The sequence below is a fragment of the Haliotis asinina genome, chromosome 13 (assembly GCF_037392515.1).
Source record: "Haliotis asinina isolate JCU_RB_2024 chromosome 13, JCU_Hal_asi_v2, whole genome shotgun sequence".
Classification (NCBI taxonomy): Eukaryota; Metazoa; Mollusca; class Gastropoda; order Lepetellida; family Haliotidae; genus Haliotis; species Haliotis asinina.
The window spans coordinates 5,964,715-6,108,893 of NC_090292.1; the positions used below are offsets into that span (position 1 = coordinate 5,964,715).

At 41.5% G+C, this 144,179-nt stretch overlaps 1 protein-coding gene across 5 annotated transcripts; it reads right to left on the reverse strand.

Moving 5' to 3' along the window:
* Positions 1-20,115: 20,115 nt before the first annotated feature.
* LOC137259880 (cholinesterase-like) lies at positions 20,116-95,184 on the reverse strand. 5 transcript variants are annotated; one of them, XM_067797515.1, is made up of 6 exons: positions 94,922-95,184; positions 71,580-71,662; positions 28,082-28,391; positions 26,059-27,271; positions 25,195-25,355; positions 20,116-21,835 (listed from the first exon to the last, which is right to left on the reverse strand). In XM_067797515.1, exons 3-6 carry the CDS (start codon positions 28,377-28,379, stop codon positions 21,711-21,713), a joined length of 1,797 nt encoding a protein of 598 aa, XP_067653616.1. In that variant the 5' UTR covers positions 28,380-28,391; positions 71,580-71,662; positions 94,922-95,184; the 3' UTR covers positions 20,116-21,710. The 5 variants fall into 5 exon arrangements, with proteins under 5 accessions (XP_067653616.1, XP_067653615.1, XP_067653617.1 ...); XM_067797514.1 differs by lacking the exon at positions 94,922-95,184 and adding an exon at positions 94,246-94,358 and having other exon boundaries at positions 20,117-21,835; XM_067797516.1 differs by lacking the exon at positions 94,922-95,184 and adding an exon at positions 74,018-74,064 and having other exon boundaries at positions 20,117-21,835.
* Between the last annotated feature and the right edge of the window lie 48,995 nt (positions 95,185-144,179).

Consider the following 144,179-nt stretch of genomic DNA (forward strand, 5'->3'; position numbering starts at 1 on the left):
ACGAACAACAGAAAGTATGCGTTTAAACCATAATCAGGGCCAATAATAGTAGCCGAAACACCTCGTACCTTAGACCCCAACAGAAACCATTTTATTTCCACTTAATACATCACCAAAGGTTAAGCGACTAACGGGATCGGGTGGTCAGGCTCGCTGACCTGGTTGACACATGTCATCGGTTCCCAGTTGCGTAGATCGATGCTCAAGTTGTTGGTCACTGGATTGTCTGGTCCAGACTCGATTATTTACAGACCGCCGCCATATAGCTGGAATATTGCTGAGTGCGACGTAAAACTCAACTCAACTCAATTCGCTCACTTATTACTAGCTCACCCAGAGGATATACATACTGTAACATAGTACTGCTTCAATTATACAATGTATTTCAAAAGTTTATAACTTTGTTACAACTTCATTCTTCAAGTTCGTGCTTTGATCTCTTCCCCTTTGTTTGTTTATGTACAATAAATTCAAAATTTGTATTATTTTCACCAACTCTGTTTAAACATTCATTCCATAAATCTGTAAAGATCCAGATAAAAAGAAATATAAAGATAAGAAATAACGGAGTCGAAATGGGAGCAGCCCATGCAGTAAGAAGTGCTCCATATTGTTGTGATTGTGTGTTACATACTGCATTTTTGTGATCGCCATACGAAACGGAATCACGAAATATCGCTATGCTTAATTATCAAGCATAGTCGCATCTGTTCTAATACTGACGATGATAAACTTGTCACCCAGAAGAGGATATCTGACATCAGATCTTTGCTTAGAGACTTGCCACAGAATTCGACTTCCCATTGAACAGAAACAAAACCCAGTATCACGAACGTCTCGTCTTTCTGGTTCCTGGTTTCCATTCTAACCACGTCGCCGAAACGCAGCCTTCATTCATCTCGAGCATCCGGACAGTATCTACATCTCCCAGACTTGGATTAATCGTCTCCTTAGCGAGCCGTCAGCGGACTGAAATGTGGCAGCAAATCCGTCCCTAAATTGAGATAAAGTGTAAACATGCCTGACATGCTGCAATATACTGGCCAGCGTCAGGCAAGAGGGCCATCAGCTGGTTCACATTTCATCCTCTCCAATAATTACTAACGGAAACAAAATAACTGAGCTTAATGGTTATGCAGTAAAAAAATATGATGGGTGAAAGGAACTGTGCCAAAAAGAAACTTCTTTGGAATATACTGACGGAAAAGAGTGAATGTACTTGACGCCTTTGCGTGGAAAACGTGACAGTGCTTAATATAACACTGAGTAAAATAAAGTAAAAACATTGAGTAATGGAAAACTTGCATAAAATGATATGATAACATTTGTAATGGTCAGAAACAAATTCATTATCACAGAGTGAATTCATATTAGAACTAAAATCACACTCCTATGATATTTGACGAAAGAAACAAGATGCGGTAATACAGATCTCGGCAGCAACAAGGCTAGGCAATTAAAATATCTGTTATAAAAAGTACATGTAATATGTCACCGCTACAGTAAACTATAATGACAGTGAAAACCGCATGGTAAAATCTATATACAGCAAACTCATTTAGTATTAAACAAATACAATCACTTAGGGGGCCAAGACATTGACTGATTGCAGCATATTGAGGTCGAGTTTTTTGCCTTAACTTGAGCGTAAGGGGAGAGTGGTCAAATGTGTAAATTGAAACCTTAGAATATTTCCCAGCAGGAGACTTACATTCATTTTTATCAATCCTGGCCACAGTAAAATAGCTGACGATACTTTAGACATCTAGACGAGGAGGGACGTTACAATGTGTCTGATTTGTTATGTTCGGATGCATGTTCTGGTCGTGTCGTGCCGTGTCTGGCTTAACGTATTAGTTCATTACCGAAGCGTCGACCTTCTATCTATAGCGTGTCAAAACAAAATAGCAAGGGAGACATTGATAGTGATTTTGAGACATTGTTACAAAGTCATAATTATAATCCATATAAGTGAGAATATGAATCGAAAATAATCTTGAATCTTGTATCGCATCGTGCAAAGTTTGCCGACAAGTCTGCTGTGTATGATCAGGGAACCGATATAGAGGTTGTAGAGTATGCCTGGTATCATGTCATTACTACAGGATAACATCAGAAGTGAAATTCTGTGCTGTGGATAACATCAGAAGTGAAATTCTGCGTCGTGGATAACATCAGAAGTGAAATTCTGTGCCGTGGATAACATCAGAAGTGAAATTCTGTGCAGTGAATAACATTAGAAATAAAATATCGCCACTATCAAAGGTACACTCCCATTTCCTCACTTGCTTGTGATCCCAGATTTCCAACTCCATATTTAATTATTCATGTGAAATGTGTCTTATTCAACATTTTAAGCGCCACTCGTGGTATATCAGACTGTTCTTCACCTCCATTCCCCCTGCCTGCTTCCGGTTCAACACAGTGAAGGAAGACATATGGAATACCTACAAAGTTACCTCCCCTGCTTCATTCGCCCACTACGCCAGAAGTGTTACGCAAAAGTTACGCAAATTCTAACAATAACGACGACAGTTAGGACAAGAAAACTCCAACAGGTTCATGATAGAATTAGGCAAAATGGAATTTCTTTTAAATTTCTGCTTAGTCTTGTTCCTTCACTCCGTTGAACCGGAACCTGACATGGGTAATGGTGGCAAGGAACGATCTGAATACCGTGAGTGGCGCTTAAAATGTTGAATAAAACATATTTCATGTGAGTAATTATTAAGTATGGGGCTGAAAATCTGATAGCACAACCAAGTGAGGAAATGGGAGTGTACGTTTGATGGTGGTTATATTTTATTTTATTCGCTCACATATAAGAAGACTGGTCATATATTCTATGCCGCGCAACCTCATTTGCGCTACAGTTTGCCTGTGGTCGATGTAACACCTGACCGAAAGGAGATAATTCGTGTTCCGATTTTGGGGGTTCCGAACGGGGATTTTACAAGAAACGGCCGTATTAGAACAGAAGTTAGGTAGGAACATATGAAGGAAGGGGTGAAGTGCGAAGAGAATGGCAAGGGGACACCCGTAATGGGCTTCACACATTGTGCCCATGTGGGGAAACCGGGTCTCCTCCTGAGTCTGGCCAGTGCAGGTACAGAATGTGTCTGGTAATATGTAAAGACGATTTCACTGTAGTGCTCGTTTATATGCAATATATCGACACGTACACTCGATAATTACAGTGTTCCCAGAAATTATTGAGAAAATCTTTGTTTTTCTTCTAATGATGCTAAGATTGGAAAAAGGGCTTTCACTATGCACTAAGCATACTAAATAAGGGAGACAACTCTTGAAGGCTTAGAAGGCAGCTCATTACGTCAAGAGTTATCTCCCTTGTCTGAGCAGACGGCTTCCTGTGTTGACATGGCAGAATTTACAGCAAGAGAGAAAAGAAAGCTCATTCTAGATGATTTTGAAAGGGGTGAGGCTGATGCTAAAGTGTTAGCTTGTAGACATGGTATTCCTCTGTCTACAGTATACAGAACTTTGAAGAATATTCAAACAGGAACCGGGATAGAGCACAAAGCAGGGGCAGGTCGGCCTAGGAAATTCAGTGTTGTGGATCGCCGAAGACTTGGGCAGATTGTGAGTAGGGGCAAACTGAAAAGTGTTGAGAACATCAGAAATGAAATGATTAGCAGAGGAAGTCCTCAGGTATGCAATGAAACAGTTAGGCAGGAATTACAGAGACTTAATTGAATGAAAAAACGTGGAATTCCCTCGCCGTTGATGAAAGATGCACAAAAGGAAAAACGTTTAAACTGGTGTTGGGCTCATGAAAATCAAGACTGGGATAATGTTTTCTTTTCGGATGAAAGTTCTGTTTGGCTTTTCCCTAATTGTGTGAAAATTTGGACCAAAGATACTGTCAAACCTATCTACCAGCGACCAAAATATAGCCCGAAGTTTCACATGTGGGGTGACATATCGGCTCGCGGAGTGACGCCATTGTGTGTTTTCACGGGAAACTTGACAAAAGAAAGATACGTTGACATTCTAAATGGTCACCTTCTTCCGACAGCACAAACATTGTATGAAGATGATTGGATTTTCCAGCATGATAATGACCCAAAACACACTGCGCACTATACAAAACAGTGGTTGACGGGTGAAAATGTTCAAGTTTAAGACTGGCCCAGTTACAGCCCAGACCTAAATCCAATTGAGAATGTGTGGGGAGTCATGAAGGACAGAATAAACCGAAAGGGACTGAGAAATATTGAAGATATGAAGGCCGAGGTGGTCCAATATTGGGATACCCTGTCACACGATTACCTACAAACTTTGATGGGTAGTGTGCCTAGGCGTATTCAGGCATGCATTGCTGAGCGAGGAGGCCTAACAAAGTACTAAAACAAGACTGAGACTGTAAAGGGATGATGTTTTAACATGTTTATGTAAGTAAAACGCCAGAAGTTAATAAACGTAATGAGTTACATGACGCAACATGATTCTCAATAATTTCTGGGAATACTATATGTCTTATCGTCTACTTAACTGACACCCGTCTAACATTCAACCACACCGTCTCTACCCAATCAAAGTCACATTCAAATACGATGCTGCCCAGTGTTTAACAAGGCGCAATATATTCTCTTCCACTCCAGTCATTGCGAGCTGTTCTCAGCACTGCCTGCCAGATTCTGCACAGGATGTTTAAATAAACCATGCAAACCCACTGGAATAAAACGTTTGGACGACTTGCAAGGGAGGGGGGTCTGTTGAAAGTCTGTTCTGGCTGAATTGAAATGTCAGTGAGTCCTGATTGCCCAACGGCGGGAATCACCATTAATACATCGATCGGTGTGGTATCGAGATGAAGATACTGTTGGGTATTAATAGTAACACTGTTCACCATCCAAACTGAAACATTCCAGTAGGGAGGGTAAGCCTGGAATTGCACCGCTTGGGTTATAACCTCCCAAACAGAGCTGCGATTAAATAAATAAATAAATACATAATGTCGTTTGGATGTAGTAGTGGCCGTAGAAGTAGTGGTAGTAGTAGCAGTAGCAGCGGCAGCAGTAGTAACAGCAGCAGTAGCAGCAGTAGTAGCAACAGCAGCAGCAGTAGTATTAGTAACAGCAGCAGTAGTAGTAGTAACAGTAGTAGTAGTAACAGCAGCAGCAGTAGTAGTAGAAGTAACAGCAGCAGTAGTAGTAACAGTAGTAGTAGTAACAGCAGCAGCAGTAGTAGTAGAAGTAACAGCAGCAGTAGTAGTAGTAGTAGCAGCAGAAGCAACAACAGCTGCATCAGCAGCAGCAGTAGTAGTAGTAGTAGTAGAAGCAGCAGCAGCAGCAGTAGTAGTAGTAGTAGTAGTAGTAGTAGTAGTAGAAGCAGTAATAGTAGTGGTAGTAGTAGTAGAAGTAGTAGTAGAAGCAGTAATAGTAGTGGTAGTAGTAGTAGAAGTAAAAGTAGTGGTCGTAGTAGTTGGAATAGTACTACAGGTTCATACAACAACAACACCAACAACGAAATAGACCTCTCTATTGTCTGTGTGCAGTTTGAGGAGCATGGAGTCCATGTTCATGAACTACTTCATTACCAAATACAATTATCATATGATAATCTGATGATCTGAAAGACTTTGATAAGTTAATCAACGATAATTTGGAGGATTCTGATGTCTGTATTCAAGAGTACATTATTAATGGTTGACACAAAATGGGCCAGTCTGAACAGGCGGAGGAAATCAGTTATGAACTGACTGAGCTCAGTGCTGATAATATTTTGCTTTATAATGAGGACGTGCGCTAGAGTGAGACAGGGCACCTGCTTATCTCAGTGTTTGACACAGGCAATATCACAACTTTGAACCCTTGCCCCGAGATTTGTATATACTGACTGGGACACAACTAAACAGAGTCAGATAACACTGTGCTACGCGCTCCGATGTTGATTCTGGCAAAGATAGAGAGTTTGGAAAATTCATAATAAACTGCACTGCTAAAGTTAATTTTAGCGAGTGCAATTTTTGCTTCACGAACTGCCTTCACGTCTTCTCGTATTCGGTGTCTAAGTTCTTGTCAGTGTTCTGACTTTTAGGGGAATGTGTTTTGGATATAATCTGTGATGCTATTGTTATAAATTCTGAAAATATTCTTTAGTCTGGTTGCTTTCTGTTGATTTTCATTGGCTGACTTATTGCGAAATGAGGTCGTTCATGCTATCTGCAATTACAAGGGAGATAACTCCGCGACGTGTCCGTGTGCGCTTCAGGTTTGTCTAAAAGCGACCCGATGCCAGTCATTGCCTGCAAAAAGGGACCTGCACAAGCACTCACACTCAACGGCCTGGGCCCAGCTTCCACAATATAACTGTACTAGATACCTGACCCAGACACCCGTAGAGTCGGGTTATAGTTTGGTCTTCAGCAAGTCGTGCTTCTTGAAAGTGGCGACTAACGGGATTGCAATTGCAGCTTGTTAGTGTGGTTGACACATGCCATCGTATACAAATTAATTTTACAGGACAAATGGAACAACCTGCCCATGTATTTCACGTGTGTTAAAAAAGAAAAATGCGTAATCGTTTAGACAGTACCAGCCTTGTAAACTATCTGTATATGGGCATTTATTACTCGCCCGTTGAAGATACTGCAGTGTAATATTTTCACTTCAATATTACACTAGTGTAATACCGCTTGACGTATGACGTCAAAATGGTTCAAAGTTGTGACGTCACAATGCTAATGTTGATGTCGCGATTCTACTAGACCTTGCTTTACTTGAAAGCCGAGAGTCCTCACACTAGGCAATTTCGCCGCAGTTTCTGTTAATTGATGTTGGCGAGTAATAAACAGAATACTAAACTCGCCTCCGTGAAATACCACTTTTATTAAACTCGTTTGATACCAAATCATTAACGCGTTTAATACAAATGGTATTACACGGAAGGTCGTTTAGTATCCTCTATATCTATACACTGCGATAAAACTGAACATCGCGGTGTTTATGTTGTACTAAGTTATTATAATAATTAATAATGGCAATTATTACAATAATTCATTTAAATAGCATCTCGTTTTTATCTGGCTAGTTGCTCACGATACGCTGAAATTAGCATCGTATCATTATTACGGTAGCCTTATTGACGCCATGATGTTCCGAGACAGTATCGTTTTTGTAAGCTCTGTAAATCAAACAACGTCAAAGATGAATTTTGTTTCCTTTATACATGTCCCTTATATAATGATTTACGTAAAACACATGTCGCAAATATTCCTCTGTACATCACTGAAGAAATCTTTATCAGTATTTTACAGAACAACAGTTTAAACAAGTTATTGTCCATTTCAAATTTCATAAAAGAAGCTCTTGCTTTGCGTAACTCCTCATTGTGAAATTGTCACCTTTATATTGCTTAACGCAACTCAATGACGATGTCATTTATTGTTATTGCTCTGTACGTGGGCCTAAGACCTTTCTACTGAATAAAACTGATTGATTGATTCCTTATTACTCCTGACATCCCAAGCTGACTGTCAGGCGCAAGAAGGTTAATAATCACATGACTTATCACGCCGGGTACCCATTTTCTGCTGCTGTGTGAACAGAGGCAATTGAACAAACTCACTTGGTGAGACCGCATGTATCACATGTGCTTGGTTGTAGGGCAGGACTGAAGCCCAAGAAATTTTCAGGAGTCAAACTACCAAACTTGGTCACCCATCCAAGCACTCAGCTCCACGCGCAGGAAAACACATGGGCAACGCCAAAATGTTATACAAAAACTTGAGTATTATGGGTGATAAATTGCCTTTGAGTGAGCGATTGGATATTCCTTCCCACTGAATGTTTATATTTCTACTGTAGATACTGATGCCTGCACATGTGCAGCAGGGCGTGGAGTCAAGCCATAGGCGACATCCTTGCTTGTCAGCTTGCTATTGCGGTAGGTTAAGTGGACAAGCTGACTTCACAGCAGACGATCCATGGTTCGAATCCCAGCAAGGGAATCGGGAATGGATGGCCGCTAAAGATATATGGTACGTTGTAACTGGACCTTGTGAGGATTAACGGTTGTCAGGACCGCTGATATTAATGTGCATGTGCTACTTTACAAGCGGGAATAGTTGCATGCATCAGTGGATTGTAAAGTCCAGACCTGACTGGTGAAATACTGCCGAGCGCCAGGCCTGGACCAACAGGTACCACATTTTAACGCCTTTTGTGAATGACGCAGCTGGGGATCGAACCCCGACTTTCCACTCCCCCGGCGGACGCTGTAACCATTACACCAGGAGGCGGTCGCTGAAGTTCAACATGCAGCCAACAAAGACAACATTACCTCAGTCAGGTGTTTGGTTAAATACGTACGAATGCCATACCGATCGCTGTGTAGAGTATAAGTAGTCCCCAACTCCACACTGTCTGCTTCCATGGAGACAAAGAGATATAGATAAACTGTGTTTTATTAGAGAAAAAATACATAACAAGTGAGAATAATGATAGACGAGGAATGCCGGTAAAAAAGACCTCCCTCCTCCTTGACCCTACATGCGGCTGTGCTCCAGATTTCTTCCAGATATGTTGGAAATGACAAAGCACGGGGGAAATATGGGACATGAGAACCCCTCTACTACCGAGATATGCACTCAATACCCTTCTCTAAAACATTGTAAAGATGATTTGTAACAACTGGCTTCCCTCCTCTGTGTAACACTGCAGCTCGGCGTACTCATTCGGGCCTGACAAACCTAAAGATCCGGGCCCGAGCTGGTCTACAGGAACCCATGCTTGTCGTGAAAGTCCAATGAAGGGGTGATCAGGCTCACTGACTTTGTTGATGCCAAACTTGGGCTGTAACTCATGATATCAAGCACAAGTCTGTCTACTGCACACAAAGCTGTATCATGTTTGAGCGAGGCGATAAATCAGAAATAAAACTTAAACTGGCATGGGGTTAATTCACATCATAAATGTCTCTGCGTTAAATCGTATTCATCTATATGATGCTAATTTGACAACTTTGACTGTTTTATCGTTCCAGTGATAAGGAGTGTGTGACTGTAAGCCATGAAATAATAGCAAAGTACGCTTCTTAAAAATGATAATTTTCATTGCGAGTGGTACCACTGATCGTTGAATTTTGATCACGTGGTCAGAAATTACGAAATTACGCCACAAGTGCGTTTACTGAAAGCGTCATCGTGCTTTTGATCGATATTATTTCATTGCACTAAAGACTTTGGGGGGGTATCATAACTCGGAATCGATATAGTAATGGGCCTGCACAAGAAAGTGTTTGCGCATAATTTGCCATTTTAACCTAGAAACAGTAATACAAACCGAGCACAGAGGCCGGCGTGTCTTTTCGAGGATTCTTGTTTAAAACAATACGGTTTTTAGGTGAACCCCGACTCAAAATGTTTCATATATGTTGGAAATACCCGCCTGCCAGGAGGCACTGCGAAGCATTTCGAGTCGGGGGTCATCTCACATTTTCATATATTTGACACCGCCTGCCTGGGCGAGCAGTGCCGTTCTGAGTGTTTCGGCTTGTCGAGGAAATATAAGATTTCTGGCACTTGTGATGTTTAAAGATATCCAAATACTTAAGCCGCGACACAAGGCCTGTTGAGCTGAGTTGCGGATATTCCGTGTTATGTTCAACCTCACCGGATGTCGGACGTTGATCGTCCTCGTCGGCGAGGTCGTTGGAGATTCTTAAACACATCATAGTCTTGCCTCCTGCCCGTCACAGCATCAGATTTAATGTCAACAACGTGGTGGTCACGCACTAGTCAGACTCCCATTGTCTAAATTAAATACTTTTGCGAAAACAATTACCCTCAAAACGAAATGGAACCAAAACAAGATTCGTAGACAGTACAGGCTTGGAGCAGTGAACAATGTGAGTATCGGAGGAACTGAGAGTTATGTAATTAATGGAATGTGAGACAGACTGCCCAAGCCTGGGAGTTAATTATTATCATTTCTGCTTGCGTGCCAGCTTACGAAATCTTCATTTCAAATACTTCAGTGTCATTTCTTCTTATTCAAAAATAAAACAGCACATGTACAGAGGGTGCATGTTTTACAGCATATCATTGAAAAACCTCCAGCTGATGAATTGAACGGTAAGGTCATACATGTGTGCAACTTTGGCATGGAAATAATGATTTATTTCTCGCTGCGTCTGTACCGGTTACACAGTTGATGCATTGAGACGCGCACAAGACCAGTGTTTGCAATACTTCATATCTACAGGACCTGAATGAAATCTGCCGGCCCATTTTGTTAAAATCAAACCAATAAAACCAAACAGATACTGTACTCAGTTTCACACTGTTTCTGCCAAATCAAGCGCATCCCATGGCACACAGATGAGGTTTTGTTTGTTAGATTGGTCTTGACATTCCTACGCCAAAGCGTTGAAGTACCAGGAAGTGAAACTGTACGTTATCGTAACGTGATGGATCGCGGGTGATAAAGATAAGAAAGGGGAAACATTCCATTTGAGAGATAATGTACTGAAGGCCATACGGCATATATGTGAAACTGCCGGTCTGATAGAATAACCACCGGAGCTGGGCCTCCGGACAGGCGGGTATTTAAAAACAAGTAACTCACTCACTCTATAATTAGAAGCAGAGTTGCCTTCCATGGGAGCTGGACTTGTGAGGGCGGATCCTGGTTCGTCTCAATTTTGTTTCTGGTATGACAAGCGCCACTTGTTAAACTGTTCAGGCAAGACATGTCTCCCGCTGGCTTATTATCAGCGATTTCCCTGCAATTCTTTTCAAAGTGGAGTTGAATCTTACTCACTCTGCAATTCTCACACTATCACCGACTGTCTGGCCCAAGCCATCACATGTGATGGACTATTGCTGCGTCCAGTGTTCGAAACAACCAATCAAATCAGCAAAGAGCGTCGGATTTTCATGATCAACGGTACCTGTCCAAGTTTCCAAGAAAAAGGTTGCAGCGGTTGTCTCCCTTTAACAACAGTTCGTTTTCCACACAATACACGTAGCCGTGCAGTATGACTGACATACAACTGATCAGATCAGACGGGCTATAGATGAAAAATTACTTTTTGTTAAATGATAACTTTTTTATCTCAAATATTGACTGCGTAAAGAACCGTTAATGTTATGTCCAGGAAAAATAGCCACAGAGCAGTAAAGAGTATTAATACCTGTCGACACAATATACACGCCAGGAGAAAGAACATGCCCATTCTGCAACGATTATATTCAAGATAAGAAATATGTCTCAATACTTTTCCCATTTACACCGATGTGAGGGATTGCTTTTTCAAAGTGCACAGATTTTCGCTCTTTTAATGCTATGGAGAATGTAGGTTTTACTCTTTCCAGACTTTCCTTTAACTGTGTACGTATGTTAATTTCCTTATAGCTTATTATAAAAATTATGATGGCGCATTTTATACCAGCATGTACATGCATACAAATGTGATCTGTGAATGTTGTTTTATTTGCTACTGTGATATGTTTAGTAGCTCTTGTGATTAGTCTCATATCTTATATAGTCTCTCATAACTCTTACATAGACTGGGTTGTTAGTTTTATCTGTTTTGTGCATGTTTTAGAATGTCTACAGAAACAAGGTGAAACTTTAATAAGCAGTCTGTGTGTTTGTGAATAATTCACCTCGGCGACTTCCTTGCCTGGGATTAAACTCACTCACCTACTCTACCTTAACCAAGTCAAGCTGACCCGCTGGCGTGACGTCAGATCCTTCAGTTGCAGATGTTGACGTAAGAAAACAATTGAAAATGATACGTTATATTCTTCTTAATCTAAATGAGTTTGTTCGTGATATTTATTCATAGTCTTCCATTGCAGTAGTTTGCTAGCTTATCGTCTAGCGGAAAAAGAACTCCAGCAATTATACCTGACAGGAACAGATATTTTAATGAGGGATGGTCAGACAAGCATACAGATTCTCTCTGTTTTGATAAGTGCAAATGTCCCCTTCACCACAAGAACGAGGACGACACGATGACGACAAAGATGGTCTTGAGTGTTAGCCACTTTCAATCTGTTCACTGTAGATGCGTCATAAAATCATTCTCGTTTTGGCGTCAACCGTGTGGAAGGCATCGCAGGCTCTCGAGTCATTGAAAGGAATAAAGATTTTGTTTTAATATAAGAAAATGAGATGACCCCCGTCTTGAAACGCTGTACAGTACAACAGATCTAGAGATTGTACTGAGAAGCGTTTCAACTTGAGGATCATTTGAAATGTTTCATGTTTTACGGGAAAAAAATCTTTATTCCTCGCAATGACACAAGACTCTGTGGTCAAAACCACAACACATATTTTACAGGATTATTTCTACGTAACGACTCACTCAGAGTTCGAAATGCTTTTATAACAATATTACGTAGTTGGTGACTTTTTTGACAGTTGTCTGTGGGTAGTGACTAAATCGAACCCCTTCGATCGTCCATGTTGGATGTTATTTACCAATCAATAGCCACTTGTATATAGTTCTTAATTTTGACATTAAAATGGCTGTTGAAGTAAGTTTTAATTTTACCTCTTATAGTGATTCACCAGTGCTGTTGGACGTACGACCTTACAACAGCCATTTTCGTCTACATAGCACTGAACTGAATGCAACACTGAAATGTCGTACTATGTTAACGACGCGAGTGCCAACATGTATTTCCCGAGTCAGAGCAAAGGAATATACCGATCTTTAGGCACAAGTGACATAAACATCGTACCTTATGGGCACGAATATAATATTCTGTTTATTACCGAAATTTTCGTATTGAGGAAAGATATCTTGTACTTTCAAACATCAAACGTTTCAGAGGAAACGTGACGTCATAGCATTGTTCATGACGTCACATCACCATGACAAAGCGATATTTTACCCTGGATCGAGCATCGTATGAAAAATATGATCCGCGATATGTTCAGCATGGTTGGTAATAAGTAACGATATAGGGGCGCACAAGGTGTAATTACACCCATCACTGTAATACGACTCTTTTTCGGGTGATTTTTGTGCATGTCATGTCAATTATTTCCTTAGGGTATGGCGATTCTTTTGGCTGATTTTACTAAATTTTGCTGAATCTGTCTATGCTGAAATCTCGAAATCGCTATAGTGTATATGATTAGAAAAGTACCCAAAACACATATAAGGTAAGGGGGCATAGCTCCGCTATGCTTTACAGTAGGTCAATATAACTCGGGTCACATGGAGAGAATTTGCTGTGGATACGGACAGTATATTTTCGTTACGTTTTTTTCACAATTTATATGAAAAGATGACAATGTACCACACGAGAAAGCAGGTAATAGCGATTTGGATGACACTACACAAGTTAGTTCTTAGGTTTCCATATTCTCCTGTTGGTGTACATATGTATTCTGACAAATTTTGCATCATCATTAACGGAGTAACAACCATATCTCCAAATGTAATGTAATTACCGAAAATAACGCAACATTGTAGCTGACGTCACGGGATGTTTTGTTCAGTTTGCGACGTTGGAAAAAGACGACATTGGTACGCTGATTAGTATATAAATCATCTAATTACCATTAATTGTATAAAAGGCCTCGGTTTCTATGTCAGAACTCAACACTCTTTACACAAAACATAAACTTAATGGTTTTACCGTTGAAATAATGTCCTGAATACATCAACAGTTAGACGGTTTACTGTGTTTCTTATTGTGAACAACATGCGCACCTGTATGGCATCAGAATATTCTTTGTTTATGATTATGTGGCTTTCGCGCTTCATAAGTATGCAATGAAAGGTGCAAAGAGGTAGCTTTTTGCATGGAACTATTAGAATGTGGCTGTAAGGTGTGTGCAAAGTGCAACATGATATGGTTTATATATTTTAAACAATTTTCGTATAAATATTGTTAGATTTTGATATCCTGTCATCACATTCGTTTTTAATCGAATATAAACTGATTATATCATCGAAAACAAAGGTTGTGAATCATAACAAATTTCTGAGAAACGCACCTGGCAAACCTGCATAAATGTTTTGTCTCTAAAACGACACAAACAAATTCAGTGATATCTTTAATATGTGCACATACAGTTCATAAAATGTTTAAACGATGTTCATTTATATTATCAATTTTACTTTTATGGTTGAATTAAATCGCTGGTTAATACGCTGTTCATATGAAACTGCAATATCAGTCCCAAAGTATTGAATAGTGTCCATCACAGGAACTACAGTACATGCAGCAGTAATGGCTACGTGTGATCTTCTAACACTTGTGTAAAGGCTTAAATTGTGGTATACCACACTAAATGTGTTGATTTCCTATGAGACTATTATTAAACCTTTCAATGAATAAAAATAAATTGTTTACGTTTGTTCACCCGATCTGAACCTCGATGAAATGGTCTAATATGTACAAGAATGTAAGACATCACTACCAATGGCCGATTTTTTACAACATATCGGCTTCGCTGACAAGGGTACACGTACACGATTTTGCGAGGACTCTTCCCTTGATTCAAGGATAGTTTTTACAAATATATAAGATGTAAGAAATCAGAGTGATTCTGACTATCTGTATACTGTTATATATTTTTTTGTTTTCATTGTGAGTAAAAGGAGAAGCCAGAAATGGATCGTGGCCTTGAACATTGTCGTTTTGTGGCATGTAGTTTCTTATGGATTATCAAATCAGTGCTCTGTATATCTATTTTAAGTTGCCATTTCGTGCTATGATACTCACCCCCTGTATATTCTAAACGTATTCAGCCATTGTACGTAATGATTAGACGGCTGGATTTCGAAAAAATGCTAAGTAGTGTAAAATCGGTCGTTTTCTCTGTTTACATTAGAAACAAGTCCCGTCTTTCTAGCACAATGCTGGTTTTCACACCCAGTATCTTTCCTTTCATTTTATCTAGACAGTTGATATTGCTTACTAAGACTTGATTTCTAAGTTCATCCTAAGATGTATGGGGACTTCAGTGATGCATTTGTCGCAGCTGACTATGAAATATACGTGATGTAATAGAGGTCTCAATACCAGCCTTCGCGAAACGTGATCTTGTAAACACTATCCAATATGACGGAAAACGAACATCGGTTTTTGTGTAAGTTTATTTTCGGAAACATGCCAACCGATTCTAGGTTTATCGGCAACGTTTAAGAATTATCATTAGTGGTTTCATGAAAACCGATACCAGTGATCATTAAAATGTTATTTTTGATATCCAATGCACCCAGTAATTACACGATTTTCAAATTTCAAAACATATAACGCTGTGAATCACGAGTTCACATTTTGTCAAAAATAGCGACATTTAAGATGAAACCTATTTTGAACGGTGATTTTAAGCTCTTAAGCTTTGTCTGAGATAATAGTGAGTGGAAATAAGGGACACAAATTTTCGGCAGAATTCAAAACTGTAGATTATATTTGTCTGCGTGATATGTTTAGCATTTTATTTGACTTCTAAATGAGGGTTGAAGAAGAAGGATATATATGTCCCTGTGTCACCCAGAAGGTTAATACTGAAAACATGACGACCCCAAAGGCATGATTGCGGAATTACTTCATACAAACAAGCGTTCTCTAAAAACTATCCACTTTGTCGAGGATTCGATCATTATTCTCTGATATTCTGTCGTGTTTTGCTGTACCCGTCTTGTGATGAGATTACGGTTAATTCTTCATTCGTGTCTGATCCCTTACTGGAATGTTTGATACCAGCCAGCGTTCGGCCCAGTCGTGTGTGGATGGCGAGCAAATCCGCCTACAGGAGACAGTGCGTGCACATCGGATCACAGTCGTCACGTTTTTTGCCAGGTCTATGTAATCAAGTGATCAATACCAACATTACATGTGCATGCTGCGAGTTGATCAGGCATGGTCTGTCAGTTAATATTATGAAGATGTCGAAGAAAAGAATCACTGTGAATCTACGAAAAACAACATGAAAGAAAAATACTAAAAAACATATGCGAAAACAGGACCTATAACCGCGAGTCTCTGTCAGACCATTGTAATGGATTCAAATAAAAGACAACCATAACCGGCGTGGCTCTGTTGTCAATACAAAACATTAATCAAGATCGATACGAGGCTCTGTTGTCAATACAAAACATTAATCAAGATCGATACGAGGCTCTGTTGTCAATACAAAACATTAATCAAGATCGATACGAAATTATTTCTGATATCAAACGATGTTGCTGCAAATCACCACTAGCTGCGCCCCCTTCTGACGCCAGGATCCTAGACTGGGGAAGACCTCGTCAGTGGTGAATGCTGACCTGACTGATGAACAACTGTTGGTATACTTCATCGAATAGTAAAGAATAATGAATAACGCGCTCATAGTTTTGGAGTGAGTCTGTATGCATACGATGTTTTTAAGCCATATTTCAGCAATGTCACTTGGTGTACGGCATGGTGAGCTTACTGTTTAACCACAAGGCTACCCCACAGCCCTGACCAATGCAATAATTATAGACTGGGTCTGTTACCAACACTTAGCATTGATCAAAGTACGCAGTCTAGACTACCAGTTGTCCGACTTTCATTTTGTGGAAGTCGCGGTGGCTGAGCGGTCTAGGCGGCTGACTTTGTGTGCTGGCGATTAGGTGCCTGACTCTGAGGGTGCGGGTTCGAATCCCGGATGAGACTCAACCAAAAAAGTACTAGGATTTGTACTTTACTAAGAAAGTGAAATCTACATTGAAACAGACTGATTTTGACATCAGACGACGTTGATGTTGTTTACAATGCAGAGTTGTGTCCCTTTAGTACGCCAGAAACCTGCTACCTTGGCCTTTAACTCGACTGAGGTAGATCTCGTCAACGGCGACTGCACACGGTGCAGACCTGATTGAAATGTTAAATGTTAATGAACTCAATACAAAGAAGACATTACATCTGTTTTCTGTTCCTAATAGATACACACGCCGACAGGTGCGTGTTTTGTAAATCCGGAAGTTCGTGGTACAATGCTTTAGCAGAGAGATGGACGCTGGATGACAAAGTCACGATGTTTAGATTTTCCAAAGAATCTGGCTCCCTATCTATCTGTCATTTACACTGGTCTAGTTTTGTATCTGAATCCAGTGGCTTGAAATGTCTGTACCGTTTTACAACCTCTGAGGGATATTTGTAAATTTAGTTGGCGATGAATTTCCGACAAGATAGACTTGTGCTGACCTTTTCTTGTATACAGGAATATGGTCCCGACAGTGACATATATAATTAGATACTAGTTGTTGCTGGCCTCTGTCGTTAACAACTGACTTTACAAATGGGTATCCTGAACAAGGAAGATAAGTCTGGATGATGACAATACATCGTCTTCATCACACTGTGTCATGTACTGCCTCGCAATACATGCATGTAGCGAACAAAAATTATGAAAAAACAACAACAATGAAAATTACCTAAGAGGCTTTCGAAAGAATAGATGATTGTTTTTCAAAATGAAATATGCCCCCGAGAACCCGAGCATGAACACTATTTTATGCCGCTGTGACCGAAGGGATATCTTCCCCAACAATTAGAGGTCGCCGAACGGAATATTGTTAGAGAATCTTCTGGACTGAAAATACAGTTTCCACTTTTGTCGAACTGATCACAATGTCCCTTCTATGTACCTCTCATTGGCCATTCAGATTCCACTTGCATTTAATATATCTCTAGTCAAGATGAGATTTTGCATGAAAACGCATTTCCGTTCGAAAATATGAAACGATTTACTGACGGCAAATTTGGCGGCACAGGACTTTCGCAAATCCTGGAATCGAATGAAATCTGCCGGTCAGTCACACATTTAGTGTGCAAACATCGATCACGTTACATGCTTTTGATTATATATTGATTCCTAACTACAAACATTGGGGATGGAGACTGGAGGTAAAACTTTAAATGACTTCGATTCCTGTCGAAGATGTACCGGGTATGACGCCAAGCGACGAACCACTTAGTTTTTTCCCGGATATCATGCCGTTTATGTACACATTTCCGGTATTGCGCATGCCCGCCTGGCTTTGGGTTCTCACAGGATATTATGTCGAGGGTTTCTAATATTCCTTTATTTTGATTTCCAATGCTTCTGTTCCTGAGAACGTGCCTTCATGTAATTTAAACTATCTGAATTCAAACGCCACACGCTCCTCAACCCAATCAGCTAATGGACACTGTTAACAGGAAACCTAATCTAACTAATACATAACGGTAATCTCGTGGTTCTTTAACCAAACGGGCGAGAAAACACCGACAACTTCCAGGATTCCAAGTCATGGGTCTCTCATCACTGATATATCAGCCTCTATCGGTAATAAAATCCCTGTAGTTCATTCAAGGGGCATAACTCTTGAAATACTGTTTAGTTTCTCGTCGTTACTCGACTTTCCAAGGGCCTTGTGTTATTGTAGACTTAAGCTAACATAAATGTTGTATAGCGCCTGTGTCCAAAGGTCCATGATCCACAAACTGCTCAAAGGCGCCTTGAGTTTCCCTCGATCAATATCCATAACAACGGCACATCGTATTTTCAATCTCAACTCAACAGGTACCATACACCTCTTGCAGCCCACCAGGCACACCGAGTTAATGTGGCTGTCTCATCCTTACGATGTACCCATTCACAGCTGGGTGGACCGGGCCACATAGTCACAGTACGTTGCCAAGGTATACTGCACGTTGCTGTACCCGCAGCTAGGTGTATGCACGTGTTCATGTGACCACCATCTGGTCACCTCCCAACGGACTCGTGGATTCTTTTAACTGCACAGGGTTGTGTACGGTACACTAGGGGTTGTGACAACACCGAAAGACTCTGCACACAAAGTTGACTCAAAGGCCTTTACACCCGATCACAGGTGGGCTCGATCCAAGCAAGCTGGACTACCAGCATGGCACCTTAGACAGCTCGCCCACCGTGCTCCCAAATAAATAGTTATTGTACATGTCCTGGTCGTTATGAATCTTACTGACTGCACATAGTATGAGATATTGTTCCCTCAGCAGTTGTTACCTTGCGGCAAAGCGTGTGATTCTATAGATACACAGCAGCTTAGTAGGCAGGTCCCAATCTTTCTCCTCTTGCTGCCACACCCAGTATTCCATGTATACGGCATGTACATGATCTGTAAATATTTTGAGTGTGTACCAGGCAGTTCAGTGATTATCTCCAAGAGCTTCGATGTACTCAATTAGGATACGATGGCGCGTGTCATCCACGTGCAGAACCACACCCATTCCAGTCAATCGCCTTTTACGGCAAGCATGGGTTACGAAAGGTCCAACAACACGAGATAACATGATAAACTGTGTGACTTCACTTGAGGAGATCTTGTTTCGATATGTAAAGTTTGTATATACCCCTGTAGTGAGTACTTTGCGTGTATACCCCTGTGGCGAGTACTTTGTAGTGAGTACTTTGCGTGTATACCCTGTAGTGAGTACTTTGCGTGTAACCCCATGTAGTGAGTACTTTGCGTGTATATCCCTGTAGTGAGTACTTTGCGTGTATACCCCTGTAGTGAGTACATTGTGAGTATACCCATGTAGTGAGTACTTTGCGTGTATACCCCTGTAGTGAGTACTTTGCGTGTATACCCCTGTGGCGAGTACTTTGCGTGTATACCCCTGTAGTGAGTACTTTGCGTGTATACCCCTGTAGTGAGTACTTTGCGTGTATACCCCTGTAGTGAGTACTTTGCGTGTATACCCCTGTAGCGAGTACTTTGCGTGTATACCCCTGTAGTGAGTACTTTGCGTGTATACCCCTGTGGCGAGTACTTTGCGTGTATACCCCTGTAGTGAGTACTTTGCGTGTATACCCCTGTAGTGAGTACTTTGCGTGTATACCCCTGTAGCGAGTACTTTGCGTGTATACCCCTGTAGTGAGTACTTTGCGTGTATACCCCTGTAGTGAGTACTTTGCGTGTATACCCCTCTAGACTATAACTACTGAACACAAAACTACACGGAACATGTATCATAAAGGTGGAACATTCTAACCTGCATCTTAGCTGGGGAGAAGCATGGGCTGCTGAAAGCGAATTCCAACACGAATATGTACAGTGTACAAAGTCACCAAAATACATACCGATTGTATATGTAAATGACATGAACAAACAAAAGAAACACCGAACATTATGAAAACCTGATTTTATTCTCTATAGTATATACTTGGAGCATTGAACAGTTAAACGGAGTTCTACTGCTGGCTGAATAGACGCCGATCCCTTGCTTCTACCATCTAAATACAATTGCTATAAAATGGCAGAATGAGTATATGTTTCCAAATGAAGAAGAAGACGTCGATAAACGCCAGAACATATACATGGTGTAATTATGGTTTACTCTCAGCGAGGCAGTATATAATATCGTAAACACCATCAACTATTTCAAATTGTAGAAAGGGTTGTGTTCGAAAGGACATCGAATTGCAGAAAACATTGAATGAAATACGATGAAACACGTTAAATATGATGAGATGAACATGCCCGTTTTTGTTACATCATTCCAAGCACTTGATCGAGGAGTCGTCGAATGGCAGAAACGATAATTTCAGAATGCAAGATCGAAATGGCAAAATTGATACTGCTGAAACAGCCTTTTTTGGTTGTTAAATAATTTATCGTCAGCATTTTACAGTCCAGATGTAGAACTGCGAACAAAAAAGTCACAGTTGATAAAAAGTGGCGAAAGAGCAAATGAAACACAAAGAGCTAAGTTTCATTGGAAAGATTTATAAAGAGCTTCGTTTTGAGTGATATCGGCATTCGTTATTTACTATCCTGTGAGGTTGTCATGGTGATATATACATGGCAGTGCGCGGTGAAAAGAACATATACACCGTATATACAAAGGGGTATTATGCATATTGCTCTATCGTTGTCATGTCATAAGAAAATGTAAAACATGACGTCATCCTTATGTCATTATGACGTCACCAAACAATTTGGCATAAAACATAGGATCAGTATTGCTTGGAGATACAATCGATGGCTTGTGATGATGCTAAGATTCTTCACACGACAGCAACACGTGCAGTGATATCCTAGTTACCATGGTTACGAGTGAAAAAAACACTTTTATCATATGTGAAGTATACACAGTTCAACTGTCTCTGAAAACTGAAACTTAGTACATGTATGGCTGCATATGTATCTGTCCAGACATTCGCTAGTACGCTAGGCCAAGCTCCGCTGCACCGCTGGACCTTGAGGTAAGAGCGACACCTGTCGGTAGCGCTGCTGGAATCGCACGTTAGTTCCGAATTAACCTGAGAGTGATGTCCCCTTTTCATTCCATATTTCCCAAAGTCGTGAAGCAGTGAAGGTATTTTTGACAGCGGATCTCCTTCAGTAAACGCTCGTTTGCAAAGGCCAGTGATTCAAGGGTCAAGTGAAACATACATAGGGCCATTACCGCTTCCCTCTCGGACTAATTTAAAAAAAATTAAATGATTTACGTTGCCATGGCAACTTATTAACCTGGGTTAGCGTTAGTTGTATCCGTCCTACCGATACGTATTTGATTTATCCGACGTCTTGTATCCCAGCAACCCACCATATTCCTGGAAAGGTGTTGTTACACCACTGAAAAAGTATTTCAGTTCAGCAACAACAAACTGGGAGTAGCCCCAGGGGCGTGCTGATACCAATGTATCCCAGCAACCACGTGCGCGTTACTCCCAACATTGAGTAATTCCAATACTCTCCTCCTAGCAACGGAGTGCTTGTCATGCGCAGAGCTCCTTTAGATGTCCTCCGATGATGAAGGCCCCTGTGATGAAGAGAACGGTGTAGTTGGGGAAGACGGAGTGGCTTGTGTTGATGCAACTTGTCGTTGCTGACGGTGGGGATGCTAATGGAAGAAAGAGAGAAAAAACGTAATTCAGATGGAATTTGGGCCAATGCATAAATGATTTATGAAACTGTCATTATACAGGGAAAGGTCGGTGCTTTCCTTAAAATAGACCCAGGTTATAACAGACGGTGTCCAATTTGGAAGAACGCCAAACATGTATTTGATACTTATGTAGGAATATATTTTTATAGGAAAAGTAAGTAAATGTGATCGGCTAATGCACAGAAATATCGAGACTAATATTGTGTCCTGGCAACGCATTACAATTCAGATATGAATGCCGAAACATATAATGATCGATCTTGTAAGCTTGTATCAGTGAAATGTTTCAAATGTTTCAACTCCTAGATTAGAGTTCTGTTCTTCCCGTTATCCACACGCCAGTGTTTAACGTATATTTGACGTATGTTTAACGTATGTTTAACGTATGTTTAACGTGTGTTTAACGTCGCAGCCACAACGTGTTATTGCCAACGTCATGCATTATGACGTCACAACTTTATTAGAAATGGTGACTGTTAGGTTGTGAACCATCACAGTATTAGTTGCAGGGTGTTCTAAAATGGTGTACGGGGATGCACGATCCTTGAAATACGGAATTTTCAAGGGTCTTACAGTCCCGTGCACCCTTTCAAAGCAACCTTTGACGAAGTTATTACCCTTTAGAGCATCTTTTAATTTAGCATATCTGTATACAACATCATTCACCTATCGGCAAAGGAAACGCAAAACGTTTCGCCATGATCTTTCTTGAACGGCAGTAAAGGGTTAGGTCGGGATGATTTAGTTTATGATAGAAAATGATCGCACTCGAGATTTTGATAAAGGACAAATAAAATGCAGAAACATTGTATTCTTTTGCATGTTTATTGACACAAATAAATAAGAAATTATTTCAATAATTTTACTACCCTGTTTACACTCATAATTATATACGTCAACTCTTAAATTTTGGAGCGATAAGCTCATTGGCAGTCACATTCCATCTACGGTCAAGGTCATTCGTACAACCCGCAGTATATCATGTTTGACGTGGTGTACAGTTCGTACAACTTGGCAAATCCGTCTAAATGGTTTCTCCTGCCTTTTCCATTACCTAAGGAGATTTCCGCAAATGTATCTTCATTGTAGCAATGCTTAATGAGTCTGTTTAGTAGTAGTCAAGTTTAACAAAACCATACATATGAGAACTGGATCCGTGAAAATCCAGATCAGAGTTGATCTGCAGTATAAACCCTTGTCGTAAGAAGCATCTGGCGGAATCGGGTGATCAACCTCGCTGACTTGGTTGACACATGTCATCGTAAACCTGTTGTGTAGATCGATGCTCATGCTGTTGATCACTGGGTTATGATACAATTGAAATATTGCTGTGTGAGGTGTCATATTAAACTCGCTCAGACCCACTCACGAGACCGAAGGTGGTACTGTCATCGATATAGCTGCTGACAATCTGTCAGCCTTCGCCCCAATTAGTCCAGAGTCAGCACCGATTAAATCTCCATTCCCAACACTGGCAAGACTTCACACCAGATCAGCAGACTCTTGAAGTAACAAGCCGTTGTAAACGCCACATTGTCCACTGTAACCAACGTTCTGAAGGCGAAACATCCAATCCCAAGGGTGTGCTGTACAAAACTGTTAGTAACTGAGGGCAATCGTGTATTGTCGAAACATCCAGGTCAATGAACGCATCAGACTGAAAGAGCACCAGCGTCAACGAACAAATCTGACAACAAATCAGCTATCCCAGAACACATACAGACCATCCCACAACACCAAATCATCTGGACAGAATGCACAATACTTACAACCTGACTTTATCAAACAGACAATAACTGAAGCCATCCACATCAAATGACGCCGATCCCTGATCAACAGAGATCCCGATTATATCATTACCCCAGCTCACGACGAACTCACCAACCAACCCTAAATGTTTGTATGACTTGTGCAAACATGTCCCGTTTCTCCTTCTGTGTACATCCCACTGGCTTCTATATGTAATCTGTTATCAATGGCATCTACATGTAATCGTTTGTCATCACACTGTTACTGTGCTTCCGAATTAGCTGCTTCTTGTTCTTATTAATTATTTCCGGTATATAAATCATCCTGTTGTGTCTGACTCATACTTGTTTGACAATCTGTATCGAAACGTCGCTTCACTTGAATAAAGAAGTTATCCATCAAGTTTCTCCTAATCTGATTCACCAACTTCTGAACATGCCACTCGAGAAGTTAACCTTCGGGTACTGTATTTTTCTGAAACATCTCCTCACTGCTTGCTGAAGCGGATTGTGGATCTTAGTAATCAGAGTGAGTGAGTATGGCTTAACGCCACCTTTCGGTAACATGCCAGCAAAAAAAGCTTTAGTATTTTAATCTTTTAACCATACTTTTTCAAACGTATTTGTGAGCGGTTTTTTCTCTTCTTTAACTGCAATGTAGTCTCACACAACCCTATGGTGGCGTGATATATTATACTTGTATATTTTGTGAATGTATGTAATCAATATTGGTATGTATATCGGGGTGAGACTTAAATAAAAATCTGTCTGTCCAGAAATACACATTTTAGCCATGTAAGGAACTGGATCTGCGACTTCTGGTGACGACCAACCGCTTAAACGGATCTGCTACCGCACCACCCTTTCGTTATAAGAGAAACACGACCACAGTCGAAAATACTAGTACTTGATTCAAAACATATGATCACATTTTGTGAAGAATCACGAAAGTTCATTGTTATTAAAATTATCAGAGCCACCGTCCGTATCTAGATTGTTTCACTGGTCATGACAAGGTTCATAGTGGTCTCAATTACCGTGTTTGATATACACGATTATTAATGGGCATTAATGAATAAAACTGCAACGGTTTTAGATTATTTCATTTTGAGAGGTAACACATATTACGGATTACACTTTCTCAGTAAAATGCACACTCTTGTACTTTTTCTCTAAAAAATGGAACGTCGACAGCAGTTAGTCCAGACCACGGTCTGTGTAGCCCTTCCAGATGTGTAATTTCCATATTAGGATGCCACGAGGGCTGAGCAGTTTAGGCGACAGGCGTTCTGTGCTGGCGGTTAGATGCCCGACTCTAAGTGTGTGGGTTCGAATACACTAAGGAAGTGTAATCCCAGATATAACATATGTTCCTTTCGTCCACTTTCTAAATGACTTTGCGAATTCAAAAATTTCAAGACATATACAAATAAATATGAAAAGCACAATATAATGATACAAAACAGTGGAAAATTAGTGTTGTGCCATTATGTTAAGGATTCGTGTACGTGTTTACTACTGGACACCTCTGGACTTCAATCTGTTATGTGTATAATAAGTACTCACGTGTATCGGCTAGGAGCGGCACGATCTCACGCCAAAATGTACACTGTTTGTGACGTAATCCTCTTCCTGACGTCACAGATTTGGAGACATTCAGGTACACAAATTGTTGGGACTGGATGTCAAAACGAGGCCAGTCGTTTGAATTCGGATCATTCGGGTTGCTGTCAACATATGAACAAATAACGGTGAGCGCTTTATACATATATCCTGGGTCCTGAACTAGGACGTGTCACGATCTGTCGTAACCTTACTCTTTCCCTTAGTATTACGGATGACATACTGATACAAAAGGTTTGTGGATCGGACCCCTTAAAGAGTGAGTGAGTGAGTATGGTTTTACGATGCAACATTCCTGCAATATCACTCCAGGGTACACAAAAAATAGACCCGCACATTGCAGACGTGTGGGGAGCCGAACCCGAGTTCTGTGTGTAACGAGTTAACGCTTTAACCACTAGGTTGCCCCTGGAAGACTTGGTCATGCTGGCTATATATACCCGTGTATATACCCGTATATACCCGTGTTAACAGATAACATGCGTGTAAATACAGTACACATGGGTACACTTCACACATGGGCAAATAAGATGAAAATAGGTGCAAATTATAGTTACACTTATAGTTACAATCAAAATTCAAATTAGTAAATAACATAAACATATACAAGAACCACAGCACTAAACTCGCTGACTTGGTTGATGCACATGAGTTGGGTGAGTCCATGAGCATTCAATGGAGTCTGTGATCAAGACCCAGGTTTTGGCAGACGTAAATTTTGAGCATCTCGTAAACAAGGAACAAAACCGAGCTTAAGTCCACCCATCCACTCATCCAGACCTCTCATCAACACAAGTCCTTCCATACCTATTTTTAGCGAAGTTTGTCCACATCTTCATCACACGTCGGCTCAAATCCACTTCCTCACTACTGTATCTACTTCCGTTCTCCAGCGGAAGTCCAAAGACAACCTCGATTTCATACCCATGCATGACGCCAGCCCACTTTGGCCATGGGTTGGTAGACACGCGATGTTCGAAGGAATAAAGAAAGATGTCTTTGTTTATTTTCGACATGTCTCTGGCGAAGTCAATAGTGGGACACTTGAAAGCTCTGTCACCGCTAATATCATCGGCAATCACCCGATAGGTGTCTCTGTCAACAGGCAGTTCAGCCTCTTCATACTCAATAGCAACAGCCTTCTTTGTTTTATCGTTGCTAGGGGCAACAAGTGTCCGTACAACATCCAAGAACTCGTTCCTGTCAAGAGGATTGGGATTGTTAAGCTTGAATTTCTCTCCGATGCCATACAACAAAAAATAGTTCCCTTCGTCCTTGTTCACGCCCAATAAAATGCTGGTGTTTTTCACGTCACCCCGCTCTATCAGCTTCTCTGGAAAGTCGGAAAGGAAATATGTATCCACGACCGGCGCGAAAGGTGCGTCGAAATAAAAGTCTACAATATTCCAAGCCTTTTCTGATAACTCTTGTGGATCTGCTCTTCTTAAACATTCCATCATTTGCGTCTCATCCCTTGTTGTACAGTTAAACATTTGGGCTAGAGCTCTAGTCCTATCATTCGCCATCTGTCGGTTGTGCATCCCCCAATAACACAACGCGCTTGCACTTTGCATCATTGCGTTATTAAACAAGTCACGTGACAGGGGTGACAACAAATGCATGGATACGCTAACCGCGCCGGCACTCTCTCCAAATATGGTAATCCTATTGGGATCCCCGCCAAAATTTTCAGCGTTATTTTTTACCCATTTCATTGCCATTAATTGATCCAAAAGACCAACGTTGCCAGGGGCGTCTTCTCCGGAAGTAAAGGGATCATCACCGTAACTTAGGAAACCAAGAGTGCCTATCCGGTAGTTGATGGACACAACGATGACGTCATTTGCAGCAGCCATATATTTGCCGTCGTACACCCTGAGCGTCGATGTTCCTAAAGCAAACGTTCCCCCATATATCCACAGCAAGATTGCTTTTTTCGGGGTCTCACCCCTCGGGACCCACACGTTCAGGTATAAGCAGTCTTCGCTCATGTTTGTATTAGGGTTCCACATGTCCACTCCTGTAAACATAAATTTCAGGATTTAAGAAATCTGTTTCTGGCTATGGTGCTTACCCGCATAATCGATTTTCCTCATCGGACGTGCTTATGTCACGACGAGTAATGGAAGATGCTCTACGAGTAATTGGAAGATGCTCTACGAGTAGTTGGAAGATACGTCTCTATGCTGTGCTACGACAGAAAGGCAGGAAGTGAAAGGTACTCATTCACTCACTGTTTCGAAATGTGGGCGTACAGATACGTACTCTTCCTGTGATTGATTGAGTGGGTGAGTTTAGTTTTACGCAACATTTCGGCTATATTGCGGTGGTCTGTAAATAGTCGAGCCTGGACCAGACAATCCAGTCATCAACAGCATGAACATCGATCAGCGCAATTGGGAACCGATGACACGTGTCAACCAAGTCAGCGAGCCTGACCACCCGATCCCCTTAGTCGCCTCTTACGACAAGCATAGTCGCCTTTTACGGCAAGTATGGGTTGCTGAAGTTCTATTCTACCCCGGACCTTTAACGGGTCACTCTTCCTGTGGATAGTGATACGATACTCACAGATACACTTACGTACGATGTGTGAAAGATGTCTATTGTCTGATGAATAGTAGAAGAAAGATACTGAGTTACGTGGGGTTGTGAAAAGTGTACTCATTACTAATTATAGACAGGAGGAGGAAATTCAGATATGCTTCCCACCTTTCAGAGGGTAAGGGGAAAGACGCGTAGATGTGCTGTGTTGTAACGAGGAAGTCGAAAATGTGTGCACATTCTGTTACGAAGCACAAGGGAATATACGTTGATCACGTATACATACCTTCAAATTTGTCGAATAACTCGTCGATAATCTGGTGGCATGAGTTGGGCATATCTAACGCGTCACGTGTTGAGTTCCACGGCTCGTGAGACACCGGGCGACGGAATCGGAGGTCACCAACAGGTGGCGCTGCATATGGAATGCCATAGTAGATGTCCACTGTGGAGTTCAACACCGTTGTCGTGTTGCCACGGACTGGCCCAAGCGAGGTGATCACCACAGGGTTCTCTCCCTTTGAACAGGTGATCAGCAGCACACACCACGTGAGGCATCCTGGCAACCCTCTTAATTCTGGCATTGTACGCTACAACTGCAAAGAAAGAATTGCATGTTTAGAAATGACGTGTTTCGTTAAACAACGTCTGATACCTTATTAGGTTGCTTAAAGAAAATGTTTCTCGTGCACATTTTTTTTGACGAGGGCGGTAGGACCTGTTTTTATTATTTTTTTTGCTGCTTTTTAAAATTAACATTTTAATTTTTGACAGAAAAACAAAGTGACGACGGAGAAACACATATCTATTTTGGGGGGGATTTTTTTCTCACATGAAATACAAATGATCGGGACGTGGTAAAGTCAAAATTATTTTCAGATGGAAAAAAAATGTTACGCGTATAAATAAAAGTGACGTGTCGATGAGAAACATTTTCACTTTTATATTTAGGGTTTGGCCAGTGGTTCTCGAACTGTTCACCCAGGTTTTCCTAACTGTTTCGGCCTATACGTGTCCTCTTGTAGGTTGCTGTGTACATCGAAAACTGTAGCGGTGTTGCCTGTGTTTGCCGAACTGATTTCTATGACAGGTTGTGTGTAGGAGGGACATAACTCCATGGGTTTCGCTTCGAATAATGTTCGGCCGGTAGAGAGCGCTAGGGTTGATTTAATGCAACTTTGCACTAGTTCATTCGAACATTTTAATTATATGTTGTAATCTAAAAATATAACGTATTTCTGAATAAATTATTTGGTAGCTTCCCTATAGGCTGATAGCCTGCAGTATGGAGAGAAATGCGTTAAGTTTATTTGCAGTGTGGCACTGAATCTTTAAAATAAACTAAATTTTTGTCACTAATACTTACATATGAATGTTTCTCTTTTTCATATTTATTTGCCAACATCTAGCTATATGGAGGTCAAATGAACTAAGTCTACAAATATTCCAGTGATTGGCATCGTAGGAGTCGATCTACGTAACTAGGACACAGTGACATGCAGTTGGGTATTCTCTCGATGGAAGGGACAGCATCTTTTCGTGCCGAAGGACGCAAATTCCCCGCATGGAGGCAATGAGTTCCCCTGGTGTCCTTTGATGTTATCCTGCCTGTTTAAAGCTTAAAGAACAGGTACGTCGCTTTATATATGCAAAACCTTAATCTTATCGCATCGTTTGCGTTAAGCGTTTCAACGTTAACGCTGTCGCTGATCTTGATAACACAAACAACTTCGAATGGCGTGCCTAAGAAATAGCTCTCAAATGATGCCACTCTTTGAGCACTCGCAGTGAGTAGCTGGAAATGTATGGAATACGAGACGGGTCATCTGTCAGAGGGTAGCTGTACACACTGCAGTTGCCAGGAAATAGTGACTTTCTCGTTTCTGCCCTAACATCAGTCTTAACACTTTCTTATCCATGTTACGTACAATCACTTTACAGTGGGTGAGTGAGCATGGTTTTACGCCGCAATATGGCAGTAATATCACGACGGGGGACACTAAAAATAAGGTTCACACACTGTTCCCATGTGTGGAACCGAACCGGGTCTTCGGTAAGGAGAGCCAACGCTTTAACCTCAAGGCTACTCCACCGCCACTCAGTCAAGAATACATATTCACCACCAATAAAACACGTTTAAGTTACCGTTCTATTTGAGCAGAAACAAACTGTATGATGTTGCACGCTGTGTAGCCGATGTATTGTAGGGCCAGTAAATCTCGTGAGGGGCTACTTTCGGTACGAAGCTGGTTCCCGGATCCTTTTACGGGACCCGGCTTACTTCCGATACGAATTTCCGGTGATGTTACCAGTTCGGAGCAAGTGTACAACCGGAGCAAATGTACAACCATGCCTGGCTGTTACAGCTATTGACAATTATACCAGTTGGCTAATTTGGGGATCAATAGATCAGAAATTTCCCATTCCTGCAAGAAGTATATGTTTACAACGTATGAATGTCTTTGCCGAGGATATATTGTGTAAAACCTATAACACTTTATTTTGTTAAACGGAAATGGCTTGATCTTAAAAACAAGCTGAACAAGCGCTGATGGCGCCCTGTTTGGCATTTCCACTGTCTTCTGAAGAATGACTACGATATTTTACAATTTCATCCTGAGTAAAGATGAAAATCCACCGAAGTCCGAGGCTGAGTACATGTACAAGTGAACCACATCCGTGGACCTAATCAGGTGATGTAGCACCCTGTGGACCTTATCTGTATATATAGTACCCCGTGGACCTAATCTGGAGATGTAGCTCTTCGTGGACCTCATCTGTATACATAGTACCCCGTGGACATAATCTGGTGATGTAGCTCCCCGTGGACCTAATCTGTATATATAGCACCACGTGGACCTAATTAGGACATGTAGCACTCCATGGACCTAATCTGTATATGTAGCATCACGTGGACCTAGTCTATATATGTAGCAGCGCTTAGACCTAATCTGTATATATAGTACCCCGTGGACCTAATCTGGAGATATAGCTCCCCGTGGACCTAGTCTATATATGTAGCAGCGCTTGGACCTAATCTGTATATATAGCACCTCGTGGTCCTAATCTGGAGATGTAGCACCAGTTGGACCTAATCTGTATATATAGCATCATGTGGACCTAATCTGGATATATAGCACCCCGTGGATCTAATCTGTATATATAGCACCCCGTGGATCTAACCTGTATATATAGCACCACGTGAATCTAATCTGTATATGTAGCACCACGTGGATCTAACCTGTATATATAGCACCACGTGGATCTAATCTGTATAAGTAGCACCCTGTGGACCTAATCTGGAGATGTAACACCCCGTGGATCTAATCTGTATATATAGCAGCCCGTGGACCCAATCTGGAGATGTAGCAGCCCGTGGACCTAATCTGGAGATGTTGCACCCCGTGGATCTAATCTGTATATATAGCACCCCGTGGATCTAACTTGTATATATAGCACCACGTGGATCTAATCTGTATATATAGCACCCCGTGGACCTAATCTGGAGATGTAACAGCCCGTGGATCTAATCTGTATATATAGCAGCCCGTGGACCCAATCTGGAGATGTAGCAGCCCGTGGACCTAATCTGGAGATGTAGCACCCCGTGGACCTAATCTGGAGATGTAACAGCCCGTGGATCTAATCTGTATATATAGCAGCCCGTGGACCCAATCTGGAGATGTAGCAGCCCGTGGACCTAATCTGGAGATGTAGCACCCCGTGGATCTAATCTGTATATATAGCAGCCCGTGGACCCAATCTGGAGATGTTGGATCCCGTGGACCTAATCTGGAGATGTAGCACCCCGTGGATCTAATCTGGAGATGTAGCACCCCGTGGATCTAATCTGTATATATAGCACCCTGTGGACCCAATCTGGAGATGTAGCACCCCGTGGACCTAATCTGGAGATGTAGTAGCCCGTGGATCTAATCTGGAGATGTAGCACCCCGTGGACCTAATCTGGAGATGTAGCACCCCGTGGACCTAATCTGGAGATGTAGGATCCCGTGGACCTAATCTGGAGATGTAGGATCCCGTGGACCTAATCTGGAGATGTAGGATCCCGTGGATCTAATCTGGAGATGTAGCACCCCGTGGACCTAATCTGGAGATGTAGGATCCCGTGGACCTAATCTGGAGATGTAGGATCCCGTGGACCTAATCTGGAGATGTAGGATCCCGTGGACTTGCACCTTGTGGACCTAGTCTGTATATGTAGCACCCTGTGGTCCTAGTCTGTATATGTAGCACCCTGTGGTCCTGGTCTGTATATGTAGCACCCTGTGGTCCTAGTCTGTATATGAAGCACCATGTGGTCCTAATCTGTATATGTAGCACCATGTGGTCCTCGTCTGTATATGTAGCACCCTGTGGTCCTAGTCTGTATATGTAGCACCATGTGGTCCTAGTCTGTATATGAAGCACCCTGTGGTCCTAGTCTCTATATGTAGCACCATTTGGTCCTAGTCTGTATATGAAGCACCCTGTGGTCCTAGTCTGTATATGTAGCACCATGTGGACCTAATCTGTATATGTAACACCATGTGGTCCTAGTCTGTATATGAAGCACCATGTGGTCCTGGTCTGTATATGTAGCACCCTGTGGTCCTAGTCTGTATATGAAGCACCCTGTGGTCCTAATCTGTATATGTAGCACCATGTGGTCCTAGTCTGTATATGTAGCACCCTGAGGTCCTAGTGTGTATATGTAGCACCATGTGGTCCTAGTCTGTATATGAAGCACCCTGTGGACCTAGTCTGTATATGTAGCACCCTGTGGTCCTAGTCTGTATATGTAGCACCATGTGGTCCTGGTCTGTATATGTAGCACCATGTGGACCTAGTCTGTATATGAAGCACCCTGTGGTCCTGGTCTGTATATGTAGCACCCTGTGGTCCTAGTGTGTATATGTAGCACCATGTGGTCCTAGTCTGTATATGAAGCACCCTGTGGACCTAGTCTGTATATGTAGCACCCTGTGGTCCTAGTGTGTATATGTAGCACCATGTGGTCCTAGTCTGTATATGAAGCACCCTGTGGTCCTAGTCTGTATATGTAGCACCATGTGGACCTAATCTGTATATGTAACACCATGTGGTCCTAGTCTGTATATGAAGCACCATGTGGTCCTGGTCTGTATATGTAGCACCCTGTGGTCCTAGTCTGTATATGAAGCACCACGTGGATCTAATCTGTATATATAGCACCCCGTGGACCTAATCTGGAGATGTAACAGCCCGTGGATCTAATCTGTATATATAGCAGCCCGTGGACCCAATCTGGAGATGTAGCAGCCCGTGGACCTAATCTGGAGATGTAGCACCCCGTGGACCTAATCTGGAGATGTAACAGCCCGTGGATCTAATCTGTATATATAGCAGCCCGTGGACCCAATCTGGAGATGTAGCAGCCCGTGGACCTAATCTGGAGATGTAGCACCCCGTGGATCTAATCTGTATATATAGCAGCCCGTGGACCCAATCTGGAGATGTTGGATCCCGTGGACCTAATCTGGAGATGTAGCACCCCGTGGATCTAATCTGGAGATGTAGCACCCCGTGGATCTAATCTGTATATATAGCACCCTGTGGACCCAATCTGGAGATGTAGCACCCCGTGGACCTAATCTGGAGATGTAGTAGCCCGTGGATCTAATCTGGAGATGTAGCACCCCGTGGACCTAATCTGGAGATGTAGCACCCCGTGGACCTAATCTGGAGATGTAGGATCCCGTGGACCTAATCTGGAGATGTAGGATCCCGTGGACCTAATCTGGAGATGTAGGATCCCGTGGATCTAATCTGGAGATGTAGCACCCCGTGGACCTAATCTGGAGATGTAGGATCCCGTGGACCTAATCTGGAGATGTAGGATCCCGTGGACCTAATCTGGAGATGTAGGATCCCGTGGACTTGCACCTTGTGGACCTAGTCTGTATATGTAGCACCCTGTGGTCCTAGTCTGTATATGTAGCACCCTGTGGTCCTGGTCTGTATATGTAGCACCCTGTGGTCCTAGTCTGTATATGAAGCACCATGTGGTCCTAATCTGTATATGTAGCACCATGTGGTCCTCGTCTGTATATGTAGCACCCTGTGGTCCTAGTCTGTATATGTAGCACCATGTGGTCCTAGTCTGTATATGAAGCACCCTGTGGTCCTAGTCTCTATATGTAGCACCATTTGGTCCTAGTCTGTATATGAAGCACCCTGTGGTCCTAGTCTGTATATGTAGCACCATGTGGACCTAATCTGTATATGTAACACCATGTGGTCCTAGTCTGTATATGAAGCACCATGTGGTCCTGGTCTGTATATGTAGCACCCTGTGGTCCTAGTCTGTATATGAAGCACCCTGTGGTCCTAATCTGTATATGTAGCACCATGTGGTCCTAGTCTGTATATGTAGCACCCTGAGGTCCTAGTGTGTATATGTAGCACCATGTGGTCCTAGTCTGTATATGAAGCACCCTGTGGACCTAGTCTGTATATGTAGCACCCTGTGGTCCTAGTCTGTATATGTAGCACCATGTGGTCCTGGTCTGTATATGTAGCACCATGTGGACCTAGTCTGTATATGAAGCACCCTGTGGTCCTGGTCTGTATATGTAGCACCCTGTGGTCCTAGTGTGTATATGTAGCACCATGTGGTCCTAGTCTGTATATGAAGCACCCTGTGGACCTAGTCTGTATATGTAGCACCCTGTGGTCCTAGTGTGTATATGTAGCACCATGTGGTCCTAGTCTGTATATGAAGCACCCTGTGGTCCTAGTCTGTATATGTAGCACCATGTGGACCTAATCTGTATATGTAACACCATGTGGTCCTAGTCTGTATATGAAGCACCATGTGGTCCTGGTCTGTATATGTAGCACCCTGTGGTCCTAGTCTGTATATGAAGCACCATGTGGACCTAATCTGTATATGTAACACCATGTGGTCCTAGTCTGTATATGTAGCACCCTGTGGTCCTGGTCTGTATATGTAGCACCCTGTGGTCCTAGTGTGTATATGTAGCACCATGTGGTCCTAATCTGGAGATGTAGCACCCTGTGGTCCTAGTCTGTATATGTAGCACCATGTGGTCCTGGTCTGTATATGTAGCACCATGTGGTCCTAGTCTGTATATGAAGCACCATGTGGTCCTAGTCTGTATATGTAGCACCATGTGGTCCTAGTCTGTATATGTAGCACCCTGTGGTCCTAGTCTGTATATGTAGCACCATGTGGTCCTGGTCTGTATATGTAGCACCATGTGGTCCTAGTCTGTATATGAAGCACCATGTGGTCCTAGTCTGTATATGTAGCACCCTGTGGTCCTGGTCTGTATATGTAGCACCCTGTGGTCCTAGTCTGTATATGAAGCACCATGTGGTCCTAGTCTGTATATGTAGCACCATGTGGTCCTGGTCTGTATATGTAGCACCCTGTGGTCCTAGTGTGTATATGTAGCACCATGTGGTCCTCGTCTGTATATGTAGCACCATGTGGTCCTAGTGTGTATATGTAGCACCATGTGGTCCTAGTCTGTATATGAAGCACCCTGTGGTCCTAGTCTGTATATGTAGCACCCTGTGGACCTTGTTTGTATATGTAGCACCCTGTGGACCTAGTCTGTATATGTAGCACCCTGTGGTCCTGGTCTGTATATGTAGCACCCTGTGGACCTAGTCTGTATATGTAGCACCCTGTGGACCTTGTTTGTATATGAAGCACCCTGTGGACCTAGTCTGTATATGTAGCACCCTGTGGACCTTGTTTGTATATGTAGCACCCTGTGGACCTAGTCTGTATATGTAGCACCCTGTGGTCCTAGTCTGTATATGTAACACCATGTGGTCCTCGTGTGTATATGTAGCACCCTGTGGTCCTGGTCTGTATATGTAGCACCCTGTGGTCCTGGTCTGTATATGGAGCACCCTGTGGTCCTGGTCTGTATATGGAGCACCCTGTGGTCCTGGTCTGTATATGTAGCACCCTGTGGTCCTAGTGTGTATGTGTAGCACACTGTGGTCCTAGTTTGTATATGAAGCACCCTGTGGACCTTGTTTGTATATGTAGCACCATGTGGTCCTAATCTGTATATGTAGCACCATGTGGTCCTAGTCTGTATATGTAGCACCCTGTGGTCCTAGTCTGTATATGTAGCACCCTGTGGTCCTAGTCTGTATATGAAGCACCCTGTGGACCTAGTCTGTATATGAAGCACCCTGTGGACCTTGTTTGTATATGAAGCACCCTGTGGTCCTAATCTGTATATGTAGCACCATGTGGTCCTAGTCTGTATATGTAGCACCCTGTGGTCCTAGTCTGTATACGAAGCACCCTGTGGACCTAGTCTGTATATGTAGCACCCTGTTGACCTTGTTTGTATATGAAGCACCCTGTGGTCCTAATCTGTATATGTAGCACCTTGTGGACCTAGTCTGTATATGTAGCACCCTGTGGTCCTAGTGTGTATATGTAGCACCATGTGGTCCTAGTCTGTATATGTAGCACCCTGTGGTCCTAGTCTGTATATGTAGCACCCTGTGGTCCTGGTTTGTATATGTAGCACCCTGTGGTCCTAGTCTGTATATGAAGCACCATGTGGTCCTAGTCTGTATATGAAGCACCCTGTGGACCTAGTCTGTATATGTAGCACCCTGTGGACCTTGTTTGTATATGAAGCACCATGTGGTCCTAATCTGTATATGTAGCACCATGTGGTCCTAGTCTGTATATGTAGCACCCTGTGGTCCTAGTCTGTATATGTAGCACCCTGTGGTCCTAGTCTGTATATGTAGCACCCTGTGGACCTAGTCTGTATATGAAGCACCATGTGGTCCTGGTCTGTATATGTAGCACCCTGTGGTCCTAGTGTGTATATGTAGCACCATGTGGTCCTAGTCTGTGTATGAAGCACCCTGTGGACCTAGTCTGTATATGTAGCACCGTGTGGACCTAATCTGTATATGTAGCACCATGTGGTCCTTGTCTGTATATGTAGCACCATGTGGACCTAATCTGTATATGTAGCACCATGTGGTCCTTGTCTGTATATGCAGCACCATGTGGTCCTAGTCTGTATATGTAGCACCCTGTGGACCTTATCTGTATATGTAGCACCCTGTGGTCCATAGTCTTCGTCTAGTAGTTGTGACAGTCCGTCGACCAAAGATAAGTCACGTTTTCAAGGACGAAGGATCACAGTAGACAAATATGTCCACAGTTATGTAAATGGTAGCAATTAAGTACATGCTGCCATTCCGAACATCTCACCAGAGTGTTCCAGAGGTCGCGGAGAATGAGCTCCAGCTATCGGAGACAGATCAGTGCTGGTGTGTGAAGCTGAGGGTTTCCACGTATGCACCAGGTATTCCTGACTGTGTATAGACAACATGACAGAGATATCCTCGCGTAAAGCGTGACTGCCCCTGATGGAGCGAGAAGATGACTGCTGCAGCAGTTACGTCTCTGTTAAGTCATACACTTCACATCGTACTGTTCCCAGACTACTTTTCCCAGACGAATCATGTTTTTACAATCGTTTGTGCACAGGTTCGTGAATGTCATTTCTTTGAAATACGAATACCTTCTCCCAGCTGTCAGTGTTTGCTATTAATCTATAATGCTTTAAAAGCCGTAGAAACATTTATAAAAAATAGCATCCGCGGATTCTTACAAAAGTTTGCACATTGGATTTTAGTTTCATACCTCAATGCAACGAAAGAAATACACAGTCAATTCTTATAATTAGATTCAACAACAAATACTATAGGCTTTCAACAATATTTATTTAAACATAATCAAATTCATCGAAACAGGTATCTTTGTTACCTCCGATTGACAATTTCGGTGTAAGAATTCGGTAATGGCGTGACATGACATTTACATAAAATGACATGCCTACCAAACCATTAACCAATCAGCATAGAAAACTCCCAAGCAGCTGTCAATCAACCAAGCTAACATCGGGTGGCGAATCAGAACGGAACAATACAAAGTGTCGCGTTCCGGTAACAGCAAAGTTTCAAGTTCAAACATTTGAATTATTACCAGCGAACTGAAAGACTGAGTTTGAAAAGTGAGAATTGGAAATGAAGCCCGATGACATGAAGTTAGTGGAACTGAGATTGTTAGTGGCTGCAGTATATGATGTTCCATTGTGAGCATGCTCTTGTCGAGGCGTTACAACGTTATTAACGTTCACGGATAATTTTGAGTTGTTTGTTTATGTTAACCACAATGCATCACTTCATTGTTTATCCAAAGAGGGTACCTGAGTGTAAGGAAATTCCCTCGCCGTTTAAAGGTACTCCCCGACATTCCCCAGGTCCGAAAGTAGTTCGTTTGGGTGGCCGTGGCGTAGCTTTTTAGATTCATTGGGAAATGAAATCAAAAGAAATGTTCCCAGTTAACCAATCAGATTACCAGAATTTTAATGAACACAATAAAAATTTGATTATTCAATTTTGGTTTCGTATGTCCGTCTGGCACCCGTTCCCATAGATGGATTTTAATTATATTTTTACTTATATCATTTCATCACTAAGCAATAATATCTTTATCATCCTTCGAATCCCTTTTTTATTGAAGCAAATCATCTTTGAAAATGCTATACAATTTAACGAAAACTTTATTATCTAAAACATTGCTGTCGCTGCTGATGTGTAAGAAAGTAAACAAAGCATTATGTATCATTTTTCTGTCTGTCTGTCACAGCGAAGACAACAATATCTCTTGTCATATTAAACAATGTTTGGAATTTTTAACATATTTTATAACAATATTAATATTAATAATGTAATTATAACAATATCTGAATGCAATACAGGTAGCACAATAGCACTTCTTGCCGAATCGCTGCACCGTTCCACAATAAACATATGAAATATAATAATTGTTTTCCATCCATGGAGACAACGAAAGAAAACATCTATGCATTTCTGTAGTCATTTGTGAATTGAAATAATTGGAGGGTAATCTAATTAATGAGTATATGTTCTTCTGTAAATTAGACGCAGCTACATGTTTTTCAAGACATCTTTCCGGAATATGCGTCTGTGAAGGCTTTCAGATAATGCCGATAATACACAGTATTATTCATGAGATTCCTGTCAACAGAATGATCGGATAATCGATCGAGTTTATTCAGCAGTGTTGGCCCGGAGGCCTATCGCGCAATTACAGTTTGATCTACTTGCATGTGGCGCTAGTAAAATATTAAGTTTCTATTGGAAGGATGCATATTTCAGATAAAAAACTAAATGGTATTAATTTCACAACATGTACATTGTTTGAGTTGGCAGTGAGTGGTCATGTAATACAACTGTTGGCAGACTTGGCAAATAATTCATAAATGATATCGATTGCATCTTCACGACTTCGCCACAGAGTGATAACAATTTAAGGAGTGAAAAGTGAGCGAAAGTTCCTGTAGAAATTCAAAGATTCACAAAGACTCTAGCCGTCTAAGCGTAATTTATGTGTGTAATATATGATGCTTCTACATTTAACCATGTTTTCAAGGATTCGTCATATTTTACCTGTAGCTATAGTTTATCATTGAAATGTCTTTTCTGGTGTCTGAATTAAGTACCACACATAGCTGTGATCATACGTCATTGAAATATGTATGTAAACGACTGGACCTTTGTGTTCCAATACAAAATGTTCGTAGAACAACCACATTCCTATCTTTATGATAAACTATAGAGTTGATCTCAACCGTTAACTGAATCACATTCTCTCCGTCAGCCGAGAAATTTCGACTCCACTTTTTCCTTGGGGTACAAGCGACAGTTTGCGTTTCCATTTTCCGGAAGTAAACAGAAATCGGAATTATGGGATACATAGAAGCTGACCAGTGACGTTAACCACACCGTTAAACTGTGACGGCGACGTTAGCTAACGTCATTTTTAACGTTCGGTTAGGTAACAGTCGGTTAAGGATTTAAGGCAACCCTGCAATGACGTGCAGGGATTGGCAAACGTACTCTATACGCCCACCGACGCATACTGTGCGTTCAACGACGCACACAAACTGCCCAACTACGTAATGCGCTCAATCACGTACTTGATGCGCTCAATGACCGCCAGCAAGAGATGGTAAACGTGCAGCTTTCCTGATCAGCAGTCACCGACACCATGGGCAAAAGCGTGGTGACACCTTTCACGAGCCCGAAACACATTCAGTATATACACTCTCCATACAAGGATACACAGTACTTGTATATGGTAACACAGACAGACGTCCAAGATACGCACCTGCTTGCACAGAAACCAAAGCGGGCAATGTCCCACGAGGACAATGGCCAAGGTTACCACCAAGACTAATGAGATTTCGTTGGAAAGTGCAACCTTTACAGGCAGACCGCCACCAGGGGCAAAGTCCTCAACGTAAAGAACACGTGCCCCGGTAAAACGAGCGGTGTATACACGAGACCCCTGGAGCAGGTCACCGTCAGGAATATGAGGTTCCGTCATACACGTTACTCTTCCACATCTTTACGGACTGAGACTATTTGTTGTACGACGTAGTCAGCAATGTTCCAGCTATATCGTGGCAGTCTATAAATAATCGAATCTTGAACGGACGATCCAGTGATCAACAGCCTGAACATAGATCCACGCAAATGGGATAGGGTGACAGGAGCCAACCAAGTCAGCGAGGCTGATCGTGACAACTCGATCCTTACAACAATCATGGGTTGCAGAGGTCAGTTCTATCCTGGATCTTCACGAGTTTGATATACGTACACACAGATGAGGCTGAGTGTATTTGGATCAGTTCTAGCTCTGTCCTGCTGTTACTGAGATAACAATAATAGGATATAGAATATTTACTCTATGTGAAGAGAAGTCTTGATGTTGCATTTAAATAAAAATCATTTAGTTGCTGATTTTCTGTAGGGACCGGGATCTCAAAGGTCCCCTCTGTTGATTAATTGTACGTTGTATTTAACCACAAGCGTTGGTTGCCTAACTGCTACCTATATAATCTCGGGGTCGATTGCAAATCGGTGTGTTTTGTACACAGCGGTCACTTGCACACAAGGATTCGAGTACAAGCCCAAATTAACTTTACCAGTAGAGCACTGATAACATGTTGCACAGACGTCTGTTATTGAACAGGATTCGATCTTTTGAAATGTCTCTATTCTTTCATGGGATGATATTGACTGATTCAGTGAATGCTGTGTGTCGACAGAGCTTCCCATCCATAACATTTCCCCTCAACTTTCCATGCATTTGTACGGCACAAATACACAAATGGCACTGCACTGTTTCACGCGATATGAGTGGTTAGCCAGAGATTACTCTGTCTGAGGGAGTGCGGTAAAAGTAAACTACTGGTTCTGTAGGTAAGACACAAAGCATGGTTTCTGGTTCATGTACATGAGAAAGTACGGTACAAGTAAACTACTGGTTCTGTAGGTAAGACACAAAGCATGGTTTCTGGTTCATGTACATGAGAAAGTACGGTACAAGTAACCGAATGATACTGTAGGAAGGGAACTAGATAAGGTTTCATTTACATGAGGAAGTACGGCACAAGTAGCCGAATGATACTGTAGTTAAGACACTTCATTTATATGATGAAGGAAAGTACAAGCAGCCGAATTATACTGTAGATAGGACACAATGCCTTGTTTCATTTACATGAAGACGGTCAGTGCAAGTAACCAAATGACACAGCACATACGACTGTATGTAGGACACTGATCAGGGGTTCATCTGTATGGGGAAGTACGGTAAAAGTTTCCAACTGATGATGTACACGTGACTGTATAAGGCGGTACCCTGGTGTTGGACTGTCTGGAGATCGAGGCCGTGTAATTAATGCCTAGCGTGAAACCACTGTCTGTGTTATTGGGAAAATCAGACCTAGTAGCTTCAGGTAGATCATACATAGGTCGGTTGCTGTTTTCAATGACCTCATTTAAACACACTAGGACTTTATCTGAGAATGTAAGAGGTGAGCGTTACTCACCGTGAAATAACAAACTAAACGGGATCTTTTGTTGGCCATTTCACATAACGGGCATGTTCTATAATGGCCTCGAGTGTAATGCCACCGGATACGTTTTATATACATCAAATATACTGCTTACGAACATGTTCTACAGACAACGAATTTGGGATGGGGTCTGTTGACCTCGAATGTTCTGCTAACTCACAGGTTCTATTGACATCAAATGTAATGTTAACTGTAGATCCATGGGGTAGCCTAATGGCTAAGCCGTCCGGGTTCAATTCCCCACATGTGTACAATGTTCATTTCTGGTGTCCCCCACCGTGATATTGCTGGATTAATGCTAAAATAGATAAAAGCACGTTCACTCACTCACTCTACTGGTTATCTAATGACACAGTGACTGGTACCTTGGTTTAATGACGTACAGACGGAGTTGTTACAAGAAACTGAACGTCCACCTTGCTCAAGGGTGGTTTAGTTCAATAATTGTGTTTGCGTGTAGACAAGGGGTTAATCATGTTTGTACCGTGTTATTGTCTTAACACGTTTGTTTCATAACATATCACTTTGTGTCGTGATATTGTGATATAACGTTTTCGTCGTGATATTGTGATGTTGCGTTTTTGTCCTGATATTGTGTTATCACTTTTTGTCGTGAAATTTGTGCTATCAAGTTTGTTTCATAACATTGTGTTCTCACGCTTGTGTCGCAATATGTGCTGTCAAATTTCTATTGTGGCATTGTGTTATCAATTTTGTGTCAGGACATGGTGTTATGTGATATCATGTTTCTGTTGTGACATTGTGTGATCACGTTTGTGTCTGGAAATTAAGCTATCATGTTTGTGTCGGGAAACTGTTATCAGGTTTGTGTCGGGAAACTGTGTTATCAGGTTTGTGTCGGGAAACTGTGTTATCAGGTTTGTGTCAGGAAATTGTGTTATCACGTTAAGACAAGAAGGCATATAAAACGGGGGCTGGTGGGTGGACTCGTTACAACTATGCCAATGGTTAGGTGTCAATATATAGAACGTTGTATCACACCCCGGCCTTAGACAGTCGCATTCTATAGGTTTTGTTGTGTACTAGTCTTCTTCTGACACTTGAGTACGTAGGCTCAACATCATTACAAAAGTGAGAAATATGATATCCGTCAGTCTGGATCACAACGCGGTACATATCACCTGTGTAGAGGTACACCAACCAAAGAACGATCAGCAATCACTGACGCGGCATGGACACGTCAGGTAACACGTGTCTAGCCACAGCTTGCGTTTATCTGTTCGTTCTTATCCACACTGGTGATATACACAGGCATTCTTTGTAACTGATGCTGAAGCGATGTTTAATGAAACGTGTAGCCACATGCTTCCAATTGAAGGCAAAAGCTCTCTTCTGGAAGCAGCACGTGTATCAGAATTGCTTTATGACATCGTTGTGCAGCTGACTTCAAGGACTTTGCTCACAATGTAGTCTCACCGCTATAGGTAACCACTTAAAGACACTACAAGGCCATGAGACACAGTCAAGATATGAACGATATACGTCTCAATGACTCGCTCTCTATTACCATGTGACATACCATACGATATAGGAATCATGTATAATTGAATGACCTGCTCAAAGATACCAAACAGGTAAAGGAGGATATCCCGCTAAAGACGAAATACCTCATATAACACTTGACCTACCACGTGGTCAGTGAGTCAGATTTATATGCCTGGAAACACAAAAACGACAGATAGTTTAATGAGAACACTGAGCGATACCAAAAGCCACGGAGAACGAAAACACACGCGTCGAAATGTCTACCTCTGATAATAAAAAGGTCCCAAAACAACATGATATGAGACGCGAGCATCTCGTTACCATGAAACCCAAAGTACCGTAGCAGTTATTGGAGACAAACTTCACCTTCACAATACACGTCTACATTTACGGAGTCGGAACCAACTATACATTTCGCAGTCTTGAAATACGTTGACGTAATATTTTAAAACGCATATGACCAGACAATTTGAAATGATATTAATTGTAACTTATATCGTATAATTCAGCTAAAGACACCACGAAGATTCTTCGAGATAGAGGATGTTGGTGCCCTAAACAAAGTTTTCGATGATCTCAGAGATGAGCAACGTTTCAACTACGACCACGACAACTACTGGCGCACATGACCTCATCGCCAGGAGTACTCTTACAGTGAGTACGGCGCTACAGACAAAATATATTACAGACGTAATGAGGAACATTTGTTTACTTTCAACGGCTATCAAGAGGAATAAAAAATGGTTTGAATTTTTACAAAGCATCAGATAAGCCCATCGCGGATATTGCCAGGGTCTTTGACGCGGGAATCAATGATTTTCAGATTAAACCAATTCCGGCAAGTAGGTACTGGCTCTCCGAGGGCTCGCTGGAAGACGGTAAGCCACGCGTTCCAACATTGATAGACGACTTAATAACCTTACCATTACTAAATGGAGGACCAAGGCCTGGGACTTGAGGATGATTGTGGGCGTTGTAGTATGTGTGTAGGGAGGGGGACGGCAGAGGGGACCAGGGAGGGTTAGACTTGGTAAGTCGCAGTGGTGCATGGAAACACTGCCTTCTTGCCTGTAATTACCACCGCACGTGAGCTTTCCCACCAAATGTACCCCTACCATTTACCGCCAAGTGTACAGACATGATGCGGAGTGTTTGTGTTAAAGTAGGTAGAAACTCCAGCATGTGCGACTGCATAAAGAACCGTTATCCCAGCACGTGTTGCTTCGAGACGTGATATGGGTAATGTTGCTGCCAGATATATCTGGATATGCAATACCGACTGTACCTATACCGTCCAACATCATTAGCCTTCTCCCAGATACGTATTTACCCAGATACGTAATTACATCAGGGTACGTTGTTCGCAGACAGTCCTGTGAAATTTAAGTGTCGCTGTTAATACTTGTAATTTATGGTTCAACCAGTAGCTTGGTCCTCTCTGTTAACACTTGCTGTGACTTGCGTCTAAAATTCGTTGTTTGTCTTTTTTGTATTTGTTTTGTTTTCAATAATAAGCCAACATGTTTGAACACGGTACACTATCTTATACTCAGGTAAGACGCTTGAGATCACGGGATAGAGTCTGATATAGAGGATCGGTTGTGATATAGTCTGATTAAAAGGATTGGTTTGTCAGTCTCTACTACTATGTGAGCATTTCGATGTACATCTTGAGAAACTGATGTTTACATGAATAGCAGGTTTCCATGTCCAGACTCGTTATTTACATGTCGTTGTAATATATTGTGAATGAATCGTCAAAAACACATTCATCTGATTTATTTGTGATATAATCAGTGGCAGCGTTTAGTCAGGTCTGAAATGAGGTGTCGAACAGTTTTCATTCACTCACCAAACTCATCCTACCATTCAGTCACTGCCGCACCCATCAACCGAATGAGTAATCCCCTCACGTCTCCAAAGCGCAAGATCACTCACTCACCAACCAGTCGAACCAGGAAATCCCTCACTCACTCACTTAACCCTCCCAGTATAAGTACAACCTTCACCAAAGTCTATCACTCACTCATTCACTCACCCACTCAATCTCAAGGGTCAGGTACACGTGTTTCCCGAAGTTCCACCCGTCTGGAGAGTCGAAATCGCTTCGTCTGCGACCCCCAACTGTTCTACCAAAATCTACCTTAATCCAGCCACAGACCATTGTGCATAACATAACTGTCTCGAACTTACAGCTGCCTCGAAGTAAAAGAGCGCTCCCTTCATATGCTTTCTGTATTCATTTATTTACGGATGTGTCGAACCTTGGTAACTAGACACATTTACAGACCCTTCGAATTGTGTTTGACTGTATTTATTAAACGCGCAGAACAGCAAACCAGCTTGGCTGCTGACAAGAATCAATAGCAGAAGCGTGTACATTGCACACTTGATATCTAAATCAATTCCAAGACTGCCATTTCACAGACAGCTCTACATAGCAAATAGAGAGTCCCGTGTTAGTTAGAAAACAACTTAGGACATCCCTGCGTAAGTTCATGTATCGGTTGCAAAGCCAGACCTTCTATTGACGAAGAGAAATAAAAAGAAATATATTATTCAGTCACGGAAGATGTTGCAAGTCTGATGACTGAGATTGTGAGTCGTGGGCCGGAGACTGCAAGCGGATTTCTGATGTTTCAGACAACAAAGCACACCAAAGAAGTTTAAAGAAAGGAGTTTGTAAGTCCTGTGCTCGTAATGCGACCTAGCACGAACAATGATGCAAGTCATAAGTAGCTGGCTAGCTATTCTGGAAACGTTCGTAGGCCTACTATCTTCTTAAGGCCATTCTCAACACATTGGCCGCGATCAAAGTTAAGAATTTTTATGGTTACGAACGCTTCGAGAATAAGGGCCCTGGGCCTAGATTTTAGAAGGTCTCTTAGCGCTAAGATAGTCGTAAGCGCCATAAATTCACATTAACTTACGACTATCTTTAACACTAAGAGAGCTTGGGAAAACTAGGCCTGGGTTATGAAATTGCGGAGACAACTTCATGTCTGAAGCTGTTCGTCACCATAGAGAATGGGTAACGGTCTTACGACGGCTGTAGAAAGTTGTAACAATCACATATATTACTACGTGCAAGGCACGTGTTGCCATAGTGATAGTTTACCAAGTTTACCTTTATACGTCTGTAAGTAGAGTTTTAGAAACTTTATGCAAAAGAGTTAGGAAGTTAGCACATTCTCCCTAGAGGTTTCGGGGTCTTCCAAGCAGTTGCAGGCTCTACAAAAGGGTGGCCAGCTCACAGAAGTGCGATCAGTTCTACGAAGAACGCAGGAAGTTCAGATTTCAGAGAGGGAAATTCTGACATCGAACGCCTTACGATGCCATCCAGGTAACGTTTTGAACGTCTTGCGCTCCTCCACCCATACCCACCCCTACGAGCGCTGCTGCAATTCCCTGCCAGCACCCACATGTCACCCGGGCACATACTTAGATGTAATTACACGTGCTAAACTGTGCGCTGCACAAGGTTGACGCACAGATATTACTTTTCAGCCTGGGACACATTTCCTTCACGGCTGAATACAGCGGCGTTTGCAGCAAGCATGAATTTCCCGTGTGCAGTTTTTTCGCATTAGTTACAAATGGACAGACAACACGTTTGGACTTCCGCTGGGTGTCGATACTAACTGCAACGGAAGGGTTCACAAAATAATATGCCCAGCTGGTATTGGAATATAACGACGGTGCATAGCACTGACAGTTGCCAGGAATCAATTTAGACATTTAAATATCATTAGATCATGATCTCATTCGAATGGAGGTTGGGTTCGTCTCACTGATGCAAACGACTCGACCTCGGTACATTATGCTATGTGTTTCCATTTGTGTTGGTCATCATTTTCAGATAGAACTTGTCATGATACTTTAACTTGTTTTAAGTACCGGGCTGGGCTCGTTACATTTATCCTCCCGGATATTTAGCTTTCAGGAGTGTCTTTCGTCTCATCGTCGGTTTTGTCTGGCTGTGACGAAGCCATCCTGCATGTGATGTGACCAGTTTCACGACTTTACGTTTCCATGACATTCCAAAACACACTTACAGGACATGTCGGAGGGGTACACAGGACCCGTGATCTAGACCACTGTGGCTGAGGGGGTTAAATCACTGGCATTTACGTGCAGACAGTTGTGACCTACTTTGAGGGATGGGTTCAAATCCCGGAATAATGTACTACGTTACCGAGGAAGTGTTATCTTAAATATAACACATGCAGCTCACCTACAGCAGATGTGGCCCACACACGAATGTTAATCATGTTTTCACAAAAAAGTCTTATTCTTAAACACACACAAACATTTGTTCTCTCGACGTGACGTCATATTGCACTGACAGCAATGAGGAAGGCGTTTCTGCTTTACAAGAAGACAGTCTCTCTACAATGCTGACATTTCATGAGTTTCGCATGTCACCTGCACGTGTCACCAGCACATGTCATCTGTGTACGTGTCATTTGTACGTGCTACCTGTACGCGCCACATGCACGTGTCACCTGTCCGTGTCATCTCTACGAGTCACTTTTACGTGTCATCAGCGCATACTCGTTTAAACCTGTTTATCCTTTAGCCCTGGCAGTTGTCTGCACCAAGACGGTACTTGGTTAAACTATTTTTTCTTGCGCTGAACGGAAACAGCGTCAAGGTAGGCTAGCATAGGAACCACCTACCCCACCATTTGCCATTTGTGAACGGAAGTGTCTTCATCACCTGCACACACAGGTGATGCAACGCCCATTAAAGTGTGATAGTAATCGCATATGGACTGACGCCTTTATATACTGAATTTGAAAAGCCTGTGAAAAGCTAAAAAGTCCACTTTTTAAAAGTGATATATGCTATATATATTTGCCATATTAGTTTGTGTGTTGTGAGTGTGTATGGTCTTATGTCGCCTAATACTCCTGCAATGTGTTACGTGTGTATTTTCTGTATATTTTGTTATTAATTAAGTAATAATTATTGTTGGCTCACAGCATTTAGTGTTTTGAATAATAATTATGATGGGTCACAATTCGTTTTAATAGATGATCAACACTTTTAGGAGTCTGGTTTTCCGGAATTTATCTGCTCCTAGTTTTCTATGTGTTTACTTCCGGGAGACTTATTCGAGGGCATTATACAGTGTTGACGATGTTCGTAAGTGCCCGAACTTTCGGGGAATGACTGATTATATATAAAAAGACTGTTGCCGTGTTGAGGGGGACATTCATTCATATTTACTAGAGTCGCCAACGATCATCAATTTAGCCTGACCTACATTAACCGCTGTCAGACCGATCGCTGTGTTTACATTCTACATAGTAATTTCTCTCTCACACCAAGACTTTGGTGAGTTTGCTACTAAATATATTTTGTGACCCACTGACTCAGATTTTGTCTCACTTATATTGCATTTGAAATCTGTATTGTGACATTGACTTGTGACTTTGTATACCTTGCTCTCGTTTGCATAATAATACAATTTGAACGTTTATGACTTGTCTTTGTTCTGTATTGCTGGTTCACAAGGGGATTTCTTGCATAGTTTGTCACGGTAAATTCTTAACCGTAACAAACGTCAAGTCGGGCGCTCCCAGAAATGGGCTTTAAACATTGTACACACGTGGGGATTCGAACCCGTGTCTTCAACGTGACGAGCAAACCACTAGACTTACCCCAGTTTGTGTATAAACTCCAATATAAGTGTATGAACATTTCCTACAGACATAGCGATGTAAACCCACCTGAGCGGTGTGGACACGGATTGGCCTGTATAGGCACTTCTAATAGTACATGCATATTGCTTTTTCAGATGATGGCGTGCATGAACAGAGCGACCACGGAGAGAAGTACTGTTGCATCGTTTCGAGATGGCACCTCTCTTTCTAAACCGACAGAAACTGACACACCACCAACAAGATAAATACATAATGTAAACAAACATAGCTTAAGCTACACTCAACCACTGTGAGTAGGTTGCGTATAATGTCCTCGTTTTTTTTTCAAAGGGCCGTGGGGTTGTCTAGTAGCCGAAGCTATGACGTGTCATGTCGAAGACAGGGCCTCGATACGTTAGGTGGGTTAAATGTGTGAGGCCAATTTCTGTTGTACCCCGCCTTGATATTGCTGGAATATTGCTAAAGGAGGCGTAAAACAATACTTTCTCACTCACTTGTTCATATGAACATACATTTCATAACTTTCGGAACTATGTCTTTCGTTTCTATTCCGGTCTTCGACTTGTTGATGTTGTATGTCAAGAGGAGCAACCATCCCATATCGCCCTTACTCGCAGAAACCAGTGATGATCCAGCAGAGGACATGTCTTCTGCACTTGTGCTTACTAACCTATGTTTAGTGGGATAGGGAGGTGTTACTTACTAATCTATGTTTAACGGGATATGGAGGTCTTACTTACTAACCTATGTTTAGCGGGATATGGAGGTCTTACTTACAAACCTATGGCTAACGGGATAGGGAGGTCAATGTCGCAGACGTAGTTGATGTATCAAGTCCTGTAGCATTTCCGTAGGTAGATGCTCATGATCTTAATCACTGGTTCGTGACATCATGTATTTTAACATGTCAACGCCGCCGTATAACAGAGCTGTTGAGTTCGGCAGTTCGTTATAGGAAGAAAGAAGAAGAAGATAAAAAAATAGACCACGCATACCTTCCTGTATTATTGTATTGATGTATTGTTCTAATGTATTGTAAACTTAACATTTACATAAATTTTAAAGCATTTACTAGCAATCTAATTACACCTACATTACATCTGAAAAACAGTGATATAGTCGAGTGGATCAAGCGCTCAGCCGCCATGCCTATGTTTCTGCTGCTTCAAATGGTACAATGCTTGAAGGACATTCTGGTGTTCCCCACCATGGCTGGACTATTTCTAAAAGCTCTGCAAAACCATATTCACTCACACGTAAAGCACTTTCTACAGCACATAGACATAAAACAGACCAAAACCGAGCTCCTCTGGAAGGTCTGTATGTTGACTCCGCCAACATTCAACAACCGTTTGTATAATCACATCTCAGCCTCCCAATCACTGACCGGGCGGAATGAACCATCTCGCAGCCAAAGCAGCAGGAATTGATTCCCTCGTGTTTGAACTCACTGCAGGCATAATGTGCTTAATCCTGTTGGGTTGTGGGTCAGGGCGCTAGATGGCCCAGTGTTTGTAAACAAAGTCAAGAAGCAACCAAGCACGATATTGCTTAATTACCCCCGACGCTACTAAAGAGATCTCGCCGTCTTCACGGAGGGGCAAAGGGAGGTAATTACTCCTAATCCCAGGTCTTTGAAGCTTAAACGCCTAGATGAACCCTGCCAAGGATCTTTACAAACAGAGTCAACGTTATTCTGGCATATCTACACTTAAAAGTCACGTTATCTGGAAAGGGTAATCACCAATTTGCATATCAAGATAGATAAGTGGTTCCAGCAGTGGCAAGCGCAATAAGACCTGCGCATTGTATAGAGTTCAATTCAAGCGATAACCTTCCATTCCCTCCCCAAAGGTTCCATGTCGGCAAGGAAGGCCTTTTCCGGTATTTGAAGCTTTCAGTGATATTTTAGAATCGCAAACTCCATAATACCGTCAACAATAAATCAGTTACTACTGGGGGTGACGCGGTAATGTAACATCTTGTTCGTTTTCAGTAAACTCATTTGAGTTAAAGGAGGCTGTATCTTCAAAAGTAAATTTACATAACTAACTGTTTCATTTTTAAGGTACAATACCACACCTTAACGTCACAAACTGTACCTATGTGGTAACTCGAGGCCGGGGTCTTCAGCGTTTAGCAACATTCCAGCAATGTCACAAACTGTACCCATGTGGCATCTCCAGGCCGGGGTCTTCAGTGTTTAGCAACATTCCAGCAATGTCACAAACTGTACCCATGTGGCAACTCGAGGCCGGGGTCTTCAGTGTTTAGCAACATTCCAGCAATGTCACAAACTGTACCCATGTGGCATCTCCAGGCCGGGGTCTTCAGTGTTTAGCAACATTCCAGCAATGTCACAAACTGTACCCATGTGGCAACTCGAGGCCGGGGTCTTCAGTGTTTAGCAACATTCCAGCAATGTCACAAACTGTACCCATGTGGCAACTCGAGGCCGGGGACTTCAGCGTGACGAGTGAACCACAAGACTACCCCTATCCAAATACAGAATATGTCAGTTGTTTCACCTGAAATAATTCATAAGTCGCAAAGCTATGTGCATGTGAAATCGTGACTTTCATCTTGGAAGAGGCGACGGGTAGGGTTTGTATATATATACACACGTGACCGTCGAGTTCAGTATGACGTCGACTCCGATTATACCTAGAGTTACAACGGAAAGCGACACCGATTTTAACAATTTGTGTCTCTTCATCAAACTCTAAGTGACCGGTACCATTCCGCATGATGGGAAATAGTAAAACGAGAATTGGGCACATGAATCTTTACACAACAGCGTGATTGAAACCTCAGCGGCAACTCATGGTTCGACGTGACCTACATTGTGACGATACTGTCAACACAATAAGACGGGCTGGCCCAGAGGGCACCAATCACCTGGCGTGGAGAACCTTTCTGAAGTATTCTAAACATTTCAATTTCACAGGTTATACTATTTACTAAAGAATACCTATGATGTACGTATTTGCTGGTATAGTTTAGAAACAAACAATAGAAACGATACTGACAGAAAATCCCTTTCACGGTTCCTAAATCTGTGCTTAAGGAATACGTCTCCATGTTAAAATAAAACTATGATGTCTGACTGCAGCGTGTCTGGTTAACAAATCATGCAATCACATATTACCGTTTGAAATCGGCAGATGGCATAATATACACATAGAATGGGTGAGTGAGTGAGGTCAGTTTTACGCCGTTTTTAACAATATTCCAGCAATATCACGGCAGGGGACACCAGAAAAAGGGCTTCAAGCGTTGGACCCATGTGGGGAATCGAACCCGCGTCTTCAGCGTGACGAATGAACGCTTTAACCACTAGGCGACCCATCGCGACATAGAAAATAATATACCGGTATGTACAATTTGTAATATGAGACGAAGTTTATATTATTTTATCCTGTGCAGCTCTAGATGACGCAAGACAAAGTAAATGTTCTCATTATTATTGTAATAACTCTCATATTGAAAAAGTAGTTTCCCTAATGAAATCTGACTATCATCGTTTGGTACAAAAACGAAAGTTGACGAAAATTGTGTTATCCCTGTTCTAAGTCTTTGAAGGGCATTTAGAAGTGAAATACATATTTTTTTTATTAAGAATGAAGATTTGTATGGATATCAACTTCTTTATTATGAAATTTTCATTCTTATCCCTGTTCTAGTTAAACATACATTATATACACATGCATATAAGCCATAATGGCTCTTTGCATTTAACATGCCATGTGTATGTAAGCTCTTTATATCATTTTGTGTGATCAACCAACAACAATCAACCACACCAACACCCACCCCCTCGCTGCCATCTACACAATTCTTATAACAACAATTCATAACAGAATTTAATGCGGGCGTTGATATGTCCCTGTAAATTCACAGGATATTCTTTCATAATATCGAAATTTGATTGTACTGAAACTGAAAAGAAATGTCACTGTATAACGGAAATATTACATTACTGTGAAAATGAAAGGTCTTTTCTTCTGTTGCGCCGACAACAGATATTGCGTCGACAACCGATATGCGGCTTGAACATGCTCTGAATAAATCTAAATCCTTCCAATATAGCAACATACGCACGACAACATTGATCACTAGCACGATATCAATTTGAGCTGTATCTTGACGGGCTCTGTATGTTTACCTGTTGGCCAATACAGGGCCCAGTGCTACTAGAACTACTGTGTTGACTTGGGCGATTGCGTTGAATTACTCCTCCCAGTTCAAAGGAACATTTTTTATAAATTGAAAAGAAATCTTTCTTTCTGCTCTCGCGAGATTACATGGAAGAGACTTACCGGAATCCTTCGAAGGTTGATCCGACTGTTAGAGAGAGGTGCTGCACGTGCAGTTACCGCCACCAGTGAGAACGAGGTGGGAGGGAGGGTGAGCACGTGGGATTAACCCCCCATGTGCTGACTGAAAGTCTACGGGAACGCCTACCTGCGGTATTTATTTTGCTGCACTCGATTACTTGTAAACGTAACACCGGGCCCAGTTCAATAGTATATAGAGAAACACTTGGTTACAGAGCTCACGGGTTTGAATAAATCGGTTAAATAGCAAATACCACTTGAATACTACTTCTCAGGAATAGGAGAATGTTTCATTTAAATAGGTAAACAAGCTGTATGATCAAATCACACAAATACTGGTACATAAACTTGTGTCTGTTGACCACAGGATTGTCTGGTCTAGACTCGATTAGTTATAGACCGGAGCCATATCACTGCCACAAACAAACAAACAAACAAACAAACAAACAAACAAACAAACAAACAAACAAACAAATTCTCCTCGCGCATTACCAAGGCGTCACTGGAGGTGAACTCTTTCACAGTGACTTGAATTTCTCACGATCTCGTTATTCGACACTGACGCAGCTTTGGCTTCTAAAGACCAGTTCCATCCAACACCTTCACGACGGACAAAGATGGGCTGCTGACGACAAATTCTAAACCAGAGCTTCACAATGGACAACCACAGGCACCTAAAGGCCAGTTCTATCCAAAACCTTCACAACTAACAACCATGGACAGCAGAAGACAAATTATAAACAGAGCTTCACAACTGACAACGATGGGTTTCAAAACACCAGTTCTAACCCAAACCTTCCCAAAGGACAATCATGGACCGCTGAAAACCAATTCTAACCAGAATCGTCACAGGTCTAGTATTTGTTCGGTGTATCGTAACGACCGTTTAGTTGATGTGAATAATCTTTGATGCCTTGAATTATTTACGAAAGTCCAAACAACTTCAACACAAGGTCGCTTGACTAACATTCTCGCAAAGCAGTTATAGACAAAGTTCAGTAGGTCTGTCGCTTAGCAGTTATAGACAAATTTCAGCTGATCTGTCATAATAAGGGGCGGTGGGATAGCATAATGGATAAAGCACCCGCTCGTCTCGCAGAAGACCAGTGTTCGATTCCCGACATAGGTACCGTGAGTGAAGCCCACTTCCGGTGTCCCCGGTCGTGATATTGTTGGAATAATGCTACTGTGAAAGTAACCTGAACTCCCTCACTCACTGAGAAAACAAAGCATCGGTTCATTTGTACTTGAACTAAACTCTACGTTTTAGACTAAGCAATGATAAATAATGTCCCTGCATTAATACCAACGTAGGCGAGGAAGCAATAGCACCGGCCACGAAAGCATTATTTGTCTTTCTATCGCAGATAGGAAAATGAAAATATGGCATTCAGTAGCAGAAACGTTCCGAGTTAATAATTGACGAGGCGGAAACAAGTCGTGGGCCTTTGACAGTTGAGACTGTCACAATCAAACTCATACTGGAGTGTCTGGGTAATAGCCACATTATATATATGCGTGTATTTGAAACATTTCTATCACAACACTGGTAATTTTATAGTGAACAGTTGTCACACATCCTCATTGGTGTATATACCAGCTGGCACCGTGATATGCTAATCAATGGACCTATCATCGATTAGGTTGGAATTTTGGGACTGAATGATGGATGTGTGCTCCTAGAAGAATAATTTCAGGATAATTTAAAGAAATATGTCAAGGATAATACTAAATTATTTAAAGGTAATTCGCACACACAATGCAGCTGTAACTAGGTATAAACCGTTAGCGAGGGGGGGGGGGGGGGGTAGCCTAGTGGTTAAAACGCCCGGTGGTCATGCTGAAGGCACGGGTTCAATTCACCACAGGGGTACAATGTGTTAAACCCATTTCTGGTGTCCCCCGCCGTGGTATTGATGGAATATTGCTAAGAGTGGCATAAAACTATACTCACTCACTCATTCGTCCTGGCAAACACTCACTATAAGTAGTACTTCATGACCTCGACATATTCAAGAACAAACCGAGAGCATAAGCCTTCCTTAGGGGCAGCTGACTGGAAAGGTATTTCTGGCCCATGTCAAAGGTCAGAGCATGCTTGTTTTCCATTTAGGAGATCGGAGTTTTATCAGTATGTATCCAAGGATTCAATAACATTGGGATAGGGATTCCTATATTCCTATTCCGGCAACGGAAACCCACAGGAGCCCATATTGGAATCTGGGTAACGGAAACCCACGGGAGCCCATACTGGAATCTGGGTAACGAAAACCCACAGGAGCCCATACTGGAATCTGGGTAACGGAAACCCACAGGAGCCCATACTGGAATCTGGGTAACGGAAACCCACAGGAGCCCATACTGGAATCTGGGTAACGGAAACCCACAGGAGCCCATACTGGAATCTGGGTAACGGAAACCCACTGGAACCCTACCGGATTGTTGGTAATTTGTGAGTTTCCATTTACCGGAAACTTGATGGAAACATAAAGAAACGATCCGGAAACCTACCGGAAACTTAAGTTTCCATTGTGTTTCAGTTAGTTATTTTTGCTGTGGAACATGCTCCATGACATAACGAGTGCGTGATGGTTTTACGCCGCTTTTAGGAATATTCCAGCAATATCACTGCTGGGGAAACCAGAAATGGGCTCCGCATATTATACACATGTGGGGAATCGATCCCGGGTTTCGGCTTGAAGAGAACACTTAACCGCCGTCCCTGACCTGACGAAACGGTACAATTATCTCTGCTGTCTGCAGCTCGCCTATGCAAAGACAGGCAACATGGGCGGTTTGACAGTTCGGGTGAGACAGATGTTTTCACAACCCTTTCGAACCCCGTTTTATCATACCAAAAGACTACCCTTGAAGGTCCGAATTAGAATACTGGCCTCCAGTATCCTGTGTTTGTCGCATGGAATCAGATAGTCAGGCTCGTTCGCTTGGTTGACACATGTCATCAGTTCCCACTCGTGCAGGTCGATGCTCATGCTGTTGATCACTGGATTGTCTGGTCCAGACACGATTATTTACAGACCGCCGCCGTGCATCTGGATTATCGCTGAATCCGTCGTAAAACTAAGCTCACTCACTCGTATCAACAGACGTCATAAGCTGGTACTTGCTGGGCTTATGGGATTTAATTTTTTCCAAACTTGCGTTTCTTTTGCAGTTCAGTATACAAGGAACACGTGATGTACCTAAACAGACTGGCGTCCTTCACTTATCTAGACATATGTAGAATTTCTCCCATCCGGCCATGTCTTAGCATTACGTACAGCCTTGGAGCAAGGCTATGTAGGTCAACAGTCGTAACGTTCAATTAATCACATTCAAAACACATTGCCAAAATAATCCCTCCAAAATGTTCAGCTGTGTATTTTCGTTTTAGCGTCAGTTTACAATGAAATGGGCCACAAATGCAGCTGTCAGTAGACGATGGCACCACGTCTATGAATCGTGTTCCCCAGATCCGAGAAGTCAAACTTAATGAACTTCTTTTTGTACCGATCGCATTGAACGATTGAAATACGTTTCTCCCCTATCGTGGAGCGTCGATGCAACCATGCGTAGTTCTCAGTAGTGTTTCGTCTCCTACTCGCCAAACAATCATCGTCTCTCGACATGAAACCCAAGAGGAAGCCCAAGGCCTTGTCTTAAAGGTCAACCAATGGCATATGTATAAGCTATTGATTCGTACCTTACTTTCATCCAGAATTGACTATGTATACATATTTGAGATCACTTGTTAGCGAAGTGTGGTATGATACGACAAAGGGTGTCAAGTAGTTGACCGGTTCAGTAAGGTACAGACGAAGGGTTCCTCAAGGCGTGTTCCCGTTCTTGTTAAGCGATGGATCTCCTTGTCTTGGTGAAGGAGATGACTCCTTGTGAAATAAAAGACAATGGTAGAGTTCTTTGTTTATACAAACTCGGTAGTAATGATCGTATAGCCAAGGGACACGTCGATCGTTCAACGTTTGGCAAGAGTTACGCCCCCTTAGGCGAGCCGGAATCCTATCATAGTATTTCGAATCAGTTGACAGTTAAATGATTAATTTCAAACAGCACTCGTTAGTGGGTTTTAGCCAAGCGGTAAACGTCTGGGGCCTGAACACTTTCGACAATTAAAACTGCATATAGCGTGACAGAACATGATTAAAATTAAAAAGTTGACCAAACACGCTCTTTCACTATCAACATCAATATTCAGCTTCCCCGTCCAAAGGCAGTCACCTATCTCATCTTAAGGGTGAGAACGCCTGTCTGAAGAACCGCCGGTACCTCACCTCACCCTACCCCACCTCACCGCACCCCAGCCAGTATCAAAATATCATTGTGACACAGGATTAATAAGAAAGGTCCGGCATATAATAAAACTACTTACGGTGATGGGGCAGGTAAATGCCTTCACGGTAATGCATCTGGTCGGGAGAGGGGTTACCCACTTTACTCAGTCTAATAAACTGCTGCGGAAAATCGATAGTCAGGGCGTTGGTCTGTCGTGTTCCCTATCTGCACGCCAAGGATAAATAATATATTGTTTCGTGATAAAAGTTAAAATGTTAACATATAATTGGAATCTATCACTAAGTTGGTTTCTTACCACCGCACTCAGCAATACTACAACTATGTGCTAATCTGTATGTAATCGAGTCTGGATCCTCCAGGCCAGTGGTTAACAGCATGAGCATCGATGTCCCGAATACTGGTGCGACCATGTGTCAAGCACGTTAGGAGCCTGGCTAGCTATTTTCGAAACGTTCGTAGCGCTACGAACTTCTTAAGCCCATTCTCAACACAAAGTTAAGAATTCTTAATGCTACGAACGCTTTGAGAATATGGGCTCCGGCCACTCAATCCCGTTAGACGCCTCATCTGACAAGCATCGGTTACTGAAGGCCAATATTCTAACCCCGATGATAGCGTCCATGACCAAAACAGCTTTTGTAGTTCAAGTTTTTATTCGCTAAGAAAATGGTTATATTTGAGAGTATATATTTCCAAGTCAAATGCAATGTCGCCCGTAGCTTAAACTCTACTCATTGGTACACGGTTACCGGTATTACACGTCGTTGATGACGTCATTCCGTTGACATTCTTGTTTTCCATACTTAAGTGCAAGCATGATACCATGAACGTCATCACGCACAACAACAGATGATAATAGGAACAATTGATTATAATTGCTGATGAAAACAAACAAAGGATATAAGAATATGAGCACTTTGAACCATAGTCCCAGGTGAACCATGGCTCATGCAGTTGTCCCGTGTCTGTAGGCGTGCAAGGTCGCCCGGGGAAATACGGACATTAATGGCAGCATAAACTGGAATTGTACAGCCAGTTTTGTGGGTTTCTACACGTATCATAAGGTGGTGCAGAATATGCCACCTGATTTTGCTTGAATCCTATTTTTCCCGTAACAGCAAACAGCTGATGATATATAATATCTCTGGGTTTTTGTTATCATTGAGCGATCATTGCAATCGATTCCTCAAGGTTTACTAAAGCCGAACACCATTTTATATAGTTTGGAAACATCGAATCTCTGTTTACATCGAACACACGGTCTCACCGTGACACTTTTCTCACTCTCACAATCAAGGGCAAGTATGTATGCCTCGAATGCTCGACATACGGTACTAGCATAAAGCATCGGATGTGTTACGTTTTCTTTGAATGTTGTACAGATTTACTGATAAAGGATCGAGTCGGATGTGTCGAACAATTTTTCATATCTCCATTAGTTCGAGATACATTTGTTCGACTGAACATTCCAATTCCAAAAAAACCCTTTCAGTCTAAAATATGTCTCAAGTCCCACGGAGAGCTCAGAAAGGCTTACCCTGGTCTACCTCAAGGCCTCATTGGTGATGCAAACATTTCTTGGAGAAAAGAAATCCATGAATTTATAATTTAAGTTTTTTAATCAAATTCAATTTTATATAAAACCTTAAGGCAGTCTTGCTTCATTACAGAGGCTCGTGTGCACACTGAGAGCTATTGGGGCTGGTCGCCATCTTGCATTCCGGCAGACGAGTTAGTGCATTCAATTTCCTCAGTAAATTACAGATTCTAGACGTGCATTTCTTGGCCGACTCCCATTCAGGGATTCGAACCCAGGCGAAAGATCAATAATATGTCTTGCACTGAAATGTATTGTTTTTTTACGCTTTACAGCGGCGTCCCTGTTTAAACCGTTTTCATCTGACCCCACATTACTGTGTGAAGGTAGACGTAACTCTCTTAAATACATAGTGGTTGAAATGGGTGTTGATACCCGTCTGTCTATGCCCCCCGGACCCCTCAAAGGACAGTGAACAGTTTACCATGTGCCCTACGCGGACGTCATGCAGCTTTCTATGCGAAGGTAACAATGCCCTACCTAAGGACATTGTACAGTTTTCTATTTAAAGGTAACAATGCCCTACCTAAAGACATTGTACAGTTTTCTATTTAAAGGTAACAATGCCCTACCTAAGGACATTGTACAGTTTTCTATTTAAAGGTAACAATGCCCTACCTAAAGACATTGTACAGTTTTCTATTTAAAGGTAACAATGCCCTACCTAAAGACATTGTACAGTTTTCTATTTAAAGGTAACAATGCCCTACCTAAGGACATTGTACAGTTTTCTATTTAAAGGTAACAATGCCCTACCTAAAGACATTGTACAGTTTTCTATTTAAAGGTAACAATGCCCTACCTAAAGACATTGTACAGTTTTCTATTTAAAGGTAACAATGCCCTACCTAAAGACATTGTACAGTTTTCTATTTAAAGGTAACAATGCCCTACCTAAGGACATTGTACAGTTTTCTATTTAAAGGTAACAATGCCCTACCTAAAGACATTGTACAGTTTTCTATTTAAAGGTAACAATGCCCTACCTAAGGACATTGTACAGTTTTCTATTTAAAGGTAACAATGCCCTACCTAAAGACATTGTACAGTTTTCTATTTAAAGGTAACAATGCCCTACCTAAAGACATTGTACAGTTTTCTATTTAAAGGTAACAATGCCCTACCTAAGGACATTGTACAGTTTTCTATTTAAAGGTAACAATGCCCTACCTAAAGACATTGTACAGTTTTCTATTTAAAGGTAACAATGCCCTACCTAAAGACATTGTACAGTTTTCTATTTAAAGGTAACAATGCCCTACCTAAAGACATTGTACAGTTTTCTATTTAAAGGTAACAATGCCCTACCTAAAGACATTGTACAGTTTTCTATTTAAAGGTAACAATGCCCTACCTAAAGACATTGTACAGTTTTCTATTTAAAGGTAACGATGCCCTATTTATGAACCATTGTACAAACTACTGTGTGCACAGAAAGCGGCCCTGTCCACGGACCTTGTAAAGTGTACACAAATCAGCGATGTAGCATTTTTCATCCGTATGGTAATATATTTTAAACATTTTGATTAAGTTTATTTTGTTGGTTATCATGTTTCATTGGCGTAAAGACATACTATTGTTTGCAATTTCTAATGACTTCACATTTGAACTTTCAACATCAACATTGAGCATTTATCTGAACTTAGTATCGTCTTCCTCCAAGGCTTCGATGCAACGTGATGCATCCTTTGTCGTACTCCTGGGCCCACTTGCACAAAGCGATCTTAGCGCTACGGCTATCTTAAGCCTGTGTTGAAGAATGGTAGTTACGATCATTGTAGCGGTAAGATCGCTTCGTACAAGTCAGCCCTGATATTTTCATTATACAGGTTCCTTGCTATTCAGGGGCATGTTAATATGACAGAACACCATGTATTGTTTTCCACGTCTGATGTTTTACCTGACATTTAATCCTATACCAAAATGTTACAAGAGTGCAAAAAATATCGAGCAGCAAGTTGGCTGGTTGGTTTTTTTTTTCTCTTAATGAGTTATATTTTTCAACGCGAGGAGACACAGAGACGGAAAAAGCGGGAGTCGGGGTGCGGGGTGGAAATACACAGATGATGACAAAACATGGAGAACAATACATCGTAATGTAAAAATATATCTGTGTGAGCAAATACATTATAAGAACTAATACTAGTCACGATAGGCGATTCCAGCTAAAAGGCTGAGGGGTGTGCCGCCAGTGTTTGCATTAGTTTATTTTGCAAGCCGGCAATCAGGGCCTGCTGTTACATGCAGGCCTCAAACTATACAGGCCCTGAATGAAATCAGCAGGCGTATTTGGTTGAAGTCAAACCGAAAACAAAACTGAACAAAACAGACTACATGGTACAGAGTTTCACACTGTTTCTACCGAATCAAGCGAAGCCTGCGGCACACAGAGGAATAAATATTTGTTAGACTGGTATTGACATTCCAACGCCAAAGAACTGAAATACCAGGAGTGAAACTGTAAGTTATCGTGTAACATGATGGATCGGGGATGATTCCCGAACCTATTAAAGGACAAATTGGGAGACATTCCAGTTGAAAATAGTTGACAGATAATTTACTGAAGGCCATAAGAGCCCGCGCTGGGCCTCCAGACCGGCGGTTATTTCGAACGTTGTGTGTAGCTTTGTGTTAAGAGCGAGAGAACCCTTTAACCACTAGGCTACCCAGCCGCCCCTAAGATCCCAAGAAGTCTCTGATCGAGGGTATGAATATGCAATATGTTCATGCTTATGCTTCTTTGAGTATAAAGATATTTAAGACATTACGTAATGTCATGCCGAATCTTGGATCTGGACAATCGCTCACTCATTCAGTCACTGATGCTGCCCTCACTCACCCAACACCCATCCCAACGATCCAGCCAGTCCACCCCCATACTCACTCACTCACTCACACACTCACATTGACAATCTACCCGTTCGTTCATCCCTGCATCCACTCTCTTCGACAATCTTTCAACTCTCTTCACCGTTATCAAGAGGAAATTGTCGTTATAGTGCCATCATTTACAGCTCACCTAAAACACCAAACAATACATTATTCTTTTCACATTTTCTGATCCACGCCGACCCCCAGCGATTTAACAAGGTCAGATGTACTGCCGAGATGACAACGATCCAGCTTGCGGCTCCATCTTGTCACTGTCTTTTTTTCTTAATAAATTTGCCAAGATTAGTTTAATCCTCTGAACGCTTACCATCAGGGACATTTAAGCTGTGTGTATATTGTGTACAAACCTACCCCGATGTCTTTGCAACCAAGAATCAAAGGCCTTGTCCCACTGTGACGCACGTACGGAATGCCAAAAAGGTCATCTGTTATTTTGAAAGAACTTCCGCTTAATACACAATAAACGTGTTAATGTTTTTATAGACCACTGTTCCCCTGTCAGCCGTGAAGCTACCTGTCTGTCAGTAGCCGCCGGCATGACAAGGGAGGTAACAAAAGCGCAATCAATAATGCACGAGACATTGTAATAACTATACCTTCAGGGTGCAATGTACACGATGCACGATACTGCCAACTCCTGTATCTGGTTAACTCTAGCCTCATTTTGGCTAGTTATTGATCAAGACACACGTCTTCTAGTCAAGATAGCCACAGTAGATACGGACCATCCGTATTATAAGCTTGATAACGGCGTTAGCGTCTACACCGAAACGTAGCAGCTATCACAATAAAGACGTTGTCCGTCCATAAAGCAGGTCCCCTTTAGGTACTACAAGTATTATAGCCTCGTCCTCCGGTACAATGTAGTCGCTTGCACAAGTGACGCGATAACCTTATAACGGTACTTTGTGTTGCAAACGGAGATAAACTCATCTCACTCACTCGCAGTGGTGGTGGGACAATTTCGACGTCTTGCATTCTGTCATAACAACAGCGATTGTGGTGGTGGGACAATTTCGACGTCTTGCATTCTGTCATAACAACAGCGATTGAAATCAGTTAAAGATTCCAAAGTTAACAAATAACCAAATCCAAAATCTAAAAATACACAAATTAAATATCAAACTGCTTTCAAACTATTCTTTGTTACACAAAACGAACTGACATTTCACAACGCCGTGTGCAGACATATACACTGCTATTTAGTCTACATAATATCGACATGACATTTTGTATCTAAAGAAGCCCTGCAGTGTCAATTTCTGAAAACATTCGATTTTCTACACAACGAAATAGAGCCATGCAGGCCCACTTGTCATTTGGAATCTAACACACGCGGTGGCCTACATAATATGTCGGGTACATAGCTTGTTACAAACTCTGTTTTACCGGGAGCTGAAGGTCGAGGTTCGAGTTTGGACTCGTAATAAATTAAGACCTGAACATGAGGTAGTTCTTTCTCTCCAGTCCCTACTCGACAGCAAGAAGAGGACAGGAGCAAGACAAAGTGCAGGTCGGCTCGGAGTCAGAGGTCAGTGTCTGAGTGGATTATGGTACATCGTCAAGCTAGTACAACACCCGGAGTTTGACATTGTATCCCACCTCATGGGGCTTTGATATAGATGTTATGGTATGAAATACATACCGAACAAATAATTTGCTTACCGTGTATCCACTCCGTGTGTCTGTCAGTGTGTTCCCTTCGCGTGTTTCTACATACCACTGTCCTCATGAACCGTTTACGTACACCCGCGGGCTAAACAGGACAACAATACAGTCAACGAATTCAGGCTACTTGGAGTATTACAAAGGCAGCCATTTCCCTTTTGAAACGTTGAGGCATATACATGAAAGGTTGAGTGAGTATGGGTATACGCATCTTTTTGCAATATTCCATCAATATCACGGCTGGGGACACCGGATATGAGTTTCACACATTGTACCCACATACATGAAAGAGAGCTTGTAGACCATGTGTTCGATAACAGTTTTCTGTTCACCCAAATATTATAAATAAAACAAAAAAATGAATATTGTTTGGGGATTGGTAATACTTTGTTGTTTTATCAGCAATACTTGATACTGTATGACGGTCATAAATACTCAATTCTGAACCAGACAACCCAGTGATTTACATCATTCGCACCAATCTACAAAACTGGGATTCGAAGATATGTGTTAATCAAGACAGTGAGTCCGACCACCCGATCCCGTTACTCGCATGCTACGGGACAAGCACTAGCTGCTGACGACCTTCACGGGTCAACTGGCACTGATTGGTTTGTTGTTTATTATAGTTATATAGCGCACACATCCATGCAGCTATTGCTTGCCGAAGGCGCTGCTATTTGTTTCCCTCGGTCATTCGATGTCCGTCTCAGCGTCATATCGTACGCGTGTTATCAATCTCAACTCCCTGGGAATTATACAACTCTTGCAGCCAGGGTTCGGAGCTTTATTGTGGCTCTCACCCTAACGAGGTACCAAATTCACAACTGGGTTGAGTGGGGCACATAGTCACAGTACTTTGTCCGTGTTTACTGCAAGTTGCTATACCCGCAAATAGGTGTATGCACGTATTCATGTGGCCACCATCTGGCCATCTACCAACGGATTCCTGGGTTCTTTTAAGCGCACAGGGTTGTGTACGGTACACTAGGGGTTGTGGCAACACGGTAAAAGTCTGCACAGAAAGCTGACTCCAAGGTTTTTACACTGGTCACAGGTGGGCTCGACGCCGACACCTCAATCTCATAGCATCTCTAGCCTGGCGCTTTAGCCAGCTCGTCCACCGCGCCCACCGCGCCCACCGCGCCCAGTACTCACCACTACAACACCGTACTCAACACCGTACAACACTGTACTGAAAATGCCAACAGGGAAGATCACAAAAACATAATTCCAAGAGACACAGACTGCCCCACTCGACAACCCTACTGAAAAAAGCTCACATTATAATCCTGCATACCGCGTGTCACAGAATGACGTTAACCTAAGTAAACATTTAGGCATCACAGGTAATGATCACATCTGTATTGAGCAACAGTACTGTACACAGTAATATCACAGTACCGTCAGTATTACTCACAGGGGTAAACTGAGTGAGTGAGTTAATATTTAACGTCACATTGGCAAGGTTTCAGCCATATCGCGACAGGCGTAAACTGACGAAATGTAGTATACAAAATGAACTTGATTGAAACCAGTCCCTGTACGTTCTGTTAAACAAGTGTCGAAAGCATAATACACATATTTTATGATGTGATATTGATAAAGAGATTTGGGGTAATGTTATTGCGTGGACTCAGTATATAACAGGCACTCTTCTTCACTTAAATAAGAAAAAGTACTATGTGAATACCCTGAGAAAAGAAATGATGAGCTCGATCGCACAAAAAATACAATATTTTCAAGACTAGCATTTATTTCACGTGTTAAAAAATGTAGAAATTTCATTCAGTTTACATAATAACAAGTCGAAGTAAACTTGTAGCGTTTCATTGCTGCAAGTTTGTTCCTCGTACCATATGCTTTTCAGTTGAAGATGTTATCTATGTACTCATGGAAACAAATGCGTCAACGCATGAATGTATAATTAATTAATTAATTAATAATTAAGTGTTGCATGTTTCTTTCCAGGTTTCTGCACAAGGTACGTATTGTGAGTGAAATTCTGGAAATAAATAAGGAAACACTTGTACTTTCATGTGTTCAATTATTCGCTTCCATGACTACATATAGTTTATTCCATACTCCCAGTACATCTGGAAGTCTTTGATCAATATCACAATTCCAAGAAATGTCCAGAAATAGTGGACTATTCACTGTACATTGACTTTGTATGAAAAAAAAGGAAGAAAAATTGTCAATAAAAAAGGAAATATTGCACACAGCATCACTGCATAGGCTGTTCGAAGAGCGTTAGGACGGCCTGCAATAAACCAGTCTAGTCAAAACCAGACGGGGGAAACTGACAACATTTTGACAATATTTTGACCTATATTATGTGCATATTGAGGCATGAACTCACTTTCCTGTTGTCGCAATAAAAGGCTTATGATTCATTACGACTTGCCGGAAATCGAACTGAAACTCCAAACAGATACAATTTGCCACATACGGAATAAAAAGAATTGCTCCGTACATCTAAAATGTCGCAAGTGGTGTTGTCACTGTTTACCGAACTTCATTCAGGATATTCGCAAAGAGCGCTTCAAGGTACATGCCACTATGTTGTTCGTTTGAAATAATATTCGACCAATAGAGGGCTCGAGACTTGATTTAATGCAACACTGCATTAATTCATTCGAACGTTTTGATTCAGCATTGTAATCTAAATTTAAATGCGTATTATTTTTTATATATACGTTATACGGTAGCTTCCCTGAGGGCTGATAGCTGGTATCAGTTCCTAGAGAAGGGTGGCGTGACATAGTGCTTTTAAACAGTTGCTGCATCTCGCAATCGCTAATATATGTTTGAACGGAGTATCGCTAATGAGGAGTAATAAACTGTTCATGACAGATTTAGTAGTAATTCGAAGCACAGTCAGCAATATTTCATGACAAAGTGATCACTACGTCATTGAACCGTGAGCAATCTTTCATGGTGCTGTCAAGTAAACGCCATTGCACTATTAACAGTGTACAAATATTTCTTTTTAAGGAAGCAATATTCAGTGGTACCGTCAGTATTTTTAACTGCATAGTCAGCAATATTATATAAAACATTCAGCATTATTGTATACATACATCATACAGCAATATTTTATTTCGCTCTGAGCAATATACTAACACATCTTCACCGACACTCTCCAACATAACAGCAATAGCATGCTTAATTGGAGAACATCTTGAAATTATCACTGTAAACGTCAACATGTTCAAATGGCCAACTACAAACTGATTCTGATTTCATCGACTCATTCCACGACAGCACATCACGACGCAAAACACGTTATTACTGAACTCATGTCGTAAGGAAGGAGGACAAGATGAGAATGAGCAAAACAGATTGATGCCATGTCAAACAGGAATCCGAGAAACAAAGCTTGTTAATGTTGTTCTAATTAAACAGGGAACGTTAAAGGGATACTTCAGACACTGGTTTTATATATAAAACATTCCTACAGCGTTGTCTTGACGACGACCGTTGCAACTGTTTTGTTGGCATACGAGAAGTTAATGACTTACGACATGTCGTAATTTCAGTACTTAACGCAGAACTACGCTTGTCGTAGACACTATACTTTAACGGTTTCAGATGCAGATCGTCACAAATTATGTATTGGAGATATTAATTGATTGGCTGACTGACTGACTGACTGACTGACTGACTGATTAGTAAATGCATTTCACTTTATGAATGCGTAGCATATATACATACCATCTCAACAATACGCACGTGGGCCGTCAACGAAAGCTGGATGTTTTAATTAACAGGACGGAGAAGAACAAACATCAGTGTGCGTGTTCATCACCATATTGCAGCCGATCGATGAAACTAATACATTGTAGGTTAATATACATTCTCGAGGCAGCAACACTTTGTCAAATACGTCTACGTGGAAGTCTACGTAAACGTCGTCAGCTGTCACTGGCCAGCTACAGAAGGCTATCAACAAAAGGTCAAGGTGTTGGACAAAATCCCTCTAATAAGCCTCATATGTCAGGGGATCTGGTACACACGTTGGGGTGCCACGTGTGTCCAGCACGTGTAGTTTGTCTTGAATTACACCGTAAAGCTACGTACAGTAAGCCGGAAGGTTGAAATTAATATGTGTCGTCATTTCCAGTGATCATTTTGTCAAAACTGATTGTATCAGAGCTGATACACTGTTGTTGAGAATGATGCATTATATTGTAACTCATGTTATAACCGACGGTACACTGTGCCACTTCATTGTTTCGCAATTGAAACAATATGTGGAAACGTCCGTTGTACGTAAATGATACATCATGGCGTAGCCGCTTATATTATAAGCGACATGAAACATAGTACGTGTATCGGTACTGTACATAAAATCTCAACTGTTTTAGTGTAGTAAATGATACTGTAGCATTATTCCACAGATGGCAGCGTGATATATGACACTTCCTCCCTCTTCGTTGTATCGCTTTTTTTAATTAATGTCGGAACTTACGAAGTGTCGTTATTGAAAACCTTTGGCGTAAAATAGTACATGACAAGCGGTGCATTTCATATTCATGTTACGAGGTATATTATGTTGCACTTACGTCCTGTCGTAAATTGCAATTTTGTCGCAATTGACTGATGCATTGTGCCCCAACGCTATTTTGTAACTGTTACGTAATGTCGAACTTACGTGGCCGTAAATGATACGTCATGCTGTAACTGATGGTACCCGATAGATACATGTAGTCCTTTACTAGCTGTTTTGAAATTGTTGCTGTACGTCAGAACTGATACCTTCTGCCAGAAATGGTATTTCGGTACATGTACGAATATCAGTACCCTGCACAACGTAACCTGGACGTAGAATAAACCGCATTTTGTTGTGCAGTTTGCTTACACAAATACTAGTTACATTGTAAAATACAAACAGGCGTGGGCTCAACATTCATGGACTTCGTTCACACAGGGACCGTTCAGGAGAGTGTTGGTGGAAAATATGACGAAGAAGCATGTACAATGTGAATGGCACGCCGTCCTGTGAAACTTATGTACAAAGTAAGAGACCCCACCCCCCACCCCCGTATGTCACCTACAAATTGATCCCCACTACCACCACCATAACACCATGACCAGTAAGCAAACTATTATGTACCATGTTGAGCCCCCGCCGAGGACGTGTACATAATTGAACACCACCCTACCTTCCCAGAGCAAAGTGCGTGACATACCTACCCACACACACCACTACCACCACCACCATCCCAAGTCCGCTCCCCAAAAACATCATCATCGTCTAGCCATAGATTATGAATGTACCCTAATAATGTTGCGATATATTTTAAGATTGTATTGTTTTATAAAGACAAGTGTGCTTGTAATTTCAGAGGTGGCCGGTACCCTCCGTCCGACCTACATTACTTGCAATATAACATTGTCCCGACTCCTCCAACCACAAAATTAGCTACCCGTCCAGCCTGCTGGTCTCCATACCCCGATTCAGTCTCCACGCATATCCAACCCGGGTGGGATCTAGAACACCCTGAACTCAAATCGTCCTTTCACCAAGGTACAAAACACATGTACTTACCCTCAGGGTTGACAAGGAAATTGGGTTGACAGTCGTGATAGGGGTAACTTCACCGAGACCCGCAAAGCAACACCATTCCAAAACAATACACCGCTAACACACTACTGGTTAGCTACTCCGAACTTGTAGGCAAGCTTGACAAGTGATATAAAAACAGGCCACTTGATGGGGGATAGCGCACTGTCAGCGGCTGTGAGAAGTGTCCTCGGCACGTGCTGAGCTGTCAAAGACCCCCGTTTTTCAACTACCAAACACCATCACAAACAATCACTCTCCAGCTGGGAGAGACAACAACAATTTTGCCTGGAGATGCATACGTTTTACCGTACAGGAGCGCGTCAAACGGATTCAAGAAGTTGGTACGTTCCCCACTAGCACAAGTAGAATTAATGTAAGCATCTCGGCTCTGTCTTAAATAAAGACGATGTGGCCTGACTGTGGATATCGACAGGACGGCGTCCTTTATTGATGGAAGTACAAGGTTTTAAATGTGGGTGGTGATTAAAATCACCTGGTTGTTTATATAACGCCGGATACCATATATACTGCCCTGACCTGACGGCATATCCCAAGAGACATAGGTACACTAGAATGTTTTAAGATCAGATGTTGTATGTTGTATAATATCATGTACGTCAACGTATGTGCGGGGGTGAAGGTATTCCACAGTAGTCGACGTAAGGGATTATTGTTTGATGAGCCAGGAGGGGATATGGGGATATAATGATCAGTAATAATCCACGCTGATCCGGTAACAAAGTATGACATTATATTTAATGCTCCATATTTGTGAGTATACTCCATGATTCATTCCACCCACGCTGTCATGTGACGGCTGTAGTAGGAAAGGTCGACACAAGCTCTAGGTTACTGTGCCAACGCTTATACACAAGAGTTGCATCTGATGACGTATTTCATACGGGACTCTCAGAGTAGGTGTCCGGGGCGGTTACGGAGCTTTACCTATTAACAGGAGAGAGAGAGAGAGGGGGCGGGGAGGAGAGAGGGGGTGAGGGAGAGACAGACAGAGAGGGGGGCAGGGAGAGAGAGAGAGACAGAGAGACAGAGAGACAGAGAGAGAGACAGAGAGAGAGACAGAGAGACAGAGAGACAGAGAGACAGAGAGAGAGACAGAGAGACAGAGAGAGAGACGTCAGTACGTCGTCGGTTGATAGAATGGTTTGTTGTTTGACGCCGCACTCAGCAGTATTGACGGTCGCAAAATAATCGAGACTAGACCAGAGAGTGAGAGAGAGAGGGAGCAAGGAAGGAAGGAAGGGAGTAATCTACGACATTATTTTAATTCAACGATGCTTTTTTTTGAAATCTCATTGGAAACAGTTTGCGAATCTATTAATGCTAATTTCTTAAAACGACTCAGTGAAGCATTCTTAAAATATCTGATATTTATGTTCTTCGGGAGAACACACACAAAATATATTGACTGATATTGAAATAGCCTCTGTTACCGAATGCTCAAGGCTGACCAATGTGGTAGCGATCTCACGAGGCAGTGGCAATTAGAACAACATTAACGCTCTTTAAACTTGCTCTCATTCTTTGATTTCTGTTCGGTTTGTACTGTTGCATGGCAGTTCACGAACAAACTCCTTATGTAACCTGTAAACATGAGTTTTATTCCCCAAACCAAGGTTCGTAATCAGAGAATGAAATCCTCGAACACTGGATCCCCTCACGAAAAGGGACGCAACCCTGCACATCTTGTAAAACATCATGAATTCTAGTTTTAACCCTAGTTGAAATGCATGTTGTCAGGTGGGTTTAAGATTTTACTTGTCCTTGTAAATCTCGGATTGGATGACAAGGATTTATTCATCAGACTGACAACAAGTCCCAATTGATAAATATGAATTCATGTTCCTTTCCACTCTCAGACAAGAAATGGCTCTTCTCACAATGCTTTTGTGGCGGTCATTCGACTGTCATGATTTGCAAACTATGTTGTACGAAGAACATGAACATAATTATCTATATTAGCAAGGTGGACGTAGAGAGTTCTACGTGAACAGAAGAATACTGACGGACAAAAGAAAGTAAACACCTGTTGCATTGGGCTTGTTAAATGTTATATGGTGTTTGGCAACAAATACAGCTGTAGGTATGAAAATCATAGAAGAAAAAACTTCCAAAAATATTCACAGTGGGTCTTCCAAACAATCCCGCCAAACAGGTGTATACTTTGTTTTGAACGTTGCCATGTTAATGTGATCAACTCACCACAGCACGTGCTCATCAAGACTGCTTCATACCACGTGACTTCCGGTTAATGTGAATTGTTTGATACCTTTAGTGGTCTCCATCTGAAACACAGTGAGTGAATACATTGTTTTATCAAACCTGGCAAGAGGTCGCGTACATCGGTTGTATTTAATCTTGTGTGACAAGTGGGTATGGATATTTGTCGAGGCTTGTTGGGTAGATCTGGGTTCGGTTCTCTATATGAGCACAGTGTTTGAAGCTATTTTCCTTGGTTTGATGTTGCTTGGATACTGCTGAAAAAGCCATTCCTACTCATTCATTTCATTCATTTTAGCAATAATTCTGTAACACTAGAAATGGAAATACACAATCGCTGGGAATCGAACACGGGTCTTCTTTGTGACGAACAAACGCGTTAGTCATTGCGCTACCCTATCCCTTTTGTCATATATAATATTGGTTGTATTCACAGTTGACAGGAACAAAACAGACCCGAACATAGCAGTAAGATATAAAAATGTGGAATTTCGTTACAACTGAATATAACTGCATTAACCTAGCAACCATGTTTTGTCTCTCTTTACCAATCTAGATGAAACCTACGTGTAACCTTCAGAAACACATTGTTCTATCTCCAAACGTCAATATCGGAATGTAACGCGAGGACACTGGCGTCAACAAACGGACTGAGTAAAGGTCCGTGGGTTGAGTCTAACGAGCTGAACTCAGGAAATACTAGAGGTATCACGAACATTAACTATGTAATGCTTGTGCCTTAACAGAGACGTTTGACATTCGTTTATATTCGTTTATTGTGTGGAGAAGAGGTATTTCATGGATCATCTTGTTTTTAAAGACACTCCTTAAAGAAAGGCTTCCGACAAACAACAAAACAACAAAAAACAAAATAATGACCATGAAGTGCAATCTAACACAAATGAATCAAATCATCGCGGAGTGTAGTAAAACAAGAGATCAACTCTACAATAAAATGCACAATTTTTGTCATAAAAATAAAAATGTTGTCTAGGAAATTGTCACCATTTATTTGTGCGTTGTCCCAGTATGCTATATTGCCGATGTGCAGTTAAATATTAACTCTCACTCACTCCCAGTTTGTTACGAGGGCGAAGTGGCAACCTAAGTGGGGGAGGGGTATGTGTTGGTATTTGAGCGGTCTGCACAAGGCCAAGATATGTTGGCAGAAATGTGTCACCCTGGATGGTGACTATGTAGAGAAGTTTCAAGGACAAGAAATCCAAAATAACGTTTGTACCCTGAAAACGTCTTGGGGATAATTATAACTTTTTGATAACACTTCGTATCACTGAACATGCTTAACCAGCGAAGTTCGTAAAACGCGTTTCCCACCAGTTGATAGTGCTATGTGAACCTTGTTGTGACTGTACGGAAAAGGAAGTCATTTCAAAAACACAAGTTGAGCATGCATACACTCGGGTAACATCTCCATAACCCATCAAGGTCCGAGTTAGACTATTGCCCTTCACAAGCCCACGCATATGCTAGTCGTAAGAGGCGACTAACGGGATTGGGTGGTCAGCCTCGTTGACTTGGTTGACACATGTCATCGGTTCCCAACTGCGCAGATTGATGTTCATGCTATTAACCCCTGGATCGTCTGGTCCAGACACGATTGTTTACAGACAGTCGCCATATAGCTGGGATATAGCTGAGTGCGGTGTAAAACTAAAGTTACTCACTCACTCAACATCTCGATGAGCTATAATATTGAGCTTTATATTTGATGTGTGTGTTGTTGTTAATGTAAACAGACAAACTACAAAATGAAAAAGTGTACTAGTTGACCGACATGACTAGAACCCGATAATAATTTACTTCCAGTTTGTTTGAGTTTATTGGAGCATGAAACTTCACACAACAAGTCAATTCATAATTAACGTCATAATAGGATACATAAAAATAACGATGAATCACATGCTCTCCTTTGTCGCAGTCTGGGTTCGCTGAGTTGTACGTTATTTCACCCAACATTACTCGGCTACGTCTCATGTGCAAGGGATGTATACGTATTTGTCGTTACGGACTGTCAGACTATATCTACGTATTCGTGCCTGTAAGGAAATCTGCTACACAGCAGATGTTAAATTCTTTTCTTTATTAAGCAAGTACTTGCTTTTCTTTAAAAAGTAGGGAACTCTACTATCAATGTTTGATTGATGAAACTGGGAGGTATATGGGATTGAATCAATGTTGATAAAATAATAATGGATGTTTTTTGAATGCATCACCACATGGATCTCTTTCAAAGCAAAGCTGTTCGTTCAGTTATCCCCCTTGTTAGGTGACTGGAGTATGACATGAAAATTTCAAGTTTATAATTTTCAGTCAGTAGTGTGTGATTTGACCCTGAAAAAACTGCACAGATGCAAGAAAATTGTCGGAAAAAAATGGTCTATAGTGATTTATGGACCGACCTGAAAAACGTCAAGATTCATAGAGACACCTCACGCACGTGTAGGAGGCTCCCACGTGGTGCACGTGCTTCCCATGCATTATGTTTGCGTGTTGTGATAACGTGAAATGATTCTGCATACACAAGATGAATGTCATTATAACGTTCGTCAATGGGTTTTCTTTCAACCAGACTTCAAAGTTCACGCTCTTCTACTTCTTTGGAATAGTATACTATCTTCATATACATCTTGTCTTCAGCGAACACAAGGGTGGGTCATTACTACTTGTTCAGAAAAAAAAATGTTGTTGGCCAATACCGCTGCGATGTGTTTTATTTACTCCTTAAACACTTTGTTTGTTCAATACTTCTTTGATATCTACCATCTGTATTAGGACGCATGTTGTGAGGGACAAAACACGCGTGAGACCCAGCATCTGTTGAGTGGGAAAGTACGACGGTCAATACTTTCATTTCTTAATGTGTGTGGACCTATTCCTCGTGGTATAAATTATCAGTTCATCAAAAGACAGATCGATAACGTTTTGCCCGTTGTATATATTTTCCGTTCATTAAACGTTAGGTCGATAACGCTTTTTTCGAGGTTGTTATTATGTGTCGTGTAAGAGTGTTTAAGAAGTCGATACTCCCTATCATGAATATAGCTAGACCTCCACCTGCCAACAGCTCGTGCTTAACCATTCACTTGGAATGCATTTGTATCGGTTATTTTTAATGTATCTGGTTTGCATCTTCCTGTAGCTCTTCCTCATATTATTGATTGAGTGAGTGAGTGAGAGTGTGTGAGTGAGTGAATTGTTTGACCTGTGACCTATGCATGGAGAACCGATATCCTTACTGACTGCAACCATGAGCTGGTACTTTTGGTCAGTGTAGATGAATTTGCATCAGCTTGTTTGTTTGTCTGTTGTGCATCTTCGTTCCCAGCAATATCTAGACTGTACGACGGCGATCAATATATAATCCAGACCCGACAATACAGTGATTGACATCATGAGCATCGGGTAATACATTGCAGATAAAATGCGACGATTAGAGTTTCAGGACAGGCATGGACTGTTTATTATCTGTCTGTACTAACGGGATCAGGTGGCTGATTCGGTTGTCACGGTATCCCAAAAGCGTAGCTTGAGGCTCATGAAGTTGATCACTGGACTGTCTAGCCCATGCTTAATTATTTGCAGACCGTCGCCGTTCGCTGGAATATTGCTGCGTTCGGTGGAAAACAAGAAATATACAATGCAGCAAACATATTGCACGATGACACTTCTGAAGCGTTAGTTAATATTACCTGCAACGATTCTACACTCCGTTGTTTCTGTCAACCTGCTGTTGACTGGACAGCGATATTTATAATGCAGTGTGTAAGTGATAAGGTCATGGACTAGGGAGTTTTGGGGGAGGTAGGGGGATGAGACCAACAGTGCCAGACTCCACGCCACCCACGACTCCGGCGTTAGGAGGCGAAAAGGAATTAAATGGAGGATATGAATTATATTTGCTCAAGTGGACATTAACAGCATTAGCAGGTTCCGCTTGTCCACAAATAGATTCCTGCCATGACCTGGCGTGTCTGCAGCGTCCCTTGGGGTCGACTTTTTGTGTGAAGCGAAACCTTATTGGCAGTTGATACAATTACAGTCAAGCCAATATACAGACTGGCTAAGCACATAACGGGACTGGATAGCTGGGATGAGAACACAGCCACACGGCCGGGCAATCGACTCAGGGTGAGAGACAATGAGAGACAGGATGGATGTCATGATAGACACAATTAAAGACATAGTAACTGACATAAAGAGGAGCGATGGGAGACACGCTTGGAACCATTACAAGATTCAAGATGACTCTTTCGGCAATGGTCACAAAGACAATCAGTTGAGGACACAAGGCTAGATAACGACTTATTGAGAGATACAGTGATTGATCGAATGGGAAATAGTGAGTGAGTGAGTGAATGACTGTGAATGACTGAGTATGGTTTTACGCCGCATTAAGCAATATTCCAACAATACCATTGCAGGGGACATGAGAAATCAGAAATCAGGCTTCACACATTGTGCCCATGTGGGGAATGGAACTCGGATCTTCGGCGTGACGAGCGAACGCTAGTAGCCTATATAGCTAGTAACCTCTAGCCTAGGCTATCTCTTCAACGCACCCCCAACCCCCTATTCACAGCCCTCTAGTCACAGGTTTACATGTTTACATACACGAACAGGTGTCATCAGTACACCCGCACACCACAGTTGCCAAAGATTGGAATCGATTTCGAATATAACTCATTCAGGTCCCCACAGATATGACAGAAATAGATCTAAATTCGACAGGAAAACACATTCACTCAGTGAAAGTATTTATGTAGATTTGGAACACTAAAATAGAGACCGTCAACTCATCTCCAACTCGGTATTTGTTGTGTACATACTTCCACAGTTGTCTTCTGTTGCCAACCTATTGTCTATATGTTCAATAGAACCTAATCAGATTGGATGGTGGCGCACCTGCTTCTGTGTTGTAGGTTACATTGATTGTGAAGGTTAACTAAGATATGGGTCGATATCCCCGGGTGTACCGACCCTACTCCACACAGAAGGTACTGAGATTACTTGCTCAACAATAATACTTTTGTTACATTCCGAGCTTCAAGTCTTGAGGCTCTAGCATGGAAGCCCAATCGATGGTGCATTCAGAGGTAGTGTCTAATTATTTATCAGAATCGACACACTGACTGTCCCGACCTTCTTGAGTGGAAGAAATGTGGACGTCTTGTCGCGTCCCCGCCCTCCCGGGTTTGGGGGAAAATCTACATCCCTCTGTGTGAGATTCGTTACCATTGATCTCCTAAACATGGCTCTAAGCCTAGCACGGCCTTTGCTCATGCAGCAAGCGGCCTTTTAGTGGTAAGGAGTCTTCCTGTGTGTCCCTTAAGACAATGCCGATCCTTGGTATTGAATACCAGTAATGGGAACATCTCTTGGGTAACGTCAAAGTTTATTGTCACTTACTTCGTTTTGCAGAAATGAAATTATTTCCGTTTATACATAAGTGGCTCTCATTGAGAATAGTGATTATTAGCTATACCACGCATTTAGGGTGTTTCCGTTTGCTGGTTTTAAATTCGCGCACAGTGGACCCCATTGTGGTTATAGGGGAATCTGAATGTGACTTTTCTGTTTCTCGTATATATTATTACCCAAAGTCTACCTTGACGCAATTTGACGCAATAATCTGGCGGTACTGTCAGACACCATGGCACTTTGGATTAAAACTACGTTCTACTGAACGCTGACCTTCATCATCCGAAATTGTGCGAGATCGAGCGATATCTACATGTTATATCACCATAGATATAGGAGCCATTGAACTGTCATAATTCTGTTACAACATCACTTAAATAGAGAACACTAAACTATGCCCCGTGTAATACCATATTTATGAAACTAGTGAATGGTTTGGTATCTAACGAGTGCAAGCGAGTTTGATACCGATACCATTCACGAGTTTCATAAATATGGTGTTACACGGGACACAGCTTCATATTTTATTTATTACTCACTCAACATTAGCAAAAAAATATCGAGCTCAGTTCTTTCCTAAGAATTCAATGAGTGTGGTGACACTCAGTTTTCCGCGAGTTAGGCAAGGTCTATTCTTATTGTGACAGAGGTATTAGGATTGTGACGTCATAACTGCAAAACACTTAGACGTCATGCTACTACACAATGAGTAATAACTTTGTAAAATTATGAAACAGTGATATCTTCCACGGGTTAGTAATAATGATGCTTTGGCATCGACAAGAACATAGCAGGCAGTGCTATGACGTCACAAATCTGATGACACCAATATGCTGTTAAGTCATTAGCTGATGACGTCACAATGAATGGCGTCACTGAGATCATTGCCCAAGAACCTTAATCGTCATTACACGATTGACACAAAACTCCATTGTACGTTTTCACAACCGCTGCATATTTACAATAAGTCGGCAATCTTTCCATTTCTCTTTTCGGTAATTGCTGTTACTTATAATGATTGTGTGCCATCATACTGTATTCACACAATGTTATGACATGAAGACAAAGTCATTTAGAGTTACACAGTTGGAATGACCCAATGATTGTGAGCCATCATACTGTATTCACACAATGTTATGACATGAAGACAAAGTCATTTAGAGTTACACAGTTGGAATGGCCCAATGATTGTGAGCCATCATACTGTATTCACACAATGTTATGACATGAAGACAAAGTCATTTAGAGTTACACAGTTGGAATGACCCAATGATTGTGAGCCATCATACTGTATTCACACAATGTTATGACATGAAGACAAAGTCATTTAGAGTTACACAGTTGGAATGACCCAATGATTGTGAGCCATCATACTGTATTCACACAATGTTATGACATGAAGACAAAGTCATTTAGAGTTACACAGTTGGAATGACCCAATGATTGTGAGCCATCATACTGTATTCACACAATGTTATGACATGAAGACAAAGTCATTTAGAGTTACACAGTTGGAATGACCCAATGATTGTGAGCCATCATACTGTATTGATACAGTGTATAAAGACAACGTCATTGAATGGCACAGTGGTTATGTGCCTTCACAGTGTATTGACACCGTAGTATGACATAAAGGAAACGTCATTTAAAGATATGCTGTTGGGATGACACAACGATACGAGCTAGTATGCTGTATTGACACAATTTCATGACATACAGACATACGAGGTTGTGAATCCTGTAGGCTGTGTCTGACTACCGACTCAACTTCAATGCCAGTACGATGCTATATCACAATCTTGTCAAAACGATGCAAAAATGCAGTACTGAAGTAACACATTACAACACTAAAGGCCCGGCAGGGTAGCCTGTAGTTAAAGCGTTCCCTCATTACGCCGAAAGAGCGGGTTCAATTGGGTACAGTGTCTGAAGCCCATTTCTGGTGAAGTCCACATTGCAGAAATATTGCTAAATGCTGCTCAAAACCATACTCACTCATCGCACCTTTAAAGCAACGATGCAGTGAATCATCCATACGCAAAGCAAGATACAAGGTGGATGATGAGTCAGTGATGTTATGACACAAGGTCAAGTCGACGCATCAATAACTCCACATCACAATGTGCCATTGTATAATGACACAGTGACGTAACCATATGCTACAGTGTCAAAGTGACGCAATACCACATGATACAAGGTATGTAAGAACACATGACTCAGTATCGCATTGTGTTACTGGCAAAATAACAGTCACGATGAAAGAGCATTTTAGTGACGGAAAAGTACAACAATAAGTGTATTGACGGAATAACACAAAGATGCCAATGTGGCACAAGGTGTCAGTGACCACTAACACGATTATGCAACACATGCTTGACACAATGACACAATGACACGCTGCTGTGTGAATCAGTAACACAATGTGATAACGTCTCAGCGGTTCAATAACAAATGATTGATATAAATTAATAACACAGCTGTTGTCTTTTAGTGACGAAACAACCAGAAGGTCCAACGACACAAAGTTTAAGGAGCAATAACACGTTGACATCCTGTACGCGCGCGAAATAGTTTCTAAATTTTGCTGGCCAGTCCGGCGAGCTATGCTTGAAAAATTCTAACCTACAAACTATATTATTAGTTCGAAATTTGAATATAGACAGTTTCATCTTTTAGCTGATAAAATGATGAACTTTCTTATCAAACCATAATCTTGCATGATTTAGAAGTTTTTTATTACGTAAGAGCCCGAGAAAACCATTTTCAATGTGATCCTTATGAATATTCACTAGCCACTGGGGTAAATGGCTGTGGAGATTCACTTGCCAAACTGGATTTTTACTAGCCACGGGCTACAGGGCCATTGGCCATTTCTCACACTGTGGGTGACACAGACACAATGATACATAAAATGATGCGAAGTATCCGTGACGTCATAGCATATTGCCCCAGTAAGAACTGACACACATGGAGGCTAACTTCAAATGAACCACACTGCATTATAAACAAACAAAAAATAACAGCCTTGTCTTTATCGATCCTACAAGGGTTCTCCAACACAATATTTATCAAATTCTCATTTTTATGATAAATCTGTCAAATAATTTTGAGTGTTTTAGGCCGTCTATTTCCAGCACCGTACACGCGATCATTGATCGAAATCGTCAGACTGCACTCAATCGTGCTTCAACTCAGCAAACATCCCTACAAGGGTTCCAGAACAACTTGTCCTCTGTGACCAAGGAGCTCCCGCAACTGTCGCTGTGTTTAAACACTTAGCCAAAACACAACCACAAGTCGTAATTGGGTCACTGTCTGCCCAGAGACCCAGAGATGACAATCAATTCTCAGTAAAAAGTGCCCCTACATAAATACCGTGAGGGTCATCTTAATTGTACAAGATGCAATTAGTCCAACAGCGGCATCCTGCTACACCTGATTCACATAGCGATGGAATCAAACTTGTGCATGCCAGCCCTCTGTCAAAATGGGACTTTATTTAATTACTGCATTGCGATCGTCAACCAATTATCTTTCATAATTGAAACCGCTGCCACCACATGTGAGTGTTTACGTCGACCATGTTGTCATCTAAATGTCAGCATGCTTTGAAAAGGTGAAATTTCTTGTCATATCGTATTTTCCTGAGGAGGCAGATCGGCGTTGAACACCAAGAAGATTCGACATAATCACCATTGACACATTTATAACGTCAGTACATATCAGTTATAAAATATAGAGTATGATGTGCCATGGCAGAACTCGAATGTATGGCGACGGGCAATAGATGTGGTCAGTTTGCAATGGACACTGAAGAAAGGGCATCAGTGAAGAGTACTTTTCATGGACATTAATTAAACACAGACATTGCCATGAGCAAACAGGATGGGCAGGACCAAGCAAAAAGGATCCAGGGTAGGGTAACAGGGGTGAGTCATTTTGTCGGAACAGCCAATGAGAGGGCAACAACGATGTCAATAAACATCCATCATAAGGTAACAAGTACTGGGGACACTGGAGGTTTCAGACCAGCCACTAAGGTAGTGGTATGTTTTTGTTACTGTATGCCAACTATTACTATGTTAATGTAGGGAGTTTCGAAATCTAAGCCCAGATCTGAACCCCCCGAATCCCTACTACGTAACTTTTTTGTACGGGCAGCCAATCCGAGGGTGGCAACGACGGGTACATTGCCAATAACATCTCCTCGTAGGCAACAAAGACGCGTACATTACAAAGAACATCTTCTCATAGGCAATAAAGACGGGTGCATTGCCAAGAACATCTCCTCATAGGCATCGATGATGGGTACATTGCCAAGAACATCACCTCATAGGCATCGATGATGGGTACATTGCCAAGAACATCACCTCATAGGCATCGATGATGGGTACATTGCCAAGAACATCTTCTCATAGGCATCGATGATGGGTACATTGCCAAGAACACCGCCTCATAGGCATCGATGATGGGTACATTGCCAAGAACATCACCTCATAGGCATCGATGATGGGTACATTGCCAAGAACATCTTCTCATAGGCATCGATGATGGGTACATTGCCAAGAACACCGCCTCATAGGCATCGATGATGGGTACATTGCCAAGAACATCACCTCATAGGCATCGATGATGGATACATTGCCAAGAACATCTTCTCATAGGCATCGATGATGGGTATATTGCCAAGAACACCGCCTCATAGGCATCGATGATGGGTACATTGCCAAGAACATCACCTCATAGGCATCGATGATGGGTATATTGCCAAGAACATCTCCTCCTCATCATTAGTAACGATGACGGATAGATTGCCCTGAATACCCTTTTAGAGTACTAACGACGGCTAACGTGGCGCGAACACACCACACACACTTGTGCGGGCGCGCACACCCACCCACTCCACCCCTTATAGGCAACAACGACGGGGACGGAAGCAGCCTAAATAGGTCAATGGCAACGAATCCAGTGCCAAGAACGTCCCAATTTGGGCAATCAGGAGAGCTAGGAACATCATGTGTAACAAGGACGTGTCAGAATGCGCTCGGTCGGTTTCCAGCATCAAGCCTACCATCGTGCGACCAAAGGGTATAAAGTGTGCAGTGTACGACAGCTTGTTTTCCACGACGGATTGTGGTCTGGTTGTGACGGTGACATCGATATAAGTTGTCGCCTCTTGTCCTAGGTATGGGAAGCAAAGGTCACGGCGAAAATGATCGGTCAATGACTTGTCGCCAACAAGTTGATGCTAATTATTCATCACCCCAGTTACATCAAGGCACCAGTTTGCTCCGATAGGAACCCCGGAGTAATGGAAGTCATTGGGACTTCCCGCATTGATGAAGCTTGGGACAAATGTGAAAATATCACCAAGGCAAACAGGTATTCGAAGTCATGATCACAAGTTCTTGGCCCCAAGTGTGGCAGTAAACACTTAGTGCCTTTAAAGACTGGTGAGCATGTGAGTCACTTCGTACACCAGAAATGACAGTGTACTCATGTATGAAATCGAACCTACGTCTTCGGCTTAATGGGAGGTGGGGGTAGCCTACTGGCTGAAGCATTTGCTCGTCAACTGCCGGGTTCGATTTCCACATGGGTACACTGTGTAAATATAGGTTATCACACTTGTGTGTTTGGGGATGGTTAATAACCCGCTTTAAGGAATATAATAGTATATTTAGCGAGCCTTCGAGAGCTAAATACATGTAGTGTGTATTCTTAATGCAAGATAGTAACCGTCCCAAAACACACACGTGTGATAACCTATTTATCATTCAGTATCATTCCTACTTTATAATTAAAAAAAATGCGATTTCACTTGACACAGATCATGAAACTAAACTTCGTGGGATGTGCCCGAATATCTATGACGTCGCAAATATGTGTGTAGTAAGCACAATTACACGGACATACTTCTTCCTGGTCACTCAGCTGAGTGCGTTTAGGTTATCTAGTTCCCAATACGTTTTATATTAAAGCACGTGTTGTTGGCAAATCTTAACTTACGTTTGAAAAATAACAACAAACCCTTGTGGAAGTTCAGAAACCTTCAATTAACCCTTTGAAAAACAAATGGACTTGAATGTTCCCATGAAATTGTGCACCTGGATTCCTGTGCCGATCTCTTGCTAATACTGACAGTCAGTTGGGTAACTGATGGTCGTATGTTCGTAAGCCTGTGGATTTCTGTCTTCGCTCTGTAATCTACTCCACTTACATAACCAGGTATGACTTTTCTGCGATCTAAGCAAAGAAACGTAGCCCTTCCGTCCATCCGGATACGACTTCCCACCCGTGACGCCATGTTTGTTTACACTGCGAAAGTAGTCCCTGAAATTTGCATATGACCTCTCTAATTTGCATCGATATCTGTATATGACCCCCACGGATACCTCAAGTATCTGCGTTGGCTTTATCCTGCAGAGAACACAATCCATAGTATTATGAAGCCCATTTCTGGTGCCCCCCGTTGGAATATTGCTAAAGCGGCATAAAACAAACTCACTCACTTTGGCGTGACGGCCAAAGTTTTGTTCACTGGAACTATACTGGACAACAATAGTTATGGATATAAGTAAATTTTGAAATTATGAATAATGATGTATTTGTTCAATCAATACCAGTATCCCTATCGCATGTTGTCCAGTATATCATATTACACGTAGTACACTGACCATCAGCGGATTCAGTGCTCAGCAGCATCAAGACTCGTGTGTCACCGCCACACACAGACCACATCTCCTTACAGCTCTCTCTCTCAGCGTTCCATGTTGTAACGACAGACGCCGTGAGCACCACATCAAAGTTACATTGGCGGCAGCGACTCTTTGATGTGACACCGAAGAAAACGCCAATGACAGCGTTAGCTGTCACGTGATATATTATTTTCGGAAACATTCAGGTTTTGCTCTTTTTTGGACCAATACTATTTAGAATCAGTGCGTTCAACTGATTTCATTCGCAGCGATAAGGCATCGGCAATTACTGCTAGACTGATGAAGATCTGACTTTACAACGTACAACAAAAGTAGGTTGAAAAAGAAGACTGGACGTCGCTTGTTCTCCACGTGACCTGATGGGTGGGGAGGGAGTGAGGGAGGGGGGTTAAGACCAAAGATGAACTAAGGGAAATCTAAGCTTGTCTTCTCATCTTATGCTCTACTTCTTCCAGTGCAAGAACAGATTATTGATTAAAACAGTATCTTTTCGATATCCGTTTAACAAAAAATGACATAAAACGCTTTGGTTTTGGAGGCGCCAAACTAGGCGTTAAGACCTGACAGATCAGATGTGATCAGATATTCGCTGAGCTTTGTAATTTACAATATATCTGAAATAAAGTTTTTATGTGTATAGATACTATCGTATATTCAAGATGGACGTCATTTCTGGGCAGAAACGTATACGTCGGAATATGAATTTGGGCCACAAATGCAAAAGTTATCTAAACACTACCAGGATCTAAACAGCCCTAAACAATTCAGGCATGACGTGAGCAAATAAACATATGGGATACCCGTGTCAGTGTTTGTTAATGTCAGACAGCATATGCATACATCTACAGGTGCCATCCCGAATTTCTCAAATGGTGGCTTGTTGTTCAAAGTCGCACTCAGCAATATTCCGGCTATATGGCAGCAATATATCTGAACAGTCACCCCAGTGATGAACAGCATGAGCATCGATCCTCGCCATTGGGATACGGTGACACGTGTGAAGGAGGTGTCACAGGGTGTAATTCAGGACAGCCATCGTTCAAGTATTTCTAAACAAAACCCAAAAGCCCTGTAGCTGAACCAGTGAGATCAAAAGGTAGTTATGTATATTGAGTTAATCTACGTATCACTACCGCAGTGTAGATCGTCTTGTCGGCTAACTCTGCCACTAAATAATTAATCATACGGTAATTCATTAATTACTGTAGATGACATTTATAGGCTTCATTTGGTCATAACCTTAGACCGTGTCTGCTATCACAGCAATTGGTTCAAGGAAGTGCTATTGTTTTTCTATCATTGTCACTGTACTTATCATGTACTGTATGGTCAGCTAAAGCAGTTTCAACTCAACGCATTCACTCGTCTTTGTCAGCGTATTGTACGTACACACGTACGTAGTTCCCCACGTGACACATTTACGCGTTGACACAACCGAGTCTGACCCCCTGATCCCGTTAGTCGCCTTACGACAAGCATGGATTACTGAAGACCCGTTCTATCCCGGATCTTTCCCCGTTCGTCTTTTCCTTGTGAAATAGCGCGTTAGTTCTTTCATACAGTTTGCCGAATAAGATGATCACATGACACTGTCATTATTAAAGAAATGAGTGAACCAGTAAGAGGGCTGGGGACTCCTTTGACATGTTAGAGGTCGAATTACCACACATTTTTTTCTAAATATCACTTTTTAAATTTAGATACGTTCGAAGGAGAATCGCTTATTCAGGGTCGTATACCTTTCCAGTTTTGTCAACATTATTCAAGATCAGAGAATATAGAGCCACTCTGCAACCCATGCGTTGATGGGAGAAAAGGGAGAAAATCCTCATTCATTACAACCCAAACATTCGTCAAAATCGTTGAAGATTAAGAAAATTGTTTTTCAGTCCAAAACGTATACGTCGCTCTGTCGGTGCATGATCTTGGACTCGTCATCAGCATGATCGCAGCTTCCATATTATGGATAATCTATTTGTTTTATTACTCCGGCAGGTGTAAATTATTCAAATGGTATAACATCACTGATATCTTCCTTGTGGAATATTTATGTACGCTTGTAGGTTTACAGCCCATCTGGATGATATTTACTGCCATCACAAACTGAACATGTTTTGTGAGAAATGTTCGGCAGATAGAATTACCAATATATCTGTCAGTTGATCATGAGCCTGGGCGGCACGTGTATGTGTCTGTTTTCCTTGTGTCAGTGTGTCTGTACATATGGGCGGTTTGGTTTGTTCTGGTATTTAACGCCGCACTGACCAATATCCCAACTATGTGGAATCGGCCTGTAAATAGTCAAGTCTGGACCAGAGGTTAAAAGCATGAGCATCGATCTGAAGCCTAATTCTAACCCGGATATTCACCGGTACATGTGTGTACCAATATGGCCGTACCCATACCACCAAACATGCATAGGACCCACAAACATGCACACGCACGCATACATACCACGAAATGGTAAAACGCATAGGACGCCCGATGCTTAAGGTTTTCTTCAAACCAGAGCTAAAATTCCGTGAATAGTTGTGCTCTTCAAATTCGAGTAAAAGCTACCTTGAAGTCGTCCGCTTATCTCAGCTAACACTCACCAGTCAGTCCTAGCCCTGTGTATAATTATACACACGCGATCTAAGACAAGCAACCAATACAGTGGACCCATTATACTTTAGTTCAATCTAATGGGATGTTTACATGTGACAGATGGACGTGTCAATAGAGGGTTGTGACCGACACTTGTGACTAGGGTACCGTTTAAGAATCCGCTAATGCATTGAAAGTGGCAATACATTATGATAGGACTGCATATTGCAGTTGCCAGCTGAGACAAGCGCGTGTTACGTAAACAGATAGGCTGGTTCGTTCCTACTTCATTGTGTAAGTTGGGCGTCTCCTTTCTGTATAATCAGTCAGAAATGACCTCGTGAAATGTAAATGGATGCAACAAAATCTTTTCAATACTCATGGAAAATGCCTGCTAAGAGTGCTATTTCAATAACTGATGTACCATCCGTCTCCCTACACGTCAGGCTGTTGTGTTACAACCACGGCACCCATCCCAAACAGCTGCACAGGCAGGACAATTAGTCAAGATGGAAACATGTGTGAGCAGTCAAACTGGAACCGGATCAGACATAAAAAAGAGTTTCATCACACTTGAACAAGTTAACATCGGAGAACTTTTTGGAATTTTGACTTGCTTGTCGTTTGCAGTTTTCCTCAGCACGCAGCAATATTTCAGGTTTGTAAATAATCGAGACACAATGAGTAACTCAAAACAGTTCACACACAGACCTTTACACACAGAGTTACTCGCTTCATTTGACACATGCATTATGTCTTAACGCTACCTTAATTTCATCTGACATGCTAAAGTTAAGGAATTTAGGCTTCAGACATTTCTCATTCAAATGCATGTGCCTTGAAGATACGTCTGGTACACACAATCAGCTTGTAAGAAGATTTCTCGTTCAAATACATGCTCATTGTAACACCAAATCCCTTTGAGAATTTCTCACATGCATGTTCCATGTAGCGACCTGTAGTATGCACAATCCTTTGCAGAAACATTGCTCAAATGCATGTTACATGTAGCAACCTGTCGTATGCACAATCCTTTGCAGAAACATTGCTCAAATGCATGTTACATGTAGCAACCTGTAGTATGCACAATCCTTTGCAGAAACATTGTTCAAATGCATGTTACATGTAGCAACCTGTAGTATGCACAATCCTTTGCTGAAACATTGCTCAAATGCATGTTACATGAAAGTACTTCTAGTACTCACAATCCCTTCATAGGAACATTTTCCAGATGCATGTTCTATGTATTTACCTCTAATACACACAGTCCCTTCATAGGAACATTTCCCAGACCTTGGTACCGGACACGTGTGGTTTTGCATACGACCTTTCAATAGTAACCCACTACCGCCTGTAAAATAACAACGACCGTTAGTGGTGCAGCAATTTGACACCAGCCTGGTGAATACCAGTTCGATGATAGAGATCCGGCAAGATTGCCAGCGAAAGTCTCATAACAGCTTAGCTATTGGAGTGTGGCAGATGAACTGATTGTCATCCTGTGCTGTGTAACTTTGAACACTGGGCGCTTCAAGCATGCACTATGCCTTGAGAAATGTGCATTACAAATGGACTATTATCAACAATATGAACATCGATCTCAACTGTGATACTAAGTCAGCGAGTTTGACCATCCGTTCCCGTGAGTCGCTTTAGTAGTTGGAGACTTCAAACCAAGTTACCGGGTAAACCAAATGATCCTCTTGCAAAAAATTATTTTACTAATGGCAATAATTTATCAAACCGTTATTATCGCGAGAAATAAAAGATACGTGTATGGCGTCCATGTCACACACATCGCATCGATATCACCATCGCGTAACCATCTACTGGTTCTTTCATTGTTTAGACGTGTACTTTCTGTTGCCAAGCAGTTGGTGTAAAGTTGTAACAATAGGTTACCTCCCCTGGCTACTGAAGAGAGAATAATGTTACATTCATCGGATCCTGCAGAGGAATGACCTGAGCTCGATCTGGGTGTGTCATAATTCTTCGTAAGACTGACTGACTGAATTTGGTTTTATGTCGCTTTTGGCACTATTCCAGCAATGCCATGGCTCGGAACACCAGAAATTGGCTTCACAAATTGTACGAAGTACGGGGATTCGAATCCGGGTGTTCGGAGTGACCAGCCAAAACTTTAAGCACTAGGCTACCCCCGCCCTCTTCGCAAGAAGACAAGCATATCTCTGTCATACAAGTACTTACTATTAAGCGAAGTGTGGCATTTCTAGCAGATACGGCGGAGACTGTTGTCGACACTATTCGACTATGCTGATGTGCAGGGGTAACTACACTTGGTTTTCGTGTAGCACTCGAGAAGGCGGACGTCAGATTGGCGGGAAGAAAATGAGGTACCTTTCTCTAAAACATAGGATGTGAGGTGCTTTAAGAATGAAACATTGCTCAATGTGGTAAATCAAGCCGCCTTTATAGAATGAGATTCGTCACGTGGAATTAAGGAAATGAGATACGTCAAGCCGCCATTAAGGAATGAGATTCACCAAGTTGCCATTAAGGAACCGAGGCATCCCAACATGACACGTAAAGGTGAAGAACACCGTCATTACACATGTAAAGTGTGACGGAAAAAGTGAGGTACGCCATGAAACATGGACAAACTGAGGAATGGTAGAGTAAACAAAACAAAGATGTACGTCATGGTGACGTGGAAAATGAGGCACGTAAACCTAATCAAACCCTTTATTTGACGTGTGCACGTGAAAAGCAATGATTTGATTTGATTTGGTAGTTTGTGAAAGGACGCTGCAATATTCCAGCTATGTAGTGGCGATCCGTAAATAAGCGAGTCTGGACCAGATAATCCAGTGACCAACAGCATGAGCATCGATCTTCGCAGGGGATAGGATACCACATGTTAACCGAGTCAGCGAGTCCCGTTAGTCGACTTTCATGACAAGCACAAGTTCCTGAAGACCAATACTAACCTGATGTTTTCTTTCACAACTACAAAAATGATGTAAAACATCCTCCAAAGGTTTACAGTCATCACATTCTGGTGAAGTTTTAACAATGTTTCAGTGATAAATGTTTATGAAAAGTTTCTTTTCAGCAAGAGATTCCTGCAGAATCCCTCTTGTATGGTTCAACAGATCACACGGCAAATATCTGAGTTTGAAACTACGCACCTAAAATACTTTATATATAAAGCTCATTATGACGATATCAAAGTTTCTATGAAGCATTTCTCTGTAGACTAGAAATATGCTTTGGAAATATATAAATATTTAATGGGAAAGCTCATGTGTCTAGAAGCACTATTGTTAGATTAACAATAGATACTATTAACGCAACGTAAAGCAAGCAAACAAACAAACATACAAAAAGCAAACAAAAAACAAAACGAGAGAAAATAAAAGAGCAAAACACCCCCGGATCTCACTTCCACACCTACGAAATGATGAACTTTCCGGAAACATGCAGGCAGTGTATTAAATTATCTCTCTGAATGAAATAACGTACGTCACGTCGTGACAGCGGGGCCTCAGATTTACATAAATGAAAAGACGAACGTCATGCTCGCATTTGTGAATGAGAAACGATATTTCAGCTAAAAGGAACACTTCAAAAAGAGAATTGGAGAGTACTGGAGCACCAAATAAACTGGGAATGGCACAGGTAATGAAATAAATTTGTCCGAGACGCCAATTAAGACGACTTGTTGCCTTTGAAAAATGCTAGTAAACAGTCATTTACATCACCCGTATCACCCGCCTCACCCTGACGTTTTAGCTTCAGTCCCGGCCTATCCATCCAGGCCCCACCCGTTCCAGTCCCACCCTGTCGAGCCCCCTCCACTAGCGCCACACTCAGATACCGGGGCACTATCTTCATGTCATGCTGGTTCTCGCCCATGAAAGTATTCAATCATATGCCAAGAAGACGGCGCATTATTAACCCGTCCAGTTTCTTAGGAAATGCATATAAAATGATAAATTTATTTCAATCCTTGTCTATGAAGATCCTCGCCTTTCCCAGAAACGTCTTGTTACCTAGGTTACCGACGTATTGTACATTCAAAGTGACAAGACCTGATGTCTAAAACACCACCGAGCTATCAAGTCTTCATAGTGAGCAGTCTCAGCTACCGTCATACTTCAAATAAATGTCCACTTTGATGAAAAAGTGAAATTTTCGCTTGACGTGTGTCGACAGCCTGATCATTAACAATGAATTGTGAGGTTTAACAAGTACTCGTTACTCCACGTGCTACAACACAGACGCGCATCTTTAGAAAGATTAAACGTTGGGGTCCTGTTCGATATGTTTGTTGAGTACTATCGATGAAGGGCGCCAGTGCAAGTTTTGGCTGGGGAAAGAACAGCAGGTCCAATACTGCCCTATCTCAGCGAGCAGCCGAATCGAGTGATTAAGTCTGGTTTTACATCCCGTTTATCAACAGACTAGTAATACCAACGGATAGAAGTGGGTGGGGATAGGATTGGGTTCTCTGGGAAATGGGGAGTCGTAGGCAAGTTATGAAAGATGTATCGTCCACTTTGCTCGATTACATAGTACTGTGCTTCTTGAGGTCACGAGGAGCATTAAAACCAAATACACAAACCAGAACATGTCTGCAACAACAGGCCGTTAAACAATTCCTGTCACGGCATCAAGTATCAACACTCCAAAGTTAAAACCTCCGCTTGGGTTCGAATTCTCACAAAATATGTGAAGCCGATTTCCGGTGTTCCTCGACATACTTTGCTGGAATATTGCTAAAAGCCATAGCTGCTCACCTCAATTCTCAAAACAGTCATGTTTAAGCCCCCAAAACAGTCATGCTTAGTCCCCCAAACAGTCATGCTTAATCATCAAAACAGTCATGCATAGGGGCGCCGGAGTCATCAAGCAGGTGGTTTGGTGGGCTGTCAATTTTATCATTTGATACATACCGCAGGTGATGCCCCTGAAAGGAACCGTTGTCCAATAGATGAGAGAATCCTGAAGATGTTTCAACACATCGAAGACCTTCTGTCCCTACGAAATATTCATTCGACATGTGATATGATTATGGATGATCGACATCTTTCAGACTTCAGAATATTCAAAGGAATGAACAGGATGTGCCACATGTTCCGGCACCCTTGATTCCCAGGGTTCAGACTCTTGACAATTGATCGATTTGTAAACAGAGATGAGACCTGAGTTCTTCAAAAGCACAAAGAAACACACCATCATTCAAAGCAAAAACAGCTCACGTCTGCTCCGGAAAGGAAATGGCTGTTCTATAAACTAAACTGGCAATTGCTTCGATGTTGTGTGGCTCCGAGAGAATTCTACTTTCCAAATTGTCGGCTCATTAATAGTAGTCAATAGTAATGGTTAACGTGTTGTAAGGACTATCAAGTTCTACGCCATTTGAATATTCCAACATCGTGCCCATGTGGGGAATCGAACCCGGGTGTTTGCGTTGAACCCGGGACACTGGCTACCGCACCTAGTAAAACCAAGACTACAATGCATGACATTGTTCTGGCCCTGGAATTAAAGCTGCAGTACACACTCAACTACTGACTTAATCACGCTGGTGATCTTCAGTTATAGCAGATTTGGTCATGTCAGATTTCTAGGGAGCAAAAACTGTCAGACAACAATTACACAAATTATGACGTCATTTCTGACCCGGAACTCTTTTTACACTAATGGACTTATACCTTCGACGTCAGTTAGATCAAGGACCAGTTCTATGAAGAACCGACCCCGTCAATATACCTCGAAGGCTCAAAACTATTCAACCACACGTGTGTGCCTGGACAAACTTCTCATTTCTATGATAAGACCAGATGTCACGATGTAATTGCGGATTAATTTCTTTGTAAGCTGGCGATGGTGAATCGTGCAAAAACATACTAAAAAGTTAAACATGTGAAGGTCCTAATACTCACTTAACCGAATTATTGGCAACTTTCGTGTCACTGCTCACGGTTCAGTAAGACGCTGAAGGACATGTCTATTTCTGGATTGTTTGTTCTCAGTCGTCAGTTTTTCTGCATTGGTTCACTTCGATTTCTGGTTGGAGAGATTATTTTCTTCTCTTAATTTAGGATCAGTTATGAACATATCGCTGATCGATCGGCTGTTTATAGCAAAGGAAAGAGCAAAGTTCTACTAACTCTGTATGAGCTGGGCACAATCTCAGGCCATAATAACACTATGTTATCGGTATTAAGCTGATAAATGTGATAGATTACAGGACGAGATCACGGGCCTTGTCACATGAGACATGTTCAGAACGACTGGATGAAGGACGAGATCACGGGCCTTGTTATATGAGACATGTTCAGAATGACTGGATGAAGGACGAGATCACGGGCCTTGTTATATGAGACATGTTCAGAACGATTGGATGAAAGACGAGATCACGGGCCTTGTTGCATGAGACATGCTCAGAACGACTGGATGAAGGACGAGATCACGGGCCTTGTCACATGAGACATGTTCAGAACGACTGGATGAAAGACGAGATCACGGGCCTTGTCACATGAGACATGCTCAGAACGACTGGATGAAGGACGAGATCACGGGCCTTGTCACATGAGACATGTTCAGAACGATTGGATGAAAGACGAGATCACGGGCCTTGTTGCATGAGATATGTGCACAATATCAGCCCATAAATACGACTGAATGAAGGACGAGATCACGGGTCTTGTTATATCCAGATTTTCACTGATCAGGTCTATGTGAAAGCGATTGTCGGTCGAGAACATGGAGCAAGATGCAAACCGATGTTAGTGTCGTCAGTAGACAGATGGCGCTGAACTATCTCGGCTTTGTAACATTCCTAGTGAATACGACTTTACACCGATTTTAACGATATTTCACCACAAATTCCACATAATATCATTTTGGGTATTTCAGTCTGTCACTTCGGGTCATTAGGCTGCTTAACTGCCCACATATAACTGGTACATATTCAGGTCTTCAGGGGCAGATGTGGCACCCGACCAAGACTTGTTATACAGGTATGTGTACACTTATGTTCCCGCTTCTGTGACCAGGTTGATCATGCGTCGGAGCTGAAACAGTGTCGTCAAGGGTGAGGGCTTCGATCAAATCGGAAACTACATTTGGCAGCTCATCCTGTGTGAGGCAATGCCAGATGTACTAATCCCAAGGCAACTAGCGCGTTATTCACCAGCATGTGTGTCTCCTTCGAAACTAGCACGTTGCTCACCAGCATTTGTCTCCTTCGCTTTGCTACTGTACATATGTGTACAGTGGAAGCAGTATAAGCCGGCACTCACTGGGACTGGAGAAACAATCCGGTTTGGTCAGTGTACCACGTCGTAGAGCTGACACTGTTGCATACGACTAGGACTTTACCAGTTTTGTCAAGCTCATATACATGTACGTTGTATTTCTATCGCTACGTTAGTTAACGTATCTATGCGTGTAATACTCTTTATTATGCATCCGTCTACGTTTGTTTGTGTCAATGTGTGAACGCGCGTGTCTGTGTGTGCATCCGTCCAACTGAATCTGACTCTCTGTATCTTTCTGATCAATTCATGGCAGCATGCGTCTATCAGCGTTTGTCAGTACTAAATATCGCCCATGTCTAAACAGACGATAACAAACTACCTGTACTCGCACCTGTTCTGAAAGTTTCACAGTACTAAATATATACAGTTCTCTCCATAATGACCTGTAAGAAACCACTAACGACATTTGACTGTCCAGAACAGCATACCATCATTGTCTATAGTCCATAAGTTTGCAACATAGCAGACCAATCGTATCTTTACACAGCAGCATTCGTCAAATGGTCTAGTTCGTTAATACCCTACCCGTGTATACAGACCTCCGTGTGACCGGACATCCAGGTGATCTTAGGAGAACTGTCTACATTTAACCAGATAAATGTAAGTGTGAATTACCTACATATATCCTGGAAATGAGTTCATCCTGACGGTTCAGCAGGAACAGCACTATCCGTTTGACGTCGTGTTGCTGTGTGTTGCTGTTTCAGAATAGAACGACTAGACCTGTCAGTGCGAGAGTTTAGTGGTACCCAGCTTACACCACCTGCATCTTTCCTCATTGGCAGCCTCCATCTACCTATTGTATACTAGATACTTTAAACATACTGTCTAAAACTGGAGACAAAGGGTCACATTGCCAGTCAACCATCATCAACAGCTGTCGACATTACTTGGGGCAATATATATTTATGCTCAATACACTTCATTAACCTATAATGTGAAAGTATAAACTGTGTGGGTTATTAATATCACTATGTTCTGAAAGCATAAAGCACATCTAATGATAGGTTATGTTAAAGGACACCAAGATTATCGATAATTGAGATTATTTATGTACTTTTTGTTGATTTTTATTGCGTTCCTGTAGGAAGGAAGCGTACTTTGGTAAGTAATCATTGCAAAATCCCCAAGTCTAACGTCGAAAGCCCACTATAATACTGTTTCAGATAATACATTGAAGTGATAGGGTAGCATTATTTGGTTGGTTCCTACCTTGAGGACTATATGTCCTAGGGTCACCTGTATCACAGGTAAATGTTTTTGAACATGCAGAAGAAACAAAACTACTTACGTGTTGACAGCTGTGTGGCGGGCGCCTCGTGCAGAACGGCTCTGTGGGTGTTACAGGCTGCACACCTCGGATTCAGATAGGCCCTCCACACACTGGGACACATAGTGACAGAGCTTCACACTAGTCTCGGGCTTCGAATGACGCGATTATCCCATTTGAAACAGATCCCGTGTTGGTATGCCATGTGCTGCTGTCGCGCTAACTCGCCGTCCACGGCTCACACCGGCACTGCTGTACTGTCGAGTAGCTGAAGTAATTGTCGTAATTAGGCGTCACCAGAGCCGTTCCTCACTTCCGGTCATCGCCTGAGCGCTTGGTGTTTGATACATCACGTTCTCTTTGATGCGGGACTTTGATGAGTCTGCAACAGACGCACTGTACTCCCAGTTACAGTCCATAGCAGCATGCAGAGAGCAGACGGCACATACGGGGGGCAATACTGGTCCATCACACCAGTCGCAGCCCTTGGTGAATGAAGGCAGTTTGCGATCAGAGACGGTAGTTGGTTAGATCGATAGACTTACAGTCAGACCTCGCGGAGATCGTGCCCGACCGCTGCATATACAGAACGAATGGCGGAATCAGTTATGGATCAGAGGCATTCTGGAGCGGGACGGAACGTGATGGAAAGAGGAATGACGGACAGCCACGCGGGCATATTGATGGAAGGACGACATCATGATAAATACACACACATTTCATCAGTGCTGCGGACGCCCTGAAATGGATCGCACGAAGCAGATATAGAAATCTCCATCAAAGGAAACCGATTTCGATTAATAGTTTTCATGGATTGGGTTCGATGTGTGTTTGGTTGTTGTGTTTGATAGGGGTGTAATGCTCTGGTATGCGGGCAGTCGGTATTATTAGCTGTTGGTTTTGAAATCAGATTTCAACAATGAAAAAGACCTACTGTGTTAAAGGTGCGCTCGGAATCAGACAGAATGTAGTTTAAGTATAAACTTTTTCTGTGTCAGAAGAGAACTTCAAGTAACTCTTCAGCAGTCACATAAGATCTGACAAGTGGGTCTATACCTAGAGAATTGGGCAGAGGCGTGTGCACAATCGAGTAACGATATGTATAGAGATACAATATACATACTGTGGCAAAAGGACAGTCAAGGGGACACACGAATAGTAGGGAAGATGCAAACATTGAGATAGTCAGACACGAAAAGACGTACAGAATGCAGGGAGAAAAGCACAACGAGGCATTCAGACAGACATACATAGAGGATATTATAAAGGTGCCCATGTTATACTATGTTTACGACATGTGTGCCTAAATGTTTGTATTTCCCGAACCAGACTGAGGGATATGCCGATATTTAAGCATGAGTGTCGTAAACATAGTATAACATGGGCATGACTATAACATTCTGTTTATTATCGAAGTCGACAAGTTGAAGAAAATAGGCCCATATTTACTTTCAAACACAGCATGGTTACGCGCCTCCGTCGCATGGAGAACGCAAAGCATCGTCACAGAAGAACCTGAAGTCATGGCATTGTTCATGCTGTCATGTCACCATGCCAAAGTGATGTATTGCCATGGGGCATCGTATGGGAAATATGAACGCTGGCCGATATTGCCAGTCAGCCCTCGTAGGTAAAAAGGACAAACATTCAGACACAGATTGACAGACAAACAGATAAAACAGATAATAACAGATAAAACACCCCACAGACTGGCATTCAGACAGACACAGACTGACAGACTGACACTGGCTGGCAATCACACAGGTACAGACTGACAGACAGACATACACAGAATGACAATCAGACAGAAACAGACTGATCTTCAGACAGACGTGAACTGGTAGTCAGACAGGGACTGAGAGTCAAACAGACACACACTAGCAATCAAACTGACGCAGACTATAAGTCAGCCACACATACACAGAAACGGACTGACAGTCAGACAGACAGACACAGACTGACATTCAGACAGACACAGACTGACAAACACAGATTGATATACTGACAGGCTGACAATCAGACTGGTGCAGACTGATAGACAGACACTGACTGACATTCAGACATACACAGAATGAGAATCAGACACACTCAGACGAATAGTTAGACATACATAGACTGGTTGTAAAACAGTCAAAGACTGACAATCACACAGACTCCGGCGGACATTCAGACAGACACAAACTGACATTCAGACAGACACAGACTGACACACACAGACTGACAGTCAAACAGACATAGACTGACTCACACGGACTGACAATCAAACTGATAGAGACTGACAGACAGACAAAGACTGACAACCACTGACTGACAGTCGAACAGTTGCAGACAGGCAGACACAGACTGACAGACTGACAGTCAAACAGACAGAGACTGAAGGACAAAATGTCAGATGGAGATCATCCAAAAGAACATGCTCATTTGTAATCAAGTCAAGTTGGATCGCATGGTGCTGTATGACTGCAGACCAGAGAAGGGAATGGTAGCTGCCTAATTTCTTTCAGTGGCTGACCTGAAGCCTAGACTGATTTTGCTGTAATGCAATCTCGTGGACCGAGACGATATTGACGTAACATTTCGTGATTAGAAGCACTTTTGGACGAATCAGGAAAAAAATGGTTTTAAACATTCCATTTTCCGTCTATTTTAGACGCCGTTCTTTCGTGACTTGGACAATTTGTGTTCTCAGCATGGACATTTAAATGTTCGATAGCGGAATCTGAAGGTAATTACTGACTTGCGTGAGTGTGTCCATCCGGCTGCTGAAACAGGCAGATTGTGTTAAGAACCCGAAGGAGTAAGAGTTGACCTTGCACGTTGATGCAAGACCGTAAGGTACGACCCTTGTGCTGCTGAAAACAACAGTTCCGGGATCTTATAAACCTGCATGGAATCCAGCAGTGACGATGTTTTAATAAACACAGACATACGCATACATATATCCGCTCAAACGGAAGCAAGAAATATATCAGGAAATGTAAACACGCGTCAGCTTAGAATCATGCACAAATGTATGTCCGCATGCATGGCACAAATGCATACATACTTAAAGAATGAACAGTTCTTCGTGAATGCAGAGCCGCGAGTTATCTTAAATTGCTCAATGGTTTGGTAGAACGTGTACGAGCTCATTCCATTATTTATTAATGTGTTTGAGGGATTCTAAACTCCGATTGGTGATAAGCAACACCTCCTTCATCCAGGCGGATCTATATGATATAGCTGTACATATCTACGTCATCAAAACAGAAAATTTAATATTTTCTTTGAAGAAATATGTAAACACCCATCAAAATTTTTTTTTAATATACCAGCAATATTACGGCTGGTGACACCGAGTGTAGGCTTCATACATTGTGCAAATGTGGGGAATCGAACACGGGTCTTTTTGGCAACCATTAGGCCCGTCACACACCCCACACCAAAATTAAAGGGTCACGTCAGGTATACACTGAGCGAATGCAAATGGGGGACGTTTGACCCCTCACACACACACACACACACACACACACACACACACACACACACACACACACACACACACACACACACACACACACACACACAAACACACACACACAAACACACACACACACACACACACACAAACACACACAGAGAGAATAAAACATTCAAAACTAAAATACACCGAGTGAAATATCCCGTTCACAACAATATATATGACGACTTTAATTGGCCACATTCGGAACTCCTTGGTTGTTGTTGATTTCGACCCAGCTTCTTCAGATATACTTGAATGGATATTTTGCTCATCGTTATCGAGAATTCAACCAACTACTTCGCGGATAGCCTAATAAAATTGCAACTGATGATACCTCTGTACCAGGACGTATGGGATACTTACACGGGTGCTTGAGTGCCTAATTATGATATGATAAAATTTCAGGAATGTTGTACCTATTATCGGACTGGACATTCCAGCAAATGTTACAAGTACACTCTGTATGCAACGTAACATTCTTAGGTCGTTTTCTTTACCGTGTGCCTTTTGTTCTCGGGAAATAGGACCGCCATCAGATCCTTCAAATATATTATGAAAGGACACGTGGCATCCAAATCCTTCTTTTGTTTGTTTATGAACACAAGAGATGCTTATCTTTCTCTTGTGTGTCAAGAGCATGTAACAAATGCTTTCTTTTTCTGGTTGACAAATATGATTTTCAAAAATTATGAAAGTCAGAAATTTTGGTTCAAACAAATCTTGTATGTTATACATCACAGTCTTGTTACAGAATAACGATTACAAGGGTGTTGACAAATAAAACAAAATATAACAAACAGGACAATCGGCGAACAAATGCGATCAGCATCATGAATTAGAAGAAATGCGGTATAGGTAATACGAGTTGTATGACCCCCATAAAGCATAACACATTACGTGTGATGTAGATGCTGTAAAAACGACATACCTACGTGCTTTTAGATAGACAATGGATATGCATGCACTCGCCAAACGTGAATTCCATGCATTCTGAATAATGGCAGATTCCTGACAAACACTCCTCGCAAACCCTTCGTCAGAGAATGGGTCATACGTCATTCTAAGTATATCCAGAAGCATTTCATTAGGTAAGTGGATGGACCACAACTGAGTGATTGGACAAGATTATATGGGTCAAGCCACCAATACTGTGAGTACATATGTAAAGAGGCACTTGCACCACGACACTTGTACTACAAGGGTTGTTGCTGCTTTGAATTCCAGATGTGTCCAATGAAGTTTTGTTGTAGTTATCACCGAGAAAACCTTTAAAATGTACGCCAATTCGTCTATATGTACGCTCAATACAAACGTTCTATCTACACCCTATCCCTGCATTCCCACAAATACATACCTACATCGAACCGTGAAGATGCGTCAGTGAACTGTCTTTAGGTCCATGCTTCCGGCTGACTGGAGTGATGGTGGTGGTCAACGTCTCCAAACTGTAGAGACTGATGGTCAGGATGGTTCTGTCTCGATTGACAGCCCAGATTAGTTACATATTGTAACAACTGTAATGACAGACACAACCACACACACACACACGCGCGCGCACGAGCGTTCGAACAACACACACTCTCGTACGTACACTCTCTCACTCACGCACACACTCTCTCTCACACCACACACCAACCATTCACACATGCATTTATTTTCTCTGTCGCAAGAACACAGAAACTATACTAGGCACATACAGAAACCGTGCATACAAAAAAAATAATATCTAAATTTACCAAACCTGTGTAAGCACATAAGGATATGAACTCAGAGATAAGTGACATGCATGCACGCCTCGTTCCCTGACATCAGTGGTTTCGGCCTTGAGACGTGCAACACGTTGTTGCACGTGCATTCCTGGAAAGAGAAACAGTGCAAATGAAAGCCACACAATACTTTAATTTTGGTAAGATTAACCCATGCCCTTGCGACCGTTCGAAAAATTAAACGGCTATTGAAACGTATAGCATGACAAGGTTAACGTCTGCACAACGCCATAGGCCATTGGCATAGTCCGTGGGGAGGATGTCTCAGCGACAAGTGGCTGCACATTTCCACTGCTACACTGCTACTGGAACGCCATTTCTGCACTGGTGAGACGCTACTAGAACACAAATGACGTCATCGATCGGTCAAATTCTGGACGGCCACGTTTAACAACGCTCAGACAGGACAGATGGATGAGGGTGACCCATCTTCACCACGGGTTTCAGACTGCAGTGATGACTGCTCGGACCAGCCCAGGACTTCAGCCTTATTCACCGCAACAGAGTTCGACAACGTTTTCATCACCGGATCAGACCACGACGTCCCGCCATACGACCTGTCCTGACACAAAGTCATCGACAAGCTCGCCGAATGTGGTGTGGAAATCCGCAGACCCTTAACTTGTTTTGGTGGAAAAATGTTGTTTATGCAGATGAGTCCTGGTTTAACATTTCAATGACGTCAACATGCCTATAGGCGCGTGGGAGAACGTTATGCACATGCCTGTGTCTTGTAGAGGAATCGCTTTGGTGGTGTTTCAGTGATGATTTGGGGTGGAATAACAACACGCCAAAGAACTTCTTTGATAATTGTTCAGGGTAACTGGTGCGCGCTACAGGGATCAGATTGTTCGACCTGTGGCAATTTCTTTTCTGCAACGTCATGGCCCTGGGTTAACATTCCAAGAGGACAATGCCCGCCCTCATTCGGAAAAGGTTGCTCTGGATTTCTTGCACCACCACAACGTTGACGCACTGCCATGGCATGCAGATTCGCCAAATCTCTCCCCGTTTTGAAGATGGATGGACGTCTAAGCCGTCTTCATCATCCGCCAGGTAACACTCTTGACCTTGCAACAGAACTTGGCGAAGACGAATCTGCCGTGACATCCCACAAGCCTTCCTTGCACGTTCGATAGGCTGTATGCGTCGTCGATGCACTGCTGTTCTCAATGCCGATGGTGGACATACCAGTCATTTAGCTTGTGACATGCTTGTGTCCAGCTTGTAGACTCTTGACGTCATTGTGATTGACTTTTCAGTTGAAATTCTGTTATGGTCTCATGATCCCTCCATTAATGTTAATATGTACCTTTGACATTGTTATGGTGCTTATCAACTGGGATAATATTTGAACAATGCGCAGTTTCTTCATGTGGCTAGTATATTAACCTCTCACTCACGAATAACAACTACATAAAAGTACACATATGCAAACCCCCACATGTACATGTACACGTTCACACATGCCTCACCCTCATTCTCATCGACACATATAATGTCATAATCTCTCTCCCACTCTTTCTTGCTCTCTCTCTCTTGTGTTTTGTTTTTATCCGTATTACCTGTAGGCCAGGGTTCATGATTTTCATCTCTTTCCCTCTCTCTCTATCACTCTCTCACACTTATTCAGTCACACAAATCATCACTTAAACATACACGCACTCACTTCTTCACAGACACACTCTCACTCTTCCGCAGACGCACAATCACAACCAAGACATCATCCTCATCCGTCACGCTCCAGTGAGCCTCCAGTTCAATATCCCCCGCGATCGATCCGTCTCCATGTACAGCGGGAGGCTGTAATCCGCCTGAGCACATCGTGTTCGGCATCAATCAAACTGCTCAACCCTTTGTTTAACTAACCCCCCAGCTGTATCATGAGTCTGAAAGACAATACGTCCAGTCCGTGGAACACTGCGCTGGCAAGCGATGACTGGTATCCGCTATCTTACTGACGATATTTGATGTGCTTCTTCTCAAGTTGTATATCTGCAGACCGGGAAAGAAAAGTTCGCAAGTTGTAAAAATGTTTAGAAGATGGCTGCTATCAAAGACATATATCCCGCGGGCCGTAGTGTCCTCGAGCGCCGAGCATGCTAGAGTCAGCTTCTTAATACCGTCTATTATTCGAGGGGCCGTGGGGTGGCTTCGTGGTTAAAGCGTTCCCTAGTCACGCTAAAGACCGGGGTTCGATTCCTCACAAGGATAAAATATGTAAAGGCCATTTCTGGTGTTCAATGATGCAGCTGGACTATACCTAAAAGTGGTGTAAGAACTCACTCACTCACGAGATCACTCACGAGATCACTCACTCATGACATCCCTCACACACTCACTCACTCACTCATGAGGTCCACATATGCTTGTTATAGAACATAAATCTCATTGCTCACTCTCATCCTAGATCCAGTATAGAGTCTTTGTATCGAAGCATGTACTTAACATTCGAGCTCCACACAGTAGGTGAGGGGCGATGGTATAGTCTAGTGGTTTAAGTGTTCGCTCGTCACGCCGAAGGTCCAGATTCGATTTCCCACGTGGTATATCTGAAATATTGCTGAAAGTGGCGTAAACCCAACTCAGCTCACTCACTCACGCGGGTGATATGAGATATGCACATTACTGTCCTAGATCCTGGCTAGATGCGAACTTCCAGCCACCCTAAAATGATGGAATGTAAATGTTGGTAGATTTCGACTACCAAGTTAAACCAATTCTTCAACACAGAAAAAACATCTGTATTATGCAGTAATATTTTCAAAATTAACTATTTTTACTAACCAATAGTAGCTAATGCAAAGTGAGTGAGTGAGTTTAGTCTTACGCCGTACTCACTGGTATAATCTGTCAGCCATCCAGTGATCAGCCAGTGATCAACGGTATGAGCATCGATCTGCTCAAAAAGGAACCGAGGGCATGTGTCGACCATATAAGCGAAAATGACCACCCGATCCTTTCAGTTTGGTCTTACAAGCATAGTCGCCTTCATGCAAAGTAAATAAAGCTGTTACGGTTAATAATTTGCCGTGTTAAAAGGTGTAAGAAATCCCCTAAGAACCAGAAAGATATAACACAGACAAATCTAAAATAGTCAATAAAATGTATTGTGCTGACAAGAGCAAGATACAATGATTCACAATAGAGGTGTCTAGCACAATGCTGTTGAGTGAAATCTAATTTAAAGTAATGGGTCAAAAATATATCAACGCACCAAGTCTTGGTTTTCAGTGAGAAACATTTGTACTAAACTTTCACAGCAAGGCATCTTGAATGTAGGTCAGTGTTGGTAATCAGACGAAGAGGCAGACAGAGGTATAGTCCGTTGGCTCAAGAGCGGACCAATGAATTGCAATCTAGCTCGAAACCTAATACACATAACATACACAATGAAACGCTGATCATAATCACAACATCATACCATGCAGAATATCTGTCCTTGATATAAAAGATGTTTAACAAACTGTCGTTAAAATATGGACTTAGGAGGAGGGAAAAGGACAGCCATCTGTGAGAGAAAGCATGGAGACAGCACAGCAGAGGTTAATGAATAAACAACTCTCCGCACTTGTGCACATGCTTCTCGAACACCTGCCTGTGCGTTTCTCTACACTCATTCATCGTAATAAAAAGTGAACTGTGCAAGTGTTTTGATCATAGTTTGTTAAACAACTTTATTATTATTTGGACAAAAATACTGCAAAAACCTCACAGAGTTGGTATGATATTTTGATTATGATCAGCGTTTCATTGAGTATGTTATGCGTATTCGTTTTCGAGTTGCAATTCATAAGTCCACTTTGGAGCCAAACGAACCATGGAGAGGCCGAATGATGACACAACTTCTGCATTACTCTGAGAGTAAATCAGTGTGGGTGTTGTCAACAGAACAACCAGACTTATATATACACACTGATTCTTGAGCATTCCAGCGAAGTACGGAACCTTCGCGATCGGCCTTGTTTACCAACAGTCAAAACACACCAAAGGGAAGCAACTGTAAAACATTATCTTAAAGGCGTGCCACTAAAACACTTTTGCCGATGATACGAAATGTGACCCATAATAACTATCACTCTAAACTCTAAACATTGTGACCCAATAATAACTATCACTCTAAACTCTAAGCATTGTGACCCAATAATAACAATCACTCTAAACTCTAAACATTGTGACCCAATAATAACTATCACTCTAAACTCCAAACATTGTGACCCAATAATTACTATCACTCTAAACTCTAAACATTGTGACCCAATAATAACTATCACTCAAAACTCTAAACATTGTGACCCAATAATAACTATCACTCTAAACTCTAAACATTGTGACCCAATAATAACTATCACTCTAAACTCTAAACATTGTGACCCAATAATAACTATCACTCAAAACTCTAAACGTTGTGACCCAATAATAACTATCACTCTAAACTCTAAACATTGTGACCCAATAATAACTATCACTCTAAACTCTAAACATTGTGACCCAATAATAACTATCACTCTAAACTCTAAACATTGTGACCCAATAATAACTATCACTCAAAACTCTAAACGTTGTGACCCAATAATAACTATCACTCTAAACTCTAAACATTGTGACCCAATAATAACTATCACTCTAAACTCTAAACATTGTGACCCAATAATAACTATCACTCAAAACTCTAAACGTTGTGACCCAATAATAACTATCACTCTAAACTCTAAACATTGTGACCCAATAATAACTATCACTCTAAACTCTAAACATTGTGACCCAATAATAACTATCACTCTAAACTCTAAACATTGTGACCCAGTAATAACTATCACTCTAAACTCTAAACATTGTGACCCAATAATAACTATCACTCAAAACTCTAAACATTGTGACCCAGTAATAACTATCACTCAAAACTCTAAACGTTGTGACCCAATAATAACTATCACTCTAATCTCTAAACATTGTGACCCAATAATAACTATCACTCAGAACTCTAAACATTGTGACCCAATAATAACTATCACTCAAAACTCTAAACATTGTGACCCAGTAATAACTATCACTCAAAACTCTAAACGTTGTGACCCAGTAATAACTATCACTCTAAACTCTAAACATTGTGACCCAATAATAACTATCACTCTAAACTCTAAACATTGTGACCCAATAATAACTATCACTCAAAACTCTAAACATTGTGACCCAATAATAACTATCACTCTAAACTCTAAACGTTGTGACCCAGTAATAACTATCACTCAAAACTCTAAACATTGTGACCCAGTAATAACTATCACTCAAAACTCTAAACATTGTGACCCAGTAATAACTATCACTCAAAACTCTAAACATTGTGACCCAATAATAACTATCACTCTAAACTCTAAACATTGTGACCCAATAATAACTATCACTCAAAACTCTAAACATTGTGACCCAATAATAACTATCACTCTAAACTCTAAACATTGTGACCCAATAATAACTGTCACTCAAAACTCTAAACATTGTGACCCAATAATAACTATCACTCTAAACTCTAAACATTGTGACCCAGTAATAACTATCACTCAAAACTCTAAACGTTGTGACCCAGTAATAACTATCACTCTAAACTCTAAACATTGTGACCCAATAATAACTATCACTCAAAACTCTAAACATTGTGACCCAATAATAACTATCACTCAAAACTCTAAACATTGTGACCCAATAATAACTATCACTCTAAACTCTAAACATTGTGACCCAATAATAACTATCACTCTAAACTCTAAACATTGTGACCCAATAATAACTATCACTCTAAACTCTAAACATTGTGACCCAGTAATAACTATCACTCAAAACTCTAAACATTGTGACCCAGTAATAACTATCACTCAAAACTCTAAACGTTGTGACCCAGTAATAACTATCACTCAAAACTCTAAACGTTGTGACCCAGTAATAACTATCACTCTAAACTCTAAACATTGTGACCCAATAATTACTATCACTCTAAACTCTAAACATTGTGACCCAATAATTACTATCACTCTAAACTCTAAACATTGTGACCCAATAATTACTATCACTCTAAACTCTAAACATTGTGACCCAGTAATAACTATCACTCAAAACTCTAAACATTGTGACCCAGTAATAACTATCACTCAAAACTCTAAACATTGTGACCCAGTAATAACTATCACTCAAAACTCTAAACGTTGTGACCCAGTAATAACTATCACTCAAAACTCTAAACATTGTGACCCAATAATTACTATCACTCTAAACTCTAAACATTGTGACCCAATAATTACTATCACTCTAAACTCTAAACATTGTGACCCAATAATTACTATCACTCTAAACTCTAAACATTGTGACCCAATAATTACTATCACTTTAAACTCTAAACATTGTGACCCAATAATAACTATCACTTAGTCAATAACAATAAAGATTACAGAAAACACACTCTCGTTACACAGCTCAGCAGAGTGCACTCTTTACAGGCTAGTCAACACCAGTCCTTGAATATCCCAGGTTGCACCTGACGCTGAAAGTACAAAAACATAATAACGTTCGAGCCACAACGTACGGGTACAGAACAACCGGCAGAGTTTGTGCTGTATGCTAAAATGGATCACCCGAACATGTCAGAAAAATGAAAAATATCACTTCCGATATGACCTGAAAACCAACCTCTTCATACGACCAGCGCACATGACTTACCGCACATGAGCAGGACCCTGGACACATAGCGATACACAAATGTCTATTTGACTTGGTTTGATTCCCTGTAGTATATTCATGAAGACGTATTTTCGTTAAAGCACAATATTACCAACTAAAGACTTATCAGAAGCCGTGTAAGATAAATATAATGTTTTACAATTAACTACTCGAGGGTTGTGTAAGACTTTTCTGCATATATTAGAGTCCAAATACCGAGAATATATCAACTTCATATTTCCTAATATCGAGAATGTATGCTGATCATTAAAAGAAACGCACGTTTTTAAAAAATATGAAATCTAAAATATAAATTTACATGAATTATTAAAATATAAAAGTAAGCGTTCATGTTTATGGAAAGTTCGTGGTAAAGTGACAAAAAACCAAACCGGCGTTTCTTTTGCTGTATTTACAGTCTTTTTCCCCAATATTGAGAACACATAACCATCCCTGGTCCCTATACCGAGAACATATAACCATCCCTATGTTGTCGATGTTGGGACCAAGCATGGTGATATGTTCTCAATATTTGTTATATGTTCTCGATACTGGGGCCAAGAATGGTTATATGTTATTGGCACTGGGACAAAGGACGGTTATATGTCCTCGGTGTTGGGACCAAGGACGGTTATATGTTCTAGGTATTGGGACCAGGGATGGTTATATGTTCTCAGTATTGGAACCAAGGATGGTTTTATGTTCTTGGTACTGGGACCAAGGACAGTTATATGTTCTCGGTCCCTGTATAATCGTCCCAGTACCGAGAACATATAACTGTCCTTGGTCCCCATACCTAGAACATATAACCATCCGTGGTCCCAACAACGGGAACATATAACCGTCCTTGGTCCCAATGCCGGGAACATATAACCGTTCTTGGTCCCAGTATCGAGAACGTTTAACAGTCCTTGGTCCAAATAATGAGGACACATCACTGCCCTTGGTCCCCATACCGAGATCACATAACTATCCATGGTCCCAACACCGAGAGCATATTACTGTCTCTAGTCCAATACCGAGAATATATAACCATCCTTGGTCCCAGAATGGAGAACATATAACAGTCCTTGGTCCCAGTACCAAGGACATATAACCGTCACTGGTCCCAATATCGTGAACATATAACAATTCTTTTTTCCAAACACCGATAACATACAACCGTCCTTGGTCCCAATACCGAGACCATATAACCATGATTGGCTCCAATAACGAGAACATATAACCGTCCCTGCTCCCAGTACCTAGAACATATAACCGTCCTTGGTCCCAATAACGAGAATATATAACCATCCATGGTCCCAACACCGAGCACATATAGCCATGTTTGGTCCCAACACCGAGAACATATAGCCATGTTTCGTCCCAGAATCGAGAACATATAACCGTCCTTGGTCCCAGTACCGGAAAACATAACCGTCCTTGGTCCCAATCTCGAGAACATACTACCATGCTTGGTCCCAATACTGAGAACATATAACCGTCCTTGGTCCCTACCCCGAGAACACGTTACCGTTCTAAGTTCCAGAAAACCAAAACGTCTCCGCCCAAGTGACAAGAGGTCTTCAATACCAAGCGTATACCAAAGCAATTCTACCGCTAGGTTAATCTTTGTCACAGGCCTAAGCCTGTGGTGTGAAGATCGTTTTCTGTAAGGGGGAACAAACCGTATTAGAATCCTAGATACCCTTGGTGTCTGGTACCCTTTATGTATCAGATATCATAGATTAAATACGCTAGATAGACGTTTCCGTACAAAATTAAAAAGAAGAATTGATCGTATTTTTCACTCTTTAATCTAGCATCATCTAATTGCCGCTCACTATCCATCGGCTAAAGTGCACAAATTACGCTATGTGATCTCCGTACAGAACAAAGTAGAGCTGAACCTAGTATAGCGAGCGAGTGGATTCACGACACGGCAATCACTGACACGAGGGGTTGTTATCTGATGAGACTACGTTGAGTCACAGGCTCGTGGTAGATGTTATCTGATCCAGCAGTGCACGAAGGCTATTATTTCGTGCATTAACATTGCTTCCAGTTCCATTCATGGGGGACGTGCTGTAGAAGAATGTTACAGAAACAAGCTCTGAGTTGGGCTGTCACGTGTCAGATTCAGATTGAACTTTCAGTCAACTCTTCAGATATCAAAGGTTTTATCTCTGTATTTCTACAGTATAAGGACATTAAACTCAAAGAATTCTCTCCAGTCAGCCTTGTTCAGCTTTCATAATCGTATATCTGAACTTTTTTATGAAAAGTATCACCCACTGGGTCAACAGGCCCATTCGTCATTTACTGGATGACGTCATGTAGCTGAGTATTGGCGGGTGCGGCGTTAGACAGTAAGGAGAAAGAATGAAAAGTTGAAGTAATGAGACAGTCATCGAAACACGAACATGCTCGAAATTTCAAGTAGAAATATGTAATAGTGGTAAAAGCAACAGTAGTTTGAACAGTAACTAGGTAGTAATAGTAGTAGTGGCGGTGGTGGTGTTAGCAGTTGTCGTCGTCGTAGTAGCAGTAGTAGCAGCCGTCGTTCTAGTAGTAGTGGTAATAGCAGTAACAGTAGCAGTTGTAGTATTAGTATTGATGGTAGAATGAATGAATGAATGAATGAATGAATAAATGAATTGTTGCAGTTGTTTTAAATAACAAAAACAATTGTATTGACCAAAATCGCAAATCGCATTGTGGTATCAAGGCGATGCTAGTGTGGCACCATCCTCTGGGTGGTAGCAAGAGAGGATGGTTCCATTCTTCAGTAAGAACATTCACAAGTTACATGTAGAGATGCCGAATGCACAGGGAGTTCGTGAGGACGCGAGAGAATGACCTTCAGCTAGCTTGTGGGTCAAGCACGAATCATAATATCATCTCTGTCGCTTACACTTGTCGTCGTGGACACCGCTTCTTTCTTCTCTAACGATTCCACGTCAAATGTTGGCCAGGGGACCTTGAAATTCCCCCATGCTCCATTCTCCTCTGCTCTTGTTCCACAAGCTGATCTATGAAGTCCATACTGTATGTCAACTCACCAGGGAATATTGTAGCAGACTAGTTCAAGTCTTTCAAATCAACGTGGTCTGCATCAAGGAGACGATTGCGTTCTGTCGGAGTTAGGCGTTACACTGGCGTTCATCCTGATTGTTGTGGCCATCTAATGACGCAATGGACAAACGTGTGTTCCCTATGAGATGGGGAACGACGCTGACAACCTACGTATCGCTACGTACATGGTTCCATAACCTGCTGAGCACTCAGGTGCCTGACTTCTTCAGTCGTCCAACTGCAGAGGCATCAGTTGCTGCAGTCATCTGAAGCAACATCGTTATGCCCTCTGATAATGCCGTACAACGATTCTGACATTTCCAGTATTCCATACTCGTACCTTGTGCTCGACTGCATGCCGCTGACCCCTTCATAGCTCTGTAGGGGCTTCATTCTTTATTTGTCAGATGATTTTCTTAATAATCAAATCTTGATCTTCAATAACCTCTGAATAGTATCCGACCACATAATGGTGTGTGAGTGAGTTTATTTCTGAGCCGCTTGTAGCAATATTCCAGCAATATCACGTCGAGGGACACCAGATATGGGTTTCACACATTGCCCCCATGCGGGGGATCAAACCCGGGCCTTCGTCATGACGAGAGAACGCTTAGACCACTAGGCTACCTCACCGATGCACATTAAAATGAGGTCAGTATAACACTAGTTCATTGTATCAATGTGTGTGTGTGTTTGTGTGTTTGTGTGTTTGTGTGTGTGTGTGTGTGTGTGTGTGTGTGTGTGTGTGTGTGTGTGTGTGTGTGTGTGTGTGTGTGTGTGTGTGTGTGTGTGTGTGTGTGTGTGTGTTTGTGTGTTGTCTGAGTCAAATGTCTTGGCCATTGAAGTGATCATGATCTGACCTCGTTATCCACCACAATCAGTCGTATCGACATCAGCATCTCGACATCTTCACAGCCTGCCCGCTGTCATCAGCTGCCTTGAAGTGACATAACTCATTTGCTCTGTAGTAATGAAACAGCCATATTTAGAGGCCTCCCGTGTCGGACTACAACCGTGCCTTTCTCATGGAATTGCGGCCATAACATACTGCAAGTCACATCTATAGACGTCCGACAAGGACAACACACTCATATGTTAAGACCCAGTTGTTTCTCCAAACACCAAGCAGAATCCATGTTCCCTTCAAAAGTCCATGATGATAGGTGATCATAATAATGCATCGCATATGCCCCCCAGCCTCATTGATTCCTGCCCTGTGACGTCATTACTTTAATTAACATTTAGTTAGTTGTCAGGCAGTTAGCACCTCACCGATAATTCGTGCATTCAGATCAATGCGCCACTGGGAGAGAAGTTTACTTTGGTCGGAATCTCGACGCTTTAAAGCCAAGGTAGATTATCTGATTAGTTTCACAAAGCTATTCCCCTATCTGCTAATTATTCTCATTAATCATTCAGACGTACCTAAGGCAAAGTGTGATTGTTATCGATTGCTTTATGGCAGGGGCAAGGTTTGAGGGCTGTGGGGTGCTACTTTAGGCCGACTCCAGTGGGGTCGGGGATCTGGGGTAGTGGTAGGGGTTCATCGGTTCAGGAGTCGCCACTAGGCCTTCTCTAATCTGCCATTTGATTCGCTGGCAAAGAAACTAGGGTCCTTTCTTTTTATCGGTTCATGGTGTTGGAAGCTAATTTCGATTCTTTGATGTTGGTCGTGGTGCAGGTTTTATACAAATTGATATGGGATGGTGGCGCGAAAGGAGGCAGATCCGAGAGTGGGGCCTAAATATCGTAAATGGTGAGAGAGAGATCGACTAGGACAGTATGCGGGGTGGTGGCGCGAAAGAAGGGGTCCGAGTGGGGTTCGGGACTGTGGTTGGAAAGAGATCCACTGTGGAATCTGAGATCGCCTATGAGCGTACATGGGCGGTGGTGGTAACTTATTGGGTTCCGAGTGGAGGTCGGAGCTGAGGACGAAATGAGGGTTCCGTCAGGATGTGGGAGTTTGACAATGGGAGTACGTGCTGGTGGTGATTGAGGTTGCAGAGGTCCGAATGGGGGTCGGAACTGGAATTGGAGGTCGATTGTAGCTGAACATCGGATCTTGGTGAAAATTATGGGGGTCGGAACGGGGATCGGATCATGGGAGTCATCGGCTGATGATGGTCAGACATTTATAAGGGTCCAAGTGGAGCTCGTAGAGGTGACTAGATTGTATGAACTCGACTAGGGGAGTAGACTATGAGGTGATGGTGAAATGTTACTGGGGTCCGAACACGGATAGGAGGCCTTGTGATAGCTAGAAGGAGAGTAAAACTTCTCCCCACCAAAATCAGGAAAGATACTAAGGATGTAAGTAGAAGGTTTCATTATAAACCCAATATATCTGTTCTGATACGTCGTTGTGCTTATGACCATCGCACAATGATGGAATCAAAATATTACGATAACAGTGGCGTTTTAAATTCCATATTGATTCCGAGAAACTGTTTATGCAGTCTTGTTGATGCAACCGAAATGAAGGATCTATGTTTTCACACAACTTTGCCAAAAAGAAAAAGGAACTCCGACAAAAACAATCGTTACCGGTCTAACAGGGTAGCTTAGACGCTAGGCAAACTGAGACGAGTGTGGGACCGACCGACTGACGGACTGATAAATCACGATTGTGAAAACAAGCCATTACCAGTGAACTGTGCGTTTGACAGAGGAGAACGATCGGTCTTTATTGCTGAGGCCGTGGATGTCGGACTCAATGTCTCCGCCAAACACGACGCAGTGAGAGTAAACTTTTCTTTGTGACTCAGCTCTTACATTCTGTTGCACGATCGACCTTGAAAAATAGAATAACAAGGTTTTGTTATCCACAGATGTTATCTTCCGCAATAAATATAATCCTAGGAGCCTTTCCGCTTCCAAAGTTTGATCATGAAATATCTAACAATGTCTCTGAGCAACACATGGCTTAATTTGTAACTGCCATGCATTCATTCAGTATATCACTCACTCACTGGATGGCAGAGAAGGAGAATCCTCCCGTGTCCCCTCCACCCCCAAATAAAAAAAAGAAAAAAATCATCAAAATAAACTGGAGCTGCAACAGAATGTTATTATATTATTGCAGTGCAATAGGTTATCATATGTGAAAATGTTTCGTCACCCAAAGACCCCGTCGGTGATTTTTGCATCGTAAATAGAAGCGTACTGCTATTTTCACGATGACTGTCAGTGGACACTGTGTCAGAGCTACAGATATTCAGCCATATTTTCAACTGGCACGACCATCGACTCTCTGGCGTGGTTTTTGCTTGGCCGCACGAATCAATTGCTAGTCTTCGATTCCACCACGCATGGTTACCAATCATCTCGCTCCGTCGCACGTGCAATGCGGTGACGTACTACCTTCGGCCGTACAAATCGACAGCAGCAGAAGGACTTAATGGTAATTGAACTAAATTCATTTCGCTGACAGGTTGCGTTCAAATAAGGATAATGCGCCATTACCTAGATGATCGGTATTGGATTTCTGCATGGTGTATTGAAATGCATGAACGTTACTCTTCGGTGCCGGCACCAGACCGATTGGTCGAAGTGTTCGCTCTTGAACCGAGTTCAATCTCCCATGCTCGCAGCTTTTGTTGGTTCTAGCTCTGGTGATGTTAGAATGTTACGATAAGTGGAACACTACTCACTCACTCACTCACAACAACAAATAGACTAAATTTAGAGTATCATTCATTCACTCAGTCAATCAATGTCACTCACCGGATGACAGAAAAGGTGAATTCTCATTCACTCACTCACTCACTCACTCACTCTGGGGTCGGTTACTGAGAGTGGGGATTTGGAGATTCACAATGCTCTACTCGCTTGATACTATTGTCAATGATGTATTGTACGCGTGCATATATGTCGCCATTAGTAAGTATGCTTTTTCGATATAATCTCTAAATTGGCCTAAATTGGTACAGCAGCGTCAGATCTACATATGTTATAGCCTTTTATGTTATCTTACAATTGTGGCATATAATCTTTGATTTTAAGACCTCTGTCACAAAGATCAAATAGTGCGACATCAAGTGTGACGTCAAGTGAGTGTGGCGTCAAACAGGACACAAAGAAAGTCGTGTATAAGTGGACAGGTGTATATGTGACCTTTACGTGTCCCTTAACCACCACCACGTCGTTGTCACGACGACACCACATGCAGTTAAGCGTGTCACACGTACATACATTCAGTGGTTGTAGTAATGTGACAATTCTGAGATGTTTGACGATTTGACACGGGCATTGCCACCCCAAGCAGCCAAGTCATGGCATCAGGTGCCCAACATGAGAATCTTCAAGTAGTCCCTAGAAACACGTCTCACGTTGTACTTCCTTGTTGATCACCCTCCGGCTCCACACTTCACACCCATGCGGCGAATCAGTTCGCTCAGTCAGTGACTTCTGACCTTCACACTTTACCTCAGTGTGACACCTTGTATCCATCAATCAATCACTGTGGAGCGGTCGGACAGATCAAGCGTCCAGACCGCAGCTGCAGAAGCCTGATTGTACCAGTAAGATGAAGATAGATGACGCTGAAACGGACGTGTACAGATTCGCCCGTGTAAATAAAAAACAGATTTAATTGGTAAATAATTCCGCAGTAAAACACTCCACTGTGTTGAGGGTGTGGTGTCGTGCGTACCTGGAGGCAGAGCGTAGTTGCTGATGCCGTTTCAACTGTATCACTGGAATCAGGTATACACGATCTACGTCTGTCGTACGAGGCGTATGACTTAATTGTTCTCGTTGACTTGGTTGAGTGAGTGAGTTTGGTTTTACACCGCCGCTTTTAGCAATATTACATCACAATTACGGCAAGGGACACCAGAATTGGAACTGACAGATACAGTGAGGAATCAAACCCTGGACGAGCAAAAATTTTAACCACTTGTCTACTTCACCTCCCCGATTTGGTCGAGACATATTGATCATCGTAACGCAGCTGCATAGTTTGACGTTCCTAATGCCAATCAACGATGATCGATATGCTGAGCGATGTCTGCCTGTCCAGTCCAGCGACAGGGAGCAAGGTCACATACCCAAGATCGCAGTACGATCCAGTGCAAAAGAAACAATCGATTTCACATATATCTTAAAAGCTTATGATATTGATTATTGTTTCCCTTGATCATTCATTTGACCCGTGAAGGTCCGGGGTAGAATAGGCCTTCAGCAACCCATGCTTACCATAAAAGGCTAAGTACTCAGTTTGTCGTAAGAGACGACTAACGGGATCGGCTGGTCAGGCTCGCAGACTTGGTTGACACATGTCATCGGTTCCCAATTGCGCAGATCCATGCTCATGCTTTTAACCACTGGATTGTCTGTTCCAGACTAGAATATTTACAGATCGCCGCTATATAGCTGGAAGATTGCTGAGTGCGGCGTAAAAGTCAGCTCACTCACTCACCCATTGATCATTCAGCCAGTGATTAAGCTGTACTTGTCATAATAACATTAACAAAATATCCCATTTTTGTCTCAAAATAGCGATATGAACGAAATCCTAGAAGTGGAATGCATTAAAAGTTTTGAGAAAAGCAAGATATCTGGATGTCAACTTCTTTATCGTGAAGGACGCCTCATTAAGGTGATTATATGTTATTCACTATAAAGAATTTATAAAAGAAGAATGACTATGATATGATATGATATGATATGATATGATATGATATGATATGATATGATATGATATCCTAGAAGTGGAATGCATTAAAAGTTTTGAGAAAAGCAAGATATCTGGATGTCAACTTCATTATCGTGAAGGACGCCTCATTAAGGTGATTATATGTTATTCACTATAAAGAATTTATAAAAGAAGAATGACTATGATATGATATGATATATGATATGATATGATATGATATGATATGATATGATATGATATGAATGAAATCCTAGAAGTGGAATGCATTAAAAGTTTTGAGAAAAGCAAGATATCTGGATGTCAACTTCATTATCGTGAAGGACGCCTCATTAAGGTGATTATATGTTATTCACTATAAAGAATTTATAAAAGAAGAACGACTATGATATGATATGATATGATATGATATGATATGATATGATATGAATGAAATCCTAGAAGTGGAATGCATTAAAAGTTTTGAGAAAAGCAAGATTTATGGATGTCAACTTCTTTGTGGTGAAGGACGGCACAAATGTTCTAAATTGCAGCGGTTCGTTTCAAGGAGATCGTTATCTTGCTTATTCAAAGACCCTCTAATTCAGTAATTTAGAGCCCAGATTCTGCTCGATTTTTTACTTTGGTCTGTACATACCTTACCCGTGCTGGTAGGCTTTAGTGGAGTATTTACCGTTGAAGCTTAAGGTTGTAAGCTGACATTCAAAGTCAGATAAACCAAAGTGCATTATATTATAAGTGGCTTCACTGTCGTCAAGTGAAATGTTGAGCTGTGGAATGCTCGCTGAATAACGCAGGTGAGAACAAACCCAAGAATGATGCTAGATTTTACGCACGCTTTACATAACTGCACTTGTTTTGTTGAGTCGGAATGAGCTAGTGAGTCTCCTCCGCTAACGGAAATGTCTGTTAGATAACCTGACACGGTAATTGTTTCGATGTTGTGTGGTTCCAAAGGGACTCTAAACGGACACTATAATTACCTCCCGAATTGTCGGCTCATCATGGGCTAAAATAATAATGTCTAACATGCTATGTAGGAAAATCAAGTATTTGATTGAGAATGGTCTTTCGCCGCTTGAATGTTCCAGCAATATGACGACGGAGGACTCCAGAAATGTCCCTCACACATTGTACAAATGTGAAGATTCGACCCCGTGTATTCGGCGTGAATGCAAAGTTTAACGCTTTAACCACTAGACTTACACCACCGCTCCTTCTTAGACTCGGATAATTATAGTCAAGAAACATTTTCCGTTGTTGACGGACGGACAGTGCATGAAGTTCTTGATGGTCGACTGACGACCTAGGAACTACGTCAGTGAAAGCCTATATCGTCTACAATGCTGGAGTCCTGGCAGTGATCAGAACGATTGTCATTGTGTGGTCTCATGTGGTCTGATGTAGTGGGCTGGCTAAATCATGGCGGAGCCTATCATATGAGCATTGCCAGGGCAGACCTTCGACATGGTCCTTTGTCACAATGATAAAGTACAGATGTGTTCTCTTATTGCCTACAGCGTCATCAGAACATCTTCATGGTTTCGGGCACACAATGGCAACACCTTCACCCCTATACCGCATTGAAATTATCCATGAAATTATCCATTGTCAGCAAACAAGGAATAATTTTAAACCTCTTTTAGCGTCGTAGTTTATTTCATACATATGGACATTAAACGAGTGAATATCAAATATCTAACACTTCACGCAACGTAAAAGATTTGATGCGCAAAATACTTATTACACATGTATTAGTTGACAATGGCAAACATCTGACATTGTAAATCCTCACAATGAAATATTTAGAGAAATGTAAAAGTGTAATGCAAGTCCATGATGTAATCTTGAAAGAACCACGAAATGAAAACCACGCCGAGACAGGCCTTCGTCTTGAGACATCAAACAACTGATTCGTATTCGTGCATGTATTAAACCTAACTTCTCCAGAGATATGTCTTTTTATGGAATAATTTATTAGTATTTGTTACTATGATAAACATGGTCTTTTATATGCAATATCATTGAGCCTAATAACAGCTGAAACGTTATTAGATTAAGTAAGTGTGCCGGTACATCGTTCATTCATGACTGGCGGGTGTGTCTAGTGACGGGTGATGGTGTTGTTGAAACACACTTTGGCAAAACCTTGTCAAATTTTCAACGGATCAAAGTTGGGATTTCTAAAAGACAACCATCCCACGAATACACCTTGAAAAAAGTTTTCTGTCAGTCAACTCAAAATGTTTGAAACATTAAAAGACATTTTGTGCTATGGAAGGCGTGTTTCAGCTGCGTCATGGGCCCCAGTCGAAAACAGCGAGAACTCTTCTCGGAATCCGAGTCAGTAGGAAGCCTCTTTGGAACAGATGACAGAGGAGTCACGTGAAAGAGGAATACACCACCATAAATTGGATCTGAGAATAGTGTACATGCACAGAATGAATATTTACGACATGCCACAAAGACTGTGGTGTGGTGTGGCAGTCCGAGGCATAATAATGCACAGTAAAATGTGGATCGGGCACCATGTAGGTACTGCCCAAGCTTGTCAGTCGTCGAGGGGTCTTGAGCAAGACAAAGATGTTGGGATGCGCACTTTGGACAGTTCTGTTAAGGTGAGCAGGCCACCATCCTATGTTCTGTTAGCGAGCGATCCGGCGTACAGTGAGAAGCCGTCGTACATCATATGTACCTGTATTGAAACGGTAGGTAGAATTGGATAAGTTTGTCAGTCTTGAGTATAGAGTAGTCATAAATATTTTGACCCATGAAGGCAACCCAGTGAAGGACACTGTAGAGCGTCTGTTAGCAGTATGAGAACGGGGTCCCATGTGGTACCCGGAAAATGGGGTTCGAAACAGCAATCAAAGATTGTTGGCATGGCAAGGGGATGCCAAGGTCGCCATGGAGTTGTGCCTGTCTATTGTCTGCAGCTCAGTCTATTTCAGAGACGCCCTTGTGTTGTGCTATTTGGTATAACTTCTTCTTGACACAAGCCGAGACCTGAAGGCTTTGTGCCAGCCCAGTCAGGCTCCCACGTGTCATAAACACACACACACACACACACACACACACTCTCTCTCTCTCTCTCTCTCTCTCTCTCTGTGTGTGTGTGTGTGGGAGAGAGAGACAGAGAGAGAGAACGCTTGTTCACAAACTGTGCTTTCAGAAAGCCAAAGAGTGCGGAGGTAAAATCTCGAATTTTTAACGCTGTTTCATACTATTCAATACCATCAGAAAATAACATTTACACCGTGTTACCTACCGCTACACTCAGATCTCGGCTTATCCCAGCACATGTCACGTCACGTTATGTCACACCACGTCAAAACGTGTGGTTAAAAACGACTCAGAAAGTCAGAAAATAGCATTCTCAGGTTTTGTGGCACCGGTTTCAGACTGGTTTCTCTCACTACAAACTATGCTTTGATAAAGTATCGTTTCGATCTTGAAAACTGAAGAGACTATAAAATGTGTATCAGATGGTTAGTATGGTGGTGTGTGGTGTTGTGCATCGAAAAGATTCCGCAGTTCAGATGGCGTTAAGCAACGTTGGTCAGTCCTCGCTTTTGGGGAACGTTTTTGGCAGCTTGGCTTCTGCGAATTTCCAGGACATCAGTCCTGCCCCACCCCGTAGCACGCGGGACACGTGTGGTCTCGTCTTAGGCAAGTTAGTTTGCTCATAACTGGCTCTGTGCACCCAGCCGTTAATGGGTACCCGGTGGAATAATTAATACGGCTGTTAACCCTCTTCTAGTACCTCCCAGAGCGTGAGGAGGCACGAGTGCGCGGAAACAGGTGCTTTGTCAGTGTCCATTATTATTACTAGGTTTTGCGTGTTAAAGACAATCTGCACTTTAGAGCGTTCCGCTTAATGGCGGCCGTGCTGGTAAGGCTCATCATCAACTCAGAGCCCACGTCCCCTCTACACACAACGCAGACCGCGAATGGAAATTATCCTTGGAAACGCGAACTCACCAGGAACTTTAGGAAGAATACAAAGGGTCCCCAACACTGCAGCCTTCTACATTACCCTGCCACTCTCCTGATCTGCACGACCACAGTGTACTTGGGATGCAAGCGAGACATTTCAGTGGCGAGGACGGCATCATTAGCTTGCTTTTTCCGAATTGTGCGAATCATGTTGCTATGAAAAGGGACACAGAATTCAAAAATGTATATAAGTCTTTAATTGGTTTCATTAGAAAGGACAATGTTAGATTTGTTGGCTGAAATTCTTTAGACACTGTATATGGGCCTATTCCAAAGAAGTTTAAAAGCATCAGTTTCCATGACACCCGGACATGTTCAGGGTCGTACTATGGATGGGCCTATGGAAAGGCCGACTCATGACGCAGATGGTCGTAGAGGCAGCGAACCATGCCATCATGCCGTTTAAGACACATTGTTTGTGCCAAGGAAGGACATCCACTGACCATTAAGGTGTTATTTCTGTTTCAGTTTACCGTTCCAATTTACTCAGGACATTTCCACTGCCAATGGAAAGTTTCTTCCTCAGGAAGACCACGCCACTGAATGGACAAACGATGATTTTTTCACTTAAATCATTCTTGAAGCTCGTAACTGTCATTTGAATACCTCGTGTTAACCTTTTCGAGTTTTCAAGATTAGAAAACACATTCCGACTGTCACGTTTCGTATGTGGTAAGCGACACTCTGATGAAAAGTCGTCGTCATGTGACCTGTAATCCAAGTCCTCAGATCTTTGTTCAGCGGCAGTAAGAGCACAGATGTTGGTTAATTAGATTGTTCTGTCACTTATTTGCACATGGGGTACCGCTGTGACAGATGTCCAATTAGCTATTCATTTCCTTCGGATCGAAGGACATGTTTTCATTGGTCTGAGCCAGGTAGGTAAAATATAAAGACGGGGTTGAAACGAGTCACGATACTTCTGACACGTGTAAAAAAATCAAGGTCAAGAAAGGACAAAAAGCGTATATGTTTCTCAACAGACAAAGGAGCGAATATGCCTATGTCAGCGTGTTTAGTTACATATTATTGCTTAATGATATCGGGGACGCAATGCTAACTAGGTTACGTGGACAAAACAGTTGTACAGGTGTTTTTTTTAAAATGCTCATTCATGTGTGTGTGTGTGTGTGTGTGTGTGTGTGTCGGGTGGGGTATGTATGTATGTATGTATGTATGTATGTATGTATGTATGTATGTATGTATGTATGCATGCATGCATGCATGCATGCATGCATGCATGCATGCATGCATGTATGTATGTTTGTTGTGTGTAAGTGTGAATGAGTGAGTGAGAGTGTGTGTGTGTGTACCGTGTGTTCTCTGTGTTCTCTGTGTACTGTGTGTACTGTACTATAGGCCAGAAGTAAGGAAACGTATTAAACGTATTTAAGTGTGCATAAGAGACGAAGAAAGTCGATGGACATATGCATTGTTGCCCTTGTCAGCATTGATACAGTACACCCTCTGCACGTTCAGGTCAGTACCTGATGGCACCACTCAGCCCATGAAGCCGTCATTGCCTTGGAAGGGATTGCAAATGTCGTCGGATATTTGCTCAGGGAAATCTTAAACATTCGTCGACATTGCAAGTTCTGTAAGTATCTGAGGACGACGGTGACATTTACGGACGAGTCGATCCAGTTCGTCCTAAAGATGTTTGGACATTGACGACTGCATTGACGAGATAGGCACCTGTTACACGAGCTGTGTTTAAACAGCTCCCTCTGGTAGTTAAGAACTACAAGGAGAAAAGGTCGCAGGATTTGTTCGATGTAGTGATTTGCTGTAAACTTTCCTTGAACCATCCGCGAATTCCACGGGTTCCATGAATGTTGTCGAGTCAGAATAGGTCCAACCATAGGTCGAAATTCTTCGACGACCAGGCACCTGTCCCGCAGTGTCCGCTGCTGTAGGAAATCGCTAGCGGAAGTGAAGCACCTGGATGAATCGGTCCTCAGCAGTAATGACCACTCTTGGTTTTCCCCTATTTGCAGGATCGTAGGTGAAATGAAGCGGGTAAATCGATGTCACAACCGAGATATGGTGGACATTTCATGTATCGTTTCATCTTTGTGTGTGACAAACGTTTAGAAATTTATTTGGGATGCTATAAACAACAATCATAACATGATTGTCTTTAAGTCCAAATATATCCAAATGAAATTTTGGCCACCCATGTGCGTTTCTAAAGAGTGTGTTGGTGTTCTAACGTTAAAGAGCCAAGAACCTTGGCTTAAATGTAACTCGGTATAAAGAATTGTCTATGACGGATTATGTTTAAAATAATATCATTAACATACGCTTTACTTGCATACCTTTTTTAAATCTTTCCCAGATGTCAAATTAAGACTTGTACAAATGAATGACTCACTCACACACTCTATTCGCTCACTCACTCACCCACGCCTGTGTTAGCAGTCAGAGATGTGACGAAGGCCTTTAACTTGGTTTTGACGCAAGTCTGTATCAGGAGACAAGGAGCGTATCAGCGACGTCAGGCGGCATATTGATCTGTTCGTTGATCCTTTGCCCACGAAGACGTGACTTTACACGTCTCAGTTCTGTAGAGCAAATTGTGTCGTACACGTTGTCGATTGCACAGTCGTCATTGATCCTCTCTCGCTTCCCATGCCCTCCCACTTAATCCCCCTTCCTTCTACTGCCAAACGATCCATACAATCACGCCAAGAATATTCCTCACTTGATTCGTGAGTTACACCCCCGCTAAACCACCATTCAAGTTGAAAACCCCTGACACCAGTTCCATGCAGGCGTTCGGAGATAAAAGGACCCTGGAGAACGTGTTATGTTGCTAGTATCACGTGATTGCGGAAGTAATAACACCATCTCCGTCAAAGACGTGAGTGATACATGCGGAATATCCTTGTGGCATTTCAGTTTCACCTCCATGAAAACGTCCGTCGTGATTAACACACCGTGATGATGAACAGCATAAACCCTTTCCTTAGGGGTCTGTCAAAAGCATGCAGCACTGAAGACCATCAGTCATGGGGTCTTTTCACGCTGAGTCTCTTACATGACCCTTTCTTACCAACAGCAGAAGACATTTAGGGCCCAGAGAATCTATCTATAACGCAGAAACTATACCGTTTGGAAGGCAGAGTATTAATTATTGAGAAGATGAAGTGAAAATATAACACGTGATTAATCCCATCAACATTTCAGAAACCAACTCAGGGGAAGTTACTTCAAGGTATCCAAGGTTCCGTATTCACAACCCCAGTTTCTAAAACAAGACCGTAACGTTATTTGTTCCCGAAACAGTTAATGAGGCCACACATATGATGACTGCTATCTCTGCGATTTGTTTGAACAACACCAATTTCCGACGAAGTTAAAGCAATCTGTAAATATTCGAATTTGGACAAGACAATCACGTGACTGACATACTGCTCATCGATTTGAATGCAACTACAGATGTACAAGCTTCAAACAAAACCCCAATCCTAACCATCTGATCCAGTGAATTACCTCACTACTATCATAGGTTGATGAAGACTGGTGCAATCCCGCAGCTTTTACTGTTATAGACAGGTGTTCTAGCTGATAGCTACTGACCCAGTTTTAGACGCTAGAAGCACAGTTTTATTCATCAACTGCTAGATATCTCTGTTTGACTCAGTTTACCTTTTCGTCATTTAATGATTACATGCAAACTCCATGCACCACCACAGAGATCGTGGGTGTTATGGTTCTCTGTTCAGTAACAGAGAAGCTGTTATCGGCCGGTATCGGCGCTGTAGATTGAAATTCTTTTAGCCATAATGCCGGTTAACATAAAGGACATTACGATTAAGCTTAATCCATACCATGGTTCTTTCGCATTAATCTTTATCTGTTCGACAGTTTTTGTTATAACATTATGGTTACTGTCATCTGTTGTCACAGTGCTTTTCATGAAGTTGTATTAACTTTCATCTGTTGACACAATGGTTGTTATTAAGTGACATTAACCCCCATCTGTTGTCACAATAAGTGTCACGAAGTTATACTAACTTTCGTCTGTTCACACTGTGGTTGTTATGGCGCATGGGTATTGTGATGTCAGCTTCACATGTGTGCTGTTGTTACTTGGAACTTGGAACGAATTTTGATCATTCCAAGTCTCCGGTGCTGCCTTGAGTTTAGTCTCACAGTCCCTGAAACACAGTATGTTTCCAGCAGCCTAGGCCTCCCCAAATTGCTAAATTTCTAAATGAAGTTTAGATTTCGATCCTAACTCCCTTGGCCTCCTTTTCCATTTAAATGCGTATTTTTGTTATCACAATTATATATATATATATATATATATATATATATATATATATATATATATATATATATCGTGGACTAAACGTTAGACCATCTTGAGGTCTATATATATATACGCTATGGCAGCTGGATATATGGCAGCTGGATATATATACACTATGGCAGCTCTACCACTTTCATCTACGTCGACAACGGGCAAAGCATTTATAATTACCACACTGACATCGCATTTATCTATGTTCTTCATCAGCTGAAATACTGTTATTCACTGAAGTTGTAAGTCAATAAGGATATATCCTATGATCCCTGTTTTCGTGAGGTCTGCAAGTCGAGATGACATTTATATAACAGACAGAGGGTATAACAACTCTAATCACGTTATTCTCGCGCCGATACGAGACGTCAGAACGAGATTTTGCTGTAAGGGGATACAACTGCTTATTACAGAGAGAAGGAATTGTATTTAGAGCTGTGTACATGGCTGGATATTTATAAAGGATACACCGCATCCTGAATTGGACACGACAAACAAAGGTATCAGTTACTCATTCATGCTGTCATTGATGGGAGAATGTGCTCTTTGGCCGCATCGCCAAGTGATATATCGTAAACAACGATGCCCCGTGTGCTCACACACACGCACTTATACTACTTCCCGAGTGTCCGTGTGGTAGCCTAAATGATGATACAATTCAATCCAGATGACAGCAAAAGCGTTCTTACGATAAGAAAACCACGATTGCAATGTTCTAGTAGTAAGTAGAATACTAAACGATTGACTTAATGATGATACAATCAAACCAGATCCAGTATTAATTGGATAGCGAAATAACGACTCATGGTTATTGACAAAGATTTGTAAGTGGCTATTTAAACCATAAGATGATAGAGTTCCGTCCTGTTCTGGCGATATAACGATAGAAGGTGCCTGGCAACGATGTGAATCGCGTCAATGAATGCCCAAGATGATTTGTAATTAGTATGGGATTGGACACCACATATGTGCACACACGTCCATTCACATTCAGACATGAACAATTCCTTTATACATACATCATACACCCGTGGCGAGCCACCTCCTCGTGGTGGGTGCTGGGTAACGCCAAGAGCTCGCCGACACCCCCGTTGTGGACCCGGGGGGATATTTGGTCCACCAACCCGTTTGCCGTGGGTTGCGGCCCTGTGTCGGTGGAGGACGGGAGTCTGGGGGTTGAGAGCACTGGGGGCCTGTAACCGCGTTCCCTTTGCTCAACACATCCTTTCGACCCTTACTTCACCTAGACGGGAGGTTGAATGGGCCCGGTTCAACCAGTCGGCTGGTCATGCCAAGCCATGTGCATAGATTAAAATATATCATTGCACAAATATGATTTGAAATTGATGTAATTTTGGTCTTGGATTTATTGGCTTCTGAAACATGTTTGATTTTGAATTATGTTGTTCTGTAATTTGCCTAGAGTCGTATGTCCAGAAGGCGGTGGCTCATGGGCCAATCTGGTAGAGTAATTACTTTATGATTATTCTACTTGAGTATATCATCCGAGTATCCTTGGTGTTGCAAGCTGGAGGCCCGCTTTCTTTAGCATTGTCCTTTGTGATACTCCGTGGTGGGTGGGGAGCTCGGATGATGAAAAAATTTACATTAGCCATGGCTTATGAAATCCCCCCCAAAAAAATCAAAACGTCAACTTGAAATTGATCCGGTTGATACTGACCATAGACCGTCTTTATCGATTGAGTACTGGCCACGTTTCCTTGTAATTGAAACTCCTGACAAGACACCATTAAAATTGAACCCTTTTGCAGTATTTATGGGTATTCAAGGTATTGCTGGAGATGTGAAGAATCTTAGACGCTTACGTTCGGGTGCCCTGCTCATTGAGTGTGGGAAAAAGCAGCAAGCAACCAATCTGATGGGTATTGATTCTTTTGTGGGCATTCCGGTCACGGTCTCTGCTCACAAGACCCTGAACACAAGTAAAGGTATTGTCAGAGATCGTGATCGGTTGCTTACTGATATGTCAGAACTTGACATAACATCCGAATTGAACGTTTAGGGTGTGCTTTATGTAAAGCGTTTTTCAACACGGAAAAGTAATGAAACAATCCAAACAAATACCTATCTGTTTTCCTTTTCTTCTCCAAATGCTCCCAAGTCAGTGAAGGCAGGTTACTGTAACATCCAAGTTGAGACATACATCCCCAACCCTCTAAGGTCTTTAAAATGCCAGAAAGATGGACACGGTGTATCTTCCTGTACATTGTCTGTTGTGTGTGCTCACTGTGGTTAAAAAATGCACCAACTGCTCAGGCGACCATTCATCTTCATCGAAACAGTGTCCAATCTGGAGAGAGCAAATGGAAATAAACAGAATAAAATATACCCAAAACATCTCTTTTTCTGAAGCAAAAAAAAATGGTGAAGAGATCTGACCTTACAGAAAGTTATGCTACAGTAGCAAACGCATCATCTGTGCGTAGCACTAAAATAACAAAATCTACAAGCTGCCAAACTACCTTGACTTGGGTCAACAGCTACTCTCCACAACTTCTATACCCAGCTATGTCATCCCAGATTGAAGAATCACTTCCTGGAACTTCAAAGTCTTCTTCTGATCATAAATCATCTTAGCAGTCACGCACTGAATCTCAATCTACAGCTGATAGACAACAAACTGCTAAAGGTAAATCTAAGCCTAAGCCTGATGTTTCAAAACATCAAAGTGGCAGAGTTCGTAAAGGGTCACAAAATAAAATTCAATTGCTCAATGAATATGGGTCTCTTGAAGACATGGACGTTTCTGAAAACGTCCATTCTAGGGCACATAGCTTGTCGCCCTCCAAAACGGTGCGGGGTAGATCCCCAATAGATCCCCTTAAAAGATAGTTTATTCCAATAATATTGCACAGTGGAACTGTAGAGGATTGAGGACTAATTTACATGAATTACAGCTATTAGTCCAAGATTTTACACCTTCAGCGATATGTCTCCAAGAGACATATTTAAAACAAACAGATACATTTGACCTTCGTCATTTTAATGCATATCATTCTTTTTCACCTCCAGGTAATAGAGCCACTGGCGGGTCATCCATTCTAGTCAGACAAAACGTTATTCAAAGTCCTGTTTCACTTAATACTAATATGCAGGCTGTTGCTGTGAGAATTAGTTTACATGTAGCGTTTACGCTATGCTCCCTCTATATTTCGCCATCTTCGACGTTTGCCAAAACTGATCTGCAAGCCCTGTATGACCAACTCCCGAAGCCTTGTATTATAATGGGAGATTTAAATGGGCACAACCCACTCTGGGGTAGTGTAACTACAAACACTAAAGGGAAATTGTTGGAGGACTTTTGTTCTGACAATGATTTATGTATTTATAATGATGGTTCCAACACATATTTACACCCTGGGACAGGGACCTATTCTGCTCTTGACTTGCCATTGACAAATTCAGAACTACTAAATGAATTTGAATGGTCAGTCCACGATGACCTCTGTGGAAGTGACCATTTTCCTACTGTATTAAAATGTGTAACTCCATCCGATGTTCCTCCATCATCAAGACGAAATTTTAAAAAGGCTAACTGGACTTTGTATGAAACACTGTGTGCTGAAAAGCTTAAACCTGAACGTTTTATTGACGTTCCAGATGCTATTAAATGCTTTTCTGATCAACTGAACTCGATAGCTGATGTGTGTATACCAAGTTCCTCTGTAGTTCCACACATAAGAAAACCATGGTTCAACGATGAGTGCAAACAAGCTAGGAAGGCAAGGAAAAAGTCAGAACATTATTTCCGTCGCCATCCAATGGTGGATAATTTAAATAAATTTAAAATTTTAAATGCTAACGCACGGCGTACTTTTAAACAGAACAAACGCCAATCTTGGCAAAATTATGTATCCAAAATAAATTCTCGGACACCCATGTCCAAGGTATGGAACATGGTCCAGAAAATTAAAGGTAAAGGTACTAAATCTACTGTCCATCATCTTAAACATGGACATCAATTACTTACTGATAAATCAGATATTGCTAATAAACTAGGTGAAACCCTTGCTAAACACTCTTCCTCTTCAAATTTTATACCTAAATTTCAGCAATATCAAAAACAGCAATTTCAATTCTGATAATGGGGAAGATTATAATGAAACGTTTTCTATTCATGAACTTCATACTGCTCTTGATCAAGCTCATGACACTGCTACAGGAGCTGACAACATACATTATCAACTCCTGAAACATTTACCAGAATCCTGTCTGGAAACTCTCCTAAATATTTTTGATGATATTTGGACATCGGGTAACTTTCCTCCTTCATGGCGTACAAATACCTAAACCTGGACGTGATCATACGGATCCATCTAATTATCGTCCGATTTCAGTAACTAGCTGTGTTTGCAAGACCATGGAACGCATGATAAATAATCGACTTGTTTGGTACTTGGAAACAAATAACCTTATCACAGATATACAATGTGGTTTCCGGAAAAACAGAAGTACTGTCGATCACTTAGTGCGTTTAGAATCATTTGTTAAAACGCACTAATTAACAACCAACACGCTGTGTCTATCTTTTTTGACCTTGAAAAAGCATATGACACTACTTGGAAATGTGGCATTTTAAGAGATTTACATGATTTCGGGTTGCGAGGTCGTTTGCCTCAATTTATAGACAACTTTTTAAATAACAGACAATTCAAGGTCCGTGTGGGTTCTACCCTGTCTGATCATTACAATCAGGATCAGGGTGTTCCACAAGGCAGTGTTTTGTCTGTGACTCGTTTTAGCATCAAGATCAACAGTTTATCTAAAGTTTTAAACGATTCAATTGATGGATCGTTATTTGTGGATGATTTTGATATTTCTTGTCGTGGTAAAAATATGCATACCATTGAACGGCAATTGCAGTTGTGTTTAAACAAGATTAATAAATAGTGTCTTGAAAACGGCTTTAAATTTTCCAAATCGAAAACTAACTGTATACATTTTTGTCGTAAATATAAACCACATAAAGACCCTGAACTGTCCCTAGATGGGACGCCCATTAAAGTTGTGAGTCAACCCAAATTTTTGGGTCTAATCTTTGATTCATATTTAACTTTTTTACCACATATTAAATCACTTAAAACTAAATGCCTGAAAGCACTTGACTTGTTGAAAGTTGTTTCAAATTCAAAATGGGGAGGGGATCAAGCTACCCTTCTCCATCTGTATCGATCACTCGTTCGTTCTAAACTTGATTATGGCTCCATCGTCTATGGTGGAGCCTGCAAAAGCAATCTTAAACTTCTTGATTCTGTCCACCATCAAGGCCTAAGACTTTGTCTTGGGTCGTTCAGAACCTCACCTATTGACAGTCTTTACGTTGGGGCCGATGAACCATCTCTTGCACAACGCCGTATCAAATTATCTTTACAATATATCACAAAACTATACTCTAACGAATCTAACCCTGCGTATAACTGTGTCTTCAATCCTTTGTATGAGGATTTATTTAGCAAAACGTCTTCTCTTGTTCCACCTCTTGGGCTCAGAATAAAGCCGTTTATTGCTGCTGCTGGTATTGAGCTGCACAGTACAGCTCCCTTCCGTCTTCTTTCCTCTCCCCCTTGGCAGTTGGTTAGACCACAGGTTGACCTAACATTAACTACATTTAAAAAATGAGAAACGAATGAATTACAGTATAAATAAGAATACAATCAATTGAAACATAAATATAACAATTATAAATCCTTATTTACAGATGGGTCCAAGGATGGTGGCGCAGTAGCTTGTGCTACTGTCATTGGATCCAGAACAATATCTTCTAGATTGCCAGATAATAGTTCTATATTTACAGCTGACGCTAACGCCATATTAACAGCTCTTAAATATATTCAAAGACACCCGAAACGTAAACAATATATAATATATTCCGACTCTCTTTCTTGCCTTCAGGCTATTAAAAATATTTCTTGTAAACATCCACTTTTAATTGAAATTATTGAACTGTATAATACTCTTGCTACTGGCCAATACGACATCGTCTTTTGTTGGTTACCCAGTCACGTAGGTATTTCTGGGAGTGTGATGGCCGATCTTGCTGCAAAAGCAGCACTCAACAAATCTGTGACACCACTTCTTCTTCCACACTCTGATTACAAAGCAAGCATTAGAACCTATATACGTAATCTGATGCAGAAGAAGTGGGACACCCAAGTAGGTATAAATAAATTACATGAAATAAAACCGTATATTAGTTACACCTACTTGGGCTGTCAGTCCAGATTTGAAGAGGTTATTTTAAGACGATGTCGTATTGGCCATACTAGATATACTCATGCATACCTATTGAAAGGTGTGGATCCTCCGTTTTGTATCCATTGTGATGAGAGAGTCACGGTCAAACATATCCTGCTTGACTGTGTTGAATTCTCCATCACAAGGGACAATTATTTTAAATCAAGAACTATGAAGGACCTTTTTAGTGACATAAGTTCTCATTTAATTATTGCATTTTTAAAAGAATTGAATTTATTGACTGAAATGTAAATAAATAAGTATTTTATGATTGGAAGATGAATTAGTAACTGAGATTGCTAGTGGCTGTACCCTCGAGGGGGGTTGAAGTACCGTAAAATTATTATCCTCCTGAGAGGGTATGTAAGTCCCAAAACATTTGAAGTCAAATTTAGTCTTCCATCTCTTTAGCCGTAGTATTTCTGTCATTTTAATTTGTGGCTAATCTTGCATACAATCACCAGCAGCTGAAGGGATGGTGTAAATCCAGCTAGGGACCATGCAGGTAGCAGAAGCACTGTAAGTCCCCATGGCCTCTAGTATGGTGACCTACCTTCAGTTGTTGGTGATCTATATAGCCTGTTTTTACATTGTACTGTCCGAATGGTGATATTGATTTAACTTTTCATGCTAGTTTTAATTCTTATTGTGATACTCTAGCTGTTTTACTGTCCTTCGTTCACAGGTTTTTACCACATGCAGAAATTTCCTTTTTCCAAGAATGTTCTCGTCACGATATGGCTGTAATATTGCCGATGTGACGTTAAATATTAACTCACTCACTCACATACATCATATGACAAGCCTGCGTCTTTGCTGAGGAGAGCCTAGTCGGTACAACGTTTCGGTGGAATGACTAAAACACAGTTTCAATTCCCAGCACACAGTGTGTTCCGTGGAAATTTGCTCAGCTAACACGTATACCCAACTAACTTAATCCAGACGAAAGAATGCTTTTCATATTAGTTTTAAACATTTCCCTCTTGATCATAATTAGCCATAATTACGTGAAAATTAATGACGTCTCGTCTTTTGCCTGCAGCAACGTTTCAAAGTAGATTATTACCGTGATTAATTTTCGATCTAAACGAGAAAAATTCTTAACAGGATAATTGTGTTCTGGGAGTGATAAGACAAGCCATGGCGCATCAAATGGTAGAATACCTTCATGTTGATTCCAGTTTGAAATTAAATTGGTCCGCCATTCAGTTGGAATATTGCTGCATGCGGCGTGTAACTAACACTTACTGAAAAAGACCAATTATATTGTTAACCACGAACTACAGATGTATTAAACAGGTGTCAAAGAGGTGCTCTATTGTTAGCAACTGTTTTCTAAAAGATCGATCTTCAAACATCAATTAATAGTACAATAAAGATTTCAGTATTGAAGTGAAGTACAAACTTGTGTGTCAGCACAAATTCAGAGACAGAACCTGGCAAAGCACAAGAACCAGATAAAATGACTAACAGCTTCCTGTTGCATTCCAGTAACGGCTGTACTCATAAACTGGATTGCGTCCTTGACGAATGTAGTAACTCAAACAAATATTTCTTTTTCTTTGTGTCTCTCAAATTGAAAAGTTTATGTTTGAATATGTACCCATGCTACTTTTAAATTTAAATTGAGGTTGTTTTAGTTGTATTTCTTTCATCAAAGTTCTCTGTTCTCTGAAGATAGAACACATTTTTGGTGTAACATCTACTTGCTCATGAGCACATCATACACACAGGGGTGTTATATCCAAATATAACTCGCTCTAAATCTGACACATCTCCAGTGCATGTCATGTACAGCAAAGTATTGTCTACAAACTTTCCAGCAATAACACTGACTTTGGCAGTTTATTGTCGCGTACACAAAACAGAGGTATAGTTAATTACAACATGTAGCGTGAATTGTGAATCTTTTCCCTAATAAATGGGAAGCTGTGTTAACATTATACAATGGTGTTTTTTTCTAAACTAGTGACATTCCTCGTTTGTTTTCTGTTTTCCATATTATTGCCAGTACACTTTCAACTGCAACTTGAATTGCTGAAATGTTACTGGTATTAAGACTTCTCTATGTCGGATTATATTGAAAATATTATTCTCATGGGAGGCACCTTTCTTATACATCTGTTTGAACTATTTTCAAATTTCAAGTTGCGAGTCGTAGGACTCACTCACTCACTCACTCACTCACTCACTCGCTCACTCGCTCACTCGCTCACTCACTCACTCACTCACTCACTCACTCACTCACTCAGTATGGACGTGACGGACTATGGTTTTAATTTAGTCGCGGCCCATGTCTATATCAGGTGCCACAGAACGCATCAACATCGGTTGGAGACATATTGGTCTGTTCGCTAATCCTTGGAAAGCGGTATTAAGAACTGTTTATGTCAGATTATGTTATAATATCACTGACATGCAGTTTACTTATATGTCTGTTTTAACCTTTACCACATCTCAAATTACGACTTGAAGGGTTGATATTTAGGTACTAGTATTCTATAAATATAACGAAATTCAAGCTATATCTGTGAAGTTGAAGGTATTTGTGAAAGTCCTAATCAAGAGTGGCCAAACTCCAGTCACATAAAGACTATGCTGGGACACATTAATAAACAGTGTTATGAGATCTTTAAACTGTATCGTTTGGGTAATTAAGGAAAGAACTCAAAATACTGTCACCTTCTGTCCAGGACGTCACGCATTACCAGTCGTGAGCTAATGGCCTTGTTAAAACCCCCACAAAGGAAACACAAAGCACCAAACCTGTGTTTCTTTCTAGGTGACACACGGTATGTTGTCAAAGTTTACGTTGTTGAATACATTCTATCGTGGGGAAAACCTTACACTTGGAAAGTGTACCTACCCAGAAGTTTTAAATGTACCTACCCAGTTTAGCATGTTTCGCTTTAATATTGTGGTCTCCATTTTTAGTAATTCCCATTCGCCCGTCCCAGCTTTCCTTCGACCGAAGTTTTATGGGGTATTCTCCTATTTGTCAGACAGGGAATAATCTACAACAGGGACAGGTCACTCGCTTGCTTCCTTTACCATTTGTACCAGGGAGCCTATATATGGGTATGTTATAGTTCACAGGCTTCTGACCCGTGAAGGTCCCGGGGTAGAATAGGCCTTCAGCAACCCATGCTTGCCATAAAAGGTGACTATGCTTGTCGTAAGAGGCGACTAACGGGATCGGGTGGTCAGACTAGCTGACTTGGTTGACACATGTCATCGGTCCCCGGATCGATGCTCATGTTGATGATCACTGGATTGTCTGGTCCAGACTCGATTATTTACAGACCGTCGCCATATAGCTGGAATATTGCTAAGTGCGACGTAAAACTAAACTCACTCACTCACTCACAGGCTTCAATTCTCAATTAACCGCGAAGATAGACTACATTGTGACGATAAAAACTTCTTTCACACATTCGTTTAATGTTTAAAAGGAGAACATACCTTTAGTTGAAAGGTATTTGCAAGTAATAGTGACAGTTGTATGACATAAAAATTGTTAGGGTGTAATTGAGGTGTGTGAAAATTCGCCATTGAAATGCTATACGCCGTTGTTTGAGTATTCCTAGTTACTTCCTCAAAACATTCTTCCACATACACTTTTAATTCATATGAGGGGAATGTACTATCAGGTACAATGTGTTCGCAAGTAACAGTGACAGTTTTATAATCTAAAAAAGAATGTTAGGGTGTATTTCAGGTGTATGAAAAATATGACATATTGCCGATCTGATTTGATTCACCATTGATGCTTGAGGGTTAGAGTTCCACAACCTCTTTCTTTCTTGTTGATCTTATTATTTGACAAAACTGGAAAGGTGTTTTAGAACGCTTTGTGAGAGTTTTACACTTTATTGTTGAGGGCAGTGTGACAGTGTCGGTTAACATTTTGTTAATGTCCTTTACATTCCCCACATGCCATAAGATACATCTGAATTAATTATTAGTGAAAACAAATTGTTTCAAAGTAGATTTTTTTAAAAGGACAGCTTATGTTAACACGTGTTCTCGCGATACTGTTGCGTTCTTTAACATGTTTTAGGAGGGAAGGCCGCGGTGTATCATTTATTCTTTCATTCATTCACATATGCACTTCTTATTTATTCTTTTTCTTTATTTCGTTCATTCATTCACATGATTCTTGCTCTTAATTCTTACTATAATTCATTATTTCATTCATTTTAAAATTCCGACTGATACAATAAACTGACTGAAGTTCTGTTAAACCAGGGATAAACTACAACGTATATAATCTGTATAGTCTCCCACGTTAAACACAACCGAAGTTTCACTGGGAACGAGCCACGTCACTGTGTGTGTTGGAGCATGACGAGGCACACGTTAATTAGTACAAATAGTAAAGAAAGCAAGCGAGCGACCTATCCCTGTTGTAGAGTATCCATGTTTGTACTAAATAACATGTGCCTCGTCATGCTCCAACGCACACAGTGACTTGGTTTGTTTCCATCGCAACTTCGGCTGTGTTTAACAGTACTCCAGACAATTTACTGTATCAATCGAAATCTTACAATCAATGAATGAATGAATGAATGAATGAATGAATGAATGAATGAAGAGCAAGAAGTATCTGTCAATGAATGAAAGAAATAATAAAAGAAATAAGTACATATGTGAATGATTGAAAGAATAAATGATACACCACGGCCATCCCTTTCAAAAGAAAACTATTGTTAGATCACATGTGTGAACATCAGCTTGTTATAGTCGCCATGGTCAGAGATAACAATTGTCCGACAGGTTAAAACAACAAACTATCTGGTTGACTGCACAACTGCCTGTTGACGTAGTATAACCTCATCACCTAATTTACCTGCGAAAGTTTCATCCACATCACCATCCTTAATATAATAAGCACAGAGCACAGAAGGCCGTATATATCTGTAACCACTGAACCGTGGCGTCTCACTGTTCCCAAGTTCCCAAGTGGGGGCGTCCTTCTCTACCTTTTCCATTAATCTTTAAAACATCTTATAAGTTCAACGCACGCAACTTTTAACTAAAATGTGATGTTATACATATCATAATAGTGCTTTTATGTATTATTCAGTTGATACGTTATAATTATCGTTTTATGATCCATATATGTATGAAATACAGGACAGGTATTGGGCATTTTGTGTTAATTTACCATTCCCATTTTCGTAATGCATAAAAAAGACACTCATTAATCTATCACCGAGTTTTGTTATTCTTTCACTCCAACACGGTTTGTTAAATCCCCTCTGATCATAGTATATGGACTCTCCCATACCCAATTAACCCAATCCTGAGAAATCAACCAGGCATGACATACCCTCATCACCGAATTAATTTTCCGTACCTATCGAGTGAAAAATACATAATATGGGAGGACACCCTAATAACTAATGGAAATGAGCCTTGTAGAGAGTAATTATGTAACCTCACTCTCACAAACCCACAGATGGAGGAGAAGCGGCCGTGTTTGTCGGGGATTCTTCTGGCTTTGCTAAATAAATCGTGCATAAACATGTAAATTATTTTGCTTTGAGTGTGTAACTACCCACATTATGACATTGAGACCATTCTGATTTATCGAGTGAAATACGATTGTATAGTTTAGAGTTTGAACCTTGGCATATTTTAGCGGTTTTGTCACTTTTGCACTCTCCATTTGTATCTGGGGCGTGCATAGTTTGGTGGATTTTATTTGTTTAGATTTATTGATGTATTTGTTTTCGCTTTGTTTTGTTTGTTACTGCTAGTGGCGCAGTGAGTGAGTCTGATTTGATAACTGTCAATTTAATTTGACGTTTGACAGGCGGGACATGAACAAGAACATATATGGAGCCCCATATGCATCAATACATATTTCAGACTTAAGGATTTGAAAAAAATATTCTAGACCAATATTTCTACACAACTGGTGAAATGTAACTGCAAGTTCAAGGTTCATAAGCACGTACAGGGCACATTTCTACCCCATTTAAGAATGTCCATTTCTGATTGATTCACGTGACCTTGCGAAGGAGAATAAATCATTAAGCTTTACCCCACCACGTGGGAAAAGCATGCATCCACGGCAGTCAGTGAACTGTGGAGCAGTGATTCGAATCGACTATAGTCAGCACCATGTTAATAATATACATAATTTCTGTTTGTTTTGATGCTGTATTTAAATAAAGTGAGATTTAAACATTCGTTATGGTAAATGCGGTGTAGCAATGAGATGAGGAGTGTACGGGGTTTCTTCATCCCTTTCTGTCCACCGATCCGATCGGTGGTATCCTCTTTTGGTTCACATCCGGATCCTCGAATGCTTAATCGAATACACAACAGGACTGTGGAAAAGCAGTGGAGCGTGACAGTGCTCAACACAGTTCACCCGGAGTGTCGGCTGGCTTGGAGAACTTGTGCCCGAGAATAGCAGAAGACTCGTCTTTATTTAAGGAGTGAGATGGTTATAAAGCACGGTCGACTAGGTTTCTTTGTTTAACTAATCCCACACGGCCTTCACCAATAGAGGGAATGATTTCTGTTCAGTTATGACATTGCTGTTCTCCTTATGTCTCTATTTTGTCCAAACATCTCCATGTTGTATTTTTTGCGTGTTTCGTAAACACTGATTGGGATTGGTGAACAAGTTTTACAGTTTATATCAGTACCTCACCCATACAGCATATAATACAAAATATAATGAGACATACATATTAGTAATCTCCGTATAATTGTAGAGGAGCCATGGTACATAACTGAAATATTACATTTCCGACTTTGGAAAAAGAAAGAAGAATACTTGCTGGATGTTGAACTGTAAAAATCAATGACACCATAACTGACTGCCTTTGGTGGTGCTTGATTGGTTTTAGTAGGTTTTTATTTCAATATTTGACCAAATCCCAACTGAATCAAACTGATCACTCATGGTAGGTGATCGATCTCCCTGTCTTAAGGATGCATTCACAGAGTCATTGCTATATTTATACAACCATAGAAAGACAGAAGAATGATCATGTCACGGAAATACGACATATATAACAGTGGATTTACATTTTGTGAATAATGCTAATTTTCTGAGATCGATGGCAATTCCCTGAATTATAACACCAGGTGGGGACTGGGTGTACTGTAGGTGGCGCCTTAGCAAAGTCACTATTAAAAAAAATGTGTACGTCTTAGGTGGGTTACGATGTTAAACATTCAGTTTCTATTGAGTTACTACATTGGTGAAGGACGCCACCCATTTTATGAATGCACAATACAGCCGTTACTGGAAGGTAGCACTAAGCTGTTTATCATTCTATCTGGTTCCTTTGTTTTGCTCAGTCTCTAAAACTGTACTGACACGTTAATTTGTACTTCAGTACAGAAATCTTTGTTGAACTATTAATTGGCATTTGAATGTATGGATGGGTGGACGGACGGACGGACGGACGTACGGACGTACGGACGTACGTATGTACGTATGTACGTATGTACGTATGTATGTATGTATGTATGTATGCATGTATGTATGCATGTATGTATGTATGCATGTGTGCATGTATGCATGTATGCATGCATGTATGGATACATGGACGGATGGATGCATGGATGCGTGTATGTATGTATGTATATATGTATGTATGTATGCGTGTATGCATGTATCCATGAATGTATGTATGGATGGATGGATGGATGGATGGACGGATGGACGGACGGACGGACGGACGGATGGATGAAGAAATAGTTCCTGTCTCTATATAAATGGAGGCGTGTTGACATATATCGAGCCAGATCTGATACTAATTGTAAATCATCTTCGGCATTAATTACCTCTATTCACATGGTTGCCGAGTACCTTCTGTCGTTGTGTCGCTGTAACAGGAGGGAACTCCATCATATTATGGATTAAATAACCAAATACAAATGTTTGTGAGCAACCGTGTCCCGTTGTTTCATTATACAATTAATACTGGATCTGGATTGATTGTATCGTCATTTAGTCATTATCACAAAGACACTCGCAAAGCAGTTGCGAGTGTGTATGGGCACGGGGCATCGCTGTTGATGATAGATGCCGCCAAAGAACACATTCACCAACGAGAGTTAGAGTTGTTATACCTTCTGTCTAATATGTAAATGCCACCTCGAGTTGCAGACATCACGAAAACAGGGGTCACATGATCTCTCCTTACCGACTTACAGTTTCAGTGAATACCAGTATTTCAGCTGATGAAGAACACAGACAACTGCGATGTGAGTGTGGAAAATGCTTTGTTATCTGTTTGTTGTACGTTGTGGACGTAGGTGAGGCTGGTGTAGCTTCCCACGGTGCCTAGTACCTGAATGTTGTAAACTGTGGATTGACACGACTATGGAATGGGAAATGTCAAATAGGGGTGAATGATGTCGAGTTTTGTTGAAGATTTCATATAAATATGTAGGCACTCTTAGACGAGGGACAATGTTATATGATACATTTTAGAAAGGTTAAAGTTGGGATAAAGTATTGTCAGATTATATTGATGTATTGTTGTATAGTTTAGTTATATAGTAAATGCAGTAAAACGTTACATAGATTTATAGCATACCGGTTGTTTTGGGAGAATAAAAAAAATCTCCAGTTGAGTTAAATGCAGGCTGACATAAGAAGCTGGAGGAGGGCATGTCCTATTATATAGAAAAGTGACATTTTGTAAATCTGGTGGACAAGATGGGTAGAATAATAATAATTGACACTTTAAAACATATTCAACCCGACAAATGGATTGTAGTGCAATCGATTTTCATATAAATCCGTGTAGGGATATCCACAAGAGCGTCATTAGAACAAATCATGTAGCCCTAGTGGGCCCAATATGTTTCCATTTGCCTCCGTGTTGAGAATCAAACAGGAATCAAACTACTAACACAACTACACCATGCCAGTGAAACAGCCGATCTCGATCTAAATCAGAACTCGTACACTGTACAGACAGCTAAATCTTAGAGGCGTCACTGACGTGCTTTGAGTGACATGCTGCACTTTCAGTACAATCTGACTTTTAACCCACCGAACACTACAGTCGGCCTTAGTCGCCCACGGAGAGCTCTCATCCCTGACATTGACGATTCTAGAGCCACTGATTAAAGTTAATAACTCGACAGAAAGATCGAAAACTTTAATTATATTGTACTCTAACATAACCCAAGTGTGTGTTAGTGGCTGGAAGACTATTAACACTTGTGGATATTGAAACGTCAAACGAGTTCCTTGTTTCCAGACTGTCATTGGTAGTATGGTGTGTGCGGCCCCTGAGCGTGATTTCATGGAGGCAGACGTACAGGAAAGACGCTTGTTGTTCATTGGCATGCGACGTGGATACGAATGTCGGAAATGGGAAGACGCCGACAGTAGGGTGTGAATAAGACGTTAAAGCCTTAACTCACAATGCCATAATATAGATGTAAACTTCAGGATAGTCTAAAGCATAGTACACGAATGTTTATAAGTTTCATGGAAAGTAGTATACCCATTCAAATGGAAAAGGACAGCCTGTGAGTTGGGAGGGAAATCTAGACTTGCTTCAGTCAGGGATTTAGCAATGCAGGGAGTGCTCGGATGTAGGGAAATGTGGTTCAGGGACTGGACTTTCGGAATTGTCTAAGGTCGCTATAAGAGTTCCTATAACAACAGCATGCATGTAAAGTTTGCATCACATTACCCGTGCACCAGGTTATTCAATGAAACAATTTGTTGTCAGGTTGTGTTAACTAACTCAGGTTAACATAAATTCCTAACAAACATTGTGATAACAGATGGAGGTTAATATAGTTTTCTAACAACCACTGTGTCAACAGATGAAGGTAAACATATCTTCATAGAAACCATTGGGATGAAGATTAATATAGCTTTATGACAAACCACTGTGTGAACATATGATGGCTAACACAACTCCATAGCAACAACTGTATCAATAGTCGAAGGTTAATATAACTCCATAACAACCATTGTGTCAAGAGATGAAAGTATGAATGTAATTTTTAAAAACAATGAATAATTTTTCTCTGATGATACATCTATGTAATGGGTCTTTCGACTCTAGGAAAATGTTAGCAAAAACCACTCAAACCATCCATTCCTCGTGCAAATGACGTTAGTGCCAAATCAAATTTTGCACGTGCAGTCGATCACGTGATCTTCGCATCGAAGTTTTCTTCATTTGCACGTGTTTGCACTGGCCTCATGAACTCAAAAAATCACTTTTATACCACAGTTTCAGCGGTACTTTAAATACCACGATTGCGAAATGTGCAACTTGAACATGACGGCATGTTGCAAGGGGGAAGATCAGTTATTGACGCCGCAAGAGCAATGCGATGCAGTCATGGTACTGTGAATGACTTGCGAGGTCGTCTACAACACATTGGCACCAATTCTGATCACCCAAGGTCGTGTCGTCCACGTGTGACGTCATGAGCACAAGCAAATCACAATGCGAACGAACCAGGGTTGAAATATTTTGAGGTCGACTGCCCTCACAGACCAATCGAAATCCGTTGCCGGCTGCCAATCTCCATCCGAGTATTCATTCTTGCGACTTGATATTCTGTATACCCGTGTTTTCGAATAGCAGTGTAGCTTAATGGAACTGATTGTGGCGATGTCACTGTATCGAATACATCACACAGATCTCAGCAATGAAATGTTAACAACTTAACCATCTTACCCTCTCTTATTCTTTTATAGTGCCCTGAAAAAAGAATGTGAAGTTTCTTATTGGACACCGTATATGAAACATGCATACCGTGGGGTAACTTGACTTGAGTTGGTTTCTAAACTGGTAATGGTATTGATCACTGGTTTCAATTTATTTTGTCTGTTGGTGCTTAAAGACATTTTTTTCCCCATGACTGATGGTCTTCAGCGCTGCACACTTTTTGACGGACCCCTCAGGATATTGGTGTCTATATTTCATGGTGTTGATCATCATGGTGTGTTAATCACGACTGATGTTTTCATGGAGCTGAAACTGAAATGCCACAAGGATATTCCGCATTTGCCACTCACGTCTTTGACGGACATGGCGTTATTGCATCTGTAGTCACGTGGTACATTTATCTAACAAGCTAACACGTTCTCCAGAGCCCTTTTATGTTGGAACGCCAGGATCGAATGGGAGTTTAGCGAGGGTGCAATTCGCGAATCAAGTGAGGAATATTCTTGTCGTGATTGTATGGATTGTTTGGAAGTAGAAGGAAGGGGGATTAAGCGGGAGGGCAAGGGAAGCGAGAGAGGATCAATGACGACTGTGCAATCGACAATGTGTACAACACAATTTACTCTATAAAACTGAGACGTGTAAAGTCACGTCCACGTGGGCAAAGGATCAACGAACAGATCAATATGTCGCCTGACGTTGTTGATACGCTCTTTGTCACCTGATACAGATTTGCGTCAAAACCAAGTTAAAGGCGTTCGCCCGTCACGTCTATCACTGGTCACACAGAAGTGAGTGAGTGAGTGAGTCATTCATTCCTGCAAGTCGTAATTTGACATCTGGGAAAGGTTAAAACAGATATATAAGTAAACTGCATATGAATGATATTATTTTAAACATAGCCTGACATAAACAATTCTTAATACCGCTTACCAATGATCAGCGAACAGACCAATATGTCTCCTACCGATGTTGATACGCTCTATGGCACCTGATATAGATATGTGTCACGACCAAATTAAAACAACGTCCTCATTGGATGAGTGAGTGAGTAAGTCCTACAAATCGCAGTTTGACGACTGAAAATGGTTCAAACAGATATATAAGAAAGGTGTCCCCATGAGAATAATATTTTTAGTACAATACGACATAGAGAAGTCTTATTACCAGTAACATTTCAGAAAATTCAAGTTGCAGTTGAATGTTTATCGGTAATAATATGGAAAATAAACGAGGAGTGTCACTAGTTTAGAAAAATACACTATTGTATAATCTTAACACAGCTTCCCTTTTATTAGAGAAAATATTCACAATTCACGACACATGTTGTAATTAACCATACCTCTGTTTTGTGTACGCGACAATAAACTGCCAAAGTCAGAGTTATTGCTGGAAAGTTTGTAGACAATACTTTGCTGTACATGACATGCACTGGAGATGTGTCACATTTAGAGCGAGTTATATTTGGATATATTCCCCTGAGTGTATTATGTGCTCACGAGCAAGTAGATGTTACACCAAAAAGTCTTTAGAGAATGGAGAATTATTATTATAAAAACAACCTCAATTTAAATTGGAAAGGAGCATGGGTACATAATTGAAACATTACATTTTCACTGTGGGAGACAGAAAAATAGAAAATAGTTTGTGGGTGTATTGTAAAAATCAATTTCATCAGTAGTGACTGACTTTTAGTGATACTCAAAAGATTGTTTGTTGTAGTCAGAAATGCTTAAAGTTTAGTTTCTTTCCGTCAGTTTCTATTTCTATCATTGAAAAACACCCAATAATGAATCAAACCATTAATTCACTAAAGGTCATCCGTCTCCTCATCTCAATATTAAAGTAGCAATTTGGAAACAAGGAAAAATTTCTGGGTGGGTGCATTGTAAAACTTAAATCAAAACAATTTGAGTTTGTGAGATACATATAGTCTGGTTCATAATTATTGAGAATTTTTCTTCTTACTTTGAGCTATCCTAACACCTCAACTGATTCACTGATACTTAAAACTAAGTAATGGTATAAGGGAGGTAACTCATCTTGGCCTACTGAGTATAGTACAATTAGAGTTACCTCCCCTGAATTTGTAGCAATTTCCTCAGCACTGTCAACAATGTCTGCTGAAGATAAAAGAAGGTTGATTTTTGAGTTGTGTAAGCAAGGAATTGATGATGTAAATACATTGGCAGAGAGAACAGGAACTCCTCATTCTACTGTGTATAGGATTAGGAAGAAATTTTAAGAGGGAAAGGATTTTGGGCACCAGAAAGGAGCAGAGAGACCCAGAAAATTGGACTTCTCAGATCGCGTCCGGCTGGGAATTTTAGCGTCTAAAAAGCAAAGGGCAAGCATCTCCAACATCAGGTATGAAATGATAGAAAGGGGATCAACAGTTGTATCAAAATCTACAGTTAGAAGAAATTTGATTGATCTTGGATAGGAGAAAAAGACTGGAATTCCTTCTCCTCTCATGAAACAGGAACATAAAGACAGGCGTGTTGAGTGGTGTTTGGCACATGAAAACTTTGACTGGGAAAATGTGATTTTTACTGATGAAAGCTCAGTATGGGTATATCCCAATAATGTGAAAATATGGACAAAGTCTGCGTCAGCACCGTTGTATCGACGACCTAATTACAGCCCAAAGTTTCATGTATGGGGAGGGATATCCTTATTAGGAACGACCCCGCTGTGTGTGTTTGAGGGAAATCTGACAAGTCAACGCTACACTAACATATTAGATAATTTTCTCCTTCCAAGTGCACATGTGTTTTATGGAAATGACTGGATTTTGCAGCAAGATAATGATCCTAAACACACCGCAAAACATGCCAAGCAGTGGTTTCAGGAGAAAAATGTGACTGCATTACCATTTCCTGCATATAGTCCTGACTTAAATCCCATTGAGAACATTTGGGGGATGATGAAGGAATGTGTGAATTAAAAGGGGTTTACAAAAATTGAAGACATGAAGAGAGAAGTGGTCCGATACTGGGACAGCATAACTCACGAGATACTAACCTCTCTGATAGGAAGTATGCCTACCCATCTTAGACTGTGCCGTGAAGCTCAAGGAGACTTGATAAAATATTAAATTGTTACCTACACGACATGAAAAGGTCAGTTCACTTTCACAATACATTCAATTTTATCTGATTTGTTCTCGTTTAATAATATGAAATGCTTTAGCTATTCTCAATAATTTTGAACCATACTGTAAAACCTATTCATATTGACAGTTTTAGAATCTGCCTAATTGGTTTTACTCAGTTGGCCAAACCCCCACCAAAACGAATCAAACTGATCATTCATGGAGGGGCATCGATTTCCCTCTTTGAAGGAAACATTCAA

Excerpts from the sequence above, each read along its gene's own strand:
- LOC137259880 (XM_067797515.1), bottom strand. The coding sequence starts at position 28,379 with ATGCCAGAATTAAGAGGGTTGCCAGGATGCCTCACGTGGTGTGTGCTG. Across the intron at positions 25,356-26,058 it reads ACAAACTTCGCTAAAAATAG|CAACCCGAATGATCCGAATT; the intron begins GTATGGAAGGAC and ends ATATGTTGACAG. Across the intron at positions 21,836-25,194 it reads GCCGCTCCTAGCCGATACAC|CATCCCCACCGTCAGCAACG; the intron begins GTGAGTACTTAT and ends TTCTTCCATTAG.